Below are 144,179 nucleotides of genomic sequence, written 5' to 3'. Positions count from 1 at the left end.
TCCTCGGAATGCCCAAACTTTAATTTGGGTGTCACTCTGCAAAGTCTGTCCATACTCCTCGGAATGCCCAAACTTTAATTTGGGTGTCAGTCTGTCAAAGTCTCAGACGCGTGTTTCTTCAGTTTCCATTTTAAACTAGTCCATCAGATAAAAATAAATAAATAAAAATTATTAATACGTTTGGTTTAAATTTTTTAAATTTAATTTCTTAAATTTTTAATAAATATTTTTAAAATTTTAAATAATTTTTCCACGTTTTTAGGTATACTTTATTCAAATATATCTAAATATTAAATTATTTATAAAAAATATTTTAAAATAATAATAAATACAAAAAAATATAAAAAATATATTGAATTTTTTTTTATTTTTTATATTTATGTTTTTGGAATTTAGTATTTTTTTAAGGAAGGTTTATTTATAAGTCATTTTTCTGACACTTATGGTAGGTTAAGTTCTGTGTAATTTCTTATAAGAATAATGCTTGGGACCTCCTTTTGGGGGTCACCCCCTCACCCCCCTTTGCCACGTGGCGGGTGGTGATTGGAGGAGCAGGAAAAAAAAGAAAAAGAAAAAGAAAATGTAACCAATGAGAAAGAGAGGGGGTCAAAGGGGGTGGGAGGAAAAGAGGGGATGAATCATTGTTGTTCTTATAAAGTCTCAAGTCCTATTTAAATAGGTATGTATTCCACACGATCCTACATAAACGTAACGTGACGTGACACTTACATAAACGTAACGTAACGTGACACCTATATAAACGTAACATAACGTGACACCTACATAAACGTAACGTAACGTGTCACGTTACGTTTCGCAAACTTAATGAGTTTTTATTTTTTTTAAATTGAATGTAAAAATGTTGCTGGTTTATGTTGGTGTCACATTACGTTTCATATAAATATGATCTATGGTAACTGACATGGATAGGCCCATAAGGCTTACAGCCCACAGCAAACAACCCCAAACCCATCACTTGAGACCCATAGCATAACCCGGTTGGCAAAGCCCAGGACAGCTGGAGGCCATCTGGGCATGGAGGGCCAATGACATTCGGGCACAAGGCAGGTGAAACACAGGCCACATCAGCAGACAAAGATCTGCAGAGTTATTGCCACAACACATCACCATTAATGCGGCCCATCACAGCATTTATTACGACAACACCTTCCCGTCGGAACAGAGCCCCCTCACCCTGAACAAGGTAAGCTACGCACAGGCTTTCGGCGGAAAGGGGAACGTCACAAGGGACAGTGAAATGATTACCAAAAGATATAAGCAAGAATCGAAGACAAGAGGAAGGTTAAGCTTTTCTATCTCTCTCGCTCTCTCTCTATATTTCCTTCTTTCTCTACTGATTCGCTTGCGGGAGGGTTCATTGGGGGACTACCCCGTTCCCCTTTGGACTTGCTTGCAGGTCATCTGGTGAGATCACTCGCCTGAATCGGAACTTAAAGAGCTTGGACCAGCCCGACCCATCCACCAAAGACGAATTGCATCATCAGTAACATTCAATTTCCTAGGTGTCACGTTACGTTACGTTTATGTAGATATGATCTATGCTAACATTTAATTTCATATATAGGAAATTGAATGTTGCTATAAATCATAGGTGTCACGTTATCTTTATGTAGGTGTCACGTTACGTTACGTTTATGTAGATATGATCTATGGTAACATGTAATTTTGACACCTACATAAACGTAACGTGATACATAGGAAATTGCATGTTACCATAGATTATAGGTGTCACGTTACGTTTATGTAGGTGTCACGTTATGTTTATGTAGGTGTCACGTTACGTTACGTTTATATAAATATGATCTATGGTAACATTCAATTTCCTATATATGGTTTTACTATTATTTATGATATTAATAACTAATATTGAGGGTAAATGTGTCAACAAACTTCTCACAGGACTTATGGGAACATAATTTTTTTAGTAGGACCATATGTAGAATAATTCTCCCTAATAAGACTTATAAATAATTTTTCCTTTTTTTAAAGATTTTTTTTATACAAATATTATATTTTGAAAGTGTATTTATGGCTTCGTTTGGGAAGATGGTATGGGTGGGTTTGGGGCTAAAATAGCCACAAAAAACAAAATAGACTTTTTAGCTCAATAAGACAAAACATCACAAACAACACATAATTATTATATTTTTTCTCTCACAAAAAAATCAAAAAAGCCAACTCACTTCCCAAACCAAGCTTTTTAGCCCCAGACTAAAATATCAAAAAAGGTCAAAAAGCCAAAAAAATAACGTACTTCCCAAACGAAGCCTATGTTAGGTGTGTCTAAAAATTAAAAAATTTACTTAAAATATTAAAAAAATTCAGTGTAAACAAAACAATACGGAAATGAAAAAATATAATTTTTTGAAAAGTGAATTCTGAAAACTGGAGACAAACATGTTGATTATTTTAAATAATTAAAGATATATATTTTTATTAATATTTAATAATTTCTAAAATTATCTCTTGGATGATAATTTTTCCAAATAAATTAAGGTCTCGTTTGACAAGTGGTTTTTTTAGTTAAAAAGTCAAAAAGTCATTAAAAATTCAAAAACCAACAACCCATACCAAAAAGTCAAAAATTCTATGTTTTGTTTACTTTTTATACATCTTTTCGTAAAAAGTCAAAAAGTAATCCCAAACATACTAGATTTTTTTATCTCATATTTTAGCCAAATAACTAAAAAGTTACTAAATTAGCATGTTCCCAAACGATGTTTTTAGCCTTCGTTTAGTTGGGCTAAAAAAGCATAAAAGATAAAATAGGCCAAATAGGCTAATAAGACATAATATCATATCTAAACTATAATCATCTTACTTTTTTCTTTCACAAAAGTCAAAAAAGTAAAAAAAAAAAACCGAACGAACTTCTTAGTTTTAAGCTAAAAAAATCCAAACTCAAAAAAGCCAATGCCTTAATGGTTTTTGGTTTGGCATTTGAAAATCAGTAATATTGCAATCTCATAAAATTTTACTTTTAATTTATTCAAAAATATCCATCTGTGAGTTAGATTTTTTATACTTTGACTCGCACTAAATCAAGACAAACAATCTTCTGAAAAAAAAAAAAAAAAAAAAAAAACGTGTTGCAACAAAGTGGTGTTGTTTTAAGAATTAATTATTTTAATTGATTTTTTATATTTTTACAAAAATATTTATAAAAAATAAAAAAAATAATTGACTTTTGATAGTTAATTCTTAACTATTTTAGGTGATTCTCAAAGTTGGCCGACTCTAAGGATTATTGAACTGCCATTGTGTTGATAAATTATTCACCTTGTAAATATAGTTCAATTAGTGATTGGAATTATCACTTAGCCTTTTTTTGAAAGTTAAGTTTTTAAAAACTGACTCATTAGCTAAATAAGTCCAACTCAATACAATTTTAAACTCGTTGAGTTGTTAAATCGAACCTACTATTTAGCTCTTTTTTTTAATCGTTATATAGACAAGTCAAACTTAATATAATTTTAAACTTGTTAAGTTATCAAACCGAGCTTAAATAATTTATTTTGTGGCTCGTTTCCAACCTTAGATATGAGTATAGAATCTGCTCAATTTTTTTTGACTCATCTCATATATATAATCACAATTAGTGATTTAAAAATATAAAATAAAAAATGATACAAAGATTAAAACAAATAATTTACGCCATCAGATATCACGTTGGTGATAAAGATATATTTTATTTGGCGGGCCACGATGAGGAGATTATAATAAATTGAAATAAGTCTTCAATGATGAGAAGAAGAACGAAAAAAGAAACAAAAACTTCATAAACTTTGCTATCGTTCCCCAACCTCGTTAATTTAGTTTATTAACTTTTAATAATCGTGTACGGGGAGGAAATAATTCTCCTCGTATAATCCTGTTGACCAAGTCCACGCTCCTCCGTACGACGTTGCTTTGTCACCTGAAAACACAAACGTGAGCTAGCCGGCGGGTGTGTGCCGGAAACCTCTCCGATGCCTAAGTCAGTAAGCTTGACAAATAGACAAAGCTCTATGTTCTCAGAAAGAATTGTATTCAATTACCTCCTCCAAGGTGGTGCTTGTGGTTTTTATAAGTTTTGTATGGCACAATCCTAGTAGGACTTGTATTTCTCCATGCAGAGTCCTCCTAGGATTCATACTCCTAAGGATAATGCTTATCCTTTTACACCCTCCCCCACTGCTTAAACCAAGTGGGATGGTTTTCTTTATGGCCGAACTTCCATTTGACCGAAGTGAAATTGGCCATGCCGAGCCACAAAGTAGGCCGTACTAACAGTTGTTCGGTTCTTCTTCATGCTACACCATATCTCGGTTCTCTCATACATGAACCGTGGTGTGTTTTGGACCGATCTACTGAGTAACAACATTACAACCGACCTACCCGAATAAAATCCCGACCGGACTACCTTTTCAAACCGGACTAACTCAAGTTGTCAAAACCGAAGCAGCTCTGCAATTCCTTTAGCCGGAGTAACTTCATCTCTTTCGACCGAAGTAAATCAATCATCTCCGCAGAGCCGGAGTAAATCTATCGCTTTTGAGCCGGAGTCACTTCAACAGCTCGGGCCGGAGTGACTTTTATCTCTCTTGGGCCGCAGTAACATTTCGGCCTTTTACCCAGTCCTTGGTATTTTGGGCCACCAAGTCCATCTCACAGCTCGGCCCAATTTTTACCAAAAATTACCCTCTCAATTGCCCCTTAATTCCATCTGCATGGCATGATTGGAATTACCAGTCTACTGGCCGAGCTAGAGTTTATTAAGCTTTTTCAGCCGAGCTAAAAACCCTTTAGCCTCTCCAGCCGAGCTAATTTTACCTCGGGTATCACTATGTCCGGTCAAAACGTCTCTTCAATCACAGCGACTGTAACGCTTCCCATTCCAATGACACGTGGCAAGTTCTGATAAGCTGTGGCCAACTGTCATGCCGCCCTTCAGAAAATTTGTACTGTTCCCGCCTTTTTTTGCCGCCTTTTTCTCTCCCTTTTTTTTCACAAAACAACCTTTCTTTGTCTTGAATCACTTCACCTTCCATTCTTCACTTTCTCTTCTCCCCTATTTCCTGAGCCTTTGAACTTTTGAGCTTTGAGCTTGCTGTGTTCGTGCCTCCATTGCTGCCATTGCCTCCACCTCTAGCTCCTCTTTTATACGGGTAAGCAAGCCTATCCTTCTTGTTTTTTCGCCTGTTTTTATTTTGTATGCTTTTGAAAACACTTTTCTTCATCTGTTGCTTTGCTTTCGTACTTTTATGAAAAAACCAGTAGAACTCTACGAGTGTATGAACTATTATGTAGAAAACCACTTTTAGATCCAAAATCACATAGCAACCGAACTAGGATCCTGTTTGCCCCCAAATAGATAGATCTTTGTAGTCAATAACCGAACTAGAGCTTGTAAGTTTCAAAGGATTACTAGAGCCTGGCTCACTTTAGCCGAAATAAGATCACCGAGTTTTAAATATAGCAAACTAGGAACCTCGGTTGTTGACCGAACTAAGCTTTTGGGGCCAAACCGGCTTTCTTGGTTCCAAAACCGTACTCAGAAAGCCGCCCCTAGGAGCTCAACCGAAGTAACTTTCTTCACTCTGCAACCGATTTAGGCCTTGGGGCTAAACCAGTTTTCTTAGTTCTTCATATCGAACTCAGAAAGCTGCCCCTAGACGTTGAACCGGTCTATCGAGCAAACCGCTCAAACCGAGCTACCAGACCTGATGAAAGAACCAGTTCTTTGAGGCCGAAGTAGGGCTTTTATACCTTGCTTTTAAATTGTAGCACGGTCCGTTGATTAGTGCTTTAACCCCCTTTGTTTTTTACTTTGCAGACTTAGGTTACCTAGGCACTCCTACGTGCGCTCGACCGAGCTACTGAGCGCGATTTTTGCACCGAAATAACCTACCCGTTAAATTATACAACAAATGGGTAAGTATAGGTACTTAGTTGAGACCCCTGGTGGGATGGCCGAATTCAGGAAGGACTATGATATACCGGATGACGTTCATTTGACTTTAGCAAAAAAGGACGTCATTCCATGGGACAACAAAGGTTTCGTTCCTTTTACTCTTCAATCCATAATAGAGACCGGACTACGGTTTCCTGTACAGCCGTTGATCTGCGAATTTCTTAGGCAGACTAGGTTATGCCCCACCCAACTGTCCACCAATACATACCGTATTATTATGGGAATAGCCGCACTAAACCACCAAACCGGTTTAAACCTTGGCCTTGCCGAAATATTCCATCAATATTCCATCGGCTCGAAAGATGCTGGATGGGTCTATTACCTTAGGATCCGCCGCCGCCGAGAGAAGATTGTTAAGCACACACCGGACAAAGACCTTAATGATGATGACTTCTTCTGGGTCTCTGGGAATTTTGAGGATTTTCAAGCCCAAATTCCTGGCCGACCTATAAATTGGAAAAAGGGAGAGCCTGGTAATTTAACTTCGGTCTTCTTTCTTGTATGTTAACTCGGTTTTTTTAATCTATTGACCGAACTAACACTTCTTCTTTTTTGCAGATTTCGCCCACCTCCATTCCCTGTATAGCTATCCCAACCTTACGGTTTTGCGAGCCGTACTACGAATTAAAGAAAGAGGTTGGGCCAAGCTTCTAAATTTTGAGCCGACCTACCGATATAGCGGTCGCCGAAAAGCAAGAGTTACCGATTTCCTACTTGAGGAAGCACCAGAACCGGACCCAACTTTGCCCGAAATAAGACTTGTTCCATTAACTGCTGCGGAAGAAATGGCAAAGAAGAGCAGAGTCAGGGCCCTTCTAACTTCAACAACCAGAGCCGAAGTACAGCCATCCGTCGAGGCGCAGCCTGCCGTTGTGGCCCTCCCTTCTCAGCAGCCCTCTTCATCTCGCCCTTCCAAACGCGCCCGACCTACATCGACCGAACAACAACTTGTCGATGAGGTTGAATCCATCCCCCAGAGTCCTCAACCTTCCCCTCAACCGGAGCAAACTGACCGAGCTGAGTCTCCGAAGTGGGCTCCGCCGCTGACCTTCAACGACCGAGACATCAAAGCTACTGACTCGATCGTGGCTGAAAAAGACCACCAACTGGCCTTTAACCTGGCCAAAAGTGTGTGCCTCTCCATGGACATGGAGCACCACTTGAAGCAACTGAACACCGAAATGAAATCAATTCGGTCTGCTTCGAAGTCCATGATCTTGGTAAGTAGCTCTGTCTGTTTTTTCTGCCCGTATTTTCCAACTTGTACTTCGGCTGAAAAGAATTTTTTTGTTTTGCCAGGCCTTACAAAAGAACAATATTACATACAAGAAAGTTCAAGAACTAAGAAAAACTACAAGGCAAGCCATGGCAGAAGCCAAGGCAAAGGCGGCAGAACTAGCGGAGGCCGAAAGGAAACTGTCCGAGCTTCAAGCAGAGAACGGTCGACTTGCCGATGAGGTTAGTTCGGCTGAAGCAGAAAGGCAAAAAGCGGCCATTGTAATGAAAGACAAATATCTGCGTGAGCTGCTGAAGCTTGAGAAGAGAAAAGACGCCGAAATAAGCGAATTAAAAAAGAACATGGAGGCGGCCGAAAAGGAGGGGTACAAGCGAGGTTATAAGGAGGCAGAGGAGGCCTATGTCAAACAATGCGACGCCGCCAAGGAGCTTTTCTTCAAGTGTGGCTGGAGGGCGGCTGTGGAGAAGCTCGGTCATGATCAACAGACCGAGGTCTTCGACCCTCCAGCTTACTTTATACCGAAGTCCCTTGCGGCGTATGCAGACGCTCTGCAACAAGAGTTTCTGGAGGACTCAGACACTGATGACTCCTCTGCCCCTGAAGACATTCCGGTTGTTGGTGCCGACCCATCACTTCGGTTGGAACCCATGGTAGAGGACCTACCTAACGAGCAGCCGAATGAAGACGTGGTTCCAACCGAAGGAATCATGGCAGCTGAGAGTGAGCTTCCACTTGAGACCGGTCTTCGAGTTGGTGATGATGCGGTTTTTGATGCTGAAATAGATGAAATTTTTTCTTAATTTTGTACTCTGTTCTTTGTAACCGAACTAAGCCCCTTTGTAATGACTTTTCTTGCAATGAAAATTTTACGCAACTCTTATTCCGGTTGTGATATGTATGCCTGTATTTGTTAATGTCTTCTATTACTTCAATTGTTATTTCGGTTTAGGCTGGTTAAAATATGCTTACTAGCCAACCACTCCTTAGTCGATATAATCACTTCGGCTGAGGAGTACAATGTGTTGGTTCATTCCAGCCAACCACTCTTCAGCCATGCACCTACTTCGGCTGAAGAGTAACAAGAGTTGGTTTATTCCAGCCAACCACTCTTCAGCCATACACTTACTTCGGCTGAAGAGTAACAAGTGTTGGTTTGTTCCAGCCAACCACTCTTCAGCCATACACTTACTTCGGCTGAAGAGTAACAAATGTTGGTTTGTTCCAGCCAACCACTCTTCAGCCATGCACTTACTTCGGTTGAAGAGTAACAAGTGTTGGTTTGTTCCAGCCAACCACTCTTCAGCCATACACTTACTTCGGCTAAAGAGTAACGAGTGTTGGTTTATTCCAGCCAACCACTCTTCAGCCATACACTTACTTCGGCTGAAGAGTAACAAATGTTGGTTTGTTCCAGCCAACCACTCTTCAGCCATGCACTTACTTCGGTTGAAGAGTAACAAGTGTTGGTTTATTCCAGCCAACCACTCTTCAGCCATACACTTACTTCGGCTGAAGAGTAACAAATGTTGGTTTGTTCCAGCCAACCACTCTTCAGCCATACACTTACTTCGGCTGAAGAGTAACGAGTGTTGGTTTATTCCAGCCAACCACTCTTCAGCCATACACTTACTTCGGTTGAAGAGTAACGAGTGTTGGTTTATTCCAGCCAACCACTCTTCAGCCATACACTTACTTCGGCTAAAGAGTAACAAGTGTTGGTTTATTCCAGCCAACCACTCTTCAGCCATACACTTACTTCGGCTGAAGAGTAACAAATGTTGGTTTGTTCCAGCCAACCACTCTTCAGCCATACACTTACTTCGGCTGAAGAGTAACGAGTGTTGGTTTATTCCAGCCAACCACTCTTCAGCCATACACTTACTTCGGCTGAAGAGTAACAAATGTTGGTTTGTTCCAGCCAACCACTCTTCAGCCATGCACTTACTTCGGTTGAAGAGTAACAAGTGTTGGTTTATTCCAGCCAACCACTCTTCAGCCATTCACTTACTTCGGCTGAAGAGTAACAAATGTTGGTTTGTTCCAGTCAACCACTCTTCAGCCATACACTTACTTCGGCTGAAGAGTAACGAGTGTTGGTTTATTCCAGCCAACCACTCTTCAGCCATACACTTACTTCGGCTGAAGAGTAACGAGTGTTGGTTTATTCCAGCCAACCACTCTTCAGCCATACACTTACTTCGGCTGAAGAGTAACAAGTGTTGGTTTATTCCAGCCAACCACTCTTCAGCCATACACTTACTTCGGCTGAAGAGTAACAAATGTTGGTTTGTTCCAGCCAACCACTCTTCAGCCATACACTTACTTCGGCTGAAGAGTAACGAGTGTTGGTTTATTCCAGCCAACCACTCTTCAGCCATACACTTACTTCGGCTGAAGAGTAACAAGTGTTGGTTTATTCCAGCCAACCACTCTTCAGCCATACACTTACTTCGGCTGAAGAGTAACAAATGTTGGTTTGTTCCAGCCAACCACTCTTCAGCCATACACTTACTTCGGCTGAAGAGTAACGAGTGTTGGTTTATTCCAGCCAACTATTGGAGTTAGTTTTTCCAGCTAACTTATAGTATTTGGTTATTCCGACCAAGTGTCCTGCAGTCCGGATCCTTATCCTGGGCTTAGGAAGGGTGTTGGTTTATTCCAGCCAACCTCTAAGTTAGTTTTTCCAGCTAACTTTAGAATAGAATGCTTGCAATATACTCAAGTCTTTAAAGCTATCTTTTACAAAGAGTAATTTGTGCTAAAAAGAATTTCTCATTTTATTGAAGGAAGAAAAAATTACACATGTTTGAAAAAAGAAGAGCTAAAAGTAAAATAACTTGAGATTGGCTGTATTCCATGGCCTAGGGATTGCCTTGCCATCCTTGTCTTCTAGGTGGTATGCCCCTTTGCCTGCTAACCCAACCACCTTGTAAGGACCTTCCCAATTTGGGCCTAACTTGCCGTCTCCTGGGATCTGGGTGTTTCCCATCACTTTGCGTAGTACTCAATCCCCAATCTTGAATTGTCTTGGATGCACCTTTTTGCTGTATTTTCTGATTAACTCTCGTTGGTATGAGGCGATGTGGACCAACGCTCTTTCTCTTCTTTCTTCTGCAAGGTTGAGTTCTAAGGCTATGGCTTCTCTATTTAAGTCTGGATCAAAATTTTCGCTTCGAATTGTGGGGAGGCCAACTTCTAGTGGGATCACTGCTTCCATGCCATAGGCTAAGGAGAATGGTGTTTCTCCAGTTGATCGCCGAGGCGTGGTGCGGTAAGCCCATAAGACGTGAGGAAGTTCATCTGCCCACTTGCCTTTTGCTTTCTCTAGCCTTTTCTTTAGTCCATCCAAGACGACTTTATTTGATGCTTCAGCCTGCCCATTTGCTTGAGGATATGCCGGTGTGGAATTGTAGAACTCTATCTTGTATTCTTCACAAAAGCTTCTAAAGATTCTGCCGTCGAACTGAGTTCCATTGTCTGAGATCAGTGCTTTTGGTATGCCAAACCGAGTGATAATATTCTGCCAAACAAACTTCTTCACATCTTTTTCTTTGATTGACGCCAATGCTTCTGCTTCCACCCACTTTGTGAAGTAGTCTGTTGCTGCGAGAAAGAATTTTCTGCCCCCAGGTGCTGTTGGAAGTGGTCCTACTATGTCTAAGCCCCACATTGCGAATGGCCATGGGCTAGTTAAGGGTAGGAGTTCTCTTGCTGGTTGATGTGTTTGGTGTGCGAATTTCTGGCATTTTTCACACTTCTTCACATATTTCTCCGAGTCTGCTTGCATATATGGCCACCAATATCCTTGTGAAATAGCCCTGTAAGTGAGCGACCTTCCCCCTTGATGACTTCCACATACCCCTTCGTGTATTTCGAACAGGAATGCTTCTACTTTGCTGGGATGAACGCACTTGAGGTAAGGCCTAGAGAACGACTTCTTGTATAATGCCAAAGATGGAGATAGCCAAAACCGCTGCGACTTTGCCCTTATTCTGTTGGCTTCTTTTTTCTCTTCTGGTAGGATGCCGTCTTTTAGGAATAGGATGATGGGATCCATCCAAGAAGGGCCTAATTCTGCGCAACATACTTCTTCTGCTTCGGGGTCTTCTATGCTTGGTCTTGGTAAGAAGTCGATGAGTAATGGATGAGGGATTGATGTATCTGCCATTGAGGCAAGGCCTGCTAGCTCGTCCGCTCGGTTGTTTTCCTCCCTGCCAATTTGTTCTATCCTTACCACATCAAACTTCTTGATCTCCATTCTGACTAACTCTTGGTACTTGGCCATTCTGTCGTCCTTTGCTTCGTATTCGCCAAAAATTTGGTTTACCACCAGCAGAGAGTCACTGTATACCATTATTTCGGTTGCTTTCATGAAGTGTGCTGACTTGAGTCCTGCGAGAAGCGCCTCATACTCCGCTTCATTGTTGGATGCTGGGAAGCCAAGGTTGATTGCTTGCTCTATAACCAGGCCGTCTGGAGAGATGAGGACTATGCCAAGCCCTGCACCATGTCGGTTGGATGCTCCATCCACAAAGAGCTTCCACATCTCTCCAACGAATAGTTTCCAGCAAGTGGAAGGATCAGACGATGTCGTGAGGTCAAGAATGGTGTTTTCTTCGAGGTCCATGTTGGCTGTCTTTCCTTTGTCCTCTGTTTGAACTGCTGGTGAGCCTTTGTTTGTCTCTTCCTTGTTGTCCTTAGTATGATCTGCCTTGGCGCTTGATTGACTACCTTCCACTAGGGGTTGCGCTATTCCGGCGTCAACTTCCGTCCCTAGTTCGGTTGTGTCAGTCAGGTCGACTGGGCAGATATGATGACTTCCAGGAGTAAACTCCGCGACGAAGTCTGCCAAAGATTGGGCTTTTATTGCGGTCTTGGGTTGGAACTTAATGTCGAATTGTCCCAACTCCACTGCCCATTTTAAGATTCGCCCACTAAAGTTCGCCCTTTCAAATAGAGCTTTTAGTGGAAAGGCTGTGAGGACGACTATGGTGTGGGCGTGAAAGTAGTGTGCCAATTTTCTGGATGCCATCATTAATGCTAATGCTAGTTTCTCCAAGGGCAAGTACCTTGTTTCGGCTCCCAACAATGTCTTGCTGACATAAAAGATGGGCAGGTGTTGTATTCCTTCTGCACGAACCAACACTGCGCTAACTGCGTGCTGAGAAACTGCCAGGTACAAAAAGAGTTCTTCACCAGGTACCGGAGTAACAGTAGTGGTGGGGAAGACATGTACTCCTTCAAGCTTTCCAGAGCTCGGTCGCATTCTTCATCCCACTCAAACTTGGCTTTTAAAGCTTGGAAGAACGGTCGTAGTCTGTCTGACGACCTACTTATGAACCAGTTGAGTGCAGCCGCCATACCAGTGAGATGCTGCACTTCTTTGACTGAGTTTGGTCTCTCCAATTCCTGGATTGCTTTAATCTGAGAGGGGTCTGCTTCTATACCTCGGTTGGTCACCAGGAAGCCCAAGAATTTGCCAGATCCAACTCCGAATGCGCATTTGGACGCGTTGAGGCGCAGCTTGTGTTTCTTCAGGATCTGGAACATCTCGCCTAGATCTTTAAGATGGTCATTCTCATCCTTGCTTTTGACCACCATGTCGTCGATGTAAGCCTCCATTGTTCTGCCTAACAATGGTTCGAACATCTTGGTGACCATCCTCTGGAATGTCGCCCCTGCGTTCTTTAGGCCAAAGGGCATGACCTTGTAGCAATATAACCCCCTTGGTGTTGTGAAGGATGTGACCTCCTGGTCTGGTTCATGCATGGCGATCTGGTGGTAGCCTCTGTATGCATCCAGAAAGCTAAGTCGGTTATGCCCTGCCGTTAGGTCCACCAGTTGATCTATCCTTGGTAGAGGGAAGCTATCTTTTGGGCACGCCTTGTTGACTGTTTTGTAGTCGACGCAGACACGCCATTTACCATTCTTTTTTGGCACTACGACGGTGTTGGAGATCCATCTTGGGTAGTGCACTTCCCTTATCGCTCCTGCCTCCAGCAGGTTGCCTACCTCTTCTGCCACTATTTCGGCGTGGTGGAGTGCCGATCTGCGTGTGCGTTGGATGACTGGTCTGGCGGATGGGTGGACATTGAGTTGGTGACTGATGAAGTTTGGATCAATGCCTGGCATGTCGTAAGGTGTCCAGGCAAACACTTCGATATTAGAGGTCAAGAATTCCAAAACCTCTAATCTCTCAGCGCTGGACAACGATGAGCCAAGCAAGAAGAACTTATCCGGGTTCTTCTCATCTATTTTTACCTCCTCCAAGTCCTCCACTGCTTTCTGATCAGCCTCTTTGCCGACGTCCGCGAATAGTTCATTACTTTCTGGCTCTTCCACCGAATGAACGTATCCTTTGGCAGCTCGGCTTCCATTCGCTGTGGCGAAGCACTGTTTTGACATGATCTGATCGCCATAGACTTCTTCAATTATACCGGTGTCATTGGGGAACCGCATTACCTGATGGTATGATGACGCTACCGAACGCATGGCATGCAGCCATGTTCTGCCCAGGATGATGTTGTAGGTGGAGGGGACCTTCAATACCCAGAACTCCACTTGTTTTGTTACACTTCCTGCTCTGACTGGAAGGATTATTTTGCCGACAGGCCACTCGGGCATGGAGTTGAATCCAATCAGGGGAGAAACTGCAGGTGCCAAGTCTTTGTCTTGCAGCTTTAGTTGCTTGAATGTGTCGTAATACATGATCTCACATGAACTACCCTGGTCAATCAGAATCCGCTTGACGTCAAAATCCTTGACTCGGAGAGTGACAACCAGGGCATCATTATGGGGACAGTAAATTCGTTCCAAGTCCTTATCCGAAAAGGACATGACGTTTGTTGCCTCTGTCCTCCCCTTCTTGATGGCAGGTTGGGCACTTAATACTTCCCTAAAGTGCTCAGCCTTCCTGATTGAACCTCTGAGCTCGCATACGCGCTCAGGTTCAAAAACTCCATGAATTACATTGATAATGCCTTGAGGTGGTGCATCGATCAGCATTCTATTGGGATGATCATTATGATCTTGGGGGGCCGGTTGCGCTCCTCCTTCAATGTATTTGTCCAAGTGGCCTCCTGCCACCAATTCTTCCAAGTGCTGTCTCAGTGGCGTGCAATTCTCAGTTCGGTGCCCCTTTTCTTTGTGGAAGGTGCACCGTGATCTGTCGTCGTAATTCTTCTGAGCTTCCCCTAGCTTGGCTGGCCACTTGACAAATGGCTCGTCTTTTATTTCGCTCAGAATCCGATATATTGGGTTTTTGAATACCGTTGTTATGGCAGTGCGGATTCTCAACCATCTTTTGTCTGGGTCTTCTCCGTTATCTCGTCTGCCACGCCCGTTTTTATTCTGCCGATCTACCGTATTGACCTTTGCTGAGGTCTTCTTTTCTGGTACTACGGTTGCACTAGATTTTGCTTTTGTACGTGCGCCATCCTCTTCTACCCTGATGTGCTGATGCACGCTCTCCATCAGGGCCTCCATGGTGAGGGGTGGCGTCATGGTAATCGAATCCCTTAGTCTGTTCCCTACTGGTAGGCCTCTTTTATATTGCGCGATGGCTAGATTGGTGGGGCAGTCTCCAATCTGGTTGAATGTCTCCCAGTAGCGACTGTTGTAAGATCTGAAGGTCTCTTTCTCACCCATGTCGATGGAGAGTAACTGGTCTATCTCCACCGGTGTCTTAGTATTTGTCCGAAATCTCGTTACGAACGCTTCCGCTAGTTGAGCCCAGGAGGTTATGCTGCCTTCTGGGAGTTTCTCGAACCAAGTCAAGCCTAGGTCGCCAAGACTTGACGGGAAGAGTATGCACATTAAGGCCTCGTTTCGCCTGTACACAGCCATGACTTGGCGAAAGTGGCTCAGGTGTGAATACGGGTCCGTCTTCCCTTCATATGTATTGAATTTCGGCTGAAGGAAGCCTGATGGTAGGGGCGCGTTTTCGATTGCTGGGACAAACGGCGAAGTCTGTAGTCTTGCCAATGCCTTGTCCGTTGGTTCGTAGGCCGGTCGCGGTATTGGCATTCCAACCTCGACGCTTCCATGCGTCCGAGGAGCCAACCGTTGTAAGGCCGAAACTCGGTGTGGATCCCTTGCCCTGGCATCCTCCTTGCATCGTGTTTTTTCTTCTAGCATGGTTCGTAAGTCGGATGACCTGGGTAGCTCTGTTTGTCTGGATCTGGTTTGGTGTGAATGTGAAGGCCAATACGTGCTTCCTTCAGTGTATGATCTCTCGGATCTCGTCCTCTCAGACCTGGAGTGACGAGTCCTTGAAGATAAGGAGTGAGTGTCGCCTGTCCTGAGGCTTCTGCTCTCTCCTTGGGAGGGTGTAGTATTCCTGCTACGATTCTCTGAGTGGCGAGGGGGCGTCTTGTGCTTGCGCCCCTCTCCTGTCGCCACATCTTTAGTCTTCATCTGGCGTTTCAAAGCCTCCATGTCCGCCGCCATCTTTCGAATTAGTTCATCTTGTTCCTTTACGCGGTCTTCCAGGGCTTGAGGATCCATCCTCCTCCTTTGCTTGTCAAGACTCTGAGAATGTCGAGGGCTGCTATTCCGCCTTCCCCTGCCACTCCTCCTGGAATTATGTTGTTGGGGCTCCAGATCTGCCATAGGAGGGACAGAGGGTAATCCTTCACGCCTTGCGCCCCCCTCTGGAGTTAGTCCGTCGACGGCGGACTGTGGCAAGTCTTCAATGTGTGCCATTGAATGAGAAAGGAGAAGCTTAGTCAAGAGGTTTTTGTTCTTGTCTGTTATTTCCACAGACGGCGCCAATTGTACGGGGAGGAAATAATTCTCCTCGTATAATCCTGTTGACCAAGTCCACGCTCCTCCGTACGACGTCGCTTTGTCACCTGAAAACACAAACGTGAGCTAGCCGGCGGGTGTGTGTCGGAAACCTCTCCGATGCCTAAGTCAGTAAGCTTGACAAATAGACAAAGCTCTATGTTCTCAGAAAGAATTGTGTTCAATTACCTCCTCCAAGGTGGTGCTTGCGGTTTTTATAAGTTTTGTATGGCACAATCCTAGTAGGACTTGTATTTCTCCATGCAGAGTCCTCCTAGGATTCATACTCCTAAGGATAATGCTTATCCTTTTACACCCTCCCCCACTGCTTAAACCAAGTGGGATGGTTTTCTTTATGACCGAACTTCCATTTGACCGAAGTAAAATTGGCCATGCCGAGCCACAAAGTAGGCCGTACTAACAGTTGTTCGGTTCTTCTTCATGCTACACCATATCTCGGTTCTCTCATACATGAACCGTGGTGTGTTTTGGACCGATCTACTGAGTAACAACATTACAACCGACCTACCCGAATAAAATCCCTACCGGACTACCTTTTCAAACCGGACTAACTCAAGTTGTCAAAACCGAAGCAGCTCTGCAATTCCTTTAGCCGGAGTAACTTCATCTCTTTCGACCGAAGTAAATCAATCATCTCCGCAGAGCCGGAGTAAATCTATCGCTTTTGAGCCGGAGTCACTTCAACAGCTCGGGCCGGAGTGACTTTTATCTCTCTTGGGCCGCAGTAACATTTCGGCCTTTTACCCAGTCCTTGGTATTTTGGGCCACCAAGTCCATCTCACAGCTCGGCCCAATTTTTACCAAAAATTACCCTCTCAAATCGAATAGACATATTGGTGTTATGTTTGTTAAAAATTCATTTTATAATAACTAGCAATGTAAATAAGTCATATTTGAACAATTTTATTAATAAAATAAAATAAAAATACCTTAAACACGTTTTGAAATTCGTTAATTTTGTATAGTTGATTCTAACTCAACACTATAGACATATTTAGCCTATGTTTGGGAAGTGAGTTGGCTTTTTGACTTTTTTGACTATTTTAGCCTGGGCTAAAAAGTTTGGTTTGGGAATGACATTTTGGCTTTTTTGACCTTTTTTGTGAGAGAATAGTGTAATGATTATGGGTTTGATGTAATGTTTTGTTTGTTGTGGTTAAAATAGTCTATTTTGTCTTTTGTGACTAAAATAATCAAAAAAACTCTTGCCAAACGGAGCCTTACATTATATTATAAATAATATAAAAAATTAAGCTCGTCTAGTTTAGATCTTGATTAGTTCAATTGAACTGAAAGATAAACAAATAAAATTTAAAACATTTTGAAAACTTGTTCAATTTATAAATTAAACCTAAACAATATACTATTGAACTCATCTTAAATTGTTTCAGTCCTAGTTTTAATTTTTATGAAGTTATTGTATAAAAGTTGAATAGGTTGTGTTTGGGAAGATAGGTTGTGGGCTTTTTTTTTGGCTATTTTAGTCATAAAAGACAAAATAAGTTATTTTAGCCAATATTTTGAAACCCGGACCGGTGAGCGAACCGGAAAAGGGACCGGGTGGACAAGTCACCGGTTCAACCGTCGGGTCAAAACGATCGAACTGTGACGTCATAATTAATATTATATAATTAAAAATTATAAATAAATAAAAATATATATAAATACTCAAATAAAAATAAAAATTGTTGTATAGTATTTATTAATAATATTTAATAAAGTCATAATTGATATATAAAAAAAGTTACTTGTTTTAAAGAAATTAAATTTTTTAAACATTCCCTCCAAACAAATTGATTGAATGTTAGGTTTAATTTTGGAGGGAAATGAAAATTTTAACTCTTCCTCCAATCAATATGTTTCAAATAATTTGATTGAATCCCATATAGAATTTTGTAGGTTCTCTTTGAAAAATCTTTTCCTATAAATAGGAATAAACTTTCATAATCTTCTCAAACTTCCAATGAGACTTTTCCTTATGGGAAGAGACTCTTGAAGTAAGAATTTTTAGTCAAAATTTTGAAATATATTTATATAATATATATATATATATATATATATATATATAAGAAAGAAAGAAAGAAAATTAAAAAAAAAAAGAAAACAAATCGGCAGTCTAACCCATCAACAAATAACAAAACATCACATCCAACTCATAATCATTATACTTTTCTCTCACAAAAAAAGTCAAAAAGTTAAAAAATCATTTTCAAACCAAACTTTTTAGCCGGACCAAAATAGCAAAAAAAATAAAAAAATAAAAAAATCAACCCACTTCCCTAACCAATCCTAATAATCTTAACAAGCAGATAGACCATAAATATTCATTCATATTTCAAAATTCATTGAATGAACAGCAGCCAAACCTTGGATAATGTTGTTTATATTTAAAGGGTTGTTTGAGATGATATAAATAAGTGTTGTTTTTAACTTTTTATAAAAAGATGTATAAAAAATAAAAAATTAATTTTAAATTTTTGACTTTTTGACTTTTTGATTTTCGTGTTTTTTGTTTTTAGTGAATATTTTAAAAATTTTAAACATTTTTTTTTTACTTTTTTAGATGCACCTTACTTAGATGAAAATTTGTAAAAAAATATTTTAAAAAATTAATAAATACATTAAAATACAAAAAAATGTACTGAATTCTTGTATATATATATTTTTTATATTTTTGGTATTTAATGAATTTTTTAAAAAAAATTACAATTTTTTACTTTCTAGGTGTATTTATGTTAAGTGTTTCTAAAAATTAAAAAAATTACGTAAACTATTAAAAAAGTTCAGTAAAAAAAAAATACGAAAAATAAAAAATAAAATTTTTTGAAAAGTATTTTTGAAAATATAAAATCAAGCAAGCTGAATGGGACTAAAAAAAAAAGATAAAAATATATATATTTGTATACCAACCCTTTAACTAATTCATGTCCCTGAGCCAGTTTTAGCCTGACACCTTCAATTCCTCTAAGCACCCAGTTTGGAAGATGTCCCAGGGCCAAACTCCTTATTGGCCCAATACAAAAAAAATCCTTCCTTATTCAAAGGCCCAGAATAATATTTTTTTAAAAACGCTCATAAGTAAAACCTTCATGACTCGATCACTGCATTTGATTCTACTTCACATGAGATTATATTTTTATAAAAAAAATTATTAAGTCCACCTAATTTTCCAATACATCTTATTAAATTATTTAGAATTATAATTTACTCTCAATACATTTATTATTATTTTCCTAAATTAAGAAATAAAATAATATTTCTTGTCTTTCCCCCAGCGCACATGCTGAACAAACATAAAAAATTCATTTTTTTTTATCTCAAAATATTAGTTCTTTATTTTATTTTTTATTATATTAAAATATTAATTTATTTTTAAAAATCAAGAAATAAAATAATCTGAATTTACTATTTTACCATTCTTTTAAATTAATTAATAATATAAAAAATACAATTATGACAATTGATATTTTTTTAAAAAATATACTTACTCTGTTTGGTTTTAGTTTTTAGAATTTACTTTTCAGAAAATTTTTCTTTTTTATTTTCCGTATTTTTTTTGTTTTCATTGATTTTTTTTGATATTTTAAGCAATTTTTTTAATTTTTAGACACACTCGATATAAATACACTTAAAAAAATATAACATTTGTGAAAAAGCTTTTAAAAAATCACTAAATACTAAAAATAAAAAAAAGAAAAAATTCAATACATTTTTCATATTTTTGTATATTTATTAATTTTTAAAATATTTTTTTCACAAATAATTTACTATTTAGATATATCTAAGTAAGGTGTATCTAAAAAAATAAAAAAATACGAAAAACAAAAAATTCAATTTTCAAAAAACTGAATTAAAAAAACTAAAATCAAACACACTGATTATCAAAGGGTAATTTTGAAAAAAATAATATTTTTTTAAATATAATAATCGTACTATAAAAAAAATTAAATTCTTTAAAAGAGATCATTATTTTGGAACTAACAGAGTATTACATTTGGGTATGGCTTCTGTCCAGTCCAGGATCGAACTGAACCGTGCTGTTGGGTCCGTGGGGGCCCACCATAGGTCCCATTTTGATAATATGAACCGTTGAATGTGTATAACTCGTCGAGTACTATATGCCTGTAAAAAAATCACGTTGATCGGACATCGATAGCTATATGATCAAATCAGTTTCGTATTAAAAAAATTGGACGGTGAACAAATTAACGGTTGACAAAAAATTGTTTTGATCACATAGCTATCGATATCCGATCAACGTAATTTTTTACAAGTGTATAGTACTCGACGATTTCTACATATTGAACGGTTCAGATTATCAAAACGGGACCCGTGATGAGCCCCTACGGGTCCAATAGCACGGTCCAATCCGATCCCGGACTGGACAGAATCCATACCCATTACATTTAACCCTAACTCATTTTGTTGTATGTGTATATGTTGCTAGACAAACATGGTATCTAATGATTGCTTCCCTCAGCTTTGAATGAAATTGAGATACAAATTCTTTAACGCTATGTTTGGGTTGAGTGATTTGGAGATAAATAAAAGAAATGTAGCGATTTGTATTTCTCTTATTTGTCTGGATAACTTAAGAGAGAAAAATGGGAGAAATGAAAAGAAACGAAGAGAAACTCATTTATCTTATAATCCTCATATTCAATCTTGCCAAAAGTAGAGAGATTGTGAGAGAAAATAAATTAATATTTTCATAATACCAATATTGTCCCCCGTAAAAATAACCAAGTTTGAAACAAAAACAACCCGAAGGAGTCGTAATAACAAAACCACAATTATATTGATAATAGCTAGCATGATATTTATACAGACAGGTTCTTGTATACATATTACAGATTGATTAGTCCCTTGCTTTGTTAATGCTAACAATATAGTGTAATATATTGTTTGTTTTCATTTCATTGTCAAAACAAATAACAACATAATAAGAACTAATAATGTTGGGGATAATAGAAAATTTTGGTAGGGTAAATTATAGTTTTGGAGGGAGAAAGAAAATGAAGAAAAAAATAATTGAAACTTGAAAAAGAAGATTAAGATAATTAAATATGAAAATAAACATAAATAATTTTGGTATATCATGAAAAAATAATATTAATATTTTATTTTAAAATTTAGGACAAAACACCAATAAATCTCAAATTTTAATTTATTGAACCATTTGGTCCTATCTTTTATTTTGTAGACTGATAAATCCTGTTTAAATGTTAATTACGTATATACCCATTTATTTAACACGTAATTTTTTTTTTTGATAGAGGGAAAATGTAAGTTTTTACTGATGTTGATATGACAAAAATACCCAAAAAGCTTACTATAGGTTTTTTTATAATTTCCCTCCTTTCCGAACGTCAACTACATCAGCAACATCATCAAACATCATCACCATCAACTACATCATCAAAACATCAAAAAAAATAACAACATCATCAAAACATCATCAAACATCAACTACATCATCAACAACGTGAACATCATCAAACATCATCATCATCAAAACATCAGCAACATAATCAAACCATTATGAACATCATCAGAACATCAGCAACATTATCAACATTGTGAACATTGTTAACATCATCAAACATCAACTACATCATCAATATCATGAACATTATCAAACATCAACTACATCATCAAATATCATCATCATCAACTACATCATCAAACATCATCATCATCGTGAACATCAACTACAATAGGGAAAACCAAACCCTCTGTGGCGGCGGCCTGGGGGGGTGAAACCAAACCCTCTGTCTCTCCTCCTCTCTATTCTCTCTCTTCTTCACAACTGTCCTCACCGTCCTCCACTCCGTTGCCTCCTTCCCCCACTCGCTGACAGTGTTGCCGCCGCTTTCTTAACGGATCTGAGCAAATCAGATTTGTACTTCCCTCAAATCAGATCGAATAAAATCTGTCGCTGTCGCCTTGTTCCTCCATCGGCGGTGTCGCCGTCGCTGGTATGGCTCCCCACGGCTATGCCGTCGTCGCCTCGGTTTCTCTTTCTCCTCTGCTGGCGCCGCTTCGTCTAGATCGTTTCTTCGTCTTCAAGTTCAAGTTCCAGATCGGCCTTTTTAGTCATCTCCATCTCTCTCTGAATCTCTCTCTTTATATATATATATATATATATATATATATATGTTGTGAACAGTTTTCAACAAAGATGACGGACCACGACTGTCTTCTTTCGGTCGAAGCACTAGACGGACTCTATTGGAGGAGCTGCCATTGTTGGAAAGATTAAGAGACCTCCAAAATGAAATCAATATGGATAAAAATGTAAACTCCATATACAATATATCAAAAACATATATCATACCAAAAATAAAAAAGACTAAATGGTTTAAGAAAAAACACTTAGGACTAACTAGAGCAACATTTACCAAAATGGGATTTATGAGTAATTTTTTCTAAAATTTAATATATATTATCTTTATTAATAAATTTATATTAAGTTATAATAGAAATAAATTTTTTAAATTTTAATTAGATATACCAGTTATTATTTGGGTGCAATAAAATCACCCAGTCCACAATCAGATACAGCTAACAATAGGCCTAAGGGGCCCAAACCCTAAATCAGAGTCGGTGGTTTAAACAGTGTCGTTTTTATAGTAAACAGACTTTAGGCGGTTACACTGGACTATAAAAACCACGATAATAAGCAAAAAACCCTAGCCTCGCCTCTTTGCTTGACGCTATTTTAGTTGCGCAGAGAGAGAGAGAGAAAGAGAGGATGAAGTACAATCTTAGGGTTTCGAGCTCCCAATGGAAGAACAGGAAGGCTCACTTCACGGCGCCGTCGATCGTTCGCCGTGCCCTGATGAGTTCGCGGCTCTCTTTGGAACTCCGGTCCAAGTACAGCGTCCGGTTGATGCCGGTTCTCAAGGACGACGAGGTTCAGGTCGTCAGAGGAACCTTCAAGGGCCGCGAGAGCAAGGCGGTGCAAGTGTACCTCAAGAAGTGGGTGATCCACATCGAGCACATCACTCGAGAGAAGGTTAATGGCTCCATCGCCAACGTCGGAATCAATCCTTCCAAGGTTCTCATCACCAAGCTCCGCCTTGATAAGGATCGCAAGACCAAGGGTCGCACCGCCGCCGATAAGGACAAGGGCACTAAGTTCATCGCCGAGGACATCATGCAGAGCGTCGATTGATGAGATCTATTGATATTTTGTTTTTACTATAGATTTCTTCCTGTTTTTGATTGATTTTGAGATGAGCATTGAATCACTGACTTGGAAATTAGGGTTTTGTATGATTTTTTATAAAAATTATTAATGGGCATTTTAATTTTGTCCTACTTAAATCAGTCATATTGTGTGCAAAGAGGGTAGGTGCCATGTAGTACCTTCATCTTCTCTCATTGGTTGAGAGTGTGGGGCTACATTTATGTTTTGGGTGATGGAGAGCAACATGGGGGCCATGGTGTTTGTGATTGGTTGAAGTCATGTAGCATGCCACATGGTACCCTCCTAGTACCCAAGAATTTTTCATGATAGGTATTATAGACCTACCTTCTCCCTCATTAATGTTCTTGAGCAAGGGATACATTATATTTATTTGTTAAGTTTCTTTATGAATAAACTTGTTAATAGCTGCACACGGTAATCATCTGAAGCTATGTCCGATTGTGTAATTCATATATTTGGGTTGTGATCTGGTTGACAGAACATTTTGTTTTTTTAAAATGATTTTTTGGTGGTTGTTTTAGTTGCTGTTCTTTAGCTCCCTGTAAAACACTGTTGAAAAAACCATGATTCCTGCTCAAGGGCCTAAGATGGTGAGGGTACTCGACTCGCCTTTTTGATATATACATTTTGTTGCCTGCCTGTGTTTACACAGAAAATACTACTACACCCATGAATGTGTTTTTGTGTGTATATATATATATATATATATGTATGTATAAATCAGACTATATATCTGAAGAGAAGGTGTGATGATGAGTTTACAATAATCTCGTTAATCTGATAATTTGTGAGGATGATTTTATAATCCATTCCAAACACACTGAGCACCTTCTCATATATTTTGTTTCTCACCTATGCCACTAATCTTGGCTGATCTTGTATTTTCAGTCTTCATTTTGATTTGAGTCACCTATATATATGTATGTATAAATCAATCTATATATTTGAAGAGAAGGTGTGATGATGAATTTACAATAATCTCGTTAATCTGATAATTTGTGAGGACGATTTTATAATCCATTCCAAACACATTGAGCGCCTTCTCATATATTCTGTTTCTCACCAACGCCACTAATCTTGGCTGTTCTTGTATTTTCAATTTTCATTTTGATTTGAGTCACCGATGAACTGATTATTTGACTCATTTAAATGACTTAGGTCCTTTGGATAAAAGCTAAACTACGGCAGTTTAAAAATTACCAATTATTTTTTGAGAGGAGAAACATTTTATATCTAGGAAGTATGGCCTGCAACTTAACTCGAAGTATTTGAACCAGTATTTTGACTCGAGTGTGTGCCTGTATTAGTTAGTTTTTATGTTTTCAGGAATGGATCCATGTTCTAATTTATGCTTTTGCTACCTCATATCTGGTGCGATTATAATGTGGTATGAACATTGAAATGCTTGCTTCCTACGTATGAGAACCTCTCATTGACTATTAAGAACATTCCAAGTTCTGAAATCTGTAATTGTCTTGGGTAATACATTACGTGATAGTTTTTCATCTCTAATTTCTACTGACATTTACTTGTGTGTAGTGCTGCAACATCTACTTATTCCTCTTCCTGGTTGTGTTGTCATTTGAACCTTAGTTTGTATTTATTTCAACTTCTGATAGAACTAGCTTGTATGTTGGGTATTGAATATGCTCTATTTTGCATAATTCATAAAGTTTTAGACGGTTAGTTTTTGCATGTGTTTTTGTTAATGTGGTTATTTATTTTCTCTCTATATTTCTAGATCTTCTTGTATGGTAAATTTCGTTTATATTTTAGATACATCCAGTTGCATTATTACTTCCCTATTAATGAATTTCATCAACTGATGATGTTTTCATCATGATTTGTAATTGTTGAATGTCCCTTCTATCTGTTTAGATTGTTGCTCAGTGAATGTTTTTAGTTGTTTGGGTTCCTAAATACAATTATCTAACCCTAGATTTAGTGATTTTAATGATGATGTTGACTAGTGGTTGTTCCTTTTACGTCGTAGTCTCATAGAATAGCTGACTTGTTTCTTGCATTGGTTTTTCAATGCGATTGATCAATTTGTTAGAATGCATTTTTCTTTAACGTGATGCCGCTATTGATCGAGGATTTGATATTCAAGCTATGAACAATCTTTTGCTACACTATGTGAGACTTGCAGATTTATGTTTTATATTGATATGCAATTCATGGTTGATGTGGCTCTTTGTTTTGAAAAGTAGCAACGTCATATGTATAAATCAATCTATATATTTGAAGAGAATGTGTGATGACGAGTTTACAATAATCTTGTTAATCTGATAATTTGTGAGGACGATTTTATAATCCATTCCAAACACACTGAGTGCCTTCTCATATATTTTGTTTCTCACCAACGCCACTAATCTTGGTTGTTCTTGTACTTTTAGTTTTCATTTTGATTTGATTCACCAATGAACTGATTATTTGACTCATTTAAATGAATTAGGTCCCTTGGATAAAAGCTAAACTATGGTAGTTTGAAAATTACAAATCATTTTTTCAGAGGAGAAACATTTTATATTTGGGGAGTATGGCCTGCAACTTAACTCGAAGTTGTTGAACCAGTATTTTGACACGAGTGTGTGCCTGCATTATTTAGTTTTTATGTTTTCAGGAATGGATCCATGTTCTAATTTATGCTTTCGCTGGCTTATATCTGGTGCGATTATAACGTGGTATAAACATTGAAATGCTTGCTTCTTGCGTGTGAGAAGCTCTCGTTGACTATTAAGAACATTCCAAGTTCTGAAACCTGTAATTGTCTTAGGTAATACGTTACCTGATAGTCTTCCATCTCTAATTTTTACTAACATTTACTAACATTTACTTGTGTGTAATGCTGCACCATCTACCTATTCCTTTTCCTGGTTGTGTTGTCATTTGGACCTTAGTTTGTATTTATTTCAACTTCTCCTACAACTAGCTTGTATGTTAGGTATTGAATATGCTCTATTTTGCATAATTCATAAAGTTTTAGATGGCTAGTTTTTGCTTGTGCTTTTTTTAATGTGATTATAGATCTTCTTTTATGTGGTAAAATTCATTTATATTTTAAATGCATCCCGTTGCATAATTACTTCCCTTTTAATGAACTTTATCAACTGATGATGTTTTCATCATGATTTGTAATTGTTGAATGTCCCTTCTATCGACTTAGATTGTTGCTCAGTGAATGTTTTTAGTTGTTTGGGTTCCTAAATATAATTATCTAACCCTAGATTTAGTGGATTTTAATCATGTTGTTGACTAGTGGTTGTTCCTTTTACGTGGTAGTCTCATAGTAGAGCTGACTTGTGTTTTGTCTTGGTTTTTCAATGCGATTGATCAATTTATTAGAATGCATTTTCCTTTAACCTGATGCCACTATTGATCGAGGATTGGATATTCAAACTATGAACAATCTTTTGCTGCACTATATGAGACTTGGAGATTTATGTTTTATATTGATATGTAATTCATGTAGCCAACCCTATTTGATAGGACGTAAGGTTTGGTTTGGTTTGGTTTGGTTTATTGATATGCAATTCATGGTTGATGTGGCTCTTTGTTTGGAAAAGCAACAACATCATATGTATAAATCAATCTATATATTTGAAGAGAAGGTGCGATGATGAGTTTACAATGATCTTGTTAATCTAATAATTTGTGAGGATGATTTTATAATCCATTCCAAACACATTGAGCGCCTTCTCAGATATTCTATTTCTCAGCAACGCCACTAATCTTGGCTGTTCCTATATTTTTAGTTTTCATTTTGATTTGAGCCAGCGATGAACTGATTATTTGACTCATTTAAATGAGTTGGGTCCATTGGATAAAAGATAAACTATGGTAGTTTAAAAATTACCAATTATTTTTTGAGAGGATAAACATTTTATATTTGGGTAGTATGGCCTGCAACTTAACTCGAAATAGTTCAACCAGTATTTTGACACGAGTGTGTGCCTGCATTATTTAGTTTTTATGTTTTCAGGAATGGATCCATGTTCTAATTTATGCTTTTGCTGGCTTATATCTGGTGCGATTATAATGTGGTATGAACATTGAAATGCTTGCTTCCTGTATGTCAGAAGCTTTCATTGACTATTAAGAACATTCCAAGTTCTGAAATCTGTAATTGTCTTGGGTAATACATTACCTAATAGTTTTCCGTCTCTAATTTCTACTGACATTTACTTGTGTAATGCTGCACTATTTACCTATTCCTCTTCCTGGTTGTGTTGTCATTTGGACCTTAGTTTGTATTTATTTCAACTTCTCATAGAACTAGCTTGTATGTTGGGTATTGAATATGCTCTATTCTGCATAATTCATAAAATTTTAGATGGTTAGTTTTTTCTTGTGCTTTTGTTAATGTGATTATTTATTTTGTCTTTGTATTTCTAGATCTTCTTGTGTGTGGTAAATTTCTTTTATATTTTAGATACATCCCATTGCATAATTACTTCCCTTTTAATGAACTTCATCAACTAATGAACTTCTATATGCTTAGATTGTTGCTCAGTGAATGTTTTTAGTTGTTTAGGTTCCTAAATATAATTATCTAACCCTAGATTTTGTCGATTTTAATGATGTTGACTAGTGGTTGTTCCTTTTACGTGGTAGTGTCATAGCAGAGCTGACTTGTGTTTCGTCTTGGTTTTTCAATGCGATTGATCAATTTGTTAGAATGCATTTTCGTTTAACCTGATGTCGTTATTGATCAAGGATTTGATATTCAAACTATGAACAATCTTTTGCTGTACTATGTGAGACTTGGAGCTTTAAGTTTTATATTGACATGCAATTCATGGTTGATTTGGCTCTTTGTTTTGAAAACCAACTAGATCATATGTATAAATCAATCTATATATTTGAAGAGAAGGTGCGATGAAGAGTTTACAATAATCTTGTTAATTTGATAATTTGTGAGGACGATTTTATAATCCATTGCAAACACACTGAGCACTTTCTCATATATTTTGTTTCTCACCAACGCCACTAATCTTGGTTGTTCCTGTATTTTCAGTTTTCATTTTGATTTGAGTCACCGATGAACTAATTATTTGACCCATTTAAATGAGTTGGGTCCCTTGGATAAAAGCTAAACTATGGTAGTTTAAAAATTACCAATTATTTTTTGAGAAGATAAACATTTTATATCTGGGGAGTATGGCCTGCAACTTAACTCGAAGTAGTTGAACCAGTATTTTGACACGAGGGTGTGCCTGCATTTTTTAGTTTTTATGTTTTTAGGAATGGATCCATGTTCTAATTTATGTTTTCATTGGCTTATATCGGTGCGATTATAATGTGCTATGAACATTGAAATGGTTGCTTCCTACGTATGAGAAGCTCTCATTTACTATTAAGAACATTCCAAGTTCTGAAACTTGTAATTGACTTGGGTAATACATTACATGACAGTTTTCTATCTCTAATTTCTGCTGACATTTACTTGTGTGTAATGCTATTGTAGACACCTCATTTTTGACCGCCCTTAAGACTTGGGCGCTACTAATTGCTTACTTGATGGTGCAGGCTATGTTATGCAAAGGTTTGATTTCTTTGGCAAGGAGAGCGTCAAATCCCAACCTCACACCCCATTTTTGGACCAAAATGATTTTAGACCTTAAAACCCTCTCTTTCAAAATATTTTTGGAAACAAAGTTCCTATGATGTTTCGAGGCTCGCATTTCGTTAAATGTTACGCTTTTCGATAAACCGAGGAAGGACAAAGTGGGAATACATGAAAGAGAGGTAAACTCTTTGAAAATATTTCAACACACCTTGGTTAGAGGTTTGGAGTTAAAGAAAATTGGAGGGGAGAGAAGAAACCAAGTTGGGGAAGAAGTTGGGCATGAATCGTTAAGAGAGAGTCGAGCAGCCCTCGTTAAATCGGGCCTATCCATTCTTACACTTGGACTTAAGTTATGAGGCCACCACTGTTGGAAAGAAGACTTCTGGGGCTTCATTTTGCACTCAAGAATCTCCTAAATCTGAGTCCGAATGGGGGAGATATGGTTGGTTGAAGTTAGGCATCGATCCGGTTGGACCGAAACTGAGAAGTCTACACTAAAAGAGGGATATCTCGTAAAATACATGGATTTTTGATATGAGGCTTCCACCATTGGAAACAATACTTCTAGGGATTCAATTTAGGCACAAGAATGACTTGAAAGGAGTCCAGATGAAGGAGTTATGCTTATTTGAAGTTGGGGCCAGAACCAGTTTTTGCTGTCGGCCACTAGGGGAGTGTGCCGGCCACAAATAGAGCTTGCCGGCCATAGGTCGGCCAGAAGTGACCCTAGTCGGCCACCAATGGTGGCCGGTCGGCCATAAGTGTGCGGAAAGCTCAGAATTTACAGATATTTTGCTCCAGTTGTCTCCTAAATGCTCCAGCTGTCTCTAAATCAGATATTTCGGCCCAAGGCTCTCTTTTTCCTTATATATAGAGGCCATATCTCTCATATTTCAAAGTTAGAAAGTTTGGGAGCTTCTCTCTCTAAAATCCCTCTCTCTCTACAAAATTTTGTGAGCAAAATTTCTGCCTCTCTCTCTCTATTGTGCTTGAAAGTGAGAATTCTCTACACTCTTGCATATAACCTCTTAACCAAATTAGACCACCTTGGAGCTGAGGCATCTTAGGGCTTAGTTTAGGCTGTTGAAGGCTGGTTTTAGCTCAGATAGTGGCTGTTTAAGTGTTGTGCTTCAAAGGTATAAGACTTACCTTCTTTAGGCTTATTTTGCACACTTGTTTTACCACATTTGCAAACTATTTTTGGCCTAGTTTTCAACTAGAAAAATCTCTATTTTTAAGGTTTAAAAATGGTGGTTTAAGTCCTTTTTGGAGTTAGGGGTGGTCTACCCTCTTTTGTAGCTTATTTGCTAAGTGTTGAAGCTTTTCAAACAACTCTTTTTTGGCCTTTTAACCACTGAATTCCAGGGGAATTTCAGTGGCAAAAACTTGGTTTTGAGGTCCAAAATAGGAGGGGGTGGCCTCCCCTTCTTGTGTCTTGTTTGCATGTGTAGATGGCCTAGCATGTGAGCATGATTTTCTACTCTTTTGTGACTTGGTCTCAGCTTGTTTTTGCTATTGATTTAGCATGATTTAGCTCTATTTTGGGCTGCCTTGGTCATATGAGACTTGTTATGCATGGTTGTAGTGTAAATAGCTTCACTAGCTTAGTGTTTCAAGGCCTCTAACATGCTTTGCTTGAGATGATTGCATGATATAGCATCATTTTATTTATGATTTCAGTGCATATATCTCTGTTACACTGTCACATACTTCACTCTTTCATTACTTTTGAGAGTTGTGTTTTATGCCTAGCTTGCGAGCCAATACATGAGCATGTTTTTATAGCTTTTCGTGCTTCTATCTCAGCATGTTTTAGCTATTGATTTAGCATGTTTAAGCTCTGTCCAGAGCTGGTTTGATCATTTGAGCTTGATATTGCATATCTCTAGTGTAGTGCTCTTCACTAGCTTTGATGCTTTTGGCTTTTAACATGTTGTGCATGTTTTATGCCATTTCAGCACTAAAAAATCTGCAACCTTCCTCATTTCTTCATTTTTCTATTTGTTTTGAGGGTTGGTTAACCTTATGATTGTGTTTAAGCTTTAGATAGAGCTTGTGCTCAATGGCTTTAACTCTCTTTTGAGGGTTTCTACTAGTCAAAATCATGATCTCTCTTATGTCTTAAACCATCCCTTGGTTGGCCCTTCTCTCATTAGAGGACAATCACATTGGACTTAATCGGTTAAAGGATTAATCGGTAATGTAAAATGTGTAAATAAAATGAGCAAAGTAAACATGACCAAGATAAACATGTGTGTTGCATTGCATGTGTTTGGATCGGACATTAATCCAAACACAAGAAATGTGGGATGTTTCATACTCAAAGTGATGAAACGTGTCACATTTCTTGGTCGCCGTCACCCTTGATCATGCATGATAGGGTGGTAGCCATTTGAGTCATATGTGTGCATTCATTAAGCTTGTATAAGCTTGGTTCTTTGGCCATCATGCATGAAAATTCTTGATTGGTGGCTCGAGAGCCAAGTGCCACACTCCTTTGAGCTTGAGAAATGATGAGGGTGGCAGTACACACATTCCTTGAAGAATACACTGCTTTGCCTCTATTTGCTCTCCATTGCAGCAAAAAGGAGAATTCCAGGGAAAAGGTGGCTGACCGGCCACCAGTGGTGGCCGATAGCCACAAATAGTGGCTGATCGGCCAGTGGTAGTGGTCGACAGCCACCTATGGTAATCGACTGGCCACCAGTTGAAAAGTTGTTCAAAGTATTCCTGTTTTGGAGCAAAGGCAGCTTGTTAAATGGTGTAAGGTTCAAAGATCAAAGCAAAGTGCAAATAGAGGCATCCAAAGGCAAGGCGGTGGATTTTCGAAAGAAAGCCAATCGAGCATGCATATCTCTCTCTCCCGCGAGGCCAATTCATTGCTTTATTAGCTAGTTGTAATTAATTATTACATGTGTTGTAATTAATTAGTTTAATCTGTTTTGTAATATTTTAATTAGCTTAGCATAACTAGTTAATTTGTAATATTCTAAGTAGCTAGAATAGTTAATTAGTTGGTTTGTAATAATTAGCTTAGCTTAGTGTAGCTTAGCTGATTTATTCGGACCCTCTTTCGAGAGGGGACACTGTTGTAATAAGTGTGCGTGTGTGTGCGCATGTCTTCCAACCCCACTTCTTTCTTCCTTTTACTTAACCGCTTGCGATGGTTAGTTTAGGATCATGTTTTGATTAGCATACCTTATGCTTTGCATGTGTGCATCATTCATTTGTATTGCATGCACCAGGCTCGGCGCATCATTCAAACTGCATCGTATTTTAATACTTATTTGAATACATGTATCAAATCGTTGCATTCATATGCCATCTTAGATAGCCGAGCCTATTTAGTCGTATTATTGCATGTGCTGCATTAGGCATTTTACATAGTTAGGAATCATGCATATTTCTAACTAGCTTTTGTTTTGGCCCGGAATACATTGTAAGTGTTACGCTCTAGCATACTTGCATGAGTGTGAGTGTTGCCATGTTTCGCATGCTTGCCATGAGGCTACTTGCTTAAAGGTTTAACTGCATGAATGCCTGTGGATGAAGACTTTGTTGTTTGAATTGAAACAATTCGATGATTGTGAGTTTTAAGCCCACTTTGCGAAGTGGCAAAATCATGTTTTAAGCCCACTTGTTTGGTGGCAAATCCGCGCTTTAGCTTACTTGCGAGTAGCACTTTCAAACCATTTTTGAAAACAAACATGAGTCGATTTGTTCCAAGTCTTGCGACTTGGTCTATACTTGTATGTGTGCGTCATATAGTAAAGTTAGCCTAAATAACCGGAATAACAACACATGGTTCATAAAACAACATATCATGCTTAGTAAAGGCCGATCTTTTGATCGGGCGAGCGGGGGTGCTCATGTCATGACCTTCCCCTCTCGTACCCATGTTCCCGAGCCAAGGCAACTTTGGTGATGACGAACATGTGGCCTTTGGCACGAGTCAGGGTTTCCTAAATTTTTCAAAAATAAAATATTTAGGTGGCGATTCTGTAATCTGGCAAAACAGTCCAATTTTGGCATTATTTGATTCAAAATCGATTTTTCAAAATGATTTGCCAGATTGGACTCTTTGGTGTTAATCAGTCTCACATTGCACTTTGTGAGATTAGATTTAGAACCGTGACAGGAGTCCGAATTGTAGTAAGACCAATTCACAACTCTCCGAAAGGGGCGAGCGCGAAAAAAGTCGGGTCTACAGCTGCACCATCTACCTATTCCTCTTCCTGGTTGTGTTGTCATTTGGACCTTAGTTTGTATTTATTTCAACTTCTCATAGAACTAGCTTGTATATTGGGTATTGAATATGTTCTATTGTGCATAATTCATAAAGTTTTAGAGGGTTAGTTTTTGCTTGTGCTTTTGTAATGTGATTATTTTTTTATTTTTTTTTTCTAGATCTTCTTGTGTGGTAAATTTCGTTTATATTTTAGATACATCCCGTTGCATAATTACTTCCCTTTTAATGAACTTCATCAATTGATGATGTTTTCATCATGATTTGTAATTGTTGAATGTCCCTTCCATCTGCTTAGATTGTTACTTAGTGAATGTTTTTAGTTGTTTGGGTTCCTAAATATAATTATCTAACCCTAAATTTAGTGGATTTTAATGATGTTGACTAGTGGTTGTTCTTTTTACGTGGCAGTGTCATAGTAGAGCTGACTTGTTTTTCGTCTTGGTTTTTCAATGCGATTGATCAATTTGTTAGAATGCATTTTCCTTTAACCTGATGTCGCTATTGATCGAGGATTGGATATTCAAACTATGAACAATCTTTTGCTATACCATGTGAGACTTGGAGATTTACTTGACAGTTTTCTATCTCTAATTTCCATCTCTAGTTTTCCATCTCTAATTTCTATTGACATTTACTGAAGTTTAATCTTTGTCATTGTGTTTGGATATTTGATTTTGGTATTATGGCATATGTAGAATTCCTGCATGTTTGGCTAATTTAGTATTTGTTAATGATATGTAGTTTAAGGATCAATTTTATGTTGTCAATGTTTTTTTTCCCGCTATATTTGCTCAATTCTTTCTATGCACATTTTTTGGTTTCCACAAATGCAGACTGCTCTTGGGTTTTTAGCCTTTTAGGTTCTTTTGGGCATCTTCAGGCTATCAATTCTATTGTTGATAAAGGATCACTGAACTAACCACCACTTGTCAAGGCTGAGATATAGTTTGTTCTATTGTTTTTACCTATAGCATAGACACCCTCTGTTCCAAAATATTAGTCCCTTATTTCATTTTTCATTGTCCCAAAACGTTAGTCCCTTTTCAAAAATCAAGTACAAAAATAACATAAATTTCCTATTTTGCCATTCTTTTAAATTCATTAATAACATAAAAAGTACAATTATGACATTGATATTCTCCAAAAAATGTACTATCAAAGGGCAATTTTGAAAAATTAATTTTTTTAAAGTGCAATAATTGTACTACCAAAAAAAGTTAGATTCTCCAAAAAGAGACCATTATTTTGGGGCGAAGGGAGTAGTAGTTGTGTCCAATGTATGGCTTCTACGCTTTCATTGTGTGAATCAACATTGTAAGTTTGTTAAATACTTGTGAATCCTTATAGATGCATTTGGCTTTCATAATATCGGTAAATGTTGTGCAACTAACCTTAGTTATGGTTTTGTGGTTTCTTTTTCTTTCTTTCTTTCTTTTTTTTTTTTTTTGGCAGATCAAATTTTTCTTCAGACTTGTAAGTTCTGTAATTTTGTTTCCCAGTTTCGGCTACTCCATTTAAGTTATTATTGGGGTTTTCTTCTTTTATTTTTTATTTTTTCCAGTGTTGTGAAAAGCGCGCCTAGGCACAAGGCGAGGCGAGGCACACAGTTTGCACTTGAACAGGTCCCAGGCGAGGCTCTTTGAGGTAGGCGCGCGCCTTAGCTGCGACTTGAACCAAGTGAGAGAGGCGCAAGGCTCATGCCTAGGCGCGCTTGATTGCTTAAGAGCTAGATCTGATCTAACGACTGTGGGGGTGTGTTCGAATGGCTCTTAACCACAGAAGATTACAACTCATGTACAATATGACCCAAATACGACTTAGATGATCCCTAATCTGTGTCGTCTCTTCCTTTCTCGCCTTGCCTTGGACTTCGACTTTGACTGGGCTGCTGGACTTCAACTGCGACTTGGACTTGGACTTCACAGGTATGCTTCGACTTCTTCTTCTTCTTCTGCTTCAACTCTTCAGCTTCGACTTTAGTTCTATTTTTTTTTTTATTTTGGGGTTCGACTTCTTCAGGTGTGTTTGACTTCGACTCTCTCTCTCTCTCTCCCTCTCCCTCTCTCTTTTCTTCTTCTTCTTTTGGGCTTTGACTACTCTGTTTTGCCTTTTTTTTTTGGGCTTCGACTTCTTCAGGTGTGTTTGACTCTCTCTCTCTCTCTCTCTCTCTTCTTCTTCTTTTTCTTTTGGGCTTCGACTGCTCTATTTTGATTTTTTTTTTTCAATTATGCCTTTGAGTTAAGTCTCTAAAAAAAAATGTAAGAGAAGAATTTACAAAATTTACAAAAAATTAATAAATACACTAAAAAAATACATTGAGTTGGTCTTTTTTTTTTACAAATAATTAAGTCTTTGAGTTGAGTTGAGTTGAGTCTCTAAAAAATACATTGATTTTTTTTTTATAAATAATTAATTATTCACAAATAATTAATTAATACAATGTGCTATTGGTCCTTTTTTTTTTCCCCCTTTGTCTGTTAGGGAAAAAAATTACAAATAATTAATTCATCACACGTTACATTACACTGAAATTATTTTCCATTTATTAAATTTGTTGTGTAGAAAATGACATCAGAAAGTAATAGAAAAGATCTGGCGTAGCAATATGCCCATTTGGTAGAGGAGAATAATTTAAACAAGTTCGAGTGTAATTTTTGTGGTAAAGTATCAAATTGAGGTATTTATCGGGTGAAACAACACCTCCCAGGAGGTTATAGGAATGTCACTACTTGCTCGAAGTGTCCTCATGTAAGAGAAGAGATTAGAGAGTTCATGTCAAAAAAGAAGACACAAAAGAAGAAATGAACATGTTGCCTGATTTCGATGACATGGGCATGTAAGATGAAGATAAAGATGAAGATGATATGATGATGTTATTGAGATCAATGTCAATCAACGCCGTAAGTTGACAAGTAACAGCTAAGGTTCATCCAATCCAAATAAAAAATGCCAAAGAGAAAAGGGCCTATGGATGTTTGCTTCACACCCAATCCTGAATCAGTGGTGAAAATCGAAGAGACCAAGCAAAATGGAAGCAAACCAAAATTGATACAAATGACCCTTACAAAAAAGAAATGAGAGCTCAGGTAGTGCAAAGATTTGTAAGGTGGATGTATGATGCTGGTATCCCTTTTAATTCAGTAAATTATGAGAGTTTTGGACCAATGATTGAAGCCATTGGGCAATATGGTCCTGGTATGAAGCCACCAACTTACCATGAAGTGCAGGTTACCAAACTCAAAAAAGAAGTGAAACATACTGAAGATTTGATGAAGAATCATAAAGAGGATTGTGCAAAATACAGGTGTTCCATAATGGCTGATGGCTGGACTGATAAGAGAGGAAGGACATTGATTAACTTTTTAGTTAATTGTCCAAGAGGAACCATGTTTGTTGAGTCAGTTAATGTTTCTAGCTATTCAAAGGATGGGCAAAAGCTATTTGAATTACTAGACAAGTTTGTGGAGAAAGTTGGAAAAGAGAATATGGTGCAAGTTATCACTGATAGTTTTGCAGCTAATGTGTTGGCGGCTAAGAATATTTCCTCATTCCTTACATCAAATTGTTTACTCATAGTTTGTTTTGTATTTAAAATTTAAAAACTTGAAAATAATAATTCTTCGTTATTGTTACATTATAGGAAGGTTTTTGGAAGCCAAGTATGAATACTTGTATTGGACACCGTGTGCTGCTCATTACTTGGACTTGATGTTAGAAGACATTTTCAAGATACCTAGACTGAAAAAGACATTTAAAAGGGGTATTGCAGTACATGGCTACATTTACAACCGACCTACGTTGCTAAACAGGATGAGGCGCTATACAAATCTGAAGACTTTGACCAAGCCTGCAAAAACTAGATTTGCAACCGCCTTTCTGACTTTGTCTAGGATGCATCAACAAAAGAATAATTTGAGAAAGATGGTCACCTCCGAAGACTGGACCTCAAGCAAATGGGCAAAGGAACCACAAGGTAAAAGAATGGCACAAACTTTGTTGATGCCTTCATTTTGGAATACTGTTGTGTTTGCTCTTAAGGTCTCGGTTCCTCTCATCAAAGTGCTTAGATTGGTTGATACCGAGAAGAAACCTCCCATGGGGTACATTTATGAGGCAATGGATAGGGCAAAAGAATGCATTGTAAGTTCATTTGATCATAAAGAAGAGAAGTATAATGAAATCTTCGAAATCATCGACAAAAGATGGGATGTCCAATTGCATCGGCCTTTACATGCAGCTGCGCACTTTCTTAACTCATAATTCTTTTACCCAAAAGTGTTAGAGGTGCAAAAAGATCATGAAGTGATGAATGGGTTTTATGAATGCATGCAAAGGTTGGTCCCGAATGTCACTGTTCAAGATTTGATCACTAATGAGATGAGTATTTATATGAAGGCTGAGAGTCTTTTTGACGAGTTTGTTGCGATTAGGCAAAGGAATACAAGGGCACCAGGTAGTATATTATAGACTCATAGAGTTTATTTTTAGTAATACTTAGTAAAACTCAATACTTGGTAACAATTATTTCAAACTAGTGATTATCGTAGTTGATTGGCGGGCGTTATATGGTTCTAAAACTCCAAACTTGCAAACTTTTGCCATAAAAGTCCTTAGCCTAACATGTAGTTCATCGAGTTGTGAACGAAATTGGAGTGTATTTGAACATGTGAGTATTTAACATTCTAACTAATTTTTTGTTCAATTCAAATATTTTTTATTCTCATTATATAGACTTTAATATCTTTTTTATACTTGTAGCTTCATAACAAGAAAAGAAATAGATTGGAACAACAATGTCTCAATGATTTATTGTTTGTCAAATATAATAGAACATTGAGATTTAGGTATGACATGCGCAACACTCTTGATCTCATATATTTGCAAAAAATTGATGAAAGCTATGAGTGGTTGCTTGGGAGGATGGATGGAGAATCAGATGAAGATAATGAGCCTGTGTTTGATGATGATGATGGCTTGACGTGGGCCACTGTTGCTAGAGCTTCTGGAGTAGAAGAAAGTAGCCATGCAAGTAGAGCAGCAAGTTCACGCTTAAAGGCATAATCGATGATATCTAAATCATCAAGATTAACTCCACTTCAATTAATAGATGAAGAGGAAGCAGGCTCAGATAACACAGAGGAGGAAGATGTTGAAGGATATAAATCAATTGATGGAGAAGAAGATGATAGTTTGCTTGTCATTGATGTCGAGGATGATGATTGACTGACCGACCTAACCTACCATTTCTTTTGTTATTGATGTTTTTAAGTATGAAGACATATATTAGTATTTGTTGGATATTTATGTTTTGGATGTTTAGTGTTTATGTTTTTGTTTTTATTTTTATTTTATTGAATGTGGATTATTTTATCTTTGAAAATTAGAATGTTATGTAATATGCACTTTCATGGCTTTGAGAATTATTTTATATTTTGTCTTGAATCTTGAATCTTGATTACTTTTTATTTTAAAAAAAATTGTCTTAGTACTATGAATGATTAGTCTATGTTAATTTTTCTATTTTTTACTAAGATTGTGCGCCTTACTTCAATAAAGTCCACGCCTCGCCTTGCGACTTGAGCCTAGACCTTGAGAGACCTTCAACGCCTTAGTGCGCCTTAAGCCTTTAAAAACACTGACTTTTTCCATTGATTCATTTGTTATATCATCCTATACTGCATACTTTATGTAATTTTTTAAATTTCTTTTTTCAGCTTTCGATGTTGGCTTTGTTTGGTGCAGCTTAAAAGCTGCTCATTTCAACTTTCAGCTTAATTTAAGCTATTTTGATGTGTTTGGTTTAGCTTATAGCTTATAGCTTTTTGGAAGTCAGAAATCAGCTTATTCTTTGAGTGGGGCAGGAGTTACTTAATTTATAAGTCAGAAATCGGCTTATGTTCATAGTTATAAACTATAAGCTGTTTAAGCATAAACTATAAGTACTTTTCCACAGTTCTACCAAACAGGGCCGTTGTACAAGAGTTGCTTTTTAAAGTGGCAGTACATTGTACGATGTCATTGAGTAGAGACAAATGGCTAAAATTCCAAGGCAATATGCTACTTCTCTTTTATTTCACCTGTCTATTTTGTATGTTGTTTTGCAACTAATGTTTGGTAATGGTTTCATGGTTTCTTTCTCTGTTTAAGGCATTTCCAAAATTTTCTCTTTCTTCTAGTTTGTTTATTTTTTATTTTTCTGGTTTCATGGTTCTTCTTTCGTTTCTGTTTGTGGGCCGCACTTTTTGAATTGTGGCTCCACAAGTTAATTTGTTTCCCTTATCAGGATTGCAGTTGTTTTTGGTTCTTTTTTTCTTATTATTTATTTATTTTATATCTATTTAACTTGGGTTTCTTACTTTATTCAGAGCACGTTTGTTTAGTTACGGTAATGGTTCTATGTTTCTTTGTTTTGCTACTATTTTTTTTTCTCATTTTTCTCTATTATTTAGCATCTTTTCACACGACTATTTCTCTTGTTTTGCAGCTAACATTCGTTATGGTTCCATCTTTTTCTTTGACCTCACTCAGGCTTTCTTTAAGTTATTAGTGATAATTTGGATAGAGAGATGGTGCAGGCCATAGCCAGACCCAATCTGTGGATCTCATAAGTATTTCTGTTTTTCTTTTGTTGAATTATGGTTTTGTTGCTTTGAATTTTCTCTTGTTTTGATTTTTGGGTTTGCAATTTGCTATTGCTCAGGCCCATTTATGTTGCTTGGGAAATCCATCTAATATACAGAATGTAAGCGGCATGAGGTGATGAGATTAAATACAGGGCTCAAGTTATATGATGTTAATTGTTGGTTTAAGGCATAAATCTAAACTTCTTCATAACCACATCCAGGGTTGAGATTCAGTCCTTTGTTTTTTAGATAGTTGTATTGTTGTGTATGTTTTTTATTCAGACGATAAATTTGAGGAGTATAATGAAGAACAGTAGTAGTAAATACAGGGCTCAATTTATATGGTGTTAATTGTTGGATTAAGGTATAATCTAAACTTCTTCATAACCACATCTAGGGTTGATGATTTAGACCTCTGTTTTTTATATAGTTGTATTGCCGTGTACAATTTTGATTCAGACGATTTGAGGAGTATAATGAACAGTAGTACTAAATATAAGATGTTGGATAATTTATGGGTACTATTCTTAGGAGCCTTCTAAAATTTCATTCTTAGTGCACCAGCTAATAACCTTGAAAATTATGAAATTTAAACTGTCATTATTTTCATTAAATTATTTTCGTATGTTTTAAAGAGCTTCAGTCATGTTATTTATGTTATTAATTATTTATGTTTTTTTTTTAAAAAACATATTTTTGTAGCTTTTATTCCGTTTTTGACTTCTCTCGTAATATAAGTTGTCTCCCTCACTGGTAAAACACTGTTTAAAAATTCTCCAACTTTTAGAGCTAGATTTGAAAACCCTCCAGGTTCTATTTTTGGGCGGCTACATTTGCCCTAGATACCATGGGCAAATTCAATATGTGCTGGATGTTGGAATAATCTTCTGTGTAAATAAAATAAATTGAAATAAAGCTAAACAAATAAATAAATAACGTACCAAATTTATTTATCGAATCAAATTAAAATTAAGACCAAGTCGAGTGTGTGACACTCTGTCCTTAAGACAGATTCGCCCCGCTACGGTGCTTACGGTTGAGTGGCGTCTATCTCCCAGGATACAATGATCTTCATAAATTGTAATAGCACTCCAAACAATTTATTCGGCGAACCAAACCTGTGTTCTAACTCTCTGAATATTTATTCCTAAAATTATAAATGAAGAATAATGCACTAAAAGAAATCTGGACAGCAAAGAGAAAAATTTCAGACTGAAATTCCAGATTCAAGACTGCTGGAATCAGGCAATATATATAGGCAAAAAACCTTAGCCCCGAACAAGTTCAACAAAGAAGTGAAAAGGTGCAACACTATTCATAGATGATATGTCCGTTGCAAATTTTCAAAAAATTTGAAAAAGGTTCCAAAGGTGAACAGTTACAAAACTGTTGTAACTTTATTGTTTAAACTACTAGAATAGTTAAATCAATAAAACCTTTCACTGAATAGAATAACTTTATTAAACTATTTAAATAGTTTAATCAATTTTTAGGAAATCACTTAGGAGCTAAAAATTTGAATTTAGAATTAAATTAAATTCCCACAATTACAAACTTTAGGAAACCACTTAGGAACCCAAAATTTGAATTTAAAATTAAATTAAATTCCCATAATAATTTTTATTGAAAAAATTCAAAAGAATTTTTATCTAAAAAATTAATGTTAAACCTGAAAACGACGTCAACTTCCCATTCACTCATAAATGGTTTTGATGTTCCGTCTTTATCGTGTGACTTGCCACACGGCAAGGAACACGTCACCTCTTCGGATCCACCCCAAAAGACTTTGGGGCCCACTCTATTTTGGGCCCAAAGTCGGCCCAAAATATGCCTTATATAAACCAATTTTCCAACAATCCCCCACATAAATGGAATTTGACGGAGAGAAAATGTAACAACATGATCTAATCAGAGAGTACAGAAATTGGAAATATTCTGCAAAGGATAGATAGCTTCTGGCTTTGAACCTTCTCTTGTGAGACACTATCAGATTTACTAGCTAACCAGTGAATATGATGTCTTGAACTGTTCAGCCGTTTGTGTAAACCAAGACAATAGAACTCACACAGTATATCTCCACACAGTTTAGTTTTCACTTTTGTGTTCATTTTGGTCCTGAACAACCTGGTCTTTCATGAGTGCTCTAAAGACTTGTAACCTTTCACAAATCTTATAGAACCGGCCTAGTTCACACTCACATAGGTGATTCTTATGAAGAGTATCCTGCTATACTCCACTAGGTTAACCTAGATATAAGAATCATTAAAATTTTACTTAACCTCAAACGCTGCAGACATCACTATTTCATCAAAGAAATGGGTAGGAGTTAGACTCCCCAGTGATCCTTTTGAGTTATTCACAACTCGGTTGTCCCTTTGAACCTAGATCTTAGGATCTCCAGTCAACTAGGTTGGGTTGCCGTTGTGGTAACTCTTATTTAATAGGCTTAAGTCTCATTCCCTTCGATGAATTATCAACTAACTCTCTTGCTAACCCTTTAGTTAGTGGATCCGCTATGTTGTCTTTAGACTTAACATATTCTATGGAAATAATTCCATTAGAGAGTAGTTGTCTTACGGTGTTATGTCGACGACAAATGTGTCGTGACTTACCGTTATACATATGACTCTGTGCTCTATCTATAGCTGATTGACTATCACAATGTATGCATATAGCAGGCACTGGTTTTGGCCATATTGGAATATCTTCAAGGAAGTGGCGAAGCCATTCTGCCTCTTCCCCAGCTTTGTCTAAAGCTATGAATTCAGATTCCATAGTAGACCTAGCAATACAAGTCTGTTTGGAAGGTTTCCAAGATACAGCCGCACCACCAAGAGTAAAGACATACCCACTGGTGGACTTCGAGTCTCTAGTATCCAATATCCAATTTGCATCACAGTATCCTTCAAGTACTCCTAGATATCTAGTAAAATTCATCCCAATGTTACGAGTAAATCGAAGATATCTTAGAACCCTTATAATTGCTTTTCAGTGTCCTACTCCTGGATTACTCGTATATCTACTTAATTTACTTACTGCATAAGCTATGTCTAGGCGAGTGCAGTTCATCAAGTACATTAAGCTTCCAATAATTTGGGCATACTCTAATTGAGAAATACTTTCCTATACATTCTTAGAAAGATAGAAATTAACATCTACAGGAGTTCTAGCAAGATGATCATCATCTTTGCTGAATTTGTCAAGTATTTTCTCAATGTAATGAGATTGTGACAAAGCATATCCTTCTGATGTTTTGGTAATTTTCATACCAAGTATTACATCAGCAATGCCCATGTCCTTCATGTCAAAATGTTTATTCAACATTTTTTTAGTAGTTTTAATCATATCATTATTACTACCTATGATGAGCATATCATCTACATAAAGACATACAATGACATAACCTTTGTTTGTGTTTTTAATATAAACACATTTGTCACACTCATTAATTTTAAATCCATTTGATATCATTGCCTTGTCAAATTTCTCATGCCATTGCTTTGGCGCTTGTTTTAAACCATATAATAATTTAACCAATTTACACATTTTCTTTTCTTTTCCTGGAACAGAAAACCCTTGTGGTTGTTCCATGTAAATTTCTTCCTCTAACTCACCATTTAAGAAAGCGGTTTTAACATCCATTTGATGAATTTCTAGATTGTATAGAGATGCAATGGCAATTAGCATTCTAATGGATGTTATTCTAGTAACCGGTGAGTATGTGTTAAAGTAATCAAGACCTTCTTTTTGTCTAAAACCTTTGACCACAAGTCTTGCCTTGTATTTGCCAATTGATCCATCCGCTTTCAATTTTCTTTTGAAAATCCACTTGTACCCAAGAGGTTTACAACTCGGTGGCAAGTCCACTAATTCCCAAGTGTGATTTTGCAAGATGGATTCAACTTCACTGTTGATAGCTTCTTTCCATAAAGGAGCTTCAGGACTGGACATAGCCTCTTTAAAAGTTAAAGGCTCATTTTCTAACAAATATGTTAGAAAATCTGGACCAAACGATTTTGAGGTTCTAGCACATTTACTACGCCTAGGTTCCTTTTCCTCATTTTGATCTAACTCTTATTCTTGATCATGTTCTTGATCATTACTAGTAATAGCATCAAAAGATCTTTTTTTATTACTAGTCTCTTGTCCAGTCTTATTTGGAAATACATGTTCAAAGAAAGATGCATTCCGAGATTCAATAATAGTATTTACATATATTTCGGAATGTTCTGATTTATGAATCAAAAATCGATATGCACTACTATTTTTGGCATAACCAATGAAAATGCAATCAATGGTCTTAGGACCTATCTTAATCTTTTTAGGACTAGGAATAGCCACTTTAGCCAAACACCCCCACACTTTTAAGTATTTGTAGGATGGTACTCTTCCATGCCACAATTCATAAGGTGTTTGATTCACTTTCTTTCGGGGTACTTTATTAAGTATATAATTAGCAGAAAGTATTGCTTCCCCCCACAAGTTCTGAGGTAATCCAGAACTGATTAACATGGCATTCATCATTTCTTTTAAAGTCCTATTTTTCCTTTCATCAATTCCATTTTGCTGAGGTGAGTAAGGAGCGGTGGTTTGATGAATTATTCCACGTTCTTTACAAAATTCACCAAAAGGTGATTCATATTCACCACAACTATCACTTCTAAGTTTCTTGATTTTCTTACCAAGTTGATTTTCAATTCATTCTTATATTGAATGAAAGTTTCCAAAGCTTCATCCTTGGTTCGAATTAAATAAACATAACTATATCTAGTATAGTCATCTATAAAAGTGATTAAATATTTTTTCCCACCTCTAGTTTGAATTGATTTAAAATTACAAATGTCACTATGAATTAATTCAAGTGGTTCCGTACTTCTTTCAATTGAATGAAAAGGAGTTTTAGATAATTTTGCCTCAACACAAATTTCACATTTATGATTTGAATCAATATCAAATTTAGGTAAATATTCCATATTAATTAATCTACGTAAAGATCCATAATTAACATGTCCTAGTCTACCATGCCATAAATTTGAAGACTCAAGCAAGTAAGAAGAAGATGTATTATTAATAACTGAGGGTACAACGGTCATTACATTTAATTTGAAAAGGCCATCAGACATGTAACCTTTTCCTACATACATCCCGTTTTTGGTAAGTACAAACTTGTCACTTTCAAAAACTAGCCTAAACCCATTCTTACTCAACAAAGATTCGGAAACTAAATTCTTGCGAATGTCCGGTACATGCAGTACATTGTTGAGAGTGAGTTCCTTTCCAGATGTCATCTCAAGTACAATCTTTCCCAGTCCTTCAACTTTGGAAGTTGAGGAGTTGCCCATAAAAAGTTGTTCACCATTGTCCACTGAAGAATAAGATGTGAACATCTTTTTGTCGGCACAAATATGGCGAGTAGCACCAGTGTTCACCCACCATTCTTTAGGATTTCTGATAAGATTTGTCTCGGAAACAACTGCAGAAAGATTGATGTCATCGACACCATTGGAAATATTGTCCACTTTGGTCATATGGGCTTGAGCAGGCTTCTTGCTTGTGCTTCTTTTTCTTTTGCCTTTGCTACGGCAATATTTGGCCCGATGTCCCTCTTTGTCACAGATGTAACATTTGCCATTAAACTTGTACTTTTTATTTTCCCCCCCTTTAAAGCCTTGTGATAAACTTTTTCCAGAAGACTTTCGTTTCTTGGTTTTTGAAGCATGTTCCACCACATTTGCCTTAGACTCCATAGGATTCTTATTCCATAGGATTCTTACCAGCCCGCTTTTCAGAATTGCGGTTGTCCTCCTCAATCCTTAAACGCACAATTAACTTGTCCATAGAAATTTCTTTGCGCTTGTGTTTGAGGTAATTCTTGAATTCCTTCCAGCCTTTTGGTAATTTTTCAATTAAGGCTGCAACTTGGAAGGATTCACTAAGAGACATGCCTTCTGCGTGAATGTCATGCAGAATGAGTTGGAAATCTTGAGCTTGGCTGATCACAGTTTTTGAATCAACCATTACAAAATCCAAGAATCTGCCAACCACAAATTTCTTTGAGCCGGCATCTTCCGTTTTGTACTTTTTCTCCAACGATTCTCAAAGTTCCTTTGCTGTCTTGATTGGACTGTAGACGTTGTATAATGTGTTGTCAAGTCCGTTCAAGATGTAGTTCCGGCAAAGGAAATCGGCATGCTTCCAAGCATCAACCGCAGTAACCACTTGCTTGTCGGTTTCATCATCTTTCAGGATAGAAGTATCTTCACGGAGGAAACGAGCCAGGTTCAGAGTTGTAAGATAGAACAACATTTTCTGTTGCCATCTTTTAAAGTCAGTTCCTGTGAACTTCTCTGGCTTCTCTCCATGATTTATTGGTACTGTCATCACAGGAGAGGGGGTTGGTGCAATCGCAGCCACCACAGTAGTACTTGTTTGGGCATTAGTTTCAGTAGCCATCAATTCTAATATATAAAATAAAATTATAATTAGAATTTACACTACACAGAAAATTAAACCAAATTCACAGAATTAAATTCTGTAAAAATAAAAGAAACAAGAATGTAACTTTTATTTTCCAATTAATTTGGAAATAAGATAAAATTTTATTCAACCAAATTAATTCCACACAAGAAATTAAATTCTGTAAAATAAAAGAAATAAGAATATAACTTTTATTTGTCAATTAATTTGGAAATAAAATAAAATTTTATTCAACCAAATTAATTCCACACAGGAAATTAAATTCTGTAAAATAAAAGAAATAAGAATATAACTTTTATTTTTTCAATTAATTTGGAAATAAAATAAAATTTTATTCAACAAAATTAATTCCACACAGAAAATTAATTTCTGTAGCACTTCAATAATTAAAATACTAAAACAGAATTTTAAGTAATGAAAACTTAGAAAATAATTTCTAAAACTCAAAATTAATTTCTGGAAAAATTCCACAAAAATATATTCTGAATTGTTAATGACACCAGTATTGTACTACTAGTTGTTGTCAAAGAAAAAAGACAGTATATTACTACTATCTGTCAAATAGCATATAATCACTATTTGTTTTTCCAACCAGAATATTATTTTGTAAATTCACAGAAAATAATTTTCTTTCAAAATTATTTACAAAGAATGAAAAAGGGAAACAAACGAAAAATTCTGTAAACAGAATAATTCGAATCTGTCTTAAGATTGTTGGAACAATCTTCTGTGTAAATAAAATAAATTGAAATAAAGCCAAACAAATAAATAAATAACGTACTGAATTTATTTATCGAACCAAATTAAAATTATGACCAAGTCGAGTGTGTGACACTTTGTCCTTAAGACAGATTTGCCCCGCTACGGTGCTTACGGTTGAGTGGCGTCTATCTCACAGGATACAATGATCTTCACAAATTGTAGTAGCACTCCAAACAATTTGTTCGACGAACCAAACTTGTGTTCTAACTCTCTGAATATTTATTCCTAAAATCATAAATGAAGAATAATGCACTAAAAGAAATCTAGACAGCAAAGAGAAAAATTTTAGACTGAAATTCCATATTCAAGACTGCTGGAATCAGGCAATATATATAGGCAAAAAACCTTAGCCCCGAACAAGTTCAACAAAGAAGTGAAAAGGTGCAACACTATTCATAGATGATATGTCCGTTGCAAATTTTCAAAAAATTTGAAAAAGGTTCCAAAGGTGAACAGTTACAAAACTGTTGTAAGTTTATTGTTTAAACTACTAGAATAGTTAAATCAATAAAACCTTTCACTGAATAGAATAACTTTATTAAACTATTTAAATAGTTTAATCAATTTTTAGGAAACCACTTAGGAACTAAAAATTTGAATTTATAATTAAATTAAATTCCCACAATTACAAACTTTAGGAAACCACTTAGGAACCCAAAATTTGAATTTAGAATTAAATTAAATTCTCACAATAATTTTATTGAAAAAATTCAAAAGAATTTTTATCTAAAAAATTAATGTTAAACCCGAAAACGTCATCAACTTCCCATTCACTCATAAATGATTTTGACGTTCTGTCTTCACCGTGTGACTTGCCACGCGGCAAGGAACACGTCACCTCTTCGGGCCCACCCCAAAAGACGTTTGGGGCCCACTCTATTTTGGGCTCAAAGTCGGCCCAAAATATGCCTTATATAAACCAATTTTCCACCACTAGATTTCTACAGAAATCAACAGTGGTATATGGAAATCCCCATGGAATGTGAACTTTGTTGGGTTATTCGTTGATCGTTAGATTAAAGAAGTTAGACATGTATGATATTCTTTACTAATGGAATGCTGTTGGTTATTGCGTATTCTTGTTTGTGATCTGCAGTATGACAAATGCTTGGGTCACAGCTAAATGGAAAATTTGGCCAAGGTATGTGGATGTAATGAGCTACATCATTCAATGTCTTTTTTAGTTTGGCTTAATTTAGTTTTCCAATAATTGTTTTATTTATATAATTGACTTTGTTTTGTACATGCATTGCTGGTGCATCGGTTTCTAGAATTATTAATGCAACGGCAGCTGCTTTAATCACTAGAATTATTGTCACTGAATGGCAGCTGCATCATTCAATCTACACTACATAAGGTATTGAATTTGTATCTTTTGATTTTTTGAATTCTTGCGAGTAGTGGGCTTTTTTTTTTTTTTTTTGTTCTCTCTTTATGCTCTTTATGGGTTTGGTGATGGCCAAAGATTGTTGGTTTATGTGACACGGCCTAGTTTGATTGTTGGATATGCTATGCTTGGTGTTGCCCAACTGCATAAATTTTAAGTCAGATTGAGCTTACAATAAATCAGCTTGCATGAATAATTTTACTTCCAGTGTCCCTTCCATAGACTCTCTTCCTTTCGCAGTCTAAGAACACACTAACACTTTGTTTGGTTTGAGTGATTTGGAGAGAAAAGAAAAGCAACAGAGAGAAATGGATTTCAATTCCTTGTTTGGATTACCAAATATGAGAGAAATGGAGAGAAAAACATTTCTCTCATAACCCCTATTTTCAATCTTTCCAAATGTGGAGAGAAATGCACTAACTATTATTTTGTTATAATACCAAAGCTACCTTTTTAGATATAGAACAAATAAAAAGATTACCACCTATAAAAAGGTTAATTTAGTAATATAACATCACATCATTTCTTTTCTCTTTTATTTTTTTAAAAAAAATTTGACATTACGTCATTTCTTTTCTGTTTTATTTCTAATTATTATTATTGTTATTATCATATTTGATATAGTTTAACCAATCTAGATAGGAGAGTAATCAATGTTATTTCTTTATTTTCTTTATTATCTATCTACACAAAAAGGAAAGAAATCACAAATTTTTCTTTTCTGTTTTGTTCTCTTATAACTTATTCATTTCATTTCTTTTCTCTCCTAAGTTACCAAACATGGTATAAAACCTCTGCTAATTTTCAATCTCCCACTCTCTAAAATCTGAAGGTTGAGACACTCCACCCGTAATGGCACTTCGTTTTCCAAGCACCGATTGCCCAGTGAAGCGGTTCCTCTGAGTTGTGATTGAAGTGCAAACTGCCTCAGTTTGGTGGTATTGGACTTTGTGCACTTTTACTTTCTCCAGATGCATGTGTTCTCTTTGGATGAACTCGGGTACTATTCATGTAGATATGTTTGCCCCCTGTTTCAATTTCGTGTCTTTCTAGGGTTCTATTAGAGCATTTTCCTAGATAATTAAATTGATTGATTGAGATAGAGGAGAAGTGAAAATTGAGAATCAAGAATTGTCTAAGAATGAACATTTTCATTATTTAGGGTCGATTATCACAATAGCAAGGGAGATTGATGCAGATGTGGCCCATAGGATTAAGGCAGGATGGTGTAAGTGAAGAAGTGCGTCTGGGGTACTGTGCGATAAACGAATACCCACTAGATTAAAATATAAGTTCTATAGAATGGCTATTAGACCAACGATGTTGTATGAGATGGAGCGTTGGCAACCAAGAAACAATATGTAGATGAGATGAGTGTGGCTGAGATGAGCATGCTAAGGTGGATATGTAGCAAGACTAAACAAGATAAAATTAGGAATGAGTATATTCGGGAATGGGTAGGAGTAGTACCGATAGAAGATAAGTTGAGAGAAAATTGATTGAGATGGTTTGGTCACATTCAACGGAGACCAACAGAGGCAGTAGTGAAAAAATGCGATGCTGTAACGGTAGATGAGAGTGTTAGGGAACGAGGTAGTCTTAAATTAAGATTGGCGTAGACACCCCATTTTTGACCGACCTTAAGACTCAGACGTCATCGATTGAGTGCTCGGTGATTGTGCATGTTGTGCTCATTTCGAGTTTCCGGAGTTTTCGGCCGAGTGCCTTGCCTCCAGGCCTCTGAACTCTTTGTGTTTTGGCTCGGTTTGTGCACCAAGCCTTGTTTTCTCTTTCCTGGAGGGAGAGAGAGGTCTGTAGACCACCTTTTTGTGGTCGTAGACCACTTTTCGTGGTTATAGACCATTTTTCTCGCTTGGAGACTAGTTTTCAGTTTTCGGAGCCTTCGGCCGCGCACCTTGTCTCGGGACCGCTTAACGTTCTTCGTTTGGCTTGGTTTTTGAACCATGCCTTGTTGCCTCTGCCTAGAGGACCACTGTGGTCCGGGAGACCACTTTTGATGCCGTATACTAGTTTTCGAGGCTCCCGGCTGCGCGCCTTGCCTCCCGGACTTTTGTCTTGCATCCTTTTTGGTTTGTTTTTGGTACAAACCTTGTTTTCCTTGTTTGGAAGGTGGTATAAGGGTGGGAGACCAGTTCTTCCCCTTGGAGACCACTTTCCTTCCTGCCAGCCAATTTTCTGGTCGGCCAACTGATTTTCTTGGTTTTTGGATCACATTTTCTGGTCGGCCACCACACCATTGCCTTACTTTCATGCTACAGACCACCTCTCCCCTGTGGCCGACCACTTTTTACCCTGGCCGACCACTTCCACTGGTTGGCTAACCAATGTAAGTAGCTGGCCGACCACTTTAAGTGGTCAAAGTGGTCGGCAGCTTTCCAGCTCATTCCTGAAGATATTTTCTTTCCAGCTGTAACAACTGGATGGCTCAAAAACCATCCTCCATACACGTGTATGGAGGGATGGCTTTAGACCTTAAGCTTGTTCAACAAACTTACACTTTGGTTCTCTATATAAGAGAACCTCCCCCTCCAGGTTCAGATTTTGGTGCTTGAGAGATATACATACATCTTTGTCTCTATCTTGCTCTTTGCTTCACATTTGTGCTTCAAAAGTGCCTTTTTACCACACTTTAACACACAAACACATAGTGAAACACCATACACTTGGAGCTGAGGTCCCTTGGAGTTGTTTTTGGAGTTTTTGGACTGGTTTTGGTCAGAAATAGCTGCTGGAGTTGTTGCTCTAAAGTGGTTCTACAAGGGTGAGCTTCTAACCTCTTAATCCCCTTGTTTTGTTTAAGCTTTTGGCCCTACTTGCATGTTGTTTTAGGCCTGACTTTCTACTACAAAAAGTTCTGATTTTTAGTCCTTAGCATGTTTGTTTAAGGTCTTTTTGGTGTTGGGGGTGATCTACCCCCTCTTGTGCCTTGTTAGGCCTTTGTTTAAACCTTTCTTTTAAGCTATTGGGACCACTTCTTTTTGGCCTTCTTACTACTGAAATCCAGAGGATTTTCAGTGGTGGAAAGGTAGTTTTGAGGTCCCAAATAGGAGAGGGTCATCCCCTCTCCTTGTTGCTTGGTTGCTTGCTTCATTTGCCTCTTGTTTGAGCATGTTTGCTAAGCTTATGTTGACTCCATATTAGCATGTATTTGGGGTTATTTTGGCATGACATACCACTGTTTTGATTTGGTTTTGTCACCCTTTACATGCTTTATGCACTTGTAGTGTAAATTTTGCAAACTAGCTTTGTGTGCTTCATGATGTAGCATGCCATTCTAGCATGATTTGATTCCATTTCAGTATGTTATTGGTGTTGTTTTGCCATGATATACCTCTGTTAAGGTTTGGTTTGATAGCCCCATGCATGCTCCATGCACTTGTAGTGCAATCCCACAAACTAGCCTAATGTGTATCATGCTTTAGACCATCATTCTAACATGATTTTGGTTTAACTCTAAGAAGCTTTTGTTCATGTTTTAGCATGTTCTAGCTCTGATTTATATTGTTTTGGTCATGCATGACTTGCTTTGTATAGCCATAGTGCATTTTAGCTTGTTAGCTTTGTGTATCAAGTCCACTAGCATGCATTACTTGGACTATTTTCATGATTTGACATCATTTGATATGTGATTTTAGTGCATGTAGTGTGGTCATACACTTGCATTTGTCACTCTTTCAATACTTTGGAGGGTTGGTCCTTTATGCCCTAAACATGAGCCATTGTGTATGCCTTCATGCCTAAGCTTGCGAGCTATCATTTCCATGTGTTTTTGGGGCTATTTTGCCATGACATAACTTTGATTTTTTTTGGCGAAGTCATCTCATGCTTGGTCTTGGTAGGTGTAGTGTAATCCTACCTTTTGGCCTTGCATATTTCGTGCTTCATGCTCACCATGCTAGCTTATTTTGGCTTCCTTCCATATATGTTTTAGCATCATTTTAACATGCTCTAGGACTGTTTTGGGTTGTATTTGCCATATGCTTCATGTATTGCATATGTATAGTGTAAGTGCCTATGCTAGCTTCAAGCTTTGGGCACCATAGCATTCTTCATTTGTATCATGTACATGATTTGACATCATTTAACATGACATTTCAGAGCATATAGCATTGCTATGTTCCCACTTTTTTCACCCTTTGAGTGCCTCTAAGGGTTGTGCATTGTTGTCTTGTTTGTGGCCTAGCATGTATGCCATCTTGCCTAGACATTCGAACCACCATCTCAACATGTTTTGGTTCTTGTTTTGACCTATTTGAACTCTGTCCATGGTTGGTTCATGCATTTGTGCCATGTATTGCATGTCTCTAGAGTAGTCCTCCTTGGTAGCTTTATGCCTTAAGGACCTCAGCATGCTATGCTTGTACTGTTTGAATGATTTGGCATCATTTCATACCTTATTTCAGAGCTTGTAGTGTTGTTACACTCCCATGTTTATCATTTCTTGAGCGCTTTTGAGAGTTGTGCTCTTAGGCCTAGTTGATGGGACAATGCATGTGCATGCTTGTATATGCTTTTGTGCCTTTATTTCTTAGCATCATGGCTGCTGATTTGGGCATGGCTGAGGTCTGTCCACATTCGGTTTAAGTCCATTCAGCATGTTTGTTTGCATGTTGTTAGCATGCTCATGTCATTGCATTGTGTATGCCATGTTGTTGTTTGCATTGTGTATGCCATGTTACATTGCATTGAGTATGCCATGTTGCTCGCATTGCATTTGTTTGGATTAAGTGTTAATCCGAGCACCAGAAACGAGAGGCGTTTCATACTTGAAGTGATGAAACATGCCTCAATTCTCGGTCGCCGACCCTCTTGATCAAACATGATAGAGTTTAAGGCATTTACGTGTTATGTGTGCATTCATTTTACATTGATTCGTGCAACCTTAGCTTCTTGGTCATCATGTATCGAGATGCGTGATTAGTGGTCCGAGGGTTGAGAACCACACTCCCTTGAGCTTATGAAATGATAGAGAGGGTGGTTGTGCACACATACCTTGCAAATACATTGCCATGCCCTTTCTTGATCTCTGTTGCAGCAAACTGGAGAAGTGCAGCAACAACTGGTCGGCCGACCAGAAAAACTAGCTGGCCGATCACTTTTTCTGGTCTGCAGCAAAGAAAAGTGGTCGGCAGGTGGTTGGCAGCATCAATAACTGGTCGGCCTTGTTCCTACAGGTTCCCATGATGGAGTAGAAGGTTTGTGGGAGCTTTGTGCAGTGTTCTGAGGTCAAAAGAAAACAGAGGCAAGTTGGGGCATCGCGGTGGATTTCCGAACGAGGCGACCGAGCATGCATATACTTCTCGCCTTGAGGCTCGTGTTTTATTGCTTTACTTAATAGCTAATGTGCTTAGCTATTTAATTTGTGTTGTAATAACTAGTTAGTTAACTTGTTAGTTAATTAGCTTCATTTTGTAATAGTTAGTTAACTAGGAATAGGTAATTAGCTTTGTTTGTAATAATTAGTTTAATTAGTTTAGATTAGCTAGTTAGCTCATTATTCGGACCCTCTGTTGAGAGGGCCAACTGTTGTAATAAGCGTGCGTGCGTGTGATGCAAGTCTTCCAACCTCCATTTTTTTCTCCCTTTTACTTAACCGCTTACGATGGTTAGTTTTAGGGCATATTTCGATTAGCATCCTTATGCTTTGTATGCGTACATCCATTCATCTGTCTTGCATGCACCAGACTTGGCGCATCATACAAACTGCATTGTATTTCAATTCTAATTTGAATACATGTACCAAGTTGCATTTCACATGACATCTTAGAATAGCCGAGCCTATCTTAGTTGCAATTTTGCATGTGTTGCATTAGCCATCTCAGCATGAACTAGGATCATACATGATTTCTAACTAGTTCTTTGTTTTGGCTCAGAGTATACTGTGAGTGTTTACGCTTTAGCATACTGCATGAGATGTGTATGTTGCCATGTTAGTATGCTTGCCATGAGGCTAACTGCTTAAATGATTAACTGCTTGAATGCTTGTGGGTGAATGTTGGATTGTTTGAATTGGAACAATTCATCAAATGTGTGTTTTAAGCCCACTTGAGAGTGACGAAATCATGTTTTCTAAGCCCACTTGAGGGTGGCAAAATCCACGACTTAGCCTACTTGCGAGTAGCACCTCTAAACCGTTTTCAAACAAACGAACATGAAATGTTTTGTTCCAACTTAGGCGATCTAGTCTATACTTGTATGCTGTGCGCATCACATAGTAATTCTAGGTTAACAACCGGAATAAGAACACATGTGTTTTCAAAAACAAAATATCATGTTAGTAAAGGCCGATCTTTGATCGGGCGAGCGGGGGTGCTCATTGCATGACCTTCCCCTCTCGTACCCATGTTCCCGAGCCGAGGCAACTTTGGTGATGACGGACACGTGGCCTTAGGTACGAGTCAGGGTTTCCTAAATTTCCTCAAAATAAAATATTTAGGTGGCGACTCTATATCTGGCAAAGCAGTCCATGTTTGGCACTTCTTTATAAAAATCAGTTTTCCAAAACGATTTGTCGAATTTGGACTCTTTGGTGATTTATCGGTCTCACAATGCACTTTGTAAGATTAGATTCAAAACCGTGACACGAGTCCGAACTGTAGTAGCTAATGAACAAACGATTTGCGCCCTCGCTCGCGGAGCGGAAGTTCGGGCGGTCTACAGTTTCTGGCGACTCTACTGGGGACTTAGAGAACTTGACTCGAACTCATGATATCTTATTTTGATTACACTTATGTGTCTCTTTGCATTACATTTGCATCGGTGTGCCTAAGACACCGTGTTCGCCGTCTGCTATTCCTGAACGGTTTGCCGGAGGCTGCGTGCCATAAGGTTGACCGGTTATGGGCTCTGCCACGATGGGAACACAAACCTCGGTTGTTACCGAGGCGCCCTTTTGACCATTCGACCTAGTTGCATATCGGAAACTATAGTGACTATTCCAAGCTAGGACAGGTTGCTTACCCGATTATAGGTTGTTTGAAACTGCTATGTGCGTAGTGAAACCTTAGCCCCTGACAAGATTGGACAGGGAAACCCTACCCCTCCATAGGGGTGTTTTGGCTCTCACTTGCTTGTTATGTGCTTTTAGAGTGTGTCTCTACAAGAATGCAGTATCAGTTTGCAAGTCTGGGTATCAGGCCTGAGGGCATCAGTATTTTGGGGGAATCAATTTTACCTGAGGATATCAGTTTACAGGCAGAATTTTGGGCAGAATTCAGTAGAGAGCACAGTCATTCAGCTATGCTCGTATATGTTCCAGTGGAATTGGGCTGAGATACTGCCTGTTTTCCCTTTTGCTAGGTGGTCTTGGAACCATAGCTTCAGAAGGCTCCAATATCCCTCGAGTACACCGGACTTGTACTGATAGACTTTGTCAGGTCAGAGATTCAGTTCATAGCAAACAGTGGTCCTCTGCTGAGGCAAGGTAAAGAAAGGCCAGTCAGGGCTCACCGGTTCATCTGATCCGTCAGTCACCAGTCACATCACCTTCGCCCAAACTCAGCAGATCGTGATGGCACAGAGTTTGGAAGAGGTTGTGACCGCGGTAGCAACATTAACCCAAGGAATCGCCATGCAGGGTGAGACCGATGCTGAAATGCAACGCCCATCTGGGGCACTTACCACACATCTAGTCTTGGAACCCCAATCATCTCAAACCCGTGAGCCCACTACTTTTGAGCTGATGGGAATGATCGGCGATCTTCAGAGAGCTGCGGCTGATCTAGCCTTTGGACTATCGGCTCCGCCATCGACCACATCACATGCCAGAAATTTCACACTAGAAGACTCCCCACTCCTGGGACGAATTGTGATTGCAATTGGACAACCTGAAGCCACCCCAAGTTTGGGCAATGACATGTCAACAACAACAGGGCTCTGTTCTGATATAGCGACCCAATCCTTTGACCAAGCTGAGGCGAGTGGAAAGAACAAGGTAGGGGGAGGCATTGATCCCTATGAACACATTCTATGGGCTGTTGAGGCTTTGAAAGCCGAAGGACTGAACAAGCAGCAAGTGCACGCAGTTGTAGCAAAAACTGTGGATGACACTTTCGCCACTCAGAATGAGAGCAGTTCGAATCAAGGGGGAAACCGGAAGAAGGGTTGTCGTACCAGAAACGATCATTTTAGCTCTAATCCTGCACTCAGGAGAGATCAGCAAACCAAGCCAGCACCTGCCAACCTCTTCGCTAGTGCATCCAGCAAAAATCCACAAACCTCGAAGTATCAACCCCAAGGTCGCAGGGTCTTCCATGCCCTCTATATGCCTTTGTCCAAGGCTCTTCAAATCCTTGTTGAAAAAGGCCATCTCAAACCCCTTGAGCCTCGGCCTCTCCCAAATCCCCTTCCAGCTAAGCATGATGCTACCCAGTACTGTGCCTACCATCAACAAACCGGCCATGACACTAACAATTGCTTTCGTCTTCGCCACAAAGTACAGGATATGATTGACAACGAGGTCATCATCGCACCAAGCTCAGCAAAGTCTATCGTCACTGGATCAGTGAACTTGGGGGATAATACGAGTATGTGATCGGGGATGAACCACCTGCGGGTGGCGCTCAGTTTACTCCAGATGTGGCGTATGGCACGCACTGTTTTGAGCATTTTGCGAATGCTAGTTTTGACTTGGGTATTGAGTCAGTTATGTTTTGTTTTGAGTCAGTCTTTTTGTACTGAGTCAATTGGGTCTGTCTTGTTGTATCGTGTCAGTCCTATTTTCTTAGAGTCAGGTGATTTCGGGAGTGTTACCTCGGACATCACTTGCTTGTTTTGGTGTTTGTCTTTTACACACACTCTCTTGAGTTTGTTTCTGCCTTAAAGCCAGTTGTGCCAACAAATTTGAATGAAACGGCAGTGCTTTTCACCTGGTCTTCTGTGCCTTGAAATTATTGCATTGACCTAAGTTTTCAAAACTTTTTAAACACCGTGGTGAAAACAAAGAGGAAGGATTTTCTCGGGATTTGTAAAAAATTTGATCAACTGAGAGAAAGAGAGGCATGCTAAGCCCTTAATGAATGAGATCATGCTTGTTAATGTGAGTACTGAGAAGGATCCTGGCTTGATCCAGATTGGTTCTACATTATCTTCAGCGCGAGCGACTAGTCGCTTTTTTAAAAGATTTCAAAAAATATTTTTGTGCCGTCCTACGAAGACCTGTGTGGAATCGCTCTTGAGATTGTGCAACCTAGGATCGCTCTCGGTCTCGAGACTCGACCCCCTTTGCTTTCAAACCTTGAACTTGGATTCAGAAAGCTCAACAGTCAACCACGATGTGAGGCTTGTATGGCCAGATTTGAAGCAACTCTTGAACTGGGGGCAAGAAAGTTAGATCAAGAAGATCATATATTATCAAAGGAAGCTTGTGAAGCTAGATCAGAAGCATCCCCCGAACTAGGGGCAAAAAATGTCAGATGTGCTCGAAGAGTCAAATATGGGTCATTTCGCCAACCAATAAAGGCTGGGGGCAAGAATGCCAAATCCCAGATGGAGGAAAGAAGAAAGTATTGCTGAAGGACAATCGAGCTCCTATCCACAACACTAGGGGCAAATTCAGCCCCCACTGGATGGACTTCTACATCATCAACGAACAACAACCATTCTCCTGGATTCAGATGGCTTCGAGATCCTAAAACCATTTGACATGGACAAAGCTACACTTGTACCCTTGAGAGGCTCGTTAGGCCGAAAACCCGGAAGGGCGACCTAGGCAAAAGTTAGAGCAAATGAAAAAGAAAATAAAAGAAAAGAAAAAATACAAAAAAAAAAAAGAAAAGAAAAGAAAAAAAGAAATGAAAAGGAGAGAAGAAAATAAAAGATTGAAAAGAAAAAAAAGAACATAGCTCATAAGGTTGAAAACCCGGAAGGGCGGCCTTGGCAAAAGTTAGAGCGCAAAAGGAGAGGTTAATACCTGAGTGTACCTTAAGCTGGAACTACATCAGGCTTGATTCCCATGTTTGGGATACGTAGGCAACTTTATTCTGAAGTTCAGCCGTAAACACTTCAAATTAAACTGTCCTGTCCGTGAGATTGAACGGGTCATCTTTGTCATTTATGTATCAAAGAGTTCGGTTGTGATCTTCACTATGAGAATTGGTTATAGTGTGCTGCGGTGCTATAAATCAGAGTTTTCTTATGCTAATCAGCGTGGTTGGGCCTTTGTGCTATAAACAAGTTTATAGTAAGGAACAAACTTAGGCCTTTGTGCTATAAACAAGTTTATAGTAAGGAACAAACTCAGGCCTAACCACGCTGATTATAGCACAAAGGCCTAACCACACTGCTAATCAGCGTGCTGCCTTTGTTTATAGTAAACCAAATTTCTGGTTACAGTGTGCTGCGATGCTATAAATCAAATTTCTCTCTAAATTCTCCAACCAAACATAGCATAAGAGAACTTGTTTTTCATGATGTAAAGGAATAGATTTGAGAAAACTCTTATCTGATTTGAAAACCAAATATACAGCGTTGCACTTTGAGCACTCACTGTGCATTGGTTTTCCTGTCAATTGGCCAATTGTGATCGGAGTTACAAGGAGAAGATATCTTGTTAAATGGAGTCTGATAATAGAGTCTAAGCCACTTGTGAATGGACTTGAGTTTATGTCAAGGCTAACACATGAGAGTTAGGTTACGTGGACTATTCTAAATGTATGGAATCCACGTTGGGCACTCTACACTTGGGTGAGGATACAAGAGAAGAATATCAAAAAAACCAGCAAACTGGCTCACAATATCGCAGCTATTAAAAGACCTTTCATTCATCCCGATATCTATTTTCAGATGTCCAATGTTTTGAAATTTTACTTAATCCAAACATAATATAACAATGCTCCAAATGGTGCTTTTTCACCATTTTTGTCATGTTTTTCCCCTAAATGGTTTACTGGTTTAATTTCTCACCTTTTCTCAAGTTGTATCTATATCTTATTTAGTGTAATTAGAAAACTAATGCTTGTGAAATTCAGGTCTGCCATCAAACCTGCTCAGTGCATTTCACTATCTGGTGAATTTGTTCTTTCAACTCCTTTGTGCAGAGAGGAACTGCTCCACTTGTTTATTTGTAAAGGATATTTAGTATAGATTGATTTATAGTTTAACTCGTGGCCCATAATTGAGCAGGTTGACAAAATAGGATTCTTGTAACCGACCCCAAGTAGTTGGGACGAGGCTTTGTTTTGTTGAGTTGAGATGAGTTCTAGATCGATGTACACGTGTGGTTCTTTGAAATCTCATTGTGACCCATTCTTTTGAAATTGTTTGTAATCAAGATATAGCCCCAGAATTTGACCTTTTAAATCAATGATATGACATAGTTGTCTAGCTCGCATACCTTGCTGAGTATGTTGTTTGTGCTGCTGATGCCTCATCTAGGAATATTGTTGTGTAGACTAATTCTTGCCAAATTCAAGTTGGTGCTAGCAGAAGTTGAAATTAATTGATTACTTGAAATCTTGAGTGTGAATATAATCTCTAGGAATTTTTATCCCTTGATTGAGAGGTTCCATTGATTGATTTTTCATATATATATATATATATATATAGAATGCAATGTATTGTGTGGTACCTATTCCAATTTCTACAAAATAGCGGAACGAGAATGGCCTCGAGGGGCTCAAAAACATTCTATGAATATGCTCTGATAATTCTGTTGGTTAGGTTTGGAGCTTAGTGAGAGAGGGGTAGTGTTAAATACAGTTCTCTGCTAGTGCTCTCTCACATAGCAAGGTAGTATTTGTTTTTCTTCCCTGAGCCATGTTCTCTTCCTCTGTATAGGTTTGTTTTTTTGTTTTTCTATTGTCTTGCAGTACCTTGCCCAAGTCTGCAACATCTAATTTTGTGAGTTGTTTGATAAAATATATATATCGAAGTACAAAGACAAATCCTAACTGCAATTTATGAGGTGTAATTTTTAGAAGGAAAAACAAATGTTGAGGGTATCTTGGTGCTAAAAATAGTTAGCGTAAATTAGACTTACCTCTCAGGAGGTTTACAGAAAATGCATTTAGCGACTAGAATTCAGGTAGATACTGCGTAGATATTTATTATCTTTTTTATTTATACAACTAATAAATTACTGATAAAAAAATAGATGCTCAGTCAATAAATCCAATTTTAGGGTGAGGCAAGGCACCTTCCACATTGTCAATCTTGTTAGAACTTTATTCTGTGAAGCTAGTCAAAATATCTAAAATGTCCTCAATGTCTCACCTGATAATGAATCATTTTAGCTAGCAAAAGTATATTAAAATTTAAGAAGTACATTATTTAATTTAACCAGTCACTTTTTGCAATGCATATACTCCAAGTATAGTCTCTATTTTAGCAAGTCAATTTCAATAAATATATTTTAATTTACAATCCCCAAAAGAGAGAGAGAGAGGGAGACAAAAACATTATTTTTTATTTTTACATTTAACTAGTGTGAAGTGAATCTTCAAATATAGCTAACTAAGAAGAGATGAGACAAAATAACTAAGCATAATAATAATAAGCCTGTTGAAAAAGCAAAACAAAAGAGGAGACTAGTAAAATGGTTAAAGATTTAGTTAACTAAAATTGCTAATGCTTAATATTTCTAAGACTTCAAAGAGTACTTTGATTTTGTACATTACCAAATGACCTAAAATGTACCCTGAAAAATCTAGAAATCCCCTAGATGTTGATTTGTGATTATGTATCAATTTAAAGCAGAATATAACAATCCCAATCAAACAATCAAACAATCAAGACAAAGAGACACAACAATTTTAACGTGGAAAAAACCACAATTGGACACCTCCAACTGTGATAAAAAAAAACCACGGGCAACAGCCACAAGAACAATCCACTAAGAAGATTTAAAGGAATTACACAGGTATACTCTCAATTACCTAGCGAATCCACAACGCCTAATTGAACCAACCTTTATGTACCTCTTCCAACCCCATCTTCACCACAGAATTGTCTTTCTGATGAGCCACTCCGGATTCCACCAAAGTTTCAGGCTCGAATTCTTCAGAATCCACAACTGAAGAATAACTCTCTCTTTTGTGTATAACAAACAAACCTTTGATGTACTCTCTTTAGATCATGAGTTGAATACTCAATAAAAACATCAAAGAAAACTCCCAAAGTATCCCCAGATATAAACCCTAGAAACCAAAAAGAAGATCTGGAGCAGTTATCCTAAAATCTGTCCCAACACGCGAATTTATAGAATCTGTCCCGCGATCTCCGCTCGAGCTCAACACAGCCCGCTCGAGCGGACTGACCAAAAACTGCGTGCGAACAAACTGAGATGCGCTCGAGCGTAGGAGCATCCGCTCGAGCGTAAAATCACACCTTCCAGTATTTTTACAGGCGACTGCAGAGATGCTGAGAGCTTTCAATCCCCGCTCGAGCGCCTGTTTCCCCGCTCGAGCGGACAGGCCAAAACCTGAAAAAACTGGAAAAAATATAACATGATCGGACAGGCAACTTTGAATGCATTTATGCATTTTGAAAGCATTATCAACACAAACTTCTCTGAAAGGCTTGATTCGGGTTGGATTCGCATCTAAACACTCAAAGTCTCACTGAAATAAAAATGCGAATAAAATTACAATTCAAAGGAGTTTTGTCAAACGGGTTTGCCAAGAAATAAAACCTAACAATCTCCACCTTTGGCAATGCCGTGACAAAACACACCTAACAAAGAAAATCCTAAACACCCCAACCCATTACAGCCAACAAAAGCCAACTTCTTTTTCAAGGTCATGATCTGCAAAACAGTTATTAGTGCCACAATCTCCAAAACAACTATTAGTCCCACAAGAGTATATGAAAAAGCAAGAGACATATGACACGATTAACTTGTAACATGAGATGGAAAACATGAATAGATGAAAACTAAGACTCATGAAAAACAACTCTCAATCAACAAAAGCAAGATCATAAACCACACAAGCAATGATATGACAATGTAAATATCAGGAACATACAAGAAGGGCAAACAGTGCATATCAACATGCAAAACATATAGCCAATCTCCCTTACCAAACATATCAAAGTGTTCATGCTAAACAACTCTTGTAATGAAAAAACACACTTCCTTACCAAGATCATAAATCAACCCAAGTCAAGATAAACCAAACTCCCCCTCACTAAAAGCAACCACAAACACTGAAAACAGTGAACAAGAAGAAAACGAAAAAAAAATATGGTGGAGCAAGCAAGGAATTTCAGATTTGTACCTTAAAACACACAAGACTATCCAAGAAGCACCATTACAAGAAAACACAATGTGTACAGTCTGTAGAAAATTCCTCATGAAAGGAAGCGATGCATTATGTGAAAAGCATAGATCCCATGATAAAAAAGTGTGTGTGTGACTCTTGAAGTTCGACAAACACTAGATTCAATCCTAGTAGTGATATGAAAGCTGGACCTCCGACAAGAGAATCTTAAGCACGACAAAGGAAAGTCAAACCACTAGGAATCAAAGGGTATTTGGTGAGTAAAGGCGGAGGCTCCCCCTCAATCAATGAATCTTTTCCCTTTTTTTTTTTTCTTTTCTTATGCACATTTTTTCTTTCTTTTGCATATTTTGTCTTCTTCTCTTTCTTTTTCTTTTTTCTTTTTCTTTTTCTTTTTCTTTTGCACAATCATTGGTGGCTGACACGCTCAAGAGTATGGAAACCGAACCAGAGAAGCATGGATATAATAAGGATGGCCTGGTTGGTGACTCTGAGGTAGCCTTTTCCTCATGGCTAGACTGCAAAGAATTAAGGGGAAAACCATGGAGGTGCAAAAAAAGATGGTAGGTGGTTAAGAGACTCAACATCACCCATGATATGCTAGTATAGGTCAATTCCTCTAGAAAAGCAAAAGATACAATGCCAAAAGTCCATAAAAAATAATCACTAAGGCGGAAGACTCCAAAATTTGCTAATCCAAGAGTGTGTACAGAATGAGACATACTAATCAAAGAACACACACTCCAAAATGAGTAATGACCACAGAAAGCACACACATATTAACATGTAATAGGTTTTCTCATTAATTCCAATGTGTACCAAGGACCACTCAAAAATTTCAAGCTTGCAAAACCATACTAAGAAAATCTTTTTGGGATTTTTTTTTCTTTTTTGTTTTTTCAAGAATAAAGCAAGACAAAAAACAAACAAGCACACATTAAAAGACCCAAAAAAAAAAAAACACACAAAAACCTATAGACTAAAACGACCAAACAAATTAACACAAGTCAACTTTTCTTACCCAAATCTTTTTGGTCTTAACAAAATCAGGTCTAGCGGTCTTGGTAAGTGTCGTGGTGTAGTGAACACCCTCATGAATCTTGGTAGTCCGCCTAGACATGTAAGGTTGTCTCCTAACCCAAAAAGTATTCAAATTCCTACCCTTTTGAGACACTCTCCCATGCAACTTATAACAATAAGGGCGAATATGACCATGCAAACCACAATGATGACAAACAAAAACAGGGTATACCTTCTTTTCTTTTACCTTACCAACTTTAGGAAGTTTGAGAAGTCCATCCTTATGTTGAAATTTTTGTTCCCCCTTTCCTTGAGTTCTTGTATCATGAGATGTTGAAGCACTCTGTTTTTGTTCTTTCTTAACACCAAAGCCAATGCCACTCTTGTCACAACTCATCTGTTGAGACCCAATGATATTCTCCAAAGTCTTTGATCCTTTGTTCCAAAGACCAATCGTAGCCATAGCACACTTGAGCTCTTCCTCTTTCTTGATCATTAGTTCTTCCAAAGCAACTTGTGATATCTCGAGAGATTCAATCTTTTCTTCATACATGACATGGGTTTGCAGCAGCTCATTCCTCTCTGTCTCACAAGTCAATAGTTTTTCACCAAGAACTTGTCGATCATCAGCTACCTTGATGGCATTAATCCTGGCTTCGGAAATCTCCTCCTTAAGTTTGACATTCTCACTTTCACATGCTTTGAGTTTCTTTGTGAGTTTGTCATTCAATTTGAATAAGTTAAGAGATTCCTGATACAACTTTTCATATGCTTGCTCAAGCTCTTCATGATCACTCTCCGAGGATTCATCATTAGTGATATTCTCAACTGACATCTTCGGAGAATCTGTTTGTCCTTCAGCTTCGGAAGCCGCCATGAAAGCAAGAAATTGTTTATGACCCTCTTCACCTTGATCTTCATTGTCACTTTCATCTTTATCAGATTCTGATTCATCATCCCAAGTGATAGCGAGGGCTTTCTTCTTCCTCAAACGAGTAGGGCATTCTGAAGCAAAGTGGCCAAATCCTTGGCATTCATAGCATTGGAGTCTTTCAGAGTTCTCTTGTATCTTTCCTTTCTCCTTCTTGGCTATAGGATTAATTTTGAGTTTATCTTTGCCTTTAGATTTATGAGAATGAGTAGATTTCAAAAGATTAGGATTCTTTTTCAAAAAAGATTTTTTAAATTGTTTAACAAAAGCAGCCATAATCTTGGAATCTATATCACAATCCTCATCAGAATCCTCTCTAACTTTATGAGCACTACTAAAAGCAATATCTTTTTGTTTCTGTTTGAAATTCCTATGTGCCTCATAAGTTTGGAGATTTCCAACCAACTGATCCAGCTTGAGGTTGTCAACATCTTAAGCCTCCTCAATAGCCGTAACTTTTGGTTGGAACCGATCGGGCAAGGATCTCAAAATTTTTCCCACAACTTTGGATTCTGGAATTTTTTCACCTAAATTGAAGCTGGAATTTACAATGTCACTCAACTTCGCATAAAATTCATCAAAGGTCTCACTATCTTTCATTGAAAGGTTTTCGAAACTAGATGTGAGCCTTTGAAGTTTTGAGCGTTTAACAGAAGGAGTGCCCTCATGAATAGTTTGTAAGATATCCCAAGCCTCTTTTGCGACTTCACAATTACAAATACGACTAAATTCTTCAGGTGTGACAGCGCAAAAGAGAGAATTGATAGCTTTACTATTCCAGCTACTATTTTGGTAATTAGTTGTGTCCCACTGATCAATTGGTTTGGGGATTGTAACTCCATCAACAGTAATTGTTGGTTTAGTCCACCCATTCATGACGGATTGCCAAACTTTTTCATCAATAGATTTTAAAAAAGATCTCATCCGAGCTTTCCAAAAAGGATAATTGGATCCGTCAAGTAGGGGTGGTCGAACCATAGAATTTCCTTCACGAATTGTATCCATTATCACAAATCAAACAAGATCTCGTTCTAAAAGAAAATATTTTTTTTTAAAAAAAAAAAAATAGAACGACCTGCTCTGATACCAATTGAAAAATCTAGAAATCCCCTAGATGTTGATTTGTGATTATGTATCAAATTAAAGCAGAATATAACAATCCCAATCAAACAATCAAACAATCAAGACAAAGAGACACAACAATTTTAACGTGGAAAAAACCACAATTGGACACCTCCAACTGTGATAAAAAAAAACCACGGGCAACAGCCACAAGAACAATCCACTAAGAAGATTTAAAGGAATTACACAGGTATACTCTCAATTACCTAGCGAATCCACAACGCCTAATTGAACCAACCTTTATGTACCTCTTCCAACCCCATCTTCACCACGGAATTGTCTTTCTGATGAGCCACTCCGGATTCCACCAAAGCTTCAGGCTCGAATTCTTCAGAATCCACAACTGAAGAATAACTCTCTCTTTTGTGTATAACAAACAAACCTTTGATGTACTCTCTTTAGATCATGAGTTGAATACTCAATAAAAACATCAAAGAAAACTCCCAAAGTATCCCCAGATATAAACCCTAGAAACCAAAAAGAAGATCTGGAGCAGTTATCCTAAAATCTGTCCCAACACGCGAATTTATAGAATCTGTCCCGCGATCTCCGCTCGAGCTCAACACAGCCCGCTCGAGCGGACTGACCAAAAACTGCGTGCGAACAAACTGAGATGCGCTCGAGCGTAGGAGCATCCGCTCGAGCGTAAAATCACACCTTCCAGTATTTTTACAGGCGACTGCAGAGATGCTGAGAGCTTTCAATCCCCGCTCGAGCGCCTGTTTCCCCGCTCGAGCGGACAGGCCAAAACCTGAAAAAACTGGAAAAAATATAACATGATCGGACAGGCAACTTTGAATGCATTTATGCATTTTGAAAGCATTATCAACACAAACTTCTCTGAAAGGCTTGATTCGGGTTGGATTCGCATCTAAACACTCAAAGTCTCACTGAAATAAAAATGCGAATAAAATTACAATTCAAAGGAGTTTTGTCAAACGGGTTTGCCAAGAAATAAAACCTAACATACCCCTCTATGATTTCATTTGTGTGTAAATTTAGCTTAAAATTTGAAAACACGTGCTATAATAGTTATAATAAAAAGTTAGGGGAATATATTATGAAATTCAAATTTTATTAACTGACCCCATTTCTCAAATGTGTGGATCCACACTATATGATACCAGAGTTTAAGCCTGTGAAAATAACAAATTCTTATCTTAACAATACTGTGTCACATTTTTCCTGCTCCGAACACATAACTGAGTTCCTATTTTCTCTTTACTCATGGCATACCGCGTGGTTTCTATTCTGCTTTCTTTAAAAAGATGAGAGAGACGGATAGAATTTCTGTTGGGAAAAAAAGAGAATTAAGGATCAGATGACTGTAACTAACAATTAGTTTGGAGCACAGCAGTCAATCAAAAAGATAAAACAATGACAACTGGGAAAGGGTTATTGGATGAGAAACAACTATAAGAACATAAAAATTCCAGCCAAGCATATATTAACAACCTTTAAATTTTACCCGCATATCTCTTGCAATTGAAGGTAGCCATCTCTCCCTCCTAATTTTTTTCAGTTGTGCCACTCTTTCTTCCTTTCTTTTGGCCGCTGCCTTTGCTGCTGCATCTATAGCTTCTAGTTTAGCTAATGATTTCAGGTAGGCATCTCTTGGTGCAGCTATTATATCTGTCCCATCAACAGCAACAGATTGGAGTTGGCTTTTGAACTGCAAGACATGGTCATATCAATTAGGCAAATTTAAATACGATTCACGCTACATTTGTTTAGCATAAAAAATTTTTCTATGGGAAACTTTTTCCATAAACTGTTTTGCATAGAAAACATTTTCCTATGCTCGGTTGCGCCCTTTAACTAATGTATTGTACTAGTGGTTGTATTAGTGGTGGTAGGGGTGGTGAATGCAATGGCAGCAGGGTGGAGGTGGAGGTAGTGGGGTGGAGTTGGCAGGGGTGGCAGTAGTGCGGTTGCATTGGTAAGACTTGTAGTATGTAAAATGTTTTTCATCTTTTAACAATAGAAAACATTTTCCGCCCAAACAAACAGAGTGTAAGAATGATACAACTACAGAATACACGAGAATCAGCAATGAGGAATCAAGAAAACTTAGATGAGAAGACAAACCATCTTTGAGTTCCCTCAATCTTTCTACCAGGAAGGATTCTTGGTTTTTTTGTTGGTCACTGAAGTTCGCCTATTAACATACATATAACTTTTGCTGCTTGAATACAACTTGGAAAGAGAGGGTGTAGAAATGTCCCACAAACTTTACAACAAAGGACCATCAACTTATTCATTTTTTATGCTTCAATTCTAAATTCAGTCTAACAAGATTGGCAGGACATTTACTACTGGCTAGTAGGCTCACAATTCTAAAATTCTCTCCAGTAAGTAGACATTTGATAGGTCCAATGGCATCTGGACCATTCATGACGAGAACCACCATTTGGTGGACCATGAGGCTGTGTTTGTGAGCTTCTATTTCCACACATTACATTATCTCATTTCACACTTTTTTTTGGGTTTGGATATCAGCTTCCAAACAAAACTATATGGTTCGGAACTCTAACTTCTAAACAAATAGTTGAATCACGAGGTTTTGTTCGGGAAATCAACTTCAGAAAGAGACATGATATATAAACTAATGCTGTGTTTGGTTGGGAGATTTGAGGAGGGATTTGGAAAGAGAAATGGAAAAGGTAGGTAAAATGTGAATAAAATATACCTACATTTCACCTAGTTTCACACACCTTTTCTCTTTCTCTTTCCAAATCCCTCCCTAAATCCCTCAACCAAACACAGCGTAAGAGAAAGTTGTTTGTGGAAATAGAAGCCCGGTTCTGAGGGTTGTGCTTCAACTCACAAAAAAATTTGATGACGGGAGAAAATTTGTGTTCAATTGCCACATTTTTAATTAATCATTTGCAGCATATTTGTTTTAACAGCACCACTATGACAGCAGGGAGTGTAGAAGATAACCACGACCTATCATTGTAACTTCCTATAGAAGTGGCACAAAATTAAGAAAGCACTGAATGACTGACAGTTGTACTTGAGAAAATTGACCTAGTTGTTCCCTAGAGGTGGACAAAGTATCAACATTTTTATGGTATAGCCACAAAACTTGCAATATAAAGTAAAGACAACACAAAATTGTTTGATAAATTACCTATGTGATCAAACACTATCCCAGGGGGAGCATGTTTAAACAGTCGAACTCCATTGTCATTAATCATTGCGTCATCATGAATGGGTTCTTGCACTATTTCTATGGTCTTCTCTAAGATGTCATCTAGAATCTTTTGTGCCTGTCATAGTTTCATCATGAGCGATAATTATAGAAACTAAATATATATATATATATATATATATATATATATATTTCCTATATAAACACACACACAAACCATATATGCTGACAGGCATCTGAGTTACTATGCATTCTAGTAATTTGTATATTTGTGTTTGTGCCATTTTCTTAAATTCTCTGCACAATTTTTCCAATAACAAAAAGTATCACATATTGCAGTCTTCTTTCACACAAAACAACTGATTTTTAGTAAGAAAATGGCAAATAGTTTCACTAAAAACATGATGAAGTACATTAGCACAAAGAGAAGCTTGGAAAGGTTGCCAAGCTAACTCACAAAGGGAATAACAAAAACAGGTTTCTAGGTAATTTATCAAACAAGGGCAACTACACCACCGCACCGTGGTTTTCATGGAACAACTCCCCCTCCCAAAAAAAATAAAAATAAAAATAAATAAAAGTTGCAGTGTCAATCAGTGATTTTATGCAAGATCAGGCCCAAATTTTAAAATAGCATAAAATGAACATGCTAGAACTTTGCTATGTTAGGATTGAGTGATTTGGTGAGAAAATAAAAGAAATAGAGAGATATATATTTCTTTTACTTGTTTAGATAACTTAAGTAGAGAGAAATGAGAAGAAATGGAGAGAAACGGAGAGAAACTCATTTCTCTTATAACCCTCATTTTCAATCTTTTCAAAAGTGGAGAGATTGGGAGAGAAAAGAAACTAATATTTTCATAATACCAATTTTGTCCCTGTAAAAATAAAAGAAATAAAATGATTGAAAATATAAAAAAGGTTATTTTGGTAATATAATATAAAATAATTTCGTTTCTTTTGTCTTATAAAATCTAACCAAACAAGGAGAGAAATCACAATTATTTCTTTTATTTTATTTCTTACTTATCCAAACAAAAAAGAGAGAAATCACAATCATTTCTTTTATTTCTTTTCTCTTATAACTTAAATACTCATTTCTTTTCTATTCCTCCTATGTTTCCAAACATAGTATGAGTGCTGCAAAAATAGTAACTAACATTAGCCATACAAATTTTAAATCCCAATTCAAGACCATAAAACAACTATAACAATTAATCCAATGATTTCCCTCTCAATCTTAATAGTCTGTTCTAATCACACGACAAGGCATTATCCTTCCCAGCGCAACCCTAAACAAAAAAGCACTTAATATACAAAGTTTTCTTGCAGAAATCACGTCTAGAATGAGTGTAAATTGGTAGTATAATGGAAATTGGAATGGTTTAGACTGACTCAAGTGCGGGGTTTCCATATAGACATTTTGTGTAGAAACCAGGTGCCTAATTGAGTGTGTTGATAGTCTGGCTTGGGCGGCTGTAGCAGTTAGTTCTGGTATGTTCACTTTGTTCGCCTTATACTCCTTTAGTTCTTCTCTTCTTGGGCCTCCATTAGTTCTAAGCAAGTTTGTTTGGAACCATGCCTTGCCTCCTAAAGTCTTATTTTTCGGTTGGTTGGCTTGGAAAAATAGAATTAAATCTTCTGAATTCTTGCGCAACCTTGGCATCCTAGGCCACAACATTTCCACCTCTTGCATCTTCTGCAATTCTGCTCCATAATCTGCCCAGCATTTATTGCTTCATTGTTCTTTCTCATGGGCCATTTGGTCCTCTGTGCTTCAAGATTAGGGTCTTCAATGGTGCATTCCTCGATCTGTATCAGATCTGTTCTCTTGGTGGATGGGGGTGAATTTTAAGTCTTTTCTTAGGAAATTTTGGAGAGCCACTCCCCTTGTTGTCCTCTGGTTCCTTTGAAAACACAAAAATGATTGTACTTTCTCTGGTGTTCCTCCTAACTCAACTGATCTGTAGGACCTCATCAAAGTTAGATTAGCTTTTTGGCTTAAAGCCTCCCTTAGGGACTTCCCTTACTCTATTAATGATATTGTTTTGAATTGGAGTCAAACAAGGGGCTGCCATTGATACTCTCCTACCTGCCAATGCTCTGAATTGCATCAGGAGTGTGGTTGATGGTTGGCTAATTGTTTTGACTGAGAATACTTCTGATTGAGAAGCGGGTAGGCAGGTAAATTGTTTTCATCAGAATGAGAAGGCTGGTTTGGCTGTGGTTCTGATTGAGAATGCCTCTAATTGAGAATGCTTCTGTTTTTGAAATGGGTAGGCAGGTTAATTGTTTTCATCAGAATGGGAAGGCTGGTTTAGTTGTTCTGGTTCTGCGATCTTCTGGAATGCAATTGGTCTGAATTGTATAGGTTGGCTGTGGCTCTGAATTGATCAGATATGTATACTATGCTGTTTTGTTGCTTTGATCTCAAATGAAAGGCTGATTTGTTTTGATCAGAAATGGGTTTTGTCTGCTGCTGTGTGAGATTTCCGTTGCTGTTGCTTCTTCCACTCTGTGAATTCTGCTTCTGTGATCAGCTTATTTTGGCTAGCAAAGCTTGTCAAGTGAGAATTCTGCTTCCATTTTGGTTGCTGATTTTTTTAACCTCTGGGTGTTTTGCTTCTGTTTTGTTGTCTTTTCCTCTTTTTCTCTTTGTTAGTTTCTCCCCAACTGGCGCTCGGTGCTTTTTAGCCCCAAGCTCCTCTTTATTGATGTAATCTTCATACCTTGTATGTTTCATCAATAAAGATTTTCTTTGCCGATCAAAAAATAATGAGTAGGCATATCCATATCCTCCCAAAGTTTCAGCTTACACTCTATCATAAAAAATTTGTAAAATGGGTATCACAATGCACATGGAAACAACAATCACAAATACAAGTATGATAAAACAAAGAAGAAGAAGAAGAACTCTGTGACCTTGATCTGGTAATGCTTGAGCTTTTGAGGTTTGTGATTGGTTACTTCATTGTTTTCGTCGTGGCCAGCTGATTCGTTGTGGAACCATTGGAGGTAGAGGCAAGACCGTCGATGGTCGTAACGGCCACGGAATCTATGGCGGCTCTCCAATCGGCGTCTTCGTCATCCTCGCTACTGCTGTTATTACTCCCACCACCATCGCCTATTCAGCCGCCAAAACCCGAATGCAGCCCACGGTGCAACGTCATTGTCATTTATTTTTGTTTTTTTATTTTTGGGTAAATAACAAATATATTCCTGAGGTTTGCTTAAAATATGAATTGCTCATTGTAGTTTGAAAAATTACAAATATCTCTCTGTTAGAATTTTTTATTTAACAGAATTAATTGAAAAAGTAAAATTTCTAACTGTTCACCTATACAATAATAAAATTATTTAAATTATTAATTGAAATAAAATTTTAACATTATTAAAAACTGTTAATTAACTTGATGATTTATTAATAAAATGATCTATTTGTTATGAAATTAAAAATTTTAGGAGGCATAATGTAATTTCTAGAACCACATGGGATAATTTGTAATTTAAATAAATCTTAGGAGATGTGTTTGTAATTTATCCTTTATTTTTTTATTCCCTTAATCCTAAAAATATGAGACTTTAATACTATATTCAACATCGGATAATAAATTATGGTTTTGGGTTCGCATTAACAAGTCTTGTTAAGATAAATTAAAGGGGATTTTTTTTAAGGTCCATGATATTAAGATTTATAATATAAAAAACATCTAATATTTTTTATAATATTTAATGTTTCTCAACATCGATTCAGAGAAAATTTGATCCAAATAATTTTTCTGGACTTTTTAGAAAAATTTTGATCCAAATAAAATTTTACACATCTCTGACACTAAATGTCTCTGGACACATCACAGAGAAAATTTCTCACCAAATCACTGCCCGAATTACACATCTCCGACACAAGATCGATCATTCGGTGACCAATGGACTCATCATTGAAACACGATAAGGAAGAGACGAGGAATTGATGGTGAAACCTGAAGAGGTCTAGGAGGAAAGGAGGTTGAGAGATGGCATGAGAGAGCTGAGAGAGAGCATATGAGACATGGATTGTTGGAGATCGATGGTTGGAGATGAGATTAGAGAGGCAGAGCAAGCAAATAGAACAACCTTCTAGGGTTTAGAGATTGAGAGAGGAATTTTATACATCACAAAGTAAATTTCTCTGGACATATCAAAGAGAAAATTTTACACGTTTCTGACACCAAATTTCTCTGGACACATCACAGAGAAAACACCATAAGATTACAGCTAAACACATACAAATATTGAGAGATAGAAAGAGAGAGACTAGGCTATGGCGGAAGCAGTGGCTATGGTGGAAGCAGTGGCTATGGCGGAAGTTCCACAATGAAGCAGCAATCTTTTTTATTTTTTCTCTACCATCAGTTTCTTTTGATTCAATTGGGAACCAATTTTCTCTGATTTGCTAACTCATTTCTCAATTTTTCGAGACAATTCAAAATCTTACCAAAAGTTTCTTGCACCTGATTAGTCAAATTTCTTCGTAGAAGAAACCCTAATCTCTCTCTCTCTCTAGACATACATACAAATGTGCAGTAGAAGCAAAATGAAGCAACATTTAGAAGACACAACAACGTCTTCATCATCGTCTGTTTCATAGAAGATCACACAACAATTTGTTATGGTTGAGTTGAATTTAGTAAAGACAGCGAGAGTTTGTAGTGAGAGAGAGAGAGAGAGAGAGAGAGAGAGGGAAAGAAATGAGATTTGATTTGAGAGACTCAAATTTCTTTGTGATATATGAGTGTGGGGTTGAGGGACCTTAGATATCATAAAATAATATTGTGGATCTCTTCCATTATTAAAAATGGGAGAGAGATCTTAGACCATTTTTTCCAAAATTAAATCATTTTAATTAATCTCATTATTATAGAAAATTAAAAATATTGTAAATGATGTATTGTTAGAGGCCAAACTACTCTTTCTTTAATTGCCTTTGTTTTTATATAATTTTCATAATGGAATTTTTTTAGGATAAACTACCAATAGGTCCTAATAATTGGACTTAATTCCTATCTATTTCTATTGAAAATAATTCCTAGTAAAATTGTCACTAAAAATATTATTTTATTAAATTTAATGACAAAAATACCTATTTTTATATCAAGTTTACTTAAATAATTTAGATTAAAAATAAATCAAAAGTTTAGAGTTTAAATTGACAAAATAAAAATATCAATGTTTATTTTATTACAAGGGTTAATCTATAATTTTTTTTTCTTTTGTAATCGTTTCTAATTTTTATGTATGTATAAATTGTTAAAATTAATTTCAAATTGAAATTAAAACATCGTAATATGAATTGAATTGTGAATACTATTTACCTAAAATCATACCTAAAATCAAACCAAAAAGAACATTAAAAAAAACAACGGAACACATAAATATTTTCGTTTGGAAGAGACCCATTTACAAACATTTTCCTTTTATTTTTTCTTGGGGCACTTTTTCATAATTTTTTTTTACCTACTTATATTCAATTTAGTCCACATTATTTTCTTATATTCCAATAAGTTTTACGAGTGGCATAATTATCAAAATACCCCAAATAATATTCACATTTATAATGTGAATGTTCCGTAATGTGAATGTTCACACCATCAATGTGAATGTTCACACTGTCAACGTGAACATTCACATTATAAAATATGAATGGTCACATCACTAAATTGCTAACCTTTCAAAAAATATTTGTAAGGATAGAAATGTCTATAAAATACTTTAAATATGAGAATTAGGATTTGATAGATAAAATATTTAAATAATAGGACTTATTAAAATACAAAAAAAATCTTATGAATTAATTAAGATTCACAAATATCCCTTATTTCTTATATTAGCCTTAGAATCTGTAGCACAAAAGGCCGAGTGACCGCCTTAGTTTAGGGCCGAATCACCAACTTTTTTTAGGGCCAACTATTCGTTGAGTGCTATAAATATCGGCCCAAATCCGATGGATTTTATATTTTGAAGGGCGGTTCGGGTAGCGGTGTTCAAGGCGTAAATTTGAAGCATTCTTCGACATCGTCGGCCTCTCCAGTATTGAACCCGAGCACTCGCCGAAACCCTAATTTTGTTTATTCAAAAAATATGTAGAACAACAACATGGGCAAGAAACAGCACAACAAAGATCGGATGTCATCACAAAGATGGATTGGGCCACTGAGTGGGGCGGCACCAAATCCAGTGTAACTCATTCTTCCTCTTCTCTCTCTCTCTCTCTCTCTCTCTATGTATATATATATATATATATATATATATCTGACCCTATGCTTGGATAATTGGTTTATATTAACCAATAAGATCCACTCTCTAACTCAATTGATGAAACAAATTAGCAGTTGAAATGTTGTTATTGTGTGGTGTGTGGTTTAGTGCTCTAGTTAGTAGCCATTTACACTGTGTAAAATCAAACCTTGTTGTTTGCAAGAACTGTCAACAAGTATATGTGTTTCTTTAAAAGTCGGGCATCAGGGCGGGCTCGTTCTGATTGCAAAAAGGAAACCAAAGTCACTTGCAGGCTAAGCCATGCAAGTTGTTCATTTTTGGGCCTTGGTTTAATAGAATAATTCGAATTATGTTGTTAAAAATTAGCCGTGTGGTTGATTGGCGTGTTAAAATTTGTTAACTCGCTTATTGATCAACAAGTTTATATGTATATGCAAAATTATGTTCCACTTACCAGAACAATTTTTCTTTAGCACCATCACCATTAATTGGATGATATTCAATTTTAGAAGGTGCTGTGGATTGAGGATTGGAGATTTTAAATAGGAACATTCTTCTACTGCATTCTGTGATTTGGAAATTCATGTTTTATGTTTATAAGCAACTTAGTGGTGTTTTGCTTGTTGTTTAAAAATATGTAGACCTCTTAATTGTATTATTTGTTTGTTTGTCTTGTGAAATTACGTGTTGAGCGTAGGAGGATTGTTCATGGCTCTATGCTTGGATCAATTGGTTTATATTAACTAATGAGATCCCTATTACAAATTGCAGTGCGGTTTGGTGCTCTAGTTAGCTGCGATTTACTTTTTTGTAGAATCATAGGTGGATGTCTTGAATGGATTTTTTTGATGCGTCTAATGGATTGTGAAGTTCAGGCTTAAGGTTTATGGTGGTTTGTGCTGGATGGTTTCTTAGCTTTTGTTATGTGTGCGTAGTTCATTGTTCTTGTTTTTGTTTGTGCTGCTTTAGGTTGATGATGTTTTTTAGTGCATGTTTGGGAACTTGGCATTTTTAGTTGCTTTTTGGCTTTTTAGTTTTTTTATGAGGTGAAAAAAGTTAATGTGTTTGTAACAGTTTTTTTTAGTTGAGTATAATTATGAGGTAAAAAGTGGTTGATTGATGTGTATGATGTGACCTTTTGCTCACGTGGTTGAATTTGTTACCCGATGGTTTTCCATCTCTATTTTTTGTTAATATTTACTTGTGGCTGTGAGTAATACTGCTCCATCTACCTATATCTCCTGGTTTGTTTGCAATACTTTAGTTTTTATTTATTTCAACGTCTCTCTGATCTAGCATGTATGTTAGGTTCTAATTGTGTTGTTTCTGAAATTTTCTGTATTGTGTATAATTCATGTAGTTTTAGGTGGTAAGTTTTGACATGTACTTATTTCTTAATCTTGTGTGCAGTAAGTTTCATTTTGGCAATTACAATTATTTTGTTTTGTATTTTTAGATCTTGTGTGGGGTAAATTGCATTTTGGCAATTACAATTATTTTGTTTATTTTTCTTTTTCTGTGGGAAATTTTTTAATTTTATTATGGATCAGTGCCTTTGGCCAGTTTCTAATGCTGAATAGAAGTATAAGGAAATACTATTCAACTGATTGTATTTTCATCATGATTGGTGATTGATTGCTAAAGGTTCCTTTTATCTGCTTAGATTGCCCGATGAATTATTGTGTAGTAATTATATCACCACTTTGCCCATCCTTCCATGCATTAAATGTTTTTGTTGTTTTGGTTCCTAATAAATGTAATTATCTAACCCTAGAGTTTATGCACCAGTGGATGCATATGACCCTATGCTTGGACAATTGGTTTATATTAACCAATAAGATCCATAATATGACTCAATCGTTGAAACTAATTAGCTGTTGAAATGTTGTTGTTGTTGTGTGGAGGTTTGGCGCTCTAGTTAGTAGCGATTTACATTATGTAAAATCAAAGTTAAGTATATGCGTTTCTTTTAAAAGTCGAGCATCAAGCCGGGCTGGTCCTGATTGCAAAAGGGAAACCAAGTTCACTTGCAGGCTAAGCCCAATGAGCTGTTTATTTTTGGTCATTGGTTTTATTTATTTTTTTGATAAATAAGCAAGCGAATTTGATTAAAAAAGCATCAAGATGATGCAAAGAATAACAAAAATCCCAACAAAGGGAAACACTCTCTAACCAATAACCTCATCCAAAAATTCTAAAAAACAAAACATATCCGGATCAATCTTTAATTCTAACCAACTATACAAAACAAAAAGTAAATGACTCTCAAGCCAACTAACACTACGCTGAATCTCTTGAAACGTGCGTCTATTATGTTCTAACCACACTAACCACATCAAACAAAAAGGAACCGAATATCACACACGTCGTCGACGACGCCCAACCCGAGGCCCACGCCAGCTCCACAACATATCCACCACCCTCCGTGGCTGAACCCATACAATCTCAAAAAGAGAGTAAACAAAACCCCATAGACAGAATGTAACAACCAAAAAATTTAAGTTGTCTCTTAAATTTTATATTCGTATTATTTAATTGTAAATGAGAAAAACCTTAAATGTTTAATTAAATATTTCGTAAGAGTAAAATAAAATAAAGTGTAATTTATTTACATTAGGGTCATTGTATAGAAAAGGAAAAGAAAAGAAAAACTAGTAATGCAATTACTTAAACTTATCCATTTTAGGGATAAGCTTCAATTTAGAGCATAATGATGGCAAGGCCACATGGTGTGGCTACGTGTCACAAAACTTGCTGAGCAAGTAGTACTCCCTAGTATAAAAGGAGGAGGGGTGCTCTGAAGAGAACAAGGGAAACAAACTAAGAAAGGGAAAAAAAATACTGGAAATCAAGGTCTTTGATAGTGGAAAGAAAGAGTGAGGTATTAATTTTAAGGTGAGTTATATTATACCTTGAGTTACCATTATAGGTTTTACGTATGTTTTGAGTTACCATAGTTTATTTTATGTAAATTGTGTTTTATAATGTTTTATAAATTATATTAGCATATTTAATTTATGAACCTTATTTTATATAATAAGAAAAATCTATGGATATAACTGTTTATTAAAATGTGTTTTGAGTAATTATTTTATAAGTACCACCACAAAGGTCCCATGCCTTGAGGGACTTAAATAATCATTGGCCCTTTAATTGGTCACTTTGTGACTCTCTGTTTGTCATGGATTCACTGACACTATGATTTCTGATGTGGAGCAAAGTGCTGTACAGAGCTAAGTGCTACGCTATTGTGGGAGCCACCTCTAGAGTTTGTACGATCCACCTCTTAAGTCCATACATCTATTCTGTTCTCTATCGTGGTTATGATTCCTAGTGTGGAGCAAAGTACTGTATGAAGCTAAGTGTTACACTATGGTGGGAGCCACCTCTTAAGTCCATACATCTGTTCAGTTTCGTTCTGTACCGTGGTTATGATTATTTTGTTTATATGATTTATGTATTATATGTCAACTGATCTTTGTATTATATACTTTGTATTTTAATATCAAGTTTTGTTTAGCCAATAATTATCCATGGTGAATTTATGCATTTATGCTCTTAGTATAATATTTCTTATTCTGCCATGTGCTTATAGTTGTTTACCAATTTTCAAGAAACAATGCAATTCATAAATAGCTTTTGGAGAGTCTTAGACGCGGGGCTACGGAATAGACACACACAACACTTTTATGGTATTTTTATATGTAAATATCAACCTTTTGGTCAATAAATTTTGTTATAAAAATAGAAGCTCCGATGATTATTTTGGTACCCTCACTTAAATATTTTTCCGCACACGTTTAGTAATTTGTTTAAAAAGTGGCCGGAGGTAACTTCAGTTACTGGCCATCACAATACTTAACCCTTGGGTACGGGGAGCGGGTCGTGACACGGAACGCCACGAAATAATGTAAGAACAAATGATCGACAAACTCTACAGCTGCACAACACATACAAAAGCGATTCACAAGAATATGACCATGACGCATCAAGTTATCAAGTGTAAGATTTCGACCCAAAACCGCCATCCACATAAAGAAAGCCACCTTAGATGGAACCTGTGGCACCCAAACACTCCTCCAAGGAACATCCTGTCTCACCTCCCCCACCATGCTCCAACAGAATGATGAGACTGAAAAACACCCCTTAGCCCTAATAGGTCATCCCAAAACATCCTCCCCTACCCCAGTCACACCTAAACCATATAAGTAAGCCCATAACTCTAACAATTGATCAACCTCCCAATCATGAACCTATCGCCGTAACTGAATATCCCAAACCACCCTCTTCCTTCCTCTCAAATATGATGCCTGTAGACACCCCATTTTTGACCGTCCTCAAGACTTGGACGTCATCGTTTGAACACTCGATGATCATCTATGTTCGTGTTCGTTTGAGTTCTCGGAGGTCTCGGCTACGCGCCTTGCCTCAAGATCTCTCAACTTGATTGTTTTGTGCTTGGTTGTGGACCAAACACTTGTGTTTTTGCTTCTAAGGGAAGAAAGTGGCTTGTTGGCCATCCCTACACCCTACCGGCCAAGGCTTGAAGCCATCGGCCCCTCTTTCTTTCCATCGGCCAAGAGTGTTGGCCGATCGGCACTATATTTAGTCGGTCAGCCATTGTGTTGGTCGATCGGCCTTTTTTGCTGGCCGAACCTTGTTCATTTGCTTTATGCAGATATTTTGTGCCAGCTGGCACAGTTGGCACCCACAATTAACCTCCTCCATACACGTGTATGGAGGGATTTATCTCTTGTTTAGCTTCTCTTAGAAGCTTTAGAATTTCAGCGTCTACAAAGAGGGAGCTCCTCCTCCCTCCTCAGGGGTTCAAAAAATTGGTTCTTGAGAGGATAGATATAGTGTTATATCTATTCTTCTTGTTTTAGCTTTGTTTTGTGTCCAAAAGGGTGTTTTGTTCTTACTAATGTACACAAACACACACTAAAACACCATCCTTGGTTGTTGAGGTACTAGGAGGTTGATTTCAGTGTTCTTGGGTTGGTTTAAACTCAGGAAACCTGCTGGAGCTTTGTTCCTGAAGAGGTTCTACAAGGGTGAGCTTCTTACCTTTAGATGCCCCTTTCTTGCTTAAGCTTTTAGCCTATCTTGCATCTGTTTTTAAGCTTAACTTATAACTAATAAAAGTTCTATTTTTAAGTGCTTAAAATAGTTGTTTAAGATCACTTTGGTGTTTGGGGTTGTTCACCCCCTCTTAGGCCTTGTTTGGCCTCATTTTTGTGCCCTTCTTGTGAGCTTCGGGACCACCTTGTATTGGCCTTCTCACCACTGAAATCCAGAGGGATTTCAGTGGTGGGGATGGTGTTTTGAGGTCCTAAGAAGGAAAAAGCCATCCCCTCTCCTTGTTGTCTTCAATACTTGCCATATTTGCCTCATATGTGAGCACCTTTGTTAAGTTCATGTTGGCCATGCCTTGGCTGGTATTTGGTGTTATTTTGCCATGATTTACCTCTGTCCAAAGTTGGTTTAGTGGTCTCTTGCATGCACCATATACTTGTCTTGTAATCCCTTGATTTGCCTTAACATGCATCATGTTGTAACATGTCTTTCTAGCATGATTTTAGCTCGACTTCAAGAAGCTTTTATCCATGTTTTGGTATGCTTGAGGTCTAATTTTGGTTGTCTTGGTCATCCATGACTTGCTTTGTATAGCTACCATGCAATCTAGCTTGTAGGCTTTGAATGTTGTATCCTCTAGCATGCTCTACTTGGATCATTTAAGTGGTTTGGCATCACTTGTAATGTTATTTCAGTTCATATAGTATGCTTGAATACATGCATTTATCACTCATTTGATGCTTTAAAGGGTTCGTGTTTTGTGCCTCATGAATGTGTCATTGCGTATGCCACCATGCTTAGGCCTTTGGGGTGCCATCTAAGCTGGTTTTTGGGCTCATTTTGACATGCCATAACTCTGTTTTTGGTTGCTTAAATCATGCCATGTTTGGTTGTATTAGGTGTAGTGTAACACCTCTTTGGTGGCCTTGCATGCCTCATGATTTTCCCCCTTTGTATTAGCTTGTTTTGACTTTGGTCATTGCATGTTTTAGGGTTACTTTGCCATGCTTTAGGACTGTTTTGGGTCATGCTTGTCATATCCCCTTTGTTTTGTGTAGCTTTGGTTCAAGTCCCTACACTAGCCTTAAGCTTTAAGCCTTCTTGCATGCTACACTTGTTTGGTTTAGTTGATTTGGCATCACTCTTAACCTCATTTCAGAGCATGTAATGTTGCTACATTTGCATGCTTTTCATTCTTTTTAAGTGCTCTTGAAAGTTGCTCTTTTATGCCTAGGTGTTAGGCAATCAAATGTGCATGTTTGTATATGTACTTCATGCTTTTGTTTCATCATTTTTGGCCACTGATTTGGACCTATTCGTGAGTCGTCCATTTTGGTTTAAGACCATCCTCGCATGTTGTTGCATGCTTGCTCTGTATGTTGTCACATGCTCATTGCATATTTGGTAAATTGCATGTTGTAGCATGCTAGTTTAATTGTACATTGTTGTGTACTTGGTCCATGACATGTCATTGCATGCTTAAGTTGTAATGCATTTGGCATGCATTCTCTTTTTTTAATTTGCTCAACACATTGTTACATGTTTGCCTCACATGTTGTTATATGCTTGAATGTTATTACATGTCTTGCATATTTGCATGCTTAAGTCACATTTTGCATGCTTGTTAAGTTACATGCTTGTTTGCATGCTTGTCTTTGCATATTGTTATATGCTAATTGCCTTGTATAGCATTGTTGCTTGCATACTCATGTTGCATTAGTTTGCTTGCATGCTTAGGTTGCATAGCATTGTGCATGCATCCCTTGCCTCTTGATCAACCATGATAGAGGTTAGGGGCCCCTTTATTTGTTTTGTGTGCATTTCATTTGATATTAAAGTTGCACACTTGGCTTCTTTGACCATCATGCATTGAAATACGTGATTGATGGTCCGAGGGTCGAAGACTATACTCCCTTGAGCTCATGACATGATAGGGAGAGTGGTCGTGCAAACATTATATTGTAAATACATTGCCATGCTCCGTTTGTCCTCTGCTGCAGCAAAACAGCATTCTGCAGGAATAGATGGTCGACCGACCATGTTCAATGCCGATCGGCTAAGTATGTTTGGCTGAGAGCCTTATAATTGGTCGATGGAACCATTCCCTTGGTCGACGGCCCTATCTCTTGGCCGATGGACTCTCAGCATGTCCCCAAGGTGATTAAGAGGTGTCACAGAAGTTGGCACAGTTTTTAGAGGTGCAGAGCAATGCAAACAGAGGCAACATGTGGCATAGCAACGGATTTCTAAGCGAAACCGACCGAGCATGCATTTGTCCCTCTTCTCGAGGCCTCTTTACTGTTTTTGTAGCTTAATTAATTTGGTTAATTAGTTAAGTGTTTTGTAATAATTAATTAGTTAGTTAATTAGTTAATTTGTATTATTCTTTCGGTCTCTCCTTCGAGAGAGCCAATTGTTGTAATAAGCGTGCGTGTGTGTGATGCATGTCTTCCAAACCTCCATTTCTTTCTCCCTTTTACTTAACCGCTTACGATGGTTAGTTTTAGGGCATATTTTAGTTACCATCCTTATGCTATGCATGTTTGCATCATTCATCTGTATTGCATGCACCGGGCTCGGCGCATCATACTAACTGCATCGTATTTCAATTCCAACTTGAATACGTGTATCAATTGTTGCATCTCATATGTCATTTTAGATTAGCCAAGCCTATTCTAGTTGCACTTTGCATGCGATGCATTAGCCATCTTAACATAGCTAGGATCATGCATTGATTTCTAACTAGCTATTGTTTTGGCTCAGAGTACTAGGTAAGCTTTTATGCTTTAGCATCTTGCATGAGTGTAAGTGTTGTCATGATAACATGCTTACCATGAGGCTAATTGCTTATATGATATAACTGTCTGAATGCCTGTGGGTGAAGGTTGGATTGCTTGAATTAGAACAATTCATTGAAATCCGTGTTTTAGCCTACTTGCGAGTAGTAAACTTCAAACCATTTTCCAAACAAACGGGTATGCGATGCTTTGTTCCAAATTAGACGATCTAGTCTATACTTGTGTGTTGTGCGCATCACATAGTAATTCTAGTTAATTAACTGGAATAAGAACACATATGTTTTTAAAACAAAATATCATGCTTAGTACAGGCCGATCTTCGAATCGGTCGAACGGGGGTGCTCATAGATGACCTTCCCCAATCGTACCCAAGTTCCCGAGCCGAGGCAACTTTGGTGATGACGGACACATGGCCTTAGGCAACGAGTCAGGGTTTCCTAAATTCCCCCAAAATAAATATTTAGGTGGCGACTTTGTATCTAGCAAAGCAGTCCATGTTTGGCACTTCTTTCTTAAAAATCTGTTTTCCAAAAACGATTTGCCGGATTTGGACTCTTTGGTGATTTATCAGTCTTGCATTGCACTTTGCAAGATCAAATTAAGAACCGTGACAAATGAGTTTGAACTGTGGCAGCATAAGCCTCGAGGGCACGTCCACAGTTTCTGGCAACTCTGCTGGGGAGTTTAGAGAACTTGACTCAAACTCATGATATCTTTTTTTGATTACACTTATGTGTTTCGTTGCATTGCATGTGTATTGGTGCGCCTAGGACACCGTGTTTGCCATATGCTATTCCTGAACGATTTTTCGGAGGTGTGCTTTGAGAAGCGTGCCATAAGGCTGACCGATTGCGGGCTCTGCCACGACGGGAACACAAACCTCGATTTTATCGGAGCACCCTTTTTTCGACCATTCGACCTAGTGCATATTCGGAATCCATAGTGACCATTCCAATCTAGGACAGGTTGCTTACCCGATTATAGGTTGTTTGAAGCCGCTGTATGCGTAGTGAAACCTTAGTTCTTGACGAAACTAGGACATAATTTGCTTGTTATGTGCTTTTTAGAGTTGTATCTTTACAAGGAACGCATATATCAGCTTGCAAGTCTGGGCATCAGGCCTGCGGGCATCAGTGTTAGTGTTTTGAGAATCAGTTATATCCGCGGGTATCAGATTCAAGTTTGGGGCAGTGATTTTGAGGAACAGTGATTAGTAGTAGAGTACAGTTATTCAGCTATGCCTATGTCAGTTCTGATGAAATTGGGCTGAAATGCTGCTTGTCTTCTCTTTTAGCTCAGAGATTTAGTTCAGAATAGCTGGTGTTCTCCTTTGTTGAGACAAGGCAGACGTTTGATCCGTCAGTCACCGGTCACATCACCTCCGTTCAGTTCAGCGGACCTATGATGACGCAAAATTCAAAGGAAATTGTGGTTATGGCAGCCGCGTTAAACCAAGGAATCATCTTGCAAGGCGGGACCGACGTCGAAGTACCACATCTGCCCAGGTCACCCACTGCACATCCGATTTGGGAACCCCAACTCTTCCAAGCTCGTGAGCCCACCACCTTTGAGCTGACGGGAATGATCGGAGATCTTCAGAGATCTGTGGCTGACCTAGCCTATGGGATGTCGGCTTCACCACCAACCACATTATATGCCGGGAACTTCGTGCCGGAGGAGCCTCCGTTACTGGGGCGAATTGTAATTGAGCTCAGCTAACCTGAAGCTGTCTCAAGCTCCGGCAATGACATGTCAACAACAACAAGGCTCCACTCTGATCAAACAACCCAAACTGTCCACCAAGCTGAGACTAGTGGAAAGGACAAGATGAAGGAAGACACCGATCCCTATGAACAACTTCTGTGGGCTGTTGAGGCTTTGAAAGCCGCAGGACTGAATAAACAGTAGGTGCTCGCTGTTTTTGTAAAAACTGTGGATGATATTTTTCCCACTCAGACCGAGAGCAGTTCAAGCCAAAGGAAAAATCGAGATAGGGACCGTTGTACCAGAATCGTTCCTCCTAACCCTAATCCTGCACCAGGAAAAGATCAGAGAGCCAAGGCAGCACCTGCCGATTCTTTTGCCAGTGCATCTGGCAAAGGTCCACAGACTTCGAAGTATCTGCCCCGAGGGCGCAGGGTCTTTCATGCCCTTTACATGCCTTTGTCCAAGGCTCTTCGAATCCTCACTGAAAAAGGTCATCTCAAGCCTCTTGAGCCTCGGCCTCTCCCGAGTAATCTCCCTCTCTCACATGATGCTACTTAGTACTGCGCGTACCATCAACAGACTGGTCACACCACTGACAACTGTTTTCGACTTCGCCATGAAATACAGGATCTGATTGACAACGAGGTCATCCTCCCATCGTGTTCAGCAAAGTCTGTCACCACTGAGTTGGTGGACTTCGAGGATAGTATTAGTATGTGATCAGGGGTAGGTCCACCTGTGGGCGGCGCTCAATTTATTTCAGATGTGGTGTTTGGCACGCACTATTTTGAGCATTTGCGAATGCCAATTTTTGTACTTTCTGACTTGGGTGTTGAGTCAGTTCTGTGGTTTTGTTTTGAGTCTGTCTCTTTGTTTCGAGTTAGTCTTTTTGCTTAAAGGTCTGTCTTGTTGTATTGAGTCAGTCCTGTTGTATAGGAGTCGGGTGATCCCGGGATTGTTACCTCGGACATCATTGTCTTATTTTGTGATTGTCTTTTCCCTTTCTTTTGAGTCTGCTTCTGCCGTGGAGCCAGTTACACCAGAAAATCTGAATGAAACAACGGTGGTTTTCACGCTTTTGTGTTTGTTGCTATCTTGAACCTGTTGTGCCAGCAAATTTGAATGAAACGGCAGTGCATTTTACTTGCTCTTCTGTACCTTGAAATCATTGCATTAACCTAAGCTTTTTTTTCAAAACTTTTTGAACACTGCGGTGAAAACAAAGAGGAAGGAATTCCTTTGGTTTTGCAAAATTTGATTAATTGAGAGAAAGAAAGGCATGCTAAGCCCTTAATGAATGAAATCATGCTTGTTAGTGTGAGTACTGAGAAGGATCCTAGCTTGATCCAGATTGGTTCTGCATTGTCTTTAGCGCGAGCGACTAGTCGCTTTCTTAAAAGATTTCAAAAAAATGTTTTGCGCAGTCCTGCGAAGACCTGTGTGGAATTGCTCTTGAGATTGTGCAGCTTAGGATCGTTCTCAGCCTCGACTCGACCCCTTTGCTTTCAAACCTTGAACTCAGATTCAGAATGTTCAAAAGTCAACCGCAATGTGAGGCCTGTGTGGCCATATTTGAAGCAGCCCTTGAATTAGCGGCAACAAAGTCCGATCAAGAAGATTGAACGCCGTCAAAAGAAGTTTGCAAAGCTAGATCAGAAGCACCCCTCGAACTAGGGGCAAAAATGCCAGATGTGCTTGAAGAGTCAAGAATTGGGACATTTGTCAAGCTAACGAAGATCGGCAAGAATGCCAAATCCCAGAAGGGAGGAAAGAAGAAAGTATTGTTGAAGAACAACCAAGTTCCTATCCGCAACACTAGGGGCAAATTCAGCCCCCATTGGATGGGCTCCTACATTATCAGCGAATAACAGCCATTCTCCTGGATTCAGATGGCTTCGAGATCTCAAAACTATTTGACATGGACAAAGCTACACTTTTACCCTTGAGAGGCTCGCTGGGCCGAAAACCCGAAAGGGTAACCCAGGCAAAAGTTGGAGCAAAGAAAAGAGCAAAAATGAAAAGAAAAAAAAAGAAAAGATAAAAAATGAAAAGAAAGAGAAAAAGAAATGAAAAAAATGAAAAGAATTGAAAAGAAAAGAAAAATAGAGCTCGCAAGGATGAAAACCCAGAACGGCGGCCTTGGCAAAAGTTAGAGCGTAAAAGGAGAGGTTAATACCCGAGTGTACCTTAACCGGAACTACGTAAGGCTTGATTCCCATGTTTGGGATACGTAGGCAACTTTATCCTGAAGTCCAGCCACAAACACTTTCAAATCTAGTGTGTCCATGTAATGGTTCTGATCATCTTTGTCTTCTCTGTATCCGAGAATTCGGTAGTAATTGTCACTGTGAGGACTTGTTGCCATGTGCTGCGGCGCTATTCAGACTAGGGGCAACTTTCCGTTGCCGTGCAGTGCTGCGGTACTATTCAAACAAGGGGCAACTTTTCGTTGCCATTTAGTGTGCTGCGGTGCCATTCAGGCAAGGGGCAATTTTCCATTTGTTTTGAATCCGAGGTTGTGCATCTCAAGGGTAAATTCCGTATTGATCAAGCAGTGGCCATTTGCAAAAATAGTTTTTAAGGATTTTTAATGAAGTTGACTAATTCTCTCAAAAATTATTCCATTTTCCCTATTGTCAACATACTTGCCGGAAAGGGCACTTTATCTGCCAAAAAAGGGCACAACTGAGGATAACAACAAAGGGCTGAAAGCTCTCTCATCCTCCAAACAGTGAGGCATCAAGCCAAGCGTGAAGCACGAATTGGAACGGATCAAGATATTCCACTCCCTCATCTGGACAGATCTGATCACATCCAGACTCCCCAGCGGAGCATCGTCAACCGATGTCAATTGCAGATTTGCTACACACCTAGTTGTAGCACACCCCATTTGTGGAAAAGTTCACTGTTGTGAGCAGAAGAAGAAGAATCTAGCAGAATACCAGGGGCAAGAGCCCACAACTACCTTATTTATCCATTAATCACCCAGGGAGAGGGATTGAAAGAAGAGAGATTAAAGAATATAGAAATGTGCGTTGAGAGAAAAAGTGAGGAAAAGGGCTTTTTTAGAAAAAAATAGAGCCTGAGGGCCGAGTGATGTGAGAATCACAAATGAGAAAGGGTGGGAAACAATACCCGGAGAAACTGGCTCCTTACGAGCTAGGAGGTCTCTCGTCTTTGTAATGCGTCTGAGTGTCGTGTTTGTTGTTTTGTTTGTCTCGATTCTTGTTTTGAGTCGTTTCGAGTCGTTTTGAGCTTTACTCGATGTGTTTAGGTTGTTTACCTCTTGTTTGTCTTTGTTGAGTTGTTTTGACTGTGTTCAATCATAGGCTCAACACCCGGTTAAGAACTCATATTTTAATTTCAAAAATAAATCGTTTTGTGCTCGAAGTGCTGTGCCGTTCCCCACATTTGTACAAAACAAGAACTTGTTCTCTCATAAAACCGCAGGGTTCGACCCAGGTCGCGTCAGAACAGTGGAACCAGGACCTATTTGAAGCTATGTGTGTTCCAGACTGCGAAGTAGAAGAAAAGAGGGAAAATTCGGAGCATCTGAGTATGTTTCGACTTCTGTACATCCCGTATGTTTAGTATGAGATGTGTGCAGAAAAAATCAAGTACTGTGTTATGAGCCATGGGTTCAGAGTGAACAGTGCGTTGAATGAGCTGCGTGCAGGATAAACCAAGTACTGTGTTATGAGCCATGGGTTCAGAGTGAGTAGTGCGTTGAATAAGCCGGACGCAGAATAAACCAGGTATTGTGCTATGGACTGTGTGTTCAGAATGATCAGTGTGCTGTAAGGGCTATATGTTCAAAACGAACGAAATATTGTGTCAGCTGTTTCTATGCCAGAATGGCGATCAGAAGTGCTTTCCTTGAGTACCAATTCCTTCCAGAGGCATCTTGGCTGTGTTTGCAATGAGTTCCTAGGAGATTAATTGCGATGATGGAAACTAGAGTTCGAATGGTTGTAGCCTAGAACCCAAAGGTTTGGAATTTCTGAGGCTAAAGTCTGGTTTGAATACCCAGGGGTGTATCCCCGGCTTGAAATCTGTATGGAATCCCCATAGGTTGAGGTAGCAGGTATGCGCCTCGATTCTGAATACTGAATCAACCTAGTCTGTCACCCCATTGAAGAATAGGGAAAGTTGTTAGTATGATCAGGAAGAAAAGCGGCATCCGTGGTTCCCCAACAGATGTTGCTCCTTGTCAGCATTTTAGACCTTTGTACTGCGAGTTGAAGGTAGGTGTTCGAAGAACACAGGAGAGAGGGGATCTCCGTCAGAGTAGAGCAGTTTACCGCCACTTACCCTGTGAGGTGCTGTCCAAAGCACCGTTTTGTTTGTTTATTACTTTTATTAAACATCATGCATTGTATTGCATTCTACCTTTCGAGTTTCTTCCTCATTTATGCACAATATTGTATGTACTATTCATTCAGAGACGTTTCGGTTCAGTTTTGACTGATACCTTTCTCCCATCGCATTTGGCATGCGTTTGGATCTACCCTTCTCCTCTCGCATTTGATACGCGTTTGGACGACTGCGCCTTCTTGCACAGTCGTTTCCCCCTCGCGTGTTGATATGCCGAGAGGTTTTCCTTCCTCTATCAGAAACACGGGGATGTCTCCCTACTTTTCTCCTTTTCTGGTTTAGAGCATTTGGAATACGTTCCAATGCTCATACCATCTTGAGGAACACGGGGATATGTCCCTATGTTTCTCTTTCCTTCGGGGAACACGGAGATATGTCCTTATGTTCATCTTTTCTTCGAGAAACACAGGGATACGTCCCTATGTTTCTTTCTTTTTTAGAGACACGGGGATACGCCCCTATGTCTCTTCTTCTTTTTGAAACATAGAGATGTCTCCCTTTGTTTCTTCTTCTCTGGTTATGAGCATTTGGAATACGTTCCAATGCTCATACCATTTTGAAACACGGGGATATGTCCCTATGTTTCTCTTTCTTTCGGGGAACACGGGGATATGTCCTTATGTTCCTCTTTTCTTTGGGAAACACAGGGATACGTCCCTACGTTTCCTTTCTTTTTAGAGACACGGGGATACGTCCTTATGTCTCTTCGTCTTTTTGAAACACGAGGATGTCTCCCTTTGTTTCTCCTTCTCTAGTTACGAGCATTTGGAATACGTTCCAATGCTCGCGCCATTTCCGAAACACGAGGATATGTCCTTATGTTTCTCTTTCCTTCCGAAACAGTGGGGATTTGTCCCCATGTTTCTCCTTTTGTCTCTTTTCCTTACGCGATTTCAGTGTGTTTGGAATTTATCTCAGGTTGCGTTGTATGCACGTCGGGCGGGTTGTTAGACCTCCTCGCACGATTTCAGCGTGGTTTGAGTGTCCCTTTTCCTTACGCGATTTCAGCGTGTTTGGAATTTATCTCAGGTTGCATTGTATGCGCGCTTGGGCGGGTTGTTTTGGACCTCCTCTTACGATTTCAGTGTGGTTTGAGTGTCCCGTTCCTCACACGATTTCAGCGTGTTTGGAATTTATCTCAGGTTGCATTGTATGCGCGCAGGGCGGGTTGTTGGACCTCCTCTCACGATTTCAGCGTTGTTTAAGTGTCCCTTTTCCTTACGCGATTTCAGCGTGTTTGGAATTTATCTCAGGTTGCGTTGTATGCGCGCTTGGGCGGGTTGTTTTAGACCTCCTCTCACAATTTCAGTGTGGTTTGAGTGTCCCGTTCCTCACACGATTTCAGCATGTTTGGAATTTATCTCAGGTTACATTGTATGCGCGCTTGGGCGGGTTATTTTGGACCTCCTCTCATGATTTCAGCGTGGTTTGAGTGTCCCGTTCCTCACACGATTTCAGCGTGTTTGGAATTTATCTCAGGTTGCGTTGTAGACGCGCTGGGCGGGTTGTTGGGCCTCCTCTCACGATTTCAACGTGGTTTGAGTGTTCCTTTCCTTACTCGATTTCAGCGTGTTTGGAATTTATCTCAGGTTGCGTTGTATGCGCGCCTAGTTATTCATTTTTCCTCCTCTCATGATTCCAGTATGGTTGGAGTTTATCCCCTTTTGCATTTTCTATATCATATTTCATCACATCATATGCACCTGTCAGTGCATTGCATTTCATTTTGCATTTCAATCGCGTTATTTTGCGCATCGCACTGTTTTGTGCATCCCATTGCATTTTGCATACATTTCAATCGCACTATTTTGCGCATCGCACTGTTTTGTGCATTGCATTTCATTTCATGCTATTTTGCGCATCGCACTGTTTTGTGCATCTCATTGTATTTTGCATACATTTCAATCGCGCTATTTTGCGCATCGCATTGTTTTGTGCACTACATGCATTGCATTTCATTTCGCACTATTTTGCGCATCGCGCTATCTTGCGCACTGCATACATGCACTTGTTAGTGCATTACATTTCATATTGCATTTTGCATGCATTACATTCGTGCTATTTTGCGCATCGCACTATCTTGAGCATATCATATGCACTTGTTAGTGCATTGCATTTTGCATCATTCGCGCTATTTTGCGCACCTCATGCACTTGTTAGTGCATTGCATTACGTTCGCGCTATTTTGCGCATCACGCTATCTTGCGCATATCATATGCACTTGTTAGTGCATTGCATTTTGCATCATTCACGCTATTTTGCGCACCTCATGCACTTGTTAGTGCATTGCATTACGTTCGCGCTATTTTGCGCATCGCACTATCTTGCGCATATCATATGCACTTGTTAGTGCATTGCATTTTGCATCATTCACGCTATTTTGCGCACCTCATGCACTTGTTAGTGCATTGCATTACGTTCATGCTATTTTGCGCATCGCGCTAACTTGCGCATATCATATGCACTTGTTAGTGCATTGCATTTTGCATCATTCGCACTATTTTGCGCATCGCGCTATTTTCCGCACCTCATGCACTTGTTAGTGCATTGCATTACATTCGCGCTATCTTGCGCACCCTACCTGTGTTTGTTAGTGCATTGCATTGTTATGCACACTTCACCTGCATTGTCGGGCACTTCTCACTTGCATTACTATGCATGTTTCTAACGATGTTGTACCTGTTAAGTTTCTTTTCTTTTTCAGGCACGATATTGTATGTACAGTTCATTTGAAGCTGGCACGACCAGACGAACCGAACAGGTATTGTATTCTCCGCGTGAGACGTAGCGAGAATTGTATAATTCTCTTACATCTTTCTGCATGTAATGTAGTTAGCTTTGTTTTCTCCTGCTTAAAACTGTTGCATGTTTTGCTTCGTTACAGCTTTCTTTGCATGATCATAAGTTATGTTCGGTACTGTGCATGTCATTTGCATTTTTTCCCTACCTTCGGGCACATATCTTGCTATCTTGCATGCTTTGTCTAAGTCTTCGGCCTTGTCAAAAATAGGTCGTCTCGGGGCTTTGACATTCACTCCCGTCATTGTTATGACTTTCGAGTTCTGTTAAAGAGGGGCAACTGTAGACACTCCATTTTTGACCGTCCTCAAGACTTGGACGTCATCGTTTGAACACTCGATGATCATCCATGTTCGTGTTCGTTCTGAGTTCTCGGAGGTCTCGGCTACGCGCCTTGCCTCAAGATCTCTCAACTTGATTGTTTTGTGCTTGGTTGTGGACCAAACACTTGTGTTTTTGCTTCTAAGGGAAGAAAGTGGCTTGTTGGCCATTCCTACACCCTACCGGCTAAGGCTTGATGCCATCGGCCCCTCTTTCTTTCCATCGGCCAAGAGTGTTGGCCGATCGACACTATATTTAGTCGGTCAGCCATTGTGTTGGTCGATCGGCCTTTTTTGCTGGCCGAACCTTGTTCATTTGCTTTATGCAGATATTTTGTGCCAGTTGGCACAGCTGGCACCCATAATTAATCCCCTCCATACACGTATGGAGGGATTTCTCTCTTGTTTAGCTTCTCTTAGAAGCTTTAGAATTTGAGCGTCTATAAAGAGGGAGCTCCTCCTCCCTCCTCAGGGGTTCAAAAAATTGGTTCTTGAGAGGATAGATATAGTGTTATATCTATTCTTCTTGTTTTAGCTTTGTTTTGTGTCCAAAAGGGTGTTTTGTTCCTACTATTGTACACAAATACACACTAGAACACCATCCTTGGTTGCTGAGGTACTAGGAGGTTGATTTCAATGTTCTTGGGTTAGTTTAAACTCAGGAAACCTGCTAGAGCTTTGTTCTTGAAGAGGTTCTACAAGGGTGAGCTTCTTACCTTTAAATACCCCTTTCTTGCTTAAGCTTTAAGCCTATCTTGCATCTGTTTTTAAGCTTAACTTATAATTGATAAAATTTCTGTTTTTAAGTGCTTAAAATAGTTGTTTAAGATCACTTTGCTGTTTGGGGTTATTCACATCCTCTTAGGCCTTGTCTGGCCTCATTTTTGTGCCCTTCTTGTGAGCTTCGGGACCACCTTGTATTGGCCTTCTCAGTGGTGGGGATGGTGTTTTGAGATCCTAAGAAGGAAAGGGCCATCGCCTCTCCTTGTTGTCTTCAATACTTGCCATATTTGCCTCATATGTGAGCACCTTTGTTAAGTTCATGTTGGTCATGTCTTAGCTAGTATTTGCTGTTATTTTGCCATGATTTACCTCTGTCCAAAGTTGGTTTAGTGGTCTCTTGCATGCACCATATACTTGTCATGTAATCCCTTGATTTGCCTTAACATGCATCATGTTGTAACATGTCTTTCTAGCATGATTTTGGCTTGACTTCAAGAAGCTTTTATCTATGTTTTGGTATGCTTGAGGTCTGATTTTGGTTGTCTTGGTCATCCATGACTTGCTTTGTATAGCTACCATGCAATCTAGCTTGTAGGCTTTGAATGTTGTATCCTCTAGCATGCTCTACTTGGATCATTTAAGTGGTTTGGTATCACTTGTAATGTTATTTCAGTCCACATAGTATGCTTGAATACATGCATTTATCGCTCCTTTGATGCTTTCAAGGGTTCGTGTTTTGTGCCTCATGAATGTGTCATTGCGTATGCCACCATGCTTAGGCCTTTGGGGTGCCATCTAAGCTGGTTTTTGGGCTCATTTGACATGCCATAACTCTGTTTTTGGTTGCTTAAATCATGCCATGTTTGGTTGTATTAGGTGTAGTGTAACACCTCTTTGGTGGCCTTGCATGCCTTATGATTTTCCCCCTTTGTATTTGCTTGTTTTGGCTTTGGTCATTACATGTTTTAGGCTTACTTTGCCACGCTTTAGGACTGTTTTGGGTCATGTTTGTCATATCCCCTTTGTTTTGTGTAGCTTTGGTTCAAGTCCCTTCACTAGCCTTAAGCTTTAGGCCTTCTTGCATGCTACACTTGTTTGGTTTAGTTGATTTGGCATCACTCTTAGCCTCATTTCAGAGCATGTAATGTTGCTACATTTGCATGCTTTTCATTCTTTTTAAGTGCTCTTGAAAGTTGCTCTTTTATGCCTAGGTGTTAGGCCATCAAATGTGCATGTTTGTATATGTACTTCATGCCTTTGTTTCATCATTTTTGGCCACTGATTTGGACCTATTCGTGAGTCGTCCATTTTGGTTTAAGACCATCCCCGCATGTTGTTGCATGCTTGCTCTGTATGTTGTCACATGCTCGTTGCATATTTGGTAAATTGCATGTTGTAGCATGCTAGTTTAATTGTGCCTTGTTGTGTACTTGGTCCATGACATGTCGTTGCATGCTTAAGTTGTAATGCATTTGGCATGCATTCTCTTTTTTTAATTTGCTCAACACATTGTTACATGTTTGCCTCACATGTTGTTATATGCTTGAATGTTGTTACATGTCTTGCATATTTGCATGCTTAAGTCACATTTTGCATGCTTGTTAAGTTACATGCTTGTTTGCATGCTTGTCTTTGCATATTGTTATATGCTAATTGCCTTGTATAGCATTGTTGCTTGCATACTCATGTTGCATTTGTTTGCTTGCATGCTTAGGTTGCATAGCATTGTGCATGCATCCCTTGCCTCTTGATCAACCATGATAGAGGTTGGGGGCCCTTTTATGTGTTTTGTGTGCATTTCATTTGATATTGAAGTTACACACTTGGCTTCTTTGACCATCATGCATTGAAAAGCGTGATTGATGGTCCGAGGGTCGAAGACTATACTCCCTTGAGCTCATGACATGATAGGGAGAGTGGTCGTGCAAACATTGTATTGTAAATACATTGCCATGCTCTGTTTGTCCTCTGCTGCAGCAAAACAGCATTCTGCAAGAATAGATCGTCGACCGACCATGTTCAATGTCGATCGGCTAAGTATGTTTGGCTGAGAGCCTTATAATTGGTCGATGGAACCATTCCCTTGGTTGATGGCCCTATCTCTTGGCCGATGGACTCTCAGCATGTCCCCAAGGTGATTAAGAGGTGTCACAGAAGTTGGCACAGTTTTTAGAGGTGCAGAGCAATGCAAACAGAGGCAACATGTGGCATAGCAACGGATTTCTGAGTGAAACCGACCGAGCATGCATTTGTCCCTCTTCTCGAGGCCTCTTTACTGTTTTTGTAGCTTAATTAATTTGGTTAATTAGTTAAGTGCTTTGTAATAATTAATTAGTTAGTTAATTAGTTAATTTGTATTATTCTTTCAGTCTCTCCTTCGAGAGAGCCAATTGTTGTAATAAGCGTGCGTGTGTGTGATGCATGTCTTCCAAACCTCCATTTCTTTCTTCCTTTTACTTAACCGCTTACGATGGTTAGTTTTAGGGCATATTTTAGTTAGCACCCTTATGCTATGCATGTTTGCATCATTCATCTGTATTGCATACACCGGGCTCGGCGCATCATACTAACTGCATCGTATTTCAATTCCAACTTGAATACATGTATCAATTGTTGCATCTCATATGCCATTTTACATTAGCCGAGCCTATTCTAGTTGCACTTTGCATGCGATGCATTAGCCATCTTAACATAGCTAGGATCATGCATTGATTTCTAACTAGCTATTGTTTTGGCTCGGAGTACTAGGTAAGCTTTTATCCTTTAGCATCTTGCATGAGTGTAAGTGTTGTCATGATAACATGCTTACCATGAGGCTAATTGCTTATATGATATAACTGTCTGAATGCCTGTGGGTGAAGGTTGGATTGCTTGAATTGAAACAATTCAATGAAATCCATGTTTTAGCCTACTTGCGAGTAGCAAACTTCAAACCATTTTCTAAACAAACGGGTATGCGATGCTTTGTTCCAAATTAGACGATCTAGTCTATACTTGTGTGTTGTGCGCATCACATAATAATTCTAGTTAATTAACCGGAATAAGAACACATATGTTTTCAAAACAAAATATCATGCTTAGTACAGGTTGATCTTCGGATCGGGCGAGCGGGGGTGCTCATAGATGACTTTCCCCAATCGTACCCAAGTTCCCGAGCCGAGGCAACTTTGGTGATGACGGACACGTGGCCTTAGGCAACGAGTCAGGGTTTCCTAAATTCCCCCAAAATAAATATTTAGGTGGCGACTCTGTATCTGGCAAAGCAGTCCATGTTTGGCACTTCTTTCTTAAAAATTTGTTTTCCAAAAACGATTTGCCGGATTTGGGCTCTTTGGTGATTTATCAGTCTTGCATTGCACTTTGCAAGATCAGATTAAGAACCGTGACAAATGAGTCCGAACTGTGGTAGCATAAGTCTCGAGGGCGCGTCTACAATGCCACCATAGCCTCGTGATCCACCACAATGCTAAAAATCAACAGAAAGTGATCCGCCAACAAAACCACATCACACCACCTATCTTTCCAAAAACTCACCCTCAAACCATCCCTCACTCGAAAACCCACCCTATCCTAAAACTTCTTTGTTCCTAACCAAATCTCTTTCCATAACTCACACCCATTAGAACCCCTCACTATCCCTGACCCCTATTCCCCTCGATTTACTCCAAACTTAGCAACCACCACCTGTCTCCATAAACACCTTGGCTCCCATGCAAAATGCCAAAGCCACTTCCTTCACAATGCTCTATTAAAAGTCACCAAACTTCGCACCCCCAAACCCCCTGCTACCTTTGGTTGACAAATCCACCTCCAATCTACCAAATGATACTGAAAATCAACCCCCCCACTATCCCACAAGAAATCCCTTTGTAACTTTTCAATTTGCCTGGCCACAACCGTCAGAATAACATTCAAAGACATAAAGTATGTTGGAATACTACTTAACACACTATTGATCAGAGTCAGCTGTCCCCCGGCCGAAAGATACTGCCGCTTCCAACCTGCTAAACGACGTTGAATCTGCTCAACAACCCCTTCCCATACCCTTTGAGCTTTGAATGACGCTCCCAATGGCAAACCCAAATACGTCACCGGTAAAGTCAACACCTTACAGCCCAACACTGTCGCTAACATGGGCAATCCCTCCACATTACCCACCGAAATTGGCTCAAACTTTCACAAATTCACCCGAAGGCTTGAAACTACCTCGAAACACAGTAAAATACATCGCAAGGAACCCACCTGTTCCGGCATCACCCCACAAAAGATTAGCGCATCATTGGCATGCAACAAATGGGAAACACATAGCGATGCTCCTGTCAGAGGATCTATCACAAAGCCCTCTAGCAAACCTTCATGAACTGCTCTATCCAATAATCTGCTTAGTACCTCCATCACTAAAATAAACAATAATGGTGACAAAGGCTCTCCCTGACGAAGACCTCAAAATGTTGGAAAGAAACCCGCTGGAGTGCCATTAACCAAAATCATAGTCCGCACAATAGAAATATAGAACTGAATCCATCTACACCAAGTCTCTCTAGAACCCATACGTTCCAAAACATACAATAAAAACTCCCACTGCACGTTATCGTAAGCCTTCTCTATATCCATTTTGCAAATCACACCTGGTCGACCTTGCTTGGTCTGGGAATCCACACATTCATTAGCCACCAAAAATGTATCTAAAATTTGCCGACCCCTCACAAAAGCATTTTGAGACTTAGATACTACCGCCTGCAAGAGCCCTCGAAGTCTATTTGCCAACACCTTAGCGAATAGTTTATAAACACTCCCAAGCAGTCTAATTGGCCTAAAGTCTCGGATGTCCACAACCCTTCCTGTCTTAGGAATCAACACCAAAAATGTCACATTAAAACTTTTCTTAAACTGCCTAGACACAGAAAAAGCTTTCAGGGCTGCCATCACATCCGCCTTAACCACACTCCAACAGTACTAAAAGAAACCCATAGTAAAACCATCCGGTCTCGGAGCCTTATCCTCATTCATAGCCCTTAAAGCCCGATACACCACCTCCTCCGTGAAGGCCTGCTCCAAAGCCACCCTATACTTAGTCGACACCATGTCAAAATGAACCCTTACCATCCCCGGCCTCCACTCCCCTTCTTGAGGCTGAAAGAAATTCTGGTAAAAACCCACAATCCCCTCTTTGACCGCATCTACATGGGCTAGGTCACGACCATCCACCCGTACTCTACTAATATGATTAACTCAGCGGTGAGCATTATCCATCCGATAAAAAAACTTGGTGTTACGATCCCCATCCTTCAAGCACAAACACCTAGATTTTTGTCTAAAACTCACCTCTTTCAACCTCGCCATACGAACATAATCCTATTTAGCAGCCTCTTTTCTAGCAACATCCTTCAGTGATAAGCCCCTGGCAGCCTCTACATCATCCAAGGAAGATAATAAGGACACCACTGCCTCTCTCTGACCTTTTAAATGGCCAAACACGTCCGCATTCCAGCTTTTCAACTCCCCTTTAAGTAATTTCAATTTCTGTGCCAACATACAACTAGGCGAACTTGTAACTGCAAAAGTATACCACCATCCCTAAACCATCTCCAAGAAACCATCCACTTGCAACCATATGTTCTCAAAACGAAAAGGCATAGAGGCACTGCGAAGCCCCCCGCTATCAAGTAAAAGAGGCCAGTGATCAAACACCCGGTGGGCCATTCTAATCTGAACCACTTTCAAAAAATGCTTCTCCTAGTCACTAGAGATCAGAAATCGATCAATCCAGGACAAACTCTCTAACAACCCTGACCTGTGATTAGCCTTTAATCCGTGATTAATTATGCCTAAGAAAAATTAAGATGACATTCTAAATTTATTTGCATGTGTGTATAACATTATTTGTGTTTCTATTTGTCCATCATAGAAATATCTGTTTGTCGTTCCGTTCTGTTTTGTGAATTGAAGGCCTTATTGGCATCCGATTGCGAAATTCGCTTGAATTATGTGTTAGTTAGAATTTTTAGAATTTTATGGTAGGTTTAATTAAAATTCGGTTCAGAATGATTAAATTAGAATAATTTAATGTCCAATTGATTAGTTGATCAATAAATTAATTAAGCTATTAGCCAAGCCTATATAAGTGTAGACACCCCATTTTTGACCGTCCTCAAGACTTGGACGTCACTATTTGAACACTCGGTGATCATCCATGTTTGTGTTCGTCTTGAGTTCTCGGAGGTCTGCCATTTTGTCATTTTGGCTGGCCGACCACTGTGCATCTGCTTTTGCAGATATTTTTATGCCAGCTGTGCTAGTTGGCATACACTTTGCACCCCCTCCATACACGCGTATGGATGGATTTCACTCTTGCTTAGCTTGTCTTGTAAGCTTTGCAAGAGTGATCCTCTATAAGAGGAGGGCTTCTCCTCCCTCCTCAAGGGTTAGAGGGTTGAGTTCCAGAGGTCTGGATTAGGGTTAGCCATAGTGTATCTATTCTATCTCTATATCTCCCTCTCTTTGTGTATAAGTGTGTGTTTGTCCTTATTTTTGTGCACAAACATCTAGTTTTACACCTTACCTTGGTTGCGGAGGAGCCATTAGGTTGTTCTTGAAGTTTTGAGCTGGTTTTGAGCTAAGGAAAGTAGCTGGAGTGCTGTTCTTGAAGGGGTCTACAAGGGTAAGAACTTTACCTTTAAATACCCCATTTTTGCATAGTCTTTTTGCCTACCTTGCATCTGTTTTTGAGCTTAGTGTATAACATATAAAAGTCTTGTTTTTACTTCCTTAAAATAGTTGTTTAAGGTTGCTTTGAGCTTTGGGGTTGTTTGACGCCTCTTAGGCCTTGTTTGGCCCCCATTTTGTGCTATTTTGGTGAGCTCTAGGACCATCTTGTTTGGGCCTCCTCACCACTAAAATCTTGAGGGATTTCAGTGGTGGGGATGGTGCTTTAAGGTCCTAAGAAGGAGAGGGCCATCCCCTCTCCTTGTTGCCTTCAAAAAGTGCCATTTTAGCCTCATGTGTGAGTACCATTTTTAAGTTCATGTTGGCCATGTCTTAAGTGTTATTTGTGCTTATTTTGTTATGATATAGCACTGTTTTTAGTTGATTTAGGCACACCATGCATGCTTAGCATACTTGTCTTGTAATGCCGTGAATTTGCCTTAACATGCTTTGTGCTTTGAGCTTTGTTCTAGCATGATTTTGGTCAAGCCTTGTGAAGCTTTTATGCATGTTTTAGTATGCTTTAGCTCTGTTTTTAATTGCTTTGGCCATGCTTGACATGCTTTGTATAGCCACCTTGCATTTTAGCTTGCTAGCCTTGGGTGTGTGAGTGTTGAGTATACATTGCTTGGCTCGTTTCAGTGGTTTGGCACCACTTATAGCATCATTTCAGTTCCCATGGTATGCTTGTATGCTTGCATTTGATGCTCCTTTAATGCTTTAAAAGGTTGTAGTCTTGTGCACCATGTTTGGCCTCTTTTGTATTCTTCCATGTGTAGGCCACTTAGATGCTATCTAGGTGTGTCCTTAGCTTTGTTTAGGTCTGCCTTGGGACTATTCTAAGTCCTCTTAGCCTTGTGAGGCTTGGTTGGCATGGCCATGGCTTAAGCCCCTTGGCTTACATTGAGTTTTGGACATCGTTGAATGCTTAGCTTGTCTTGTTTGCTTGGTTTGACACCTTTTATAACATGATTTCAGAGCTTAGTATGCTTGCCATTAGTCCATGACTGTCCTCTTTTAAGTGTGCTTAAAAGTCGCTCTTTAATGCCTAAGTGTTGAACCATGTGTGCATGCATGTTTGTATGTCATTTTTGCCTTCATTTCCTTGGCATTTGGCCACTGTTTTGGCTTATTTGAGAGCTGCTCAAATTGGTATGAGTCCATTGTTCACGTGTTGTTGCATGCTCGCCTTGTGTGTTGTTGAATACTTGGCCTACCGCATGTGTTGCATGCTTGAATCATAATGCATTTGGCATGCATTCTCATCTTTGTTTTGATTGCTTAACATGCCACATGTTTTGCATATTTGCATGTTGGCATTGCATCTGGCATGCTCAATTAGATTGCATACTTGTTATATGCTTTCCATGCTTGCCACATGTTCATGTTGCCTACTTAGTTTCCACGCCTAGGGTGCATTGCATTGAACATGCATGCCTTGCCTCTTGAAATCAAGTGATAGAGGTTGGGCCTTTATGTGCTTATTTGGTTTGCATTTCATTTGACATGAAAGTGCACAACTTGGTTTCTTGGGCCATCATGCATTGAAATGCGCGATCGGTGGTCCAAGAATCGAGTACTATCCCTCTTTAAGTCATAAACATGATAAGGGGTATATTGGTGCACACATTTGCTCGAAAATGCATCGCCATGCCTTGTTTTGCCCTCTGCTACTGTCAAAACAGGTTCTGCAGGAAGCTTTGGCCGGTCGACTACATCAAGTGCCGACCGACCAATTATTGATGGCCGATAACTCCATATATGGTCGATGATCACTTCTATTTGGCCAGTGACCATTCCTCATGGCCGGTGGCATTCCCCAGTGTTCATAAGGTAAACCTTGGGAATTGTGCCATTTTCAAAGGAGCAGAGCAGGAAAAACAGAGGCAGCTTGTGCATGGCATTGGATTTTCGGGTGAAGCCAATTCGAGCACACGTGCATCTCTTTTCCCAAGGCCTTTTAATGCTTTCCTTAGCTTAATTGATTTGTTAATTAATTAGGTGGTCTGTAAATTATTTAATTAGCTTGTAGGTTAATTAAAGTGTATTATTCTTTCGGTCCCTCCAAGCGAGGGCGAATTTGTAATAAGTGTGGGTGCGTGTGTGCATGTCTTCCAACCCCCATTTCTTTCTCACTTTTACTTACCTGCTGTAGACGCGCCCGCGTGAGGCCTTCGTGCTACAGTTCGGACTCGATTTGTGTCACGGTTCTTAATCTGAACCAAAGAGTCCAAATCCGGCAAATCGTTTTGAGAAACAGATTTTTTTGAAAAGAAGTGCCAAACATGGACTGCTTTGCCAGATACAGAGTCGCTACCTAAATATTTTTTTTTTAAAGGGGAATTTAGGAAATCCTGACTCGGTGCCAAAGGCCACGCGTCCGTCATCACCAAAGTTGCCTCGGCTCGGGAGCTAGGGTACGATTGGGGAAGGTCAGCTATGAGCACCCCCTTTCGCCCGATCCGAAGATCGGCCTCTACTAACCATGATATCCGTTTTTGAAAACGTTATGTATTCTTATCCCGATTATTAGCCTAGAATTACTATGTTATGCGCACAGCAAACAAGTATAGACTCGATCGCCTAATTTGGCAACAAGCATTGCATATCCGTTTGTTTTGAAGAAATGTTTTGGAATTTGCTACTCGCAAGTAGGCTAAAACACGGATTTCAATGAGCCATTCCAACTCAGGCAATTCGACCTTCATCCACAGGCATTCAAGCAGTTTATATCACATAAGCAGCTAGCCTCATGGTAATCATGTTGTTATGGCAACACTCACACGCATGTGGTATGCTAAAGCATAAATACTTACATGGTACTCCAAGCCAAAACAGGGAACTCGTTAACAAATCAATGTATGATCCAAGTCCATGTTAAGTGCCTAATGCAACACATACAAAATGTCACTAGAATAGGCTCGGCTAATCTAGAAGTGGCATGTGAAATGCACCAACATCATGTGTTCAAGTTAGATTTGAAATGCTAATGCAGTTAGCATGATGCGCCGAGCCCGGTGCATGCAATACTGATGAATGATGCACGCATGTATAACATAAGGTATGCTAAATTAAACATGTCCTATTACTAACCATCAAAGCAGGTAAGTAAAAGGGAGAAAGAAGTGGGGGTTGGAAGACATGCACACACTCACCCACACTTATTACAGATTTGCCCTCGCTCGGAGGGACCAAAAGAATAATACAATTCGAATAATGAATTAACTATCCTAGCTAATTAATTATTACAGATCACCTAATTAATTAACAAATTAACTAAGCATAAGAAAAGCAATAAAAGGGGCCTCGGGGAGAGGGTCCGATGCGCGCGTGCTCGGGTCTTGCTTGGAAGTGCACTGCCATGCATAGGCTGCCTCTGTTTTCCCTGCTCTGTCTTTTTGAAGACTGCCAAAGTCTCAGAATTGCTTCCCTGGACATTGGGAGACACCACCGGCTGAGTAGAATGACCACCGGCAGTAGTGTGTAATCATCGGCTGTTGGTGAAGCTATCGGCCACCAATGGATTGCCGGTCGGCACTGAACACTGCCGGTCGGCAAATAATGTCTGTAGAACCTGCAATTGACAGCAGCAAAGGGCAAGGCATAGCATGGCAATGCAATTCAAGCAATGTATGCACCAATCCTATCCCTCATCATGTGTACGACTCAAAGAGATATGGTCCTTGGTTCTCGGACCATCAATCACGCATTTCAATGCGTGATGGCCCAAAGAATCAAGTGTGCACTTTGATTTCAAATGTAATGCACGCAAACACATAAGGGCCCAATCCCTATCACTAAATCAAGGGACAAGGCATGCATGTTCAATGCAACCTAAGCATGTTAACTAACATGCAACATGGTATAAAAGGGAGCATGCAAACATGCAATGAACATTAGGTACACAATCTAAGCAACAAGGCAAACAAGCATGCCACAACTATGCAAACTACTTAGAGCATGCAAGATGTAATCTAATCATGCAACATGCTAGCAATTTGACCAAGGGAATGCATTCCAAATGCAAATGATTTCAAGCATGCAACACATGCAACCAAAGCATGCAAACATGAGATAATGTAATAGCACTTGAATGGCATACAAGGGATGAACTGACACTAATTGGACGGCTCTAAGTTAGGTCCAAAACAGTGGCCAAAGCTTAAGAAGATGGGACCAAACACACATACACACATGCACATGTTAAGGCCTAAACACTTAAGCATCAAAGGGCATCTTTTAAGCACACTTAAAAGGGAGTAATCATGGACATGGGGCATGCATTAAACTCTGAAAATCATGCAAGAACATGGTGCCAAACCAAGCAAACAAGATAGGCTAAACATGCAACAAATGGCCCAAGCATTCAAGGCAAGCTAATGAAGTATTGAACTACACTTGATATGACCACACATGGCAAGACTTAAATGACCAAAAACAGAGTTTTAGCACATAAAACAAAGCCCAAAAGACCACTTAGATGGCATCTAAATGGTTTGAATTTAAAAGCATACACAATGACCAAAACATGGAGCATACAACACAAGCTTTCAAAGCATTAGAGAGGTGTCCAAGGCAAGCATACAAGCATGTCAAAGGGACTGAAATGATGCTACAAATGGTGTCAAACCACTGAAATAAAGCAAGTAATGCATGCCACACACTCACACACTTAAGGCCAACAAACCTAAAATGCAAAGGGGGTATATAACGCATGTCATGGCCGACCAAAATGACTAAAGACAGACCTCAAACATGGCAAAATAAGCACAAAAGCTTCACAAAGCTAGGCCTAAAACATGCTAGAACCATGGTTTACAACCTAAGGCATGTTAAGGCCTAAACATGGCATTACAAGGTAGGTATGCTAAGCATGCATGGTGTACCAAAACCAACATACAACAATGCTATTTCATGGAAAAATAAGCATAAATAATAGCCAAGGCATGGTCAACATGAGGCTTAGCTAGGTGCTCATTAAAGAGGCAAAAATGGCCCTTTTCAAGGACAATAAGGAGAGGGGGTGGCCCTCCCCTTCTTGGGACTTCAAGGCACCATCCTTACCACTGAAATCCCTCAAGATTTCAGTGGTGAGGAGGCCCAAACACCAAAGTCCCGGAGCTCACTCAAAATAGCACAAAATGGAGCCTTACAAGGCTTAAGAGGGGTCAAACAACCTCAAACCACAAAACACTCTAAACAAACTATTTAGAGGGCCTAAAAACAGAACTTTTTTATGTTATATACTAAACACAAAAACAATTGCAAGGTAGGTAAAAATACAATGCAAAAATGGGGAATAAAGGGACAAACTTCTTACCCTTGAAGACCTTCTTCACAAATGGTGGACCAGCTGCTTCCTTGAGCTCAAATCAGCCCCAAAACTCCAAGAACAGACCTCTGGTCCTTCAGAACCAAGAAAAGGTGTAACACTATGTGTTTGTGTGCAATAATGAGCCTAAACACACACACTAAACACAAGAGGAAGAGAGATATAGAGCTAGGATATAGACAAACCCTAACCCTAGAACTCAAACCCTAAAAATGGCTGTCTAAAATGTCTAACCTCTTCAACAAGAGAGAAGACCTCTCTTTATAGAGCTTTTTGTCTTGTAAAGCTTACAAGACAAGCTTCTAAAGAGAGAGATCCCTCCATACACGTGTATAGAGGGGAGCCAAATGCAAGACAGCTGTATTAAAATATCTGCAAAAGCAGATGAACAGTAGTCGGCTGCTCAAAATTGCCATTTTGACAAAATGGACTGCCGACCGGCAACAAAGAATGCCGACCGGCAATATACATTGCCGATGGCAACAAAACACCAGCCGGTGGCCTCTGGCCATGGCCGGTGATGTGTGGGGATGCCTCACAAGGTATTCCCTGCCCCTCCAAGGCAAAACATAAGTGTTTGGTGCAAAACCAGATACCAAACAGTCGAGTTCGGAGATCCTGAGGCAAGGCGCGTAGCCGAGACCTCTGGAAACTCCAAACGAACACAAACATGGATGATCACCGGGTGTTCGAACGGTGACGTCCAAGTCTTGAGGACGGTCAAAAATGGGGTGTCTACAGTTGCCCCTCTTTGACAGAACTCGAAAGTCATAACAATGACGGGAGTGAATGTCAAAGCCCAGAGACGACCCATTTTTGACAAGGCCGAAGACTTAGACAAACATGCAATACAAACAAGGTACGCGCCCGAAGGCAGGGGCAAAATGCAAGACAATGCACGAAGCCAAGCATAACTTATGATCATACAAAGAAAAGCTGTAACGAAGCACACATGCAACAGTTTTAAGCCGGCATACACCGAACTACACTACAATGCAGAAAGGATGTAAGAGAATCATGCAATTCTCGATACGTCTCACTCGGAGGATACAATACCTGTGCGGCTCGTCTGGTTGCACCAGCCTCAAATGAACCGTACATACAATATCGTGCCTGTAAAGAAAACAACTCAACAGGTACGATGTTATTAGCACTATGCAAAATGAATGCAAGATGCTATGCAATATATACAAAACTATGTATAAACAATGCAAATGAGGATGCGATGTAATTGAAACAATGCAAACTATATGCAAAGCAATTGAATCATGATCCAATCATGAGCGGTTCGAAACCACACCTACGTCAAATAGATTGATGGAGGTAACAAGTCTGTCTACCATAGAACGGTCAACTAAACTATGAGTAATGTAGACGGACGCAAGAACAAGTATTGGGGGGGGGTGACAAAGGTGGGGAAACGACTCGCTGGGGAAAGGACTACGATCCTAATGCTGGATGCAACAATTACACTACAATGTAATATATGATGAAAATGCTGGGGAAATGGCGATGGATATGGCACGCGGGCCAAACCAAATCTTGCCTAGGCAAAGCATGTACGCATACAAGCCATGTCTAACATAGAACGGTCCACTGAACTATGCTTCGACACGAGAAGTATGGGCACATACCGGACCAAGCTCAACATGGAAAGGCACAAGCCATAGATGAAAGGCGATGCAGCGAATGCATGCAAATTACAATGCAATGTGCACTGGGATGGAAAAAATTACAATGCAATGTGCACTGGGATGGAAAAGATACGATGGATAAGGCACGCAGGCCAAACCAACTCTTTGCCTAGGAAGGGCATGTACACGTACAAGCCGCGTCTAACATAGAACGGTCCACTGAACTATGCTTCGACACGAGAAGTATGGGCACATACCGGACCAAGCTCAATCATGGAAAGGCGCGAGCCATAGATGGAAGTGATGCAGTGAATGCATGCAAATTACAATGCAATATCTACAAATATGCAATGGAATGGAAATAGATACAATGGATATGGCCTGCGGGCCAAACCAAATCTTGCCTAGGAAAGGCATATACACATACAAGCCGTGTCTAACATAGAACGGTCCACTGAACTATGTTTTGACGTAAAAAGTATGGGCACATACCAGACCAAGCTCAACATGGAAAGGCGCAGGCCATAGGCGGAGGTGATGCAGTGAATGCATGCAAGCTACAATGCAATGTACACTATATTACAATGATGCATGACAATGCAACTATTTACGATGGTGCATGACAATGCAACTATTTACGATGATGTATGACAATGCAATTATATTTTTTGTTTTATTTTTGTTTTTTGAAATGCAAATGCATGATGATGCATGACTTCGAAGTGCGCGACAACGCGCGGCTTTTAAGAAGCACGTGAACTTGAATATGCGACGACGTGAGTCGCTTGAAATACATGTATAATGCAACTTATCAAAAGTCATTCAGGCACGACAAATACCGAAGGACTTGCACCTTCAGAGGATTTAAGGTCTCCTAGACCGTCAAAGGTCTTGCACCTTCCAAGGATTTAAGGTCTCCTAGACCGTCAATATTTTCGATATGTCTCACTCGGAGTACATCATACCTGTCCGGTTCGTCTGGTTGCACCAGCCTTAAATGAACCGTACATACAATATCGTGCCTGCAAAGAAAACAAACTTAACAGGTACAATGTGGTTAACAATATGCACGTTAACGTACTTGAAGATGCGTGACAACGCAAAGCAAGTGGGAAGCATAACAATGCCGCGAAGGCACAGTGATGTAAGTGGAGCATGCGGTCTACGCAGGCAACGAAATTGATCATAAGCATGCGGTCTACGCAAGCGATGAAATTGAACATAAGAATGCGGTCTACGCAAGCAGAACATGCGGTCTACGCAAGTAATGGAATTGATTACAAACATGCGGTCTACGCAAGCAAAACATGCGGTCTACGCAAGTAACGAAATTAATTGCAAACATGCGGTCTACGCAAGCAAAACATGCGGTCTATACAAGTAATGAAATTGAAAAAGCGTGCGGTCTACGCAAGCAAAACATGCGGTCTACGCAAGTAATGAAATTGAACAAGCGTGCGGTCTACGCAAGCAAAACATGCGGTCTACGCAAGTAATGAATTTGAACAAGCATGCGGTCTACGCAAGTAATGAAATTGAACAAGCGTGCGGTCTACGCAAGCAAAACATGCGGTCTACGCAAGTAATGAAATTGAACAAGCGTGCGGTCTACGCAAGCAAAACATGCGGTCTACGCAAGTAATGAATTTGAACAAGCATGCGGTCTACGCAACCAAAACATGCGGTCTACGCAAGTAATGAAATTGAACAAACATGCGGTCTACGCAAGTAATGAATTTGAACAAGCATGCAGTCTACGCAAGCAAAACATGCGGTCTATGCAAGTAATGAAATTGAACAAACATGCGGTCTATGCAAGCAAAACATGCGGTCTACGCAAGTAATGAAATTGAACAAACATGCGGTCTACGCATGTAATGAATTTGAACAAGCATGCGGTCTACGCAAGCAAAACATGCGGTCTATGCAAGTAATGAAATTGAACAAACATGCGGTCTACGCAAGCAAAACATGCGGTCTACGCAAGTAATGAAATTGAACAAACATGCGGTCTACGCAAGTAATGAATTTAAACAAGCATGCGGTCTACGCAAGCAAAACATGCGGTCTACGTAAGTAATGAAATTGAACAAACATGCGGTCTACGCAAGCAAAACATGCGGTCTACGCAAGTAAGCAAGATTGAATGCATGCAAAATGCAATGAGATGCGCAAAACTGCGCGATGCGTTTAGACAACGCGAGTGCACAAGACAGTGCGATTGACATGTGATGCACATGGGGCAACTTTTGAGTTTCGTAAAAGCCAAAAGGATACGGAAAGGATACACCTTGTACGAATTCGAGTGCCACGCACAGAAGACACGACCCGAGGTCAAAACGGAGGCCGGTTGAGTGTCGGAGATGCACTTTCTTGTACTTCTTTGAGCTATGAAGACCTAAAACTACAGATCTGACCCAAACAAGGATGCAGGAGGCTCACCGGCCGGAAGAGGAGGCCACCGGCTGTCCATCGGCCATCAATACATTACACCGGCCAAATATTTGGCCGACCGGCCAAAAATGTAGCCGACCGGCCAAAAATGCCTGAATCGGGGCAAATTGGACTTTTTACCTCGGGTCTTTTAAAATAGGGTTCAAAACCCTATTTTACACATCCTCCTTAGCCGAAAATCCATTCCCTCTCTCTCTAGAGCATTTTTCTCTCTTCTTTTCTCCGTTTCTTTGCGTTTCACGCCCATTTCGTCGTTCGATTCGCGTATATCTTCGCGTTTCGAACACTTTCATCCGAATATTTCTTCATTTCGATGCTTCCTTTGCCATTTCCACCTTTTGGGGTTTATTCCCCTCAAGTTTCTCTCGACTTGCGTGCCTTTTTCACTCCCGGCTTCTCGGGCCACTTTTTACCCTCTCGGGTTGACTTTCCGGTTGACTTTCCACATTTTCGCCCGATTTTCCCTTTTTCGGCCATTTTCTCACCATTTTTGACATGGCCGACGATATTCCACAGGGCAAGACTCCCCTGGATCACGAGATGGATCCCGGGGTTGAGCTCCTCCTGTTGAGCGTCCGCCCGTTCGACCCGGCGACCTACCGGCCGGCAATTCATATGCTACCTCCTGACGGACTTCGCCAGTTTCAGAGTTTTGACAGAGCGATGCCACTAGAGCTCCTCCTGCGTGAGCCTACATCTCACTTATCCTTCGACGCTTCCGAGGTAACATTCATTTCTCTGTTTTATTTTCCGCAATGTAGAATATAAAAACTGCTATAGCTGATTACATTCTTTAACTGCTTGACTCAGATACACTGACACACTGTGCACTGTAGTTGATCGCAACCATACTGATGCCCGATATCTGTTTGAATCTGAAAAGCTTGCACAGGTGCCATATTTGTATTGAACCACGCCAATACGCTGACACATCACACGTTGTAGTTCACTATAAGCACACCAGCACCCGGGATCTGTTTGAATCTGAAAAACTTGCACGCATGCTATATTTGTACTGAATTCTGAATGCCCTTCGAAACTAGTATATTCAATATTGCCTCGCAATTATTTGTTTGAAAACAGGGAGATTCCCATACCGTCCGCGGGTATGGGAACATTGCCGCTCGGGACTGGTATGCTGAGCTCCCCGACGCGGTTCGCCACATTGTGGACCAGGCGGGCTTCGGCGCTTTTTGCAGGGGATTATCCAGACTCACCGCGAGCAGGCCTCTCCTTGCTGCTCTAGCGGAGAGGTGGTGGGACACCACCGACTCGTTCCATTTATCTGCGACGGGAGACATGACGATGACTCCTTATGATTTCTCGATGCTCACAGGCATCGGGGTAGGGGGTGATCTGATCCCCTTCGACACTGATATGGACGAGTGGACTGCCGCTCAGATCCATCTGCTTGGCGAGGTGCCACCTCTCGCCCGTCCAGGCTTTGTTCGTTACTCCTGGTTCGAGGTGCAGTTCAGGGTCCAGCCCGCATTGGTGGAGGAGGCGCAGATGACCCAGGAGGCCGTGGAGAGATATGCGCGTGGCTTTCTCATGTTCCTGCTGGGGACGACCATTTTCACCGACCGGGTGAACACCGTGTCCCTCTGCCTGCTTAGTGCACCGGTGGATGTCAGGCAGATCTTGCACTATGATTGGGGTGGCGCCGCTTTGGCCACACTCTACGGGTATATGAGCTCGGCTTCCCGTGGCAGCGGACAGTTGCTCGGGGGCTACTGGCGTGCTTGGGAGGTACGTTTCTTTTCCGCTTTTCATTTCTGCTTTTCTATCTTCTGTACTCTGTACTATATTCTGTATTGCATACACTGTAGTCTGCTTTTCACTAACTGTATACTGCACACACGGCACACACATACACTCTGCTTTACACTGACTGTACACTGCTCACACTGTACACTGTACACAATACACTGTCTGTACAACACACTGCACAATATGTGGCCCTGTTATTCCTGTTTTACTTTACATTCCGCTCTTATCTAATAATCATATTGATGTTTTCTCTGTAGTTGTGGGTCTATGCCTACTTTCCCAGGCTTGCACCCTTGCCAGACACGGAGACCCCCCTCGTCGTCCCGTTCTCGCGACGCTTCGACGGGAGATGTGTGCGGAGGCCACGAGAGACATTTAGCTTCTTTCGCCGCTACTTCGACACTATCACCCCTGCCGAGGTATGTTTTATTTCAGAATTTATCTAAGCTTTGCTTTTCACTACATATTTCAATAACAATAGATAACAAACTGTATGTCACTTTCAGATCACTTGGCAGCCTTGGGCTCCGTTGCCGGCGATGATTCAGGACCGATTTGCCGGTGCTGAGGAGACCTCGCATTTTCAGATCTTACTGGAGGGCCCGGTCTGTCGGGCTTGGTACCTGGGTGAGCGTTTCCTACGCCAGACCCTAGGGTTACCAGAGTAGATAGTCCCGGTTCACCCTCCTGGGGACATGAGGGAGACCGAGAGACTCACTATCGAGCAGATGGCCGATTATACTATCGGCTGGGAGGCGACCCGCTTCAGAGGCGTCGGCGACTACAGAGAGTATGTGCAGACGTACATTATGCGGTCTCTGAGTGGCGGCCGTCGAGCTGAGGGAGCCAGGCCCGTGGCGCTAGCAGCTAGGGCAGGAGCAGGAGCTGGAGCAGGAGTATCGAGGAGGACTCGAGTCCGTAGCAGGGGCGGAGTTCAGGGAGGACGGGGGACCGGTTGGCCTGCTTTGCCCACTTCACTGACATACAGAGGACAGGGTGGGGCGACCTACCAGATCCCTTTTGCTCCTCCCCCGGCTGATCATGAGTTAGCCGGTATCCCCGACTTGCCTTCGGTATGTATTACTTCATTTTGCATCTTGCATTGGCATTTCATTTCAGTTTATTTGATATTCCGCGGAATACTGATACATCTTGTACTCTTGCAGGCGTCCTCCGAGTACACCCGGCAGTCCGTGGAGTTGAATGCCTCCATGATGGGGATGCTACAGCGGACCTTCGACCTCCTAGCCCTCTATAGTATTCCGGTATGTCCTTCTGACAATGGTCTCAAACCATTCATAAGTTGATTCATGTAATCTGATGCACAACACAACACCTGATACACTGATCTCACAGCATCTGATACACTGCATACACTGCATTTATACACTGTACTCTGCACTGATAAACTGCCCACGACATTCACACACTGTATTCATACACTGCATTCTGCACTGATAAATTGTCCACAGTATTCACACACTGTACTCATACACTGCATTCTGCACTGATAAACTGCCCACGGCATTCACACACTGTACTCATACACTGCATTCTGCACTGATAAACTGTCCACAGTATTCACACACTGTACTCATACACTGCATTCTGCACTGATAAACTGTCCACAGTATACTGATGCATTTGCCTTTTATGTACTTTTTCAGCCTCCCTTCCAGATTCCCGTTGTAGGAGGTGCTCCAGCTGGACCTTCCGTTCCCGCCCAAGGGAGAGATGAGGAGGGCAGAGTATTCCCCCGCACCAAGGCGGGGCGTACTCATGTCGGGAGTAGTTCGTGGGCTCCAGTCCCTGATGATGACGATGAGGAGTCAGAGGCGGAGGCAGAGTCGGAGGTGGAGTCATCGGAGGAGGAGACCGGAGGCGGCACTAGCTCGGGCTCTAATGACGATGCTGATGATACTCCTGGACCTTCGTCCAGGAAGAGAACTAGGACAGACCGATAGCCCTCGGAGCTGCTTGACATGGATATAGATTTTTGTTATTTTTCTTCTTTCTTGTACTTTTCCCTTTTGTTGGTAGTTAGGATACTTTGTACTGCCGCAGGCAGATTTTTGTTTCCAAAACTTGTGTACTCGAAAAGATGATGAAATGAAACAGGCTTTTTATCTGAAAAAGTGTTTACATCCGTATATCTTTACATTTCATACTTTGCATTGTATCACACCATATTACGCCTCAATGTAAACGAAATTGATTGGTTGTCTGAAAATTGAACACTTGCACTGTAATAATCAGATAACTAAACAGCCTCATAGCAAAACAGCCCAAGTAACACACTGCTCAAACTGAACGCACAGCCCATACTCTGTTGGGGATTAGTCTGCATACAGCCCGTAACGCAGCATTTGGTTCATTTTGCACACAGCAAATCCTGAACAAACAGCCCAATCTGACAAGACGGACTACGGAGGTGAAACCAGCTGAAGTTGAAGCACGCTCAGATGCCCCGAATTTTTCTTCTTCTTTGGCTTCGCACAGATGTAGAGAGTGACACAGCACTCTGAGCATAAACGATTTTCGAAATAAAAAGGGATTTTCAACCGGGGTATCGAGCCTACAACCGAACACAGCGGGGAGGACTCAAACAAAAGGGTACACGACCTAACCACAACGAGACACGCTCGGAAAAGACCTAAAACAAAGGTTGAGGCAAACAAAACAAAAGACACGACATACAGACGCGTTAACGAAGACGGGGGACCTCAGATCACGAGGAGCCAGTTTCTCTGGGTATTGTTTCCCACCCTTTTCTCACTTGTGATTCTCACATCACTCTGGCACTCAAGCTCGGTTTTTCTCTCAAAACCCTTTGGCTCGCTTTTCCTCTTAACTTACACCTCTCTATTCTTTATTCTCTCATTTTTCGTCCCTCCCCAAGGTGATTAATGAATGAATAGGAAGTTGCAGGTTCATGCCCAATGTTGTTAGCTCACAGCTACTTCTTCTGGTGGGTAGAGTGCCCTCCTGGCAAGTATGTTGACGACGGGGGGAAAAACAGAACGCTTGACTCAACTGTGCCCCTAGTTCATCATTTTGACCATTTTTTGTTTTGGTTTTCTACTAAAACAGTTTTGATCAAGATGAGAGTCGGATTAACGTACTTGTTCGATTTTTGATTTGAAAACCATGCAAGTCAGGCTATAAGCACTGAAAATTTTCCTTTTTGGGTCCAAGAAAATGGTCCAGTTCTGGAAAATGGAATAGTTTTCGAGAAAATAGTCAACCTCAGTAAAAATTTTCAAAAACTATTTTGCAAATAGTCAATGCTCAACGAGCAAGGAACTTACTCTTTGAGATGCGCAACCTCGGATCGGAGGCAATGGAAAATTGCCCCTGGCTTGAAAGGGGTGGGTGGCAACGGAAAGTTGCCCCTGGTTTGAACGGCGACATCATGGCAACGGAAAGTTGCCCCTTGTTTGGATGATGCCGCAGCAGTCCGCAAACAGTCTTCATTGGTGGTGGTTGAACTCTTGGACACGGAGATGACGAAGACGGTCGTAATCAATATATGGACACAGTCACTTTGAAAGTGTTGGCGACTGGACTTTGGGATGAAATCGAAACCATTGTATGGACTGAGATGCTATGAAAGCGTTGGGGGCTGGACTTCATGATGAAGTTGCCTACTATCCCAAACATGGGAATCAAGCCTTACGTAGTTCCGGTTAAGGTACACTCGGGTATTTTAACCTTCACTTTTCAGGCTCTAACTTTTGCCAAGGTGCCCAATGCGGGTTTTCGACCTTGCGAGCTTCTTTTCATTTCTTTTTTTTTTTGATTTTTTTGTATCTTTTCATTCTCTTCTTTTTTTTTCTTCTTTTTTTTTTTTGATTTTATTTTACTTCTTCTCTTTTTTTTTTGCATTTTTTGTATTTTTCTCTTGCTCTAACTTTTGCCTGGGCCGCCCTTCTGGGTTTTCGGCCCAGCGAGCCTCTCAAAGGGTAAAAGTGTAACAAGTCCATGCTAAATGGTTTTTGAAGTTGAAGCCTCTCTGTGTCCAGGAGAACGGTTATTGCAATGATTTGCAGAAGAATCCATCATGGCTGCTCCACGAGCTTCTTCTGGTGAGATCTAATCTTTTTTATTCGACTTTGGTGCCTCTTGTTCGAGGGCTGCTTCAAAACTGGCCACACAGGCCTCACGTTGTGGTTCACCGTTGAATGTTCTGAACTCAGGTTCAAGGTTTGAAAGTGAGGGGTCGAATCTCGAGGCTGAGAGCGATCCTAAGCTGTACAATCTCAAGAGCGATCCCACACAAGTCTTCGCAGGACCGCGCAAAATATTTTTTTGAAATTTTTTAAGAAAGCGACAAATCGCTCGCGCCGAAGACAGTGTAGAACCAATCTGGATAAGTCAGGATCCTTCTCATTACTCACATTAACAAGCATGATCTCGATCATTAAGGGCTTAGCATGCCTCTCTTTCTCTCAATTGATCAAATTTTGCAAAACCCGAGGAATTCGTTCCTCTTCGTTTTTTTTTATCACAATGTTTCGAAAAAAAGTTTTGAAAAACTTAGGTCATTACAATGACTTCAAAGGCACAGAAAAGGCAGGCGAAGAGCACTGTCATTTCATTCAAACTTCTGGCATAACTGGCACACGGCAGAAGCAAACACAAGAGTGTGAAAATCACTGCTGTTCCATTCAAATCTGTTGGCATAACTGGCTCCAAGGCAGAAACAGACTCAAAAGAAAGTAAAAAGACAAACACAAAACAAGATAGTGATGTCCGAGGTAACACCCCCAGAATCACCCGACTCCTACACAACAGGACTGACTCGATACGACAAGACAGACCTCGAAACAAAAGGACTGACACAAAACAGACTCAAAACAACACAACAAGACTGACCCAATACCCAAGTCAGAATGTACAAAACTAACATTTGCAAATGCTCAAAACAATGCGTGCCAAACGCCACATCTTGGAATAAACTGAACGCCGCTCGCGGGTGGTTCATCCCTCGATCACATCACATTATCCCCCATAAGTTCACCGATCAAGTGCCGATAGACTTTGCAGGACCTGGTGCGGGGATGACCTTGTTGTCAATCAAATTTTGTATCTCGTGGCGGAGACGGACGCAACTGTCGGTGTCATGACCGGTTTGTTGATGAAAAGCACAGTACGTAGTCGGGTCATGCTTTGGAGGGAGAGGATCGGGTAGAGGCCATTGTTCCAACGATTTCAGATGTCCTTTCCTGAGTAGGACCCCTAGGGCTTTAGACAAAGGCATATAGAGTGGGGTGAAAACCCTCTTGCCTCGGGGTAGATAGTCTGAAGTTCGGGGGTTTGAAGTGGATGTACCAACAAAGGGGGTGGCTACTCTTGGTGTGGTGGTGGTGACCTTGTCCACGTCTGAAGTCCTAGCAGCTGCATCACTGCCGGTGGTCGCATTCGAACTGCGGGTGAACGCCCTCCTGGGCTGCTCCTTCTCCTGGTCAATGAGGCCCTGCTTCATGGCATCCTCGATCTGTACTCCTATCTCATGCAAATTTGAAAAGGTAGGGAAGGGGAGCACGATCATTTTCTGCATCAGTTTGGGTTGGAGGTTGCGCATAACCATCCGTATTTGATCCTTATCCGTTGGCCTAATGGTCATCATTGAGGCCCTGGCCCTCCAGCGGGCCACGAATTCCGAGAAGCTCTCCTTTGGCTCCTGGCGGGTGACTTCAAGATCACGAGTTGTGACCTCAATCTGTGCATTGTAGGAATATTGATCACTGAAGGCCTCAGCCATCTCTTCCCAATTCTGTTTCACAGAGTTCTCCAATTGTGCATACCAGATTGCGGCTATCCCAGATAGGGTTCGGCCAAACAATGATAGCTTCTGTAATCTGGTGAGGTCCATCGGCCTTAGTATGTCTGAAAACAGTCTCAAGTGCACCATGGGGTCCCCGGACCCATTGAAACGGTCAATATGCGGCATTTTGAATCTGTCAGGCAGTGTCATAGCCGAGTCTGTATACCCGTCTTCAATGTCAGGAATGGAGTGGCCCCCCTAAGACTTCTTGAACAATTTCTCAAGCTTGCTCACTTTCAATGTTGTGGGGTCTGTCTCGATATCAAAGGGGGGGTCTGGTAGGTTGGTGGGTGTTTTAGATAGCTGGGGTAGAACCGGGGGCGGAACTGGCCCTGTCGGAATGTCCGTATCTTCCTGGACATTAGCTGTCTCCCCGAGTGTTGGAACTCTTGGTGGGGGAGGAGCTTGGTGTGAAGTAGATACTCCAGTTTGCTGCTCTAACCTGGCAATTGTCTCTGCTTGTTGGGCTATGACCACAGCCTGTTGCTTGGCGAATTCTGCTTGACGGACAGTGTCTTGCTGCATGGCTTTCATACTATCCTGGAGTTGGCGCACCATCTCTTCCAGACTCGACATATTGTTCCGATCTAACTGAGCAACCGATATACCTTCCTGAGGTAAAAACGGATATCTCAAACCAACTGCGCACAGGTGAGATGGATAATGACTGTTGATCCGAAGACTGATGATCTGTGCCTGACTGGCCTTTTTACCCTGTCTCTGGCAAAGGAGCACTGATTGCCCTTGAACTGAATCTCTGACCTGACAAAGTCTATCAGCACAAGTCCGATGAACCTCGGGGGATATCGGAGCCTTCTGAAGCTATGGTTCTAGGACTACCTTGCAAAAGAGAAAACAGACAGCACCTCAGTCTGATTTTACCAAAACAGATATGAGCACTAGGATAACTGTGCCCTCTACTGAATTCTGCCCCAAAATTTTGCCTGTAAACTGAAACCCTCAGGTAAAACTGATTCCTCAAATACTGATTGTGATGCCCACAGGCCTGATACTCAAACTTGCAAACTGATACATGCAATCCTGTAGAGGCCAACTCTAAAGCACATAGCAGATAAGTGAGAGCCAAAACACCCCTATATTGGGATAGGGTTTCCCTGTCCTATTTTGTCAGGAGCTAGGGTTTCACTACGCACGCAGCGGTTTCAAACAACCTATAATCGGGTAAGCAACCTGTCCTAGCTTGGAATGGTCACTATGGATTTCGATATGCACTAGGTTGAATGGTCGAAAAGGGTGCCCCGGTAAATCCGGAGTTTGTGTTCCCATACTGTCAGAGCCCACAACCGGTCAGCCTTATGGCATGCTTTAACAAAGTCAAGCCTCCGGCAAACCGTTCAGGAATGGCAAATGGCAAACACGGTGTTCTAGGCGCACCAATGCACATGTAATGCAAAGAAACACATAAGTGTAATCAAAATGGGATATCACGAGTTCGAGTCAAGCTCTCTAAACTCCCCAGCAGAGTCGCCAAAAACTGTAGACGCGCCCGCGTGAGGCCTTCGTGCTACAGTTCGGACTCAATTTGTGTCACGGTTCTTAATCTGAACCAAAGAGTCCAAATCCGGCAAATCGTTTTGAGAAACAGATTTTTTTGAAAAGAAGTGCCAAACATGGACTGCGTTGCCAGATACAGAGTTGCCACCTAAATATTTTTTTTTTAAAGGGAAATTGAGGAAATCCTGACTCGGTGCCAAAGGCCACGCGTCCGTCATCACCAAAGTTGCCTCGGCTCGGGAGCTAGGGTACGATTGGGGAAGGTCAGCTATGAGCACCCCCTTTCGCCCGATCTGAAGATCGGCCTCTACTAACCGTGATATCCGTTTTTGAAAACGTTATGTGTTCTTATCCCGATTATTAGCCTAGAATTACTATGTTATGCGCACAGTAAACAAGTATAGACTAGATCGCCTAATTTGGCAACAAGCATTGCATATCCGTTTGTTTTGAAGAAATGTTTTGGAATTTGCTACTCGCAAGTAGGCTAAAACACGGATTTCAATGAGCCATTCCAACTTAGGCAATCCGACCTTCATCCACAGGCATTCAAGCAGTTTATATCACATAACCAGCTAGCCTCATGGTAATCATGCTGTTATGGCAACACTCACACGCATGTGGTATGCTAAAGCATAAATACTTACATGGTACTCCAAGCCAAAACAGGGAACTCGTTAACAAATCAATGTATGATCCAAGTCCATGTTAAGTGCCTAATGCAACGCATACAAAATGTCACTAGAATAGGCTCGGCTAATCTAGAAGTGGCATGTGAAATGCACCAACATCATGTGTTCAAGTTAGATTTGAAATGCTAATGCAGTTAGCATGATGCGCCGAGCCCGGTGCATGCAATACTGATGAATGATGCACGCATGTATAACATAAGGTATGCTAAATTAAACATGTCCTATTACTAACCATCAAAGCAGGTAAGTAAAAGGGAGAAAGAAGTGGGGGTTAGAAGACATGCACACACTCACCCACACTTATTACAGATTTGCCCTCGCTCGGAGGGACCAAAAGAATAATACAATTCGAATAATGAATTAACTATCCTAGCTAATTAATTATTACAGATCACCTAATTAATTAACAAATTAACTAAGCATAAGAAAAGCAATAAAAGGGGCCTCGGGGAGAGGGTCCGATGCGCGCGTGCTCGGGTCTTGCTCGGAAGTGCACTGCCATGCATAGGCTGCCTCTGTTTTCCCTACTCTGCCTCTTTGAAGACTGCCAAAGTCTCAGAATTGCTTCCCTGGACATTGGGAGACACCACCGGCTAAGTAGAATGACCACCGGCAGTAGTGTGTAATCATCGGCTGTTGGTGAAGCTATCGGCCACCAATGGATTGCCGGTCGGCACTGAACACTGCCGGTCGGCAAATAATGTCTGCAGAACCTGCAATTGACCGCAGCAGAGGGCAAGGCATAGCATGGCAATGCAATTCAAGCAATGTATGCACCAATCCTATCCCTCATCATGTGTACCACTCAAAGGGATATGGTCCTTGGTTCTCGGACCATCAATCGCGCATTTCAATGCGTGATGGCCCAAAGAATCAAGTGTGCACTTTGATTTCAAATGTAATGCACGCAAACACATAAGGGCCCAATCCCTATCACTAAATCAAGGGACAAGGCATGCATGTTCAATGCAACCTAAGCATGTTAACTAACATGCAACATGGTATAAAAGGGAGCATGCAAACATGCAATGAACATTAGGTACACAATCTAAGCAACAAGGCAAACAAGCATGCCACAACTATGCAAACTACTTAGAGCATGCAAGATGTAATCTAATCATGCAACATGCTAGTAATTTGACCAAGGGAATGCATTCCAAATGCAAATGATTTCAAGCATGCAACACATGCAACCAAAGCATGCAAACATGAGATAATGTAATAGCACTTGAATGGCATACAAGGGATGGACTGACACTAATTGGACGGCTCTAAGTTAGGTCCAAAACAGTGGCCAAAGCTTAAGAAGATGGGACCAAACACACATACACACATGCACATGTTAAGGCCTAAACACTTAAGCATCAAAGGGCATCTTTTAAGCACACTTAAAAGGGAGTAATCATGGACATGGGGCATGCATTAAACTTTGAAAATCATGCAAGAACATGGTGCCAAACCAAGCAAACAAGATAGGCTAAACATGCAACAAATGGCCCAAGCATTCAAGGCAAGCTAATGAAGTATTGAACTACACTTGATATGACCACACATGGCAAGACTTAAATGACCAAAAACAGAGTTTTAGCACATAAAACAAAGCCCAAAAGACCACTTAGATGGCATCTAAATGGTTTGAATTCAAAAGCATACACAATGACCAAAACATGGAGCATACAACACAAGCTTTCAAAGCATTAGAGAGGTGTCCAAGGCAAGCATACAAGCATGTCAAAGGGACTGAAATGATGCTACAAATGGTGTCAAACCACTGAAATAAAGCAAGTAATGCATGCTACACACTCACACACTTAAGGCCAACAAACCTAAAATGCAAAGGGGGTATATAACGCATGTCATGGCCGACCAAAATGACTAAAGACAGACCTCAAACATGGCAAAATAAGCACAAAAGCTTCACAAAGCTAGGCCTAAAACATGCTAGAACCCTGGTTTACAACCTAAGGCATGTTAAGGCCTAAACATGGCATTACAAGGTAGGTGTGCTAAGCATGCATGGTGTACCAAAACCAACATACAACAATGCTATTTCATGGAAAAATAAGCATAAATAACAGCCAAGGCATGGTCAACATGAGGCTTAGCTAGGTGCTCATTAAAGAGGCAAAAATGGCCCTTTTCAAGGACAATAAGGAGAGGGGGTGGCCCTCCCTTCTTGGGACTTCAAGGCACCATCCTTACCACTGAAATCCCTCAAGATTTCAGTGGTGAGGAGGCCCAAACACCAAAGTCCCGGAGCTCACTCAAAATAGCACAAAATGGAGCCTTACAAGGCTTAAGAGGGGTCAAACAACCTCAAACCACAAAACACTCTAAACAAACTATTTAGAGGGCCTAAAAACAGAACTTTTTTATGTTATATACTAAACACAAAAACAATTGCAAGGTAGGTTAAAATACAATGCAAAAATGGGGAATAAAGGGACAAACTTCTTACCCTTGAAGACCTTCTTCACAAATGGTGGACTAGCTGCTTCCTTGAGCTCAAACCAGCCCCAAAACTCCAAGAACAGACCTCTGGTCCTTCAGAACCAAGAAAAGGTGTAACACTATGTGTTTGTGTGCAATAATGAGCCTAAACACACACACTAAACACAAGAGGAAGAGAGATATAGAGCTAGGATATAGACAAACCCTAACCCTAGAACTCAAACCCTAAAAATGGCTGTCTAAAATGTCTAACCTCTTCAACAAGAGAGAAGACCTCTCTTTATAGAGCTTTTTGTCTTGTAAAGCTTACAAGACAAGCTTCTAAAGAGGGAGATCCCTCCATACATGGGAGCCAAATGCAAGACAGCTGTATTAAAATATCTGCAAAAGCAGATGAACAGTAGTCGGCTGCTCAAAATTGCCATTTTGACAAAATGGACTGCCGACCGGCAACAAAGAATGCCGACCGGCAATATACATTACCGATGGCAACAAAACACCAGCCGGTGGCCTCTGGCCATGGCCGGTGATGTGTGGGGATGCCTCACATGGTATTCCCTGCCCCTCCAAGGCAAAACATAAGTGTTTGGTGCAAAACCAGACACCAAACAGTCGAGTTCGGAGATCCTGAGGCAAGGCGCGTAGCCGAGACCTCCGGGAACTCCAAACGAACACAAACGTGGATGATCACCGGGTGTTCGAACGGTGACGTCCAAGTCTTGAGGACAGTAAAAAATGGGGTGTCTACACCTACTTTGATGGTTAGTATTAGGGCATGTTTAATTTAGCATACCTTATGCTACACATTCGTGCATTATTCATCAGTCTTGCATGCACCGGGCTCGGTGCATCATACTAACTGCATAGTATTTCCATTCCAACTTGAATACGTGTATCGAGTTGTCGCATTTCACATGCCATTCTTAGATTAGCCGAGCCCATTCTAGTTGCATTCTGTATGTGTTGCATTAGCCATCTTAACATGAACTAGGATCATGCATTTGATTACTAATTAGTTTCTGTTTTGGCTTGGAGTACTAAGTAAGCTCTTATGCTTTAGCATCTTGCATGCGTGTGAGTGTTGCCATATTAGCATGCTTACCATGAGGCTATATGCTTATGTGATATATCTGCCTGAATGCCTGTGGGTGAAGGTTGGATTGTTTGAGTTGGAACAACTCGTCGAAATCCATGTTTTAGCCTACTTGCGAGAAGCAAATTTCAAACCGATTTCCAAACAAAAGGATATGCGATGCTTTGTCCCAATTCAGGCGACTCAGTCTATATTTGTCATGCTGTGCGCATCACATAGTAAATCTAGGGTAATAACCGGAATAAGAGCGCATAATGTTTTCAAAACAAGATATCATGGTTAGTAGAGGCCGATCTTTGGATCAGGCGAGAGGGGGTGCTCATAGCTAACCTTCCCCAATCGTACCTAAGTTCCCGAGCTGAGGCAACTCTGGTGATGGCGGACACGTGGCCTTAGGCAAACGAGTCAGGATTTCCTAAATTCTCCCAAAATAAAATATTTAGGTGGCGACTCTATATCTGGCAAAACAGTCCATGTTTGGCACTTCTTTACAAAAATCTGTTTTCCAAAACGATTTGCCGGATTTGGACTCTTTGGTTCAGATTAAGAACCGTGACAATTTGAGTCTGAACTGTAGTAAGCCCAAATGAACAAATCAGGATTTCCCTCCTAGGACGTTTGGGGACGTCTACAATAAGGCTCCCATATGTGCCTTCACTCATTATTTTTCTTCATCTCAGCACATTTGAGCTCACACGCACAAGCAAAACGTGAGAGAGAGAGAGAGAGAGAGAGAGAGAGAGAGAGATAGAAGAAAATTGAGATCAAAAGCTAGGAAAAGGGAGAATTGCTAAGGATTGTTGGAGACTTGCAAAGAATTTGGGAGTTGAAGCTTCTTCACTTGTGCAATTTAGACTCTTGGTAAGAATTCAACCCTTAGATTGTATATTATGGATGCTTAAACCATGAATTCAAGAGAATTGAGAGGATTACAGAAAAATTAAACTAGAATTAGAGAAATGAACTCAAACCATGCATGCATGCATGCAAATTTCATAGCATTTTGAAGTTATTTTCCCAAGAATTTCCTCATGCATGTTACTAATTCACCTTAGGTTTGAGAATTCATCAAGTTTCATGTCATTTTGTGTCATTAGATCATGTTTTGGAAGTTTTGAAGTCAAGGCAACACAAGCATGCTATGTTTTCTAAGAATTGAGTTTTGTTTTGCACATTTGGCAAATCTTTGGGCTTTGATTTTTGAAAAATGATTTGGAATTCCCAATGTTTTCCTAGTTCACATATGATTCCTCAAAATTTTGACCCAAAAGAATGAGTTTTGGAGTATTTGATTTGAGTTTGGAACCTTGGAGGTGAATCTGGAAATCCTAGAATTCAACCTCTCTGCTTGAGCGATAGATCCTGCCCTCGAGCGGCCACCTTTGGTTTTGCATCTCCACTCCAGTGACCAAAAGTTCGCTCGAGCATGAAATACAAGCCCCCAGAAGTTTCATGTTTTTGTAGACCGCTCGAGCGTCGATAGGTGAGCTCAAGCAAGGACCTGAGTCTCACGCTCGAGTGATTGTCGAGCGGCCATCGAGCGAAAATTTTGCATAACCAGTACTTTTCAAAGTTCACAGACCGCTCGAGCGAAGGAAGTTGCGCTTGAGCGGCCCCTCACATGTTTACATGTCTGCTCGAGCGAAGGAAGTTGCACTCCAGCGGGGCCCCTGTTTCCAGCATTTTTGACAGTATTTTCAAATACATTTTTGCATCCTCATTGCATCCTAGGCATTCTTAGACCAAGATTAAGACTCAATAACGAGGATAAAGGCTGATAACACGCTATGAATGGAACGTAATGAGTAAAGTATATCTTGAGTGTATGTTTCAAATGTATATCTGTTATGTGTTGTGCAGGTCATGCGCCGTTGGCTGTTCGGTTATCTGTTCTGTCCATCTGCTTTGGAGCCATCCGTGAGTAATAACTTTGTAAAGCTATGTTCAATTTATAAGTATCTTCTGAATGATATAAGATAATTTGCTTTTTGAAAAATTATTTTTGGTATGACTGAATGGTTGTCCAATGTTTCTGAAATGTACTTGTGGCATCATTAGCTTCAGATGACATCTGTTATCTGTTCTGTTACGTCCCAATTAAAGGCCAACTGTACGTCTCATGAGCCAACTGTTATGGAGCCTTCTGTATACGTCCCTTTATGGGTCAACTGTACATCTCATGAGCCAACTGTATCGTCTCCGTGCACGTGAGTCAACTGTCTGCCTTTATGGCTATCCCTTTATAGGTCAACTGTTTCTACTAGTGCTAATAAATGTACCACGTATGATTAATTGCAAATTCTGATTATGAATATGATTTTGATTTTGTATCTATTATGAACTACAATTTCTGAACAATGATTATGAATCCATTTCTGATAACTACTGAATTATGCTTTCTATAATTGTTATGGACAACATTCATCTAAACCCTCTACTCCGTTATTATTCACTGGGTTTCCGCTCACTATTTATATTATGTATGTAGGTGATCAGGTGCATGACCAGACTCGGAGTTGAGGACCTGGTGTCTCAGTTTTGTCAGCCAGCCGTTGTGCCTCCGAGGAGGTTCCCTTTTGTGAGTGAGTCAAGTCTAAATAGCATATGTTTAAGACCTTGTCTTCCTTGAATTATGAACAAGTTTTCTGTTATGTGTATATTGGGCTAAGCTGTATTGAATGTGACGTAAGACCTACATTGTGACGTCACGTATATGTGTAATAGGTTTAAAATTTCTGCCCCATATATGTCTCCACAGCTCAAAGGACTATGTATGTTTCTATATTTGCTTTCGCAGCCCCTATTTATAAGTTATTTTGTTCAGAGGCCTTTGGTAATCCAAGGATTACTGGTCAGTTATGACGCTAAACCTATAGGGGCGGGTTTGGGTCATGACAAACCCCGCCTATTCGACCAGGTGAAAATTCCTCCTTGAAGCAGTAGGTCAATCAGTTCTAATTCATCAATGAAAGAACAGAAACTCCTCATAGAGCCCGACTCCCGAAAACTTCTTACCCTTTCGCTCGGCCATCTCATCATATTGAAGTCACCTTTCACACACCAAGGCTCGAACCAATAGAACGCCATAGCCTCCAGCGCTGACAGGAACTCACCTTGATCAACACGGAAAACTGGACCATACACCCTCGTGAACCCCCATCGAAATTGGTCCTCCACACATCGAAATAGACAAGACACTGAAAAACTGCAAAACTCCTCTTTCTTCCCAACAACCCTCGAGTCCCAGTGAAGCAGTACACCACCTGTTGTGTCCACTGCCGGTAGATGTAGCCATTCCACAAACTTGCCCCCCCAAATTTCCTGCACCACCTCTGCCCCTAACACCTCCATCTTTGTCTCTTGTAAGCACACCACATCAACTCTCGCCCTACACAATACTTCCTTCACTATTACCCTCTTATCTCTATCATTCAAGCCTTGCACATTCCACGTCAAAATTTTTAACTTCATTTCAAAAAAAGGGGACCTCCAACTTCTATGTGAATCACGTCCTGCCCATGTTCCACCATGTTCGTAATTTATGGAGCACTTTAAATTCCTTAGCTCGCGGTTTCCTTTGCGACTTGCAACTGCCACTGTAACCACCTCCTTACTAGGAGACCCTCGTCACCACGATGCCTCTACTGTTGATAATAGTCATAGAGCTTCCTTCTCATGGCCTTCGAATGACAACCCCAGTAACCGACTAACCTCAATAATGCGGTCTAGCACCCAATCTGAAACTTTCTCAACCGCAGGTATCCCATTCCTACCCAAGACAGTGCTACGATCAACCGACATCAGTGTTTGCCCCATCAATCCATCCTAGTCACCCCCATCTACGGTCAACGGTTGCACAACTAGAGCCAAATTGTCATCACCCTCTGTCATTTCTACTTCGGCCTTGGCAGCCCATGATAGATTGGCGCCTTGTTGGAGCCCCGGGTGTCCCTTCTCGACTGCAAAATCATGAAACGCATCTCGACAACTTCATCCACCAATCTCCATCTCTTCTCACAGCTCATCATCCAGTTGACGACATGCCCCTACTTCGATGCCCAACAATGTCTCCATCTACCCTTCCAGTACAACTCTACCAGAGCCCTTGAAAGAGTTCGCTACCTTGTCGAAGGATCCATGCCCATGACTCGCCGACAACCTATCATTCTTCCTTGGCGACAACATTTGCTCCATTCGCACCAATGGCCCGACCATCGTCCCCACCTTTGACATGGGCTCTCCCACACTCTGGCACAAGGATTCAAAAATCTAGTGCACTGGGAGATCCATCTCTGAACCCGCGTGTAGAGGAAAGGACCCAGGCCTTGATAGCCCTAGCCCATCCCCAAATGCAAGATCCAAAGCCAAATTAGCCTTGGGCCCAAGAACATTTAAGCCCAAACCAGCATTTTCCCCTATGGATCGCTTATCGTTCCCACCAAGGCCTATGTCCTATTTCCTTGGCCCACTAAGCCTAGACCCATACACTGTCTGCCTAATCTATTCCACCCCTGAGTCTGTTGTTTCTTTAAAGGCAATCGTTGACCTTGATTGCCACAAAATCACTGAAAATCTGGTCTAGCCCCAAATCTCCGAAGATCTGGTGCATTCCCAAATCTGTGCCAATTTCGACGATCACGCATCCAGTCATGCCTTTTCTTCTCCAATCGCAGTCTGCCCATTGGCCTTCTTAACAGCGTATCAGACACCATCGTTGGCTTTGTCTCTGGCCAAATAGGGATCGAAAAGGTCGATGATGCCCAGCGCACCAAAACCCTAAGTGGGACGTGACCGCTACATCGAACACACAATCAGACCACTCCAAGGTCCCCCGACAGTTCGTCAGCGTCCACAAAACCACCACATCGATCTCCAATAGCATGGCACACATCCGACCACCATGAAGATGTATGGGTAAGCCCACCACTCTCACCCAGGTATTTTGTCACAAATCTGACCCTTCCGTCGCCTGACACAGCACTGTCGGAGACCACCCACTAGATTCTAATCACGCCTAGCGATAACCCACCGCCGTCGCAGCAAGATCTCGTCCTATCGCCTTGTCGGCAGAACAAACAAAAAGTCTTGGCCCCCGATTGGTCAGATTTCCACTTTCCGGAACTCCTTTCGCCAACGCCTGACCCATTCCATCATGGCTAAAAAACCCACCCCCTTGTCCCCCCTCAGACCCACTATACCCACTACTGCCCTGTTTTGAAAACTGAACCACCCTTCCTCTGCCACGCCGTTCACCACCTTAACTCCGACACTTGGCCCGATTGTCCTCCCAAACTTTGAAACAGTCTGTTTCTCAATCACCACTCCCTTGTCCTCACCTCTCTTCGACCCCTCCGTCTAGCCCTATAGTGAAATCTTCAATAACCAAGGCTACCCCTACCCATTCATCTCCACACTCTGACATAAGGAGGTAAATCTGAGTCCTTTTGCCTACCAACGTCACCACTATCTGCACCAAAAAACCACCATTGTCCTCACCGCGAAGCCAGGTTGCCACGCTTCATCCCTTTCCTTCTATTCGGCCTAAAAAGGATGGATGATCTACCACTCGGGACGCCGCCCTTAGTTTCAAGATGGTCCATTGTACTTCAAACCCCGACAGCACCACCTCCCGCCGCAGCCCTTGCCCCTGCTCTATAATAGACAATTGATGATGGCCCCTGCGATCTGCTATCGCTTCTTCAAACTCAAAGGACTTGCCTCCAGGAAACAGTATATGGCGACGCCGTCTTCACCGGAATCATCCCAAGTAATTAACGCATCCCACTGGAAATTCTAAATAAGGAAAATCTTAGAGAGAATCCTTTTTTGTTTATTACCAATAATTTTTATTACTTTGTCATCTCTGTCATTGGTTTTATAGAATCAATCTAAATCATGCGGCTGTTGAAAATTAGCCCGGTGGTTGATTAGCGGTTTAAAATTTGTTAACTTGCGTATAAATTGATCATCATGTCTATTATGTATATGCAAAATTATATTCTAAGCAAATTGTTTTGTGTCCTATTTAGTAATTGGATCATAACCTATTGGGGGTGTGTATGGGGTTTTAATGTAGTGTTTCTTACGCTGAATAATCTAGTAGTTTTCAATAATTCTTTTCATTGAAGTTGTATTTTGCTAGCAGACTTTGTTACTTATTTTTCACCAGCATGAGTTCTGATTCAGGGAATTTGGAGCTTGATAATCAGTGAGTAAAATATGTTGTAGTCAAGGTTTCATCTTGGTAATTTCTTTGTCTAGCTGAGATCTCTAATGACCATATCAGTTTTCAGTTGTTTGACTTTGGAACCAAATAAGACTTGGTCTCAGTGGCATTATATTCTTATTTTCTATTGAAAAAACCAAATGTGTTACAGAAGGAGAAAGTACATTGAAAGAGGAGGGGACTTCCGAAAGAAAGAAGATAGTTTGTCAAGAGAGAAAGAGTAGTGGTACAAAGATTGGCGGCGCAGGGAGAGAAACAAATATTGAAATTAGTGTGATGTTTGGTACACTACAAAAGATTTGACTTTTTGCGATGGTAAAATGCTGTCACAAATACTCAAATTGCCGTCTCAAAAGGTTTTTTGCGACGGCAGATGACTTTTAGCGACGGCAAGTGGGGGGTCGCAACAACGGGGTTGCAAAAAGGTTTTAGCGATGGCACATTGCCGTCGCCTTTTTTTTGCGACGACAAAGTTGCCTTTTTGTGACGGAATTTTGCCGTCGCCATTAATATGAAAAAATCTATGATTTTTTGAGACGGCATTATGTTGCCGTTGCTAAAGGGGTTATTTGCGATGGCAAAAATGCCGTCACTAAAGAATTTTTATTGCGACGAGATACCTACCATCGCTAAAAAAATATTTGAGACAGCACGATGCCGTCGCTAAAAGATTATTTGCGACGACAAAGAATACCGTCGCAAAAGGCTTTCGTCTCAACTCTGCCAATATCATTTGCGACGGCAATGTGGTGCCGTCTCAAAAAAAATTATAATAATAATTAAAAATATGAAAATTACCTGTATTAAATGAAAAATAATTGAAAAAGAAATCAATAATTACATAATAATATAAAAATAACAATTCATCCATAATAAAAATATTATTGCATTCATTCATTACAACACATTAACAAAATTATCCCACTACATAATATTGCATAATACATATACAATGTTTAAATACATAATGTTGTTCACAATTCAAACTAACGTAAATCAAAAACAAAAGTTTCCCTCATGATTCTTCCGTGGGTAACAAAAACAAAAGTAAATCGCAATCTTCGCACGCCTGTATTCCACAAGAAGCAAACTGCTGCTCGGGAAATATATGAAAACAAAAAATAAAAATAATTAATGACAATATAATTATGTGTTAAAATTTTAATTATAAAAAAACATAAAAAAAATTAACTACTATATAATTACCAAGATAATTAAGTAAATAATTTTGGCTAGACGGAAATCCGGCTCTAACTTCCAAACCGGGAACCCGATTGGAGTCCCGTCTTCTCCCACAAGTCTCTCGTCCTAGGCGGTCATGTGTGCCAAGTTTCGTGCTAATCCAACGCCATTTGGAGATTTTGGGAAATCAACACCTCCAATTCAAATTTCTTAATAAACTAGTTTGGCTAGACCGAAATCCGGCTCTAACTCCCAAACCGGGAACCCGATTAGAGTCTCGTCTTCTCCCACAAGTCTCTCGTGCCTAGGCGGTCGTGTGTGCCAAGTTTCGTGCTAATCCGACGGCATTTGGAGATTTTGGGGTGTCAACACCTCCAATTCAAATTTCTTAATGAACTAGTTTGCCTAGAGTGAAATCCGACTCTAACTCCCAAACAGGGAACCCGATTGGAGTCCTGTCTTCTCCCACAAGTCTCTCGTGCCTAGGCGATCGTGTGTGCCAAGTTTCATGCTAATCCGACGTTGTTTGGAGATTTTAGGGCGTCAACACCTCCAATTCAAATTTCTTAATGAACTAGTTTGCCTAGAGTGAAATCTGGCTCTAACTCCCAAACTGGGAACCCGATTGGAGTCCCGTCTTCTCCCACAAGTCTCTCGTGCCTAGACGGTCGTGTGTGCCAAGTTTCATGCTAAACTGACATCGTTTGATGATTTTGGGGCGTCAACACCTCCAATTCAAGTTTCTTAAAGAACTAGTTTGCCTAGAGTGAAATCCGGCTCTAACTCCCAAACCGGGAACCCGATTGGAGTCCCGTCTTCTCCCACAAGTCTATCTTACCTAGACGGTCATGTGTGCCAAGTTTCGTGCTAAACCGACGCCGTTTGGTGATTTTGGGGCGTCAACACCTCGAATTCAAGTTTCTTAAGGAACTAGTTTGCCTAGAGTGATATCCGACTCTAACTCCCAAACCGGGAACCCAATTGGAGTCCCGTCTTCTCCCACAAGTCTCTCGTGCCTAGGCGGTCATGTGTGCCAAGTTTCGTGCTAAACCGACGCCATTTGAAGCTAATGAACAGCACTCACATGGAACTAGATTTCGATAAAACATCACCTATTCCAGGAATCCAACCCTATTATGGAAGCTTGAGATCTATCAGAACTTAAGGTATAACATGCGTATTACAAAAAATGATTGATTTTGATGAGTTTCAATCAGTTTAACATGTTTTTAACTTCAAAAGGGAAATTCACACAACAATAGAAATAGATTGATGAAACACGAAGAAATGAACAGCACTCACATGGAACAGAGACCGCTCAAACCATCCAACAAATGTGCGAGATTAAGAAGCCTGTTTCAAGAATGATCCAAATTTAGTTTAACGACAACAACAAGAATTTGAGCAACAGACAGCAAGAACCCAGTTCCCAAGTTCCAAGAAATGCAATATTTCCTATAATTGAAATCTAATTATATGAAAGTGTGGATATATGATCAATTTGTGATAAGCTTGGCTTTGAGACCCTACAATGCTTATGTGTTTTACAATTTATTTATATTGTGTTCGGATTATAGATTTGTGAAGAAAAAAAAAATAGAAAGGTGAAAAAAAAATAGTAAGGCTGGGAATCAAGAATTTAGAAAAACATCAAGAAAAGTTATGTATGGTGAGTTATACTAAACAAGAGTTGAACTTGTACAAAACATTGTTTTTCTTTGTATTTTTCAATTTTTTGAGTTTTTAGTCCTTGTCGTTACTCTGTAAAAAATGTATAAAATAAAGATTTTATTTTTCATTTTTGTTTATCCCTTTATAAAATCTTGCACAATTTCAGGATCTAAAACTTGAATTTTAACTAACAGTTCATGATTATTACCACTCATGCTTCTTTTACATGTACAAAGTACCACATTGAACAGAGTCTTGTTAAATTAATTACACATGCACAAATAAATGGATATAACTCCAAAGACCAAACTAGTAATTATAAATTTGTAATCCCTAGATGTTACTGTTATTGCCTTCCACAGTTTGTCCCATTATTTGTCTTCTTGATGTTTTATCTTACCTACATTTTGTTTGACCTTTTAGAAGGTGGTTCTGATTGGTGAAATGGTCCAAATCTTCACCGGTTTTTTTTTTTTTAATCCGGTCCAAATCTTCACGGCTAGCTCCCACTTATCTGCTCTAATTCAGAAATGATACATTTCAATAATTGATAGAGATGGAGGTAAAATACAAAATTATTCAGTGTAAGTAATGTCATAACTACATCTCTATTCCTAATTTTTGTGAGACTCACATGGAATCCACATCAATCTCACAAAAAATTGTGAGTGGAGATGTGTTTGTGGCATTGTTATATCAATATCACAAGCGACACTGAACATTTGAGCAAGATGAACGATTAATTTGCTCTTACTTGTGTATATTTATCTCTATAGATCAAAAATTTTATGTAAACAAAAGAAATTTATAAATTTTTCTAGTAGTTAATGTCATGAAATAATAAAATTTTAAATATTAAAATATGATCTACTTTAATAAAATAATAGGTGACTCACTTCAATAAAATGACATGTGTCATATCAGTTAGGATGAAAATTAAAAATTTAAATAATTTGTATAACATTTTCCGTCTAAAATTATTATACGACAGATTCTTAACAATACTGTAACATTGTTTTGCATGAACTAAGTAACTACATTGGAAAAAATCAAGTTAAATTAAATAAGTGGATGCAACACCAAACTATTAATCTATGTCTTACTATTGCCTTCCACAGTTTGTCCTATTATTTGTCTTCTTGATGTTTAACTAATCCAGACTTTTGTCATGATTCCATTTATGGGGCTGCTGTTGTAATTAATTTAATTATCTTTATGGGTTGTTGATCACCAAACTAACTCACATTTCGGGTTATGATTTTCTATATTGAAAATTTTTTTGTTGTGCACTCGTATATTATTTGATATATGAATTTATCATTGATACAGACACACATCAAAATTTTAGACTTTTGATACCAAAATTCACCCATATATCATTTGATATTGTCCTATATGTGACCTTATTACTGATACAAATCTCAATAGCATTATTTAAAACCATACATTAAACATTAAACAAACAGATATTTTAAATACAAAAGGATTTTGTGTTCACATTTTGTTTAAAGCTACCTTTTTAGATAGAAAGACAATTGTTTCTGATGGGTGAAATGGTGCCAAATCTTCAAGGCTGCCATTGATCTAGTCTAATTAGAAAATGGCACATCTCAACAACTCATAAGAAAAGGGCTTTAGATTCTTAAATTAAGTAGCTAGTGGACTCCAACACCTTAGCTTGTGGGACCATATTGTTGGAACAATAAAGAAGGCATCAAATATAATAAAGTGATGATACATATTCAAATAGGCAAGTCCTAATATATCACTGGCCATGCCATCTCTTTCGTTGTAATCATGCAAGAAAAAAATCATGTGGATAAAGCGCAGAAAAATCCTAACCCCCCTGCTTGGCAGTAATATAAAATCTGTGGTTGCTGCATCACAGTTCCTTCACTAAGATCTTTGTCCACGAGACTGACTGAAACAGGGCTACTAGTGTAGAACACATTATAAGCAATCAAATTGACAGCATTGAGAAGACTGGTACCAGAGACACCTGAAACATAAGAGAAACTGAATGTGGTCTAGTGTTAGTACGCCAGAAAATTTTAATAATCAAAGTTGCAGTGCATATAGAATATTGCAACTTTTTAAGGAAAACAACCAGAATGGAGAGAAAGCATAACAAACAGAACATATTCCATGATAACTCACAAGATTTGAATGAAACATATCAGTAGGGATTTATAAAACGAATATTGGGACATAAATGCTGTACGATTGTACAAGTACCTTTGTTTTTTGGGACATATTCGAGTCTAGTTGGACAAGTAGAGGATGCTAATATATTTATATAGTAAAGCAAAAGCAGCATCAGTATGAATGTTAAGCACAAATTCATTCCATCCACCGAGGTTCTCTTTGTTTTTTTCCTTACAAATTTCTACTTTCTCCATAACCCATTTTATGCTCCATTTGCTTGCTTGCAAAGAAGATGAGGGGAAAGAGGAAAATAAAATATGCAGTCTCACAACTATATGGGTTGGAATCATTATGATAGCTTTCAGTATTTATCTATGCACGTACCCTTTGACAAAGCATAATGGCAAAAATAATTCAAGTAACCGACCTCACTTGATTGATTGGGTTTGGAATGAATCATAAAACAAACACAAGATAAGTATTCACCATGTGGTACAAAATAGAGACAGGGAAGGAGGAGAGAGAGGTGAAACAATAGGCACACAAACTCAAAATTATGCCTAATCCTTCACAAAGAACAAGAGAGAGAAAGAACATGAAGAAGAAGAAGAAGAAGAAGAAGAAGAAGAGCTAACCTGGTTTAGAGATTGAGACTGACTGAGAGAGTTGAAGAGAGACACGCCGCACTGTCGTCGCTGGCTCGCCGCCGTCGCACGCTGCTCGCCGTTGTCTGCTGCTGCTTGCCGTCGTCTATCGCTGCTTGCTGTCGTCTGCCGCTGCTCACCGTCAAGAGAGAGAGAGAGTCATAAGAAGAGATGGGGAAAGATTAGGGGTTTTTGGTTCAAGGGGGAAAGATTAGAGATTTTTGGTTAAGGGGGAAAAACGAGCGCCAAGGGGGGAAAAAAATAGTTGAGCCCAGATTTTGGGTTTTTTTTTTTTTTTTTTTGCGACGTCAAGTTTCATACCGTCGCAAAAATATCTTTATTTGTGACAGCAGGAGTTGCCGTTGCAAAAACTTGTTCATTTGCGACAGGAAATGGTGTCGTCGCTGAAATCCGATTTATTGGCGATGGCAAGTGGTGCCGTCGCAAAAAATCACTTTTTGCGACGGCAAATGGTGCCGTCGCAAATGCTTCCATGTTATATACCCTCTTTTCTTGTAGTGATAGTAACATTTATGTTATGAAAGATAAAAGAATGGTGTCCAGAGAAGATTATTTTAATTGATCTGAAAAATATAATAGATATGCTAGGATCTTCTTATGAACAGTAATCTTGTTGTAATAAATTAATTATGATGGCAATTTCCACCTTACAATTTTTGCACTATTGTGTTTTAGGGAAAATGGACATTTGGATTGTGAGGTAGGCATAATTAATTGCAAGTCATTTTTCTTTATTTTTCTGCAGGCAAGTATCATTGCCCAGTACTAACACACATTGTTGCTGTAAAGACTAAGGAAAATGTTTTCTGCTATGAGGTTGGTTTGTTTATTTGTTGATCATCAATATTAGTAGTCTTTCGTTGTAAGTTCTTTATGTGTAATTTCTATGTAAGTGATCTGCAGCTCTTTCATTTGCCTTTGTTTTGTAGGCAATCAAAGAATTAAACATCAAAACCAAGAATTGGAAGGAGCTCCTCACTGATGAAACATTCACTAGAGAAGATCTTTTAACAATTCAGGTAATTAGTTGCTTTGGCATGTGGTTTCCTAGTTGGCTGCTATGGTTATATGGACTGGACTCTCCTAATTTGTGAAGTACTCATGTTGGACACTCGACACTTGGGAAGTGTGTGAGATATGTGTTTGATATACTTAGGCCTCGTTTGGGAACAGTCTAATTTAGTAACTTTTTGGCTATTTAGCTAAAATATGAGTTAAAAAAAATTAGTATGTTTGGGATGACTTTTTGATTTTTTACGAAAAGATGTGCAAAAAGTAGAGAGAAAAGAGAATCTTTGACTTTTTGGTATGGCTTTTTGGTTTTTTTAATAACTTTTTGACTTTTTGGCTAAACGGACTGGTTCCCAAACGAGGCCTTAGTTGTACATGTTGGACATCCATCAATTCCACCCAACAAGTATGTATAAGTAGTTGAATTTACTATATAACTTCGCATAAGATTTCAATTTTATACATGAATTGCTCTATTTTAATTTGTAAACATTATTTTGTCTTTAACATTAGTATTTAAGAAATATGAAATTTAGCCATGTGCTATTGTCTTTGGATATTTAAATTAAATTAATACGACATTTAGACACATATTGACCTTCGACACCTGTTTTCAAGTCCATGCAATATAACATACTTGGTTGTGTTGAATATTTGTACTTAACTTTTCACTACAAGACCTCATGATGCTTTCCTTGAATTTTTGGGTGTGCTCTGCAGAATCCTAATGCACTTGACAGCAGGGTTCTCGTGGATTTTGATCATGTAAAAAATAGTTTGAAACTCAATGATGAAGGTGAGCTATAGTCTTTATCTTTATAGGTCGTAAAACTATTTTTCTTTTTATTCTTTTTTATTCGCTTCTTTTGATCATATATATATTTTTTGGGGTTTCTTTGTGCTATAACTAATGAAAATGAGCTCTGATCCAACTTATAACATAAATGTTTGTGGGGATATCAAACAGATATTGAAAGAGCTTCGAACTAAGAAGGGAAAAGAAATTGCATTGCATGCGGGAGGTGGAAACAAGGCACAAAATGAAAGAGTTGTTGCTCTTAATGCTATATTAGCTGCAAGGTCACATATCAAAGAGGATTCTAAATCAGATACCAATGGAGAGGCTATACCCAAATAGACTTATATTATTGCATATGCTGTTTCTGCTTCAATACATGGAAGGAGTGCTGCAGCTGCAAAGGCCGCATCAGGTGACAAAACTGTTGCTCGGATAACTATGCACATTGCTGGTAAGAGGTTTCCAGTGAATGCCAAAATGGTTAGTTTTTCCTGAACTAGAGATCTCTCATGTTCTTTATAAAGATTTCTATAGTAGTTGAACCATGACAAGCTCCCATTGACTATTAAGAACATTCCAAACTCTAAAACACGGGTTTTTGTCTTGGGTAATACATTACCTGATAGCTTTCCAACTCTAATTTCTGCTGACATTTGGTTGTGTGTAATACTTCTACCAATTCCTTATCCTGGTTTGTTTGTCATTTGGACTTTAGATGTTATTTATTTCAACTTCTCATGGAACTAGCATGTATGTTGGGTATTGAATGTGTTGTTTCTGAAATATGATCTATAATTCATAAAGTTTTAGATGGTAAGTTTTTACATGTACTTTTGTTAGTGTGATTACTTATTTTGTCTCTGTATTTCTAGATGATCTTGTGTGTTGTAAATTACGTTCAGATTTTAGATATATCCCGTTGTATAATTATTTCCTATTAATGAACATCATCAACTGATGGTGTTTTCATCATGTTTTGTAATTGCTGAATGTCCCTTCTATCTGCTTAGATTGTTGCTTAGTGAATGCTTTAGTTGTTTGGGTTCCTAAATATAATTATCTTACCCTAGATTTAGTGGATATTAATGATGTTGTTGCCTGGTGGTTGTTCCTTTTACATAGTAGTCTTATAGCAGAGCTGACTTGTGTTTTGTCTTGGTTTCTCAATGCGATTGATCATTTTGTTAAAATGCCATTTTCCTTTAACCAGATGTTGCTATGGATCGAGGATTGGATATTCAAACTATGAACAATCTGTTGTTGCACTATGTGTGACTTGGAGATTTTTGTTTTATATTGATATGCATTTCATGGTTGATTTGGCTCTTTGTTTTAGAAATCAACTTCTTCACGTATATTATTTTTTTCCCACTTGGATGGGATGATACCATTTGTGAAATTACATGAAGGGCATATTAGTTTTTTTGTGCACGAGTGTATGCATATGACCCTATGCATGGATAATTGGTTTATATTAACCAATAAGATCCACACTATAACTCAATTGATGATACAAATTAGCAGTTGAAATGTTGTTGTTGTGTGGTGTGGTTTGGTGCTCTAGTTAGTAGCGATTTACATTGTGTAAAATCAAACTTTGTCGTTTGCAAGAACTGTCAAGAAGTATATGCATTTCTTTTAAAAGTCAAGCATCAGGTCGGGCTCATCCTAATTGCAAAAAGGAAACCAAGGTCACTTGCGGGCTAAGCTGTGCAAGTTGTTTATTTTTGGGCCTTGGTTTAATAGAATCAATTTGAATTATGCTGTTAAAAATTAGCGGTGTGGTTAATTGGTGGGTTAAAATTTGTTAACTCGCTTATAAATTGATCAACGAGTCTATATGTATATGCAAAATTATGTTCCGCTTACCTGCGCAATTTTTGTTTAGCACAATCACCGTTAATTGGATGATATTCAATTTTAGAAGGTGCTATGGATCGAGGATTGGGGATTTTAAATAGGAACATTCTTCTGCTGCATTTTGGATTTGGAAATTCATGTTTTATGTTTATAAACAACTTAGTGGTGTTTTGCTCGTTGTTTAAAAAAATGTACACCTCTTAATTGTATTATTTGTTTGTTTGTCTTGTGAAATTATGTGTTGAGCGTAGAAGGATTGTTCGTGGCTCTATGTTTGGATCAATTGGTTATATCAACCAATAAGATTCATATTATAAATTGTGGTGTGTGGCTTGGTGCTCTAGTTAGTTGCAATTTACTTTTTTGTAGAGTCAAAAGTGGATGTCATAAATGGATTTTCTTGATGCATCTAATGGATTGTGAAGTTCAGGCTTAAGGTTTATGGTGGTTTGTGTTGAATGGTTTATTAGCTTCTGTTATGTGTGCGCAGTTCATTTGTTCTTATTTTTGCTTGTGCTGCTTTAGGTTGATGATGTTTTTTAGTGCATGCTTGGGAATTTGGCATTTTTTGTTGCTTTTTGGCTTTTTCATTGCTTTTTATGAGGTGAAAAGAGTTAGTTAGTGTTTGTAATACTTTTTTTTAGTTGAGTAGATAGTTGTGAGATAAAAGTGATTAATTGATGTGTATGATGTGACCTTTTGGTAATGTTGTTTGGTTTTTTACCCGATGGTTTTCCATCTCTATTTTTTGTTAATATTTACTTGTGGTTGTGAGTAATACTGCACCATCTACCTATACCTCCTGGTTTGTTTGTAATACCTTAGTTTTTATTTATTTCAACATCTCTCTGATCTAGCATGTATGTTAGGTTCTAACTGTGTTGTTTTTGAAATTTGCTGTTTTGTGTATAATTCATGTAGTTTTGCATGGTAAGTTTTGACATGTACTTATTTCTTGATCTTGTGTGCGGTAAATTGCATTTTGGCAATTATACTTATTTTGCTTTGTATTTTTATATCTTGGGTGGGGTAAATTGCATTTTGGCAATTACAATTATTTTGTTTATTTTTGTTTTTGGGTGGAATTTTTTTTTAATTTTATGATGGATCAATGCCTTTGGCCAGTTTCTAGTGCTGAATAGAAGTACAAGGAAATATCATGGTATAGATCATATTAATGAACTTCTTCAACTGATTGTATTTTCATTATGATTGGTGATTGATTGCTGAATGTTCCCTTTATCTGCTTAGATTGCCCATCGAATTATTGTGTAGTAATTCTATCACCACTTTTGTCACGACCCCAAACCGCCCCTAGTAGTTTGGTGCCGTGATGGCCAGTAATCCGAGATTACCGAAGGCCAACTTTCAAAATTCACACACAGTCATAGTATAATATATGGGGCTCGCAAGTGCGGAAGCAATAATTTAAAATACAAGTGGTCCATAAGAGCAGTGCATAAGTCAAATGGAATAGCAAACATCTTTACATAGCTTAAAAACTTGAATACAAATAAATTGAAGTACAAAAATACATATTATATCTTGGAAGAAGGCTTCTCAAGCCGACATGTTCAAAATACATAAGCTTCAAAATTGCCGACATAAACAAAAACACTTGAGCCACAAATCATGAAACATAATCTTCAGGATTGCCGACATCCTTACAGCTGACATAACATGCATACAAAACACACATCTCGGCGTAGCCGACTTCTTGCTTGTTACCTACATATATACATAGGGAGGGTGAGCTTGGATACTCAGTGAATGGTATGAGTAATAAAGTGGTTAAATGAATGATACCCGTGATCCTTTCAAAACAATACATAGTATATCATCATCAAAACCATACATAACGTAGCTTAGCTTGACTTGTAACAAAACATCAATCAAATCTTAGTCTTTCAAAACTTGCTTGGAATACTTAACATACATCGACTTAAAACATGGGGTGATGACATTCCAGGCAAAACAAAAGCATAACCTCGGCATCGAGCACACCCGTTCATAGTCCGTCGGTGGCCGATATCTTAACAAGGGTGCTACTTAGGCTTAACGTCCCCTAGCATGAAAGGAGGTGCTACCTAGGCTTAAAGTCCCCTAGCACGGAAGGACTATGCTACATAGGCTTAAAGTCCCCTAGCACGAAAGGACTATGCTACATAGGCTTAACGTCCCCTAACACGAAAGGACGGTGTTACTTAGGCTTAACGTTCCCTAACACGAAAGGACGGTGTTACTTAGGCTTAACGTCCCCTAACACGAAAGGACGGTTCCAAGAATGTCACCCAAAACAAAGCTTATACTTGATACATAAAATAGGGATATCATTCATGCTTAACAAAATACTTTTATCAAAACAAGGCAAAACTTTATTAAAACTTGATAACATAACTTTATCAGAAATACCACTCACTTAGTTCTTGGGACGTCGGGATCAAGGCAAAGGTCCAAGTCCTACAAACACATGGCAAGGTCTAATGAACATACTCTCCCAAAACAAGTCTTACATGCATGCAAATGATCTCGGGAAAACATGCTGGAAGTCAAACACTGTTTTACATGTCAAGAAGACATGCTGGGTACCAACCAGGTTTTAGCCGAGGTCCCACATCTCCTGGCCGAGGTGTGGCTACCTAGGCTTTGGCATGCGACTGAATGCCGAGGTGCGCACAAGACAGACTAAAGGTGCAAGTGATCATGCAAGGTAGGCCAAGGTGAGATATGATGCTTGGCCTCAGTGTGAGGTCTAAGTGAGAGTGATCTCGGCGACTACACTTCGAGAAGTGAGGTCTGGAGATCTGGGTTTCCACCTGTGAAGAACATGAAGAACATGAACATGAAGATCATAAAGAACATGAATGCTAAAATCATAACTTCTTTATAACAAAAATCTGGGATTTCATGCTATGAGTTCGAAAACATGGACCTGGGTACCCATACTTGAAAATCATGCGAAAACAAACACAAAAACATGGATCTAGGTATGAGCCTTCGGATTAAAACATGACTTTTCTTGAAGAACACATGAATGCCATTTACTCTTTCTAAAACCGAACTTCAAAGCAATGCATGGCTTACAAATCTTATTTAATCATGCAATGCAATAACATAAACATAAAGAACGACAAGAGCAGATCAAGAATCTAACCTTAGAACACGGATCTAACGGTTCAATCTCTAGGGATCAAGCTTAGAAATCCACTCTCTCTCAAGAACTCTTCTTCCTCTCCTAGAGTTTCTCTCTCTTCTTCAAAACAAGTTTAGGAGCAAATGATGGGTTTCTCTCTCTATCGGCTGACTTAAGTCTCAGCTCGGACGCGTGGCAGTGGCGGATTGGTTCTCCTCAAAAAGGTGATAGATTGACAAGACAAGACTATGACAAAGCGTATCTAACAAGCTACTCGGAATGGCACTCCGGCAAGTGGTGACATCGGCTAAGGACAAGGCTTCGGCAACTAAGGTTCCAATGACCTCGGCTAGGAAGGACAACACTTGACTAAGCTGTGCCACACCTCGGTCTAGGTCATACCACTCCAGGACAAGATCACTTAGGTGCAAAGGTAACATCTCGGCCTAGATGGTACACATCTCGGCCTTGGTGATGAACACCTCGGCCTAGATAATGACATCTCGGCTAATATGTCAAGGCGAGGGTGGAGGTCGAACAAAGGGGTTTCCAAGATGATTCTAGACTGAAGATGACCTCGGCTTGGAACGACCTAGGCGTAACATGACCTCGGCTAGACATAACCTAGGCTTGGCATGACTTAGGCTTCAGGCAGCAAGAAAGGAAACAAACATGCAACACACTTAGGCAAAACAAGGCAAGATTCATGAATTCAAACTTAGCAAGACAGGATTATATAAATGTATGCAAGCATGGCTAAGATATGAATGTGGGTCCTTACAACTTTGCCCATACTTCCATGCGTTAAATGTTGTAGTTGTTTTGGTTCCTAATAAATATAATTATAGAGTTTATGCACTGGTGTATTTATATGACCCTATGCTTAGACAATTGATCTATATTAACCAATAAGATCCATACTATAACTCAATTGTTGAAACAAATTAGCTGTTGAAATGTTGTTGTGTGGTGGTTTGGTGCTCTAGTTAGTAACGATTTACATCGTGTAAAATCAAAGTTAAGTATATGTGTTTCTTTTAAAAGTCGGGCATTAGGCCAGGTTGGTCCTGATTGCAAAAAGGAAACCAAGTTCACTTGCAGGCTAAGCCCAGTGAGCTGTTTATTTTTGGTCCTTGGTTTAATAGAATGAATCTGAATCATGTTGTTGTTAAAAATTAGACGGGTGGTTGATTGCCTGGTTAAAATTTGTTAACTTGCGTATAAATTTCTCATCCTGTCTACTATGTATATGCAAAATTATCTCCTACTTGCCTACGCAATATTTCTTTAGCACCGTCATCATTAATTGGATGATATTCAATTTTATTGCGTATTTGTTATCAATTTAATCATTTTGTATTTTAATTTGTGTAATATGTTTTTGAATAATAGCTAAATTATTTTCCACTTGCCTAAGCAATTCCTCTTTAGCACCACCACCATTAATTGGATGATTCCCACCCTTCAATTTTATTGCATTTTTCCCCTTAATTTAATTTGATTCTTCTGTATTTTAATGTGTAATATGGTTACGAATAATAGCTAAATTAGCATCGTCACCATTAATTGGATGATATTCAATTTTATTATATATTTTTTTCTTAACAATTTACTTATTTTTTATTCTAATCCGTATAATATGTTTTTGAATAATAGCTAAATTATCTTCCACTTGCCTATTCAATTCCTCTTTAGCACCATCACCATTAATTGGATGATAATCAATTTTATTGCATATTTTTTTTTTATTTAATTTGATTATTTTGTATTCTAATTTGTATAATATGATTTTGAATAATAGCTCACATTTGATTATTTTGTTAATTTTGCCTTGGAATTTGGAATAAATAATAATATTTTTTGTTTGAATTTATAAAAACTAAAGGTGTATGTTCACTAACATTGTTTTTCATTTTGTATTCCGTCGAAGGTGGGTTTGGTTGATGAGTTTGCTCCAAAATCAGCACAAATCAACTTGAGCATATCCCTACTTTCAACGAGTAGACAATAACAAGGATGTATTGAAAATTTCTATATTTGTCAAAGGTAGTTTCATTGTTGTGTTTGGTCTACAACCAACTCAAACTAACCTGTGGACACCCCTACTTTCGATGAGTAGACCATAAGCTTAACTTTTTCACCTCTAGTGAATATGTATATTACTATATATATATATATATATATATGTAAATCAATCTCTATATTTGAAGAGAAGGTGCAATGATGAGTTTATAATAATCTTGTTAATCTGATAATTTCTAAGGACAATTTTATAATCCATTCCCGACACATTTCTCATGAACACCTCTAATCTTGGTTGTTCTTGTATTTTTAGTTTTCATCATGGCTCCCATTAACCATTAAGAGCATTTGAAGTTCTGAAACCTGTAATTTTGTCTTGAGTAATTCATTACCTGATAGTTTTTCATCTCTAATTTCTACTGACATTTAGGCCTCATTTGGCAACATTTAGTTTTAGCCAAAAACCCAAAAGTCACTATAAGTTTTCACATCACTCTCTCTACTTTTCTGCACATCTTTTCGTAAAAAGCTAAAAAGTTACTCAAATAGCATGTTCCCAAACGAAGCCTTAGTTGTGTGTAATATTGCACCATCTCCCTATTCCTTTTCCTGGTTGTGTTGTCATTTGGACCTTAGTTTGTATTTATTTCAACTTCTCATAGAACTAGCTTGTATGTTGGGTATTGAATCTATTCTTGAAATATGCTCTGTAATTCATAAAGTTTTAGATGGTTAGTTTTTACATTTACTTTTGTTAATATGATTATTTATTTTGTTGTAGTATTTCTAGACCTTCTTGTGTGTTATAGATTATGTTTATATTTTAGATACATCCCATTGCATAATTACTTCCCTATTAATGAACTTCATCAACTGATGGTGTTTTCATCATGATTTGTAATTGTTGAATGTCCCTTCTATCTGCTTAGATTGTTGCTCAATGAATGTTTTTGGTTGTTTGGGTTCCTAAATATGATTATCTAACACAAGATTTAGTGGATTATAGCGATCTTGGTTTTGACCCGACTCTTGTGGTATTTCGAACTCGAGTTTAATGCTTTCATATTGTTGTTTACCTCTTGTTCCCGCTGTAACTCTTTAGTATTGGCTTTTGGGTTGTTGTGTTTGTGTTTGGGCAGGTTGGTTACTTGTTTTTCAAACCTTATGTTGCCCAGGATTT

General features: G+C 39.3%; 1 protein-coding gene, 1 long non-coding RNA gene, 4 other non-coding genes and 1 pseudogene across 7 annotated transcripts; all 7 read left to right on the top strand.

Annotated features, from left to right (window-relative positions):
* Positions 1–22,759: 22,759 nt before the first annotated feature.
* Positions 22,760–23,345, top strand: LOC114312206 (large ribosomal subunit protein uL24y pseudogene; annotated as a pseudogene). Its single transcript, XR_014327925.1, has one exon. The product of XR_014327925.1 is annotated as a large ribosomal subunit protein uL24y pseudogene (transcript).
* A 626-nt stretch (positions 23,346–23,971) lies between these two features.
* On the top strand, positions 23,972–24,055 carry LOC114312223 (small nucleolar RNA U30). The gene has a single exon (XR_003646776.1). It is a non-coding gene; the product is annotated as a small nucleolar RNA U30 (small nucleolar RNA).
* Positions 24,056–24,182: 127 nt separating this feature from the next.
* On the top strand, positions 24,183–24,266 carry LOC114312224 (small nucleolar RNA U30). The gene has a single exon (XR_003646777.2). It is a non-coding gene; the product is annotated as a small nucleolar RNA U30 (small nucleolar RNA).
* Positions 24,267–25,480: 1,214 nt separating this feature from the next.
* Positions 25,481–25,563, top strand: LOC114312227 (small nucleolar RNA U30). Its single transcript, XR_003646780.2, has one exon. It is a non-coding gene; the product is annotated as a small nucleolar RNA U30 (small nucleolar RNA).
* A 1,278-nt stretch (positions 25,564–26,841) lies between these two features.
* LOC114312226 (small nucleolar RNA U30) lies at positions 26,842–26,922 on the top strand. Its single transcript, XR_003646779.1, has one exon. It is a non-coding gene; the product is annotated as a small nucleolar RNA U30 (small nucleolar RNA).
* A 9,199-nt stretch (positions 26,923–36,121) lies between these two features.
* On the top strand, positions 36,122–38,108 carry LOC145795386 (uncharacterized). The gene is made up of 3 exons (XM_082879615.1): positions 36,122–36,554; positions 36,688–37,187; positions 37,806–38,108. The coding sequence occupies exons 1-3, from the start codon at positions 36,122–36,124 to the stop codon at positions 38,106–38,108; spliced, it is 1,236 nt and encodes a 411-aa protein (XP_082735741.1).
* Positions 38,109–74,816: 36,708 nt separating this feature from the next.
* LOC114319049 (uncharacterized) lies at positions 74,817–136,201 on the top strand. The gene is made up of 5 exons (XR_014334323.1): positions 74,817–74,975; positions 134,920–134,990; positions 135,104–135,193; positions 135,906–135,981; positions 136,153–136,201. It is a non-coding gene; the product is annotated as an uncharacterized LOC114319049 (long non-coding RNA).
* Positions 136,202–144,179: the final 7,978 nt, after the last annotated feature.

Source organism: Camellia sinensis, chromosome 1 (genome assembly GCF_055761805.1).
Source record: "Camellia sinensis isolate YWXY chromosome 1, ASM5576180v1, whole genome shotgun sequence".
Lineage (NCBI taxonomy): Eukaryota > Viridiplantae > Streptophyta > Magnoliopsida > Ericales > Theaceae > Camellia > Camellia sinensis.
This window is presented reverse-complemented; position numbering and strand designations above follow the sequence as displayed.

Excerpts from the sequence above, each read along its gene's own strand:
- LOC145795386 (XM_082879615.1), top strand. The coding sequence starts at position 36,122 with ATGAGAGCTCAGGTAGTGCAAAGATTTGTAAGGTGGATGTATGATGCT. Across the intron at positions 36,555-36,687 it reads GGTGCAAGTTATCACTGATA|GAAGGTTTTTGGAAGCCAAG; the intron begins GTTTTGCAGCTA and ends GTTACATTATAG. Across the intron at positions 37,188-37,805 it reads ATAGGGCAAAAGAATGCATT|CTTCATAACAAGAAAAGAAA; the intron begins GTAAGTTCATTT and ends TTATACTTGTAG.